The 123,839-nt window shown below is 52.0% G+C and overlaps 3 protein-coding genes across 4 annotated transcripts; all 3 read right to left on the reverse strand.

Annotated features, from left to right (window-relative positions):
* Positions 1 to 19,375: 19,375 nt before the first annotated feature.
* On the reverse strand, positions 19,376 to 102,372 carry RANBP10 (RAN binding protein 10). Of its 2 annotated transcripts, none has more exons than XM_054169913.1 (14): positions 102,169 to 102,372; positions 101,180 to 101,291; positions 77,340 to 77,392; positions 55,069 to 55,236; positions 45,588 to 45,610; positions 41,350 to 41,534; positions 34,196 to 34,308; positions 28,981 to 29,089; positions 27,944 to 28,092; positions 25,039 to 25,234; positions 22,896 to 23,020; positions 21,896 to 22,038; positions 21,337 to 21,448; positions 19,376 to 20,045 (listed from the first exon to the last, which is right to left on the reverse strand). In XM_054169913.1, the coding sequence occupies exons 1-14, from the start codon at positions 102,365 to 102,367 to the stop codon at positions 19,915 to 19,917; spliced, it is 1,818 nt and encodes a 605-aa protein (XP_054025888.1). In that variant the 5' UTR covers positions 102,368 to 102,372; the 3' UTR covers positions 19,376 to 19,914. The 2 variants fall into 2 exon arrangements, with proteins under 2 accessions (XP_054025888.1, XP_054025886.1); XM_054169911.1 differs by having other exon boundaries at positions 21,896 to 22,041.
* LOC128898136 (40S ribosomal protein S29) lies at positions 50,948 to 51,224 on the reverse strand. Its single transcript, XM_054169914.1, has one exon. The coding sequence runs from the start codon at positions 51,200 to 51,202 to the stop codon at positions 51,032 to 51,034; it is 171 nt and encodes a 56-aa protein (XP_054025889.1). The 5' UTR covers positions 51,203 to 51,224; the 3' UTR covers positions 50,948 to 51,031.
* Positions 102,373 to 106,068: 3,696 nt separating the features above from the next.
* On the reverse strand, positions 106,069 to 108,274 carry CENPT (centromere protein T). Its single transcript, XM_009900046.2, has 3 exons — positions 107,936 to 108,274; positions 107,246 to 107,350; positions 106,069 to 106,488 (listed from the first exon to the last, which is right to left on the reverse strand). The coding sequence occupies exons 1-3, from the start codon at positions 107,974 to 107,976 to the stop codon at positions 106,365 to 106,367; spliced, it is 270 nt and encodes an 89-aa protein (XP_009898348.2). The 5' UTR covers positions 107,977 to 108,274; the 3' UTR covers positions 106,069 to 106,364.
* Positions 108,275 to 123,839: the final 15,565 nt, after the last annotated feature.

Here is a 123,839-nt window from a genome sequence, read left to right on the forward strand (position 1 = left end):
CACCTCCCACCTTACTTGGCCAATGAAATTCGTTTAGAATACCAAAATATTTTATAAACATTTAGCCAGTGTGCCCCTTTCTTAAAGGCACAGCCTCAGTCACAAATAGATAGAGTTTCTTTAGTTTTAAATAATTATTTGACTATAAATTAATATGAATTTTTAATATCTATATAAAAATGAGATATTTCTCTTTATTTAACTGTTCACACTAATAACTTAAAGTTCAAATATTTTTAAAATGAATAGCATAGCATAGCATAGCATAGCATTGAATAGAATAGAATAGAATTAACCAGGTTGGAAAAGAACTTTGAGATCATCGAGTCCAACTGATCATCCAACACCATCTAATCAATTAAACCATGGCACCAAGCACCCCATCCAGTCTCTTTCTAAATACCTCCAGTGATGGTGACTCCACCACCTCCCTGGGCAGCCCATTCCAATGGCAAATCCCTCTTTCTATGAAGAACTTCTTCGTAACATCCAGCCTAAACCTCCCCTGGCACAGCTGTGTCCTCTTGTTCTGGTGCTGGTTGCCTGGGAGAAGAGACCAACCCCCACCTGGCTACAACCTCCTTTCAGGTAGTTGTAGAGAGCAGTAAGGAATCCTCTGAACCTCTTCTCCAGGCTAAGAAACACCAGCTCCCTCAGCCTCTCCTCATTTGGCTTGTGCTCCAAACCCCTCCCCAGCTTTGTTGCCCTTATCTGGACACGTTCCAACAACTCAACATCTTTCCTAAACTGAGGAGCCCAGAACTGGACGCAGGACTCAAGGTGTGGCCTAACCAGTGCTGCGCACAGGGCACAATGACCTCCCTGCTCCTGCTGGACGCACTGTTCCTGATACAGGCTAGGACGCCATTGGCCTTCTTGGCTGCTGGCTCATGTTCATCCTACTATCAACCAGCACCCCCAGGTCCTTTTCTGCTTGGCTGCTCTCCAGCCACTCTGACCCCAGCCTGTAGCACTGCATGGGGTTGTTGTGGCCAATGTGCAGAACCCTGCACTTAGATGAGTTCAATCTCATGCCCTTGGGCTCTGCCCACCTGTCCAGCCTGTCAAGGTCCCTCTGCAGAGCTCTTCTACCCTCTAACAGATCAACAGCTGCCCCTAGCTTGGTGTCATCTGCAAACTTACTGATGATGGACTCAATCCCTTCATCCAGATCATTGACAAAGATATTAAAGAGCATGGGGCCCAGCACTGATCCCTGGGGGACACCACTATTAATGGCTGCCAGCTGAATATGGCACCATTCACCACCACTCTCTGGGCTCAGCCTCCAGCCAGTTCCTAACCCAGCTCACAGTGCTGCTGTCCAAACCAGGGGCTGACAGCTTGGCTATCCTATAAGTGCCAAGTGATTGCACTCAAGATGACCTGTTCCATAATCTTGCCTGGCACTGAGGTCATGTGGGGGACTCTGATGTATCTGTGAACCCTCGGAAGAGCTCTGGTGAGAAAACATCTCTGTGCTCCCATGAGAATCTGGAAACTCCCTGGACAGAATGAGTGGGAAGGAGAAACCACAAGATAAGATGTGAGGCCACCTGGACTAGCTGAACAAGTAACTATAGCAATGCTATTGCTGACCCATGAGAATCTTGAGAAAAGTTCATTAACCAATTGCAGGCAGCCACACTAACGATACACACAATATATGAGTTGTGTGCTGGAATAAATCAGTCGTGTTTTTTGGCCTTCTATATGCTCTGCTTGTGTTTGATTCTTGTCACGCACTGTCACCTTATCCATACCCCAACCCCTATACAGCGACAAGGTCAGGCTCATAGGTCTGTAATTCCCTGGCTCATCCAAACGGCCCTTCTTGTGGATGGGCATTATGTTGGCAGCTTCCAGTCATCTGGGACCTCTCCAGTGAGCCAGGACTGTTGAAAAATGGAGAGTGGCTTGGCAGCTCATCTGCCAGCTCTCTCAGCACCCTAGGATGGATCCCATCTGGTCCCATGGACTTGTGGGGATCCAAGCAGCTAAGCAGCTCTCTAACTACTTCCTCCTGGATCACAGGGGAACTATACTGCTCCCTGACTCCATCTGCCAGCCCAGGAGGCCAGTTGTCTGGAAGACAACCTATTTTGCTATTAAAAATTGAGGCAAAGAAGGTGTTAAGTACCTCTGCCTTTTCCTCATCTTTTGTTACTATGTTCCCCTCTGTGTCCACCAAGGAGTGGAGGTTGTCCTTGCCCCACTCTTGACATTAATGTATTTGTAGAAGGACTTTTTGTTGTCCTTCACAGCAGTGGATAGTCTAAGCTCTAAATAGGCTTTTGCCTCTCTAATTTTGTTCCTACATGACCTAGCAACATCCTTAAACATTCCATGGGTTATCTCACTGTGGTGGTGAGAGAAATTTCACTTCTCACACACACACAAAGAAACCACAGCTAACTCAGTTGGAGAAGCAAAATGGATATAAGCTATATTTACAAGCAGGATGAAATGCAGTGAATATATACACAATATACAGTATTTACAATATGTACAGAAATATACAGCAAAGAACGTAATACAGAACAAAGCTTTCCCTCCTCCAGCCAGGAGGATCCACCCCACTATACCCCCTCTCTCCCCCTACCTCCCTTTTTCCCCAAAAAGGATTAGAGAGAGAGAAAAGGTAATCATTAAGGAGGAAATTCTGTTAGCTCAAAGCGTATGCAACAATTATTCTTATCTGTTAGTTCAAGGTTAACTCCATCCAGCAGCTGTTGCTCAGAGAGAGACAGAAACAGGCTGAAAAAGAAAAACAGAACTAAACTAACTGAGACTCAAACTAAACTAAAACTTAAAGTTGCATTCTACCAATCTACCAATGAAATTCGTTTAGAATATCTTGTTTTCAAAACATTCAGCCACAGTGTTCCAGCAACTGTGCCTTTTCTTAAAGGCACAGACTAAAACAATCACAATCCACCCCTTCTAAACTATTTCATTGGCTGTTCGTACTGTCCATCCAATCTAAAACAATATCTACAATTTGTAAGTAAAGTTCACAGTCCATTCCGGCTACCCTCAGATGTAGATGATTCAGAAGTCCAAGAAAATCAGGAAACAAGAAAATGGAAAACAGTTTGTCTCTTCGTAGACGAAGCAAAGAAAGGGAAACAGGGACACAGGGACTCTCAGTTGACTCAGGGTTCTCAGGGTTCTCAGGGTTCATGCACCATAGATTCCTCATGGATTCTTCCTTTGGTGTGATGTATCTGTACAACAGTCTGAAATTAAACTCTCTCAGCTAAAGTTAAATCTCTTTGTGGAATACACTGAATTTCACCATTCTCTTACATTACCCAATAAGTGTGACCCCGACCTTCAGCTGAAACCATCCCTTGGACAGGTTTAGCCTCTCCTGAGGGCAAAAATACCCAAACAGTTTTACCTAACAGATTCTTTTCTCTAACAACAGGAACTCTATCACCTTCTACTTTCTGTAGAAGCTCGGTTCACTGAACCTCTGCTATTCACCAGCCAGGTTGCTTGTGCTAAATGCTTTTCCCAGTTTTTCAAAGATCCACCTCCCATGGCTTTAAGAGTGGTCTTCAACAAACCGTTGTAGCATTCAATCTTCCCTGCAGCTGGTGCATAGTAGGGAATGTGGAATAGCCACTCAATACCGTGCTCTTTTGCCCAGCTCTTTACAAGGTTGTTCTTGAAGTGAGTTCCGTTGTCTGACTCAATCCTCTCTGGAGTTCTGTGTCTCCACAGGATCTGTCTCTCCAGACCCAGAATGGTGTTGCGTGCAGTTGCATGTGGAACTGCATAAGTTTCCAGCCATCCAGTGTTTGCCTATACCATAGTAAGCACGTACTGCTTACCAGAACGAGAACGTGGTAGAGTGATGTAGTCAATCTGCCAAGCTTCACCATACCTGTACTTGGACCATCTGTCACCATACCACAAGGGCTTAATTCGCTTTGCCTGCTTAATAGCAGCATAAATGTCACAGTCATGGATGACTTGTGTGATAGCATCCATGGAAATGTCTATGGATCTGTCACGAGCCCATTGGTATGTTGCATCTCTGCCTTGATGTCCTGACGAATCGTGAGCCCACCGAGCTAAGAATATCTCCCCTCAGTGTTTCCAGTAGAGATCAAGTTCAGAGTCCTTGTCTACTTGAGAAACTCTTGCAGCTAAATCTGCCTGGTGGTTGTGTTGCTGTTCCTCAGTAGCTTTCCTCTTAGGAATGTGAGCATCAATGTGCCTCACCTTCACTGGAATTCTCTCAATTTGACCAGCAATGTCCTGCCACAGGTTGGCTGCCCAAATAGGTTTTCCTTTCCTCTGTCCTTTAGCCAAGCCCACAGAGCATTGGCTACCATCCATGAATCAGTGTAGAGATAAAGCTTTGGCCACCTCTCACGTTCCACTATGTCGAGAGCTATCTGGACAGCTTTTACCTCTGCAAACTGACTGGATTCTCCTTCTCCATCCTTCACCTCTGCAACTCGGCGTGTTGGACTCCACACGGCAGACTTCCACCTTCGCTTGTTCCCGATGAGACAACAGGAACCAGCTGTGAACAAAGCATACTTTTTCTCATCATCAGAAAGGTCGTTGTAAGGAGGAGCTTCCTCAGCAAGAGTTACTCTCTCCTCTGGAGGTTTAGTACAGTTGGTATCTTCAGGCCAACTTGAGCTCACCTCCACCAGACCAGGTCTTTCAAGATTTCCCATTCGAGCTCTCTGTGTTATCAGAGCCATCCACTTAGACCAGGTGGAATCTGTGGCATGATGTGGTGTGGAACCTTTGCCTTTGAACATCCAATTCAAAACTGGCAATCTGGGAGCTAAGAGAAGTTGTGATTCAGTTCCAATTACTTCAGAAGCTGCTTTTACTCCTTCATAGGCAGCTAGAATCTCTTTCTCTGTTAGAGTATAATTAGCCTCTGAACCTCTGTAACCTCAACTCCAGAAACGAAGAGGTCATCCACGTGTCTCACCTGGAGCTCTTTGCCACAAGCACCAGGTTGGACCATTGTCACTTGCAGCCGTGTACAAAATGTTCTTAATGTCTGGACCATCTCGCACAGGTCCCAGACCCATTGCTTGAACTACCTCTTGCTTTATCTGATCAAAGGCTGCTTGTTGTTCAGGTCCCCAGTGGAAACTGTTCCTCTTTCAAGTCACATCACACGGAAGTTTCACAATCTGACTGCATCCAGGGATGTGCAGTCTCCAAAATCCCACTGTTCCCAGGAAACGTAGAGTTTCTTGCTTGTTGGTGGGATTGGCCATGGTAGAGACTCTATTTACCACATCCACTGGAATGTGTCGGCGTCCATCCTGCCACTGCACGCCCAGAAACTGGATCTCTGTGGTAGGACCTTTCACTTTGTCTCTCTTGATGGCAAAACCTGCATTCAGAAGAATGTCCATGATTTTGTTACCTTTCTCGAAGACTTCCTCAGCAGTTTTACCCCAGACGATGATATCATCGATGAACTGGGTGTGTTCTGGAGCACCACCTTCCTCCAGAGCATCGTGGATTACTGCATGACAGATGCTGGAGCTGTGGATCCAGCCCATTGGAAGTCTGTTGAAAGTGTACTGGATTCCTCTCCAGGTGAAAGCAAACTGAGGCCTGCATTCCTCTGCTATGGGAATAGAGAAGAATGCATTAGCAATGTCTATGGTAGCATACCATTTGGCCTCTTTGGATTCCAGCTCATACTGGAGTTCCATCATGTCTGGTACTGCTGCACTCATAGGTGGGGTAACTTCATTCAGGGCTTGGTAGTCCTCTGTCAGATGCCAGTCTCCATTCTGCTTTTGCACAGGCCACACTGGACTGGTGAAAGGTGAATGAGTTTTGCTGATGACTTTCTGACTCTCCAACTGACGAATCAGATTCTGAATGGGCAACAAAGAGTCACGGTTGGTTCTGTATTGTCTGTGATGCACAGTCCGAGAAGCAACCGGCAATTTAATGTCCTGAATCTTGTGCTGTCCCACAACTGCAGATTCATCAGAAAGCTCAGGTCTAGCAGACAGTTTCAGTTTTTGTCCATCAATTTCTACAAAAGCTACTCCAAAAGCCCATTTGTAACCTCTAGGGTCTTTGAAATGCCCTTCTCCCAGAAAATCAATTCCCAAAATACAAGGTGCATCAGGTCCGGTCACAACTGTATGCTTCTTCCACTGTTTACCAGTTAAACTTATATCAACCTCTACCTTACTTAACTCTTGAGATCCACCAGTGACTCCCAGAATAGTTATAGGCTCTGATCCCTGATAATTTGATGGCAATATGGTGCACTGAGCTCCTGTGTCAACCAAGGCCCTGTACTTCCGAAAGTGTGAAGTGCCAGGCCACTGGATGTACACATCCCAATAGATTCTGTTATCTGTATTACCCCTCTCCTCCCCCTGGCGGGAGGCAGGGCACCCCTAATTATGGGGAATATGCCCACATGTGCAGTGAGCACACTGTGCAGTGTTAGAACTGGAGCCACTGTTGGAGCTACTAGAGTTGTCCTGGGAAACTGTGGAAGTAACAGCTACCCTTCTGGTATTGCTACCTCGAGTTCTGCCACTTTGCAGTTCCCTCAGCCTCCTGAAAAGGTGTTGGAACTGGATGATCTTTAAGGTCCCTTCCCATGGCTCTTTGACCCATGAGCAACTTGGAGGGATAGAATAGTCCTCTAGGTGGTCTGTGGTGGATTGAGAGAAGATCTAGCTCTCCCTCCCCCACAGAGAAAGAAACCACAGCTAAAGTCATTCAGGGAAGCAAAGCTGTATTTACAAGCATATATGGAATGCAGGTTATATATATAACACAATATATACAGTATTTACAATATATATAGAAATATACAGCAAAGGAAAATAACACAACAACATTCCCTGCTCCAGAAGAGGAGGATCTCCCCCCCCTGTACCCCCCTCTCTCCCCCTACCTCCCTTTTTTTCCAAAAAGGGGTTAGAGAGAGAAAGAAAGGCCGTTATTGAAGAAGAGAGTTCTTATTAGGCTTCAAAAGCACATGCAGAGATTAGTTTTGCTTATCTCAAGGACAGCTCCAGCTAGTTTGCTCAGAAGCAGACAGACTGGAAAGGCAGAACAGGCTGGAACCCGGAAAAATTCCCACAGAACTAAAACTTAAAGCTGCATTCTACCAATCTACCAATGAAATTTGTTTAGTATATTGATGTTTTCATTTTGATACCAAAACATTCAGCCAGATTGTTCCAACACTGTCCCTTTCTTAAAGGCACAGCCTCAAATGGTCACAGTGGCCCCTGACCCTCTGTCCTTCAGTGCCCTGGTGTCATTTAAACAGTCCCACATCTCTGAAGACTCTTATCACTGCAAGCATGAACATGTCAGGGGTGGGGCTGTTGCAGTTTGAGCTGGGTGCCCCCCTGGTGTGTTCACTTCCTGTGTCCAGAAGTCCAGCCCAGAGGGATGGACACAGGAAATTGTGTGTATTTCCGACCATAATTCTTTGCACCACTATAAGATCCAGTGCGGAGTCTAGCACTGTCTCTTTTCTTCCTCCTCCACCAGCCGGTAACTGGGGGAGATGTCTGCTGGCGTTGGGCCTGGCTAGGGTCTGCCTCTAAACCCACCACATTCTTGGCGAGCCAGGCAGGAGAGGAGTTTGCTATTGTGTGCATTCTGCAGATCGGATTGCAAAAGATAAGAGAGTTTAAATTTAGTTCTGGGCGTCGTTCTGGTTCTCTGGCAGTTGGGGCTCAAAGTGTTGTTGTTGTTGGGGCGATTGTGTGAGTTCTCGTGGATTGCGGGGGGGACACCTGGTGCGTAGCCGGTGGCACGGAGCCCCTCCTGCTATTTCAAGCAGGGGTGGCTCTTAACCATCGGAACTGGGGCATCGCTTAAGAATGCGGGACCTGCCCCTCCTCCACCTTTACTCTCTGCGGAGCGGCAGAAGTGGCAGGGGGTGAAGTGGGGGAAGGAGCAGCGGCGAGCAGATCAAAGTCAGGTCCGTTCTCGCTGCGGGGTAGGGCCAGCCGCGGCGGAGCGGGCGAGCTCGGCTCCCAATACCCAGGAAGGGCGAACGGGAACTCAGTTCGAAAGCTGTTCTCAAGGGCCCTGGGGACGCGTTTATGGCTTTCTCTGGAGGAGCCGTTTGAATGCCCGAGGGGTGGAGGCGATTTTGATTCTGTACCGCGGCGGTAGAGGTGGCTGGAGCCCTGCTCTATGCTCGGGTTGCGGCGCCGGAGGGCCGAGCCGTGCGCTCGGAGCGGCGAACGGCGGCTCAGGCCGTCCTGCTCGGGCTGTGGCGGTGGCGGGTTCGGCCGTGCGCCCGGGGCGGCGACGGCAGCCCGGCCGTGCACTCGGGCTGCGGCGGCTGAGGGCCGAGCCGTGCGCTCAGAGCGGCGGCGGCGGCTCGGGCCGTGCACTCGGAGCGGCGGCGGGGCCAGCCCTGTTCTCTTCCCCGATGTTTTCGGACGAGTTCCTGTTGTAGTTTGAGTCGTTATTTCTGCCTGTGGTGGGGAGGGGGTCTGCCCCAACCCATTACAGTTCCGAAAATGGCGCCTAGCACCTGGCTCCACCTCCCTCCTTCTCAGCAGGTTGTGGAGCAGCCCCTCCCCTCCCGGGGTGGGGCTGTGTACTTGGAGCTGCCACATCTGCGGTACGCGAACGCCCAGTGGAGGGGCGGTGTACCTGTGGCATGCATCTGTGGAGCTTCGGGCCGCGGCTGAAAGCGGTCAGCACTGGGCTTGAGATAGGTCCGTGCAGTGGTGAGAGAGGCTCAGCGTGCTATTTTCCTGGAGGGGTGGAGAAGCAGCAGACCCTGATTTTTCTGACTGGCTTGCCCCAGGGGTGGAAATATGCCGCTGAGTAGATAGAGATGGGAATGAAGGTTTGGTTGAGAAGTTGTGAGGTTCTTTCCAGGTGACCAGGATGTCCAACGGATCCATGAAGAGCTTGCACCGCAGAAGAGTGAACTCTGCATCGCAGGAGGTTCCGTTAGATGAGAGAAGAAGAACTGGAATGGACTGACGCTTGAGCCTGAATGAGAGACTAGTTGAGTGGACGCCCAGATGAAGAGATGGACTTCGCCGGACATGTCATCAGAAGATTTCTGATTTGATGATGTGTTTAGGTGCAGAGATTATGGTACCATATGGTATCATACAGGGGTGGCATGTTGCAGTTTGAGCTGGGTGCCCCCCTGGTGTGTTCACTTCCTGTGTCCAGAAGTCCAGCCCAGAGGGATGGACACAGGAAATTGTGTGTATTTCCGACCATAATTCTTTGCACCACTATAAGATCCAGTGCGGAGTCTAGCACTGTCTCTTTTCTTCCTCCTCCACCAGCCGGTAACTGGGGGAGATGTCTGCTGGCGTTGGGCCTGGCTAGGCCCAAGGCCACGGGGGGATGGGCAGTCTCAGGCCTGGCCAGCTGAGACTAGCCCAGCAGAGGGAGGGGGGAGAAGGAGCCCTGAGGGTCTCGGGTGTACCCTCAGGTGGGAATGGGATGCCTCTGGGTTTGCTTTGGGATCTTTCTTTGTCACTGCGCTTTGGGTTTTCTGTAACATTCACTGCTTTCTATTTAAACTTTCATCACTTTTGCAATCCGTTTGTCTGAGTGTTTTATTCCTGCCCGTGGTGGGGAGAGAGAGGGGGGCTGCCTCAACCCAGCACAGGCAAATACTGGGATCTTCCAGCTCAGCAATCACATGATGAGCATGTGCAGCAATCACATGAGGACAAGAACATCCAACTACAGATAGCAGTTTGAAAAGCACACAATTGGTGAGAGGGGACAAAGCACACTGCTGGACAGAGCCATCTCTTGCTCTGGTACAGTTTCCAGTACTGGCTGGGCAGTTTTCCTCATTTTGTGCCTTTTTTGGGGTGAACACAGAGTGAGGAGGGGGCTCTGGGTGGAGTGATATCACATGAAGGGATGATGATGCAGCAAAGGAGCAGGTGAGTGGGCAATGGGGCAGCCCCCACCAAAAAGGGTGGTTGCAGCCTTGAATGCTTAAAATACCTGAAAATTCTTGCAGGGGACTAAAACCCATTTTTAAAAAAATCCAAGTACTGGTGTGAGGTGTTCCAACAGAGAAAAAGCTCTCATTTTTGTTTAGGTAGTGAAGAAGGGTATTAATTCAATATGTATCTCCTTTATTATATAAAGGCTTCTAGAATATGTATTAAAAAACAACCCTAAGAAGAGCCACATAGAATTTTGAAATATAAACTATGTACATATAAATTAAAAGTAGTGGATTTTCCTTTGTGTGTGTGGTGGGGGTTTTTAATTTAAATGGAAAAAACTCTGACCAGAGTACAGCTGAGCTGCTCGCCATGCCCCCGTCAGTGCTCAGTGCTGCCACCGCGTGTTCAATTGTCGACCCTGTGGTTGTGCAGAGGCATGTGTCACCCCCTAAGTTCTCAGCACTGATGATCTCTCTCTAAATGCTTGAACTGGCTTTTTCTTTTTTTTTTTTCCTTTTTTTTTTTTTTTTTTTGGTGGGGGGAGGAGGAAAAGAGTGGGAGGAGGGAAGAAAGAAGGGGAAGAGTAGGTTTTAAGTGAGTGTGACCATTTTAGGCTGTGCCTTTAAGAAAAGGGACAGTTACTGGAACACTCTGTCTGAATGTTTTGAAAACAAGATATTCTAAACAAATTTCATTGGTAAATTGGTAGAATGCAACTTTAAGTTTTAGTTCAGTTTGAGTCCCAGTTAGTTTAGTTCTGTCTGTCTTTTCCAGCCTGAATCTGTCTCTCTCTGAGCAACAGCTGCTGGACACAGTTAACCTTGAATTAACACATAAGAATAATGCTTGCATACGCTTTGAGCTAACAGAATTTAATCGGACCTGGTGCTCGGGACCGCTACGCTTGAATTGTGAGATTTCTGCTCAGCTTTTTGCCTTCCTTTCGGGGTTTCGCGGGTTGGGAGGACTCTGGGGGGGGGGGGGGTCCAGCAGGATCATCCTCTCGCGAGCCTGCGTGGGAACGGGAGCTTGATGTCAGCCACGGGAGGTTTAAATCCCGCCTGGGCTGTGCGCACAGCACCATTTTGGTTCAGTAGCCTTTCTGCTGGTTACGTTAAAAAAAAAAACAAAAAAAACAAAAAATAAACCAAAACAACCAACTAACCAAACTTTGAACTATGGTCGTCACTCAGACAAAGGGTAGAAAAACAGCATCTACCCAGACAGAGTTGCTTCATCAGCATGCTGGAGTCCAGGCTCCCAGCTGCAGAGAGTGCTTCAGCCTGGCACTTGGAAGAGAGGGGGAAGGAGAGAACTCCTGTGTCAGGTGTGACCAGGTGAACTTTCTCCTCAGCCTGGTGGCAGAGCTGAAGGATGAAGTGGCAGAGCTGAAGGAGGAGGTATCTAGGCTCAGGTCAATCAGGGAAAGCGAAAGGGAGTTAGATTTGTGGGACAAGGCTCTGCGGATCTCCCCTGCTGAGGGAAGGGTCCCTGGAAACGGGGAGGGATGGACACAGGTCCCTGCCAGGGGTGGCAAGAAAAATCCATCCCGGCCCTCTCCTCCTCTTCCGCTGCCCTTCATAGTAAGTTCGAGGCCCTGCAGGCCAAGGGCAGTGGGGATGAGAGGGCTGAGGAGCAGCCATCCGGAGTGGAGCCTGAGGCCAAGCGGTCCCCACCAACTATAATGACCAGCTCCACAAAGAAAAGGAGAAGGGTTATAGTTGTTGGGGACTCTCTCCTGGGAGGGGACTGAAGGACCCATATGTCTCACAGGGACGTCTGCTCTCTACCCAAGGCGCGGGTTAGGGACATTGCAAGGAGACTCCCTAAATTAATCCAGCCCTCTGACTATTACCCTTTGCTGGTAATACAAGCTGGAAGTGATGAAATTGACAAGAAAGGCACCAAGGCAATTAAAAAAGAATTCAAGGCCCTCAGACGATTGATGGGGCAGGAGCTCAAGTGGTGCTCTGCTCAGTTCCCTCGGTGGCAGGGGAGTACACTGAGAGGAACAGGAGAGCCCATGCCACCAACAATTGGCTCAGGGGATGGTGCCAGCAGTGGAACTTTGGTTTCTTTGATCATGGGGTAACTTTTACTGCACCTGACCTGCTGGGTCCTGATGCAATTATCTAGAAAGGGCAAGAGAGTCCTAGCACTAGAGTTGGCAGGGCTCATTAGGAGGGCTTTAAACTAGGTCTGAAGGGGGTGGGTGAGCAAATCGGTCCCTCTGCAGAGGAAAGAGTAGGGCACAAGGTAGGGGCAATTGAGAAGTCGGGAGCCCAGCTGCAGTGCATGTACACCAATGCACGCAGCCTGGGCAATAAGCAAGAGGAGCTGGAGGTCCTAATCCACCAGGGCAACTATGATGTGGTCGCCATCTCAGAAACTTGGTGGGACAACAGGCACAATTGGAGTGCTACACTGGGGGGTTACAGGATCTTTAGGAGGGATAGGCGAGGGAGAAGACGAGCAGGGGTGGGAGTCACTCTTTGCCACAGAACTTGAGGTGGAGAAAGAAGGGATTGAGAGGCTGTGGGTTAAAATCAGAGGGCAGCATAACAAATCTGACATCCTGGTTGGAGTCTGTTATAGACCACCCAACCAGGATGAGGAGGCTGATGAATTATTCTACAAACAACTGGAGGCTGTCTCAAGATCATCAGATCTTGTCCTTGTGGGGGACTTCAACCTGCCGGATATCTGCTGGAAACTTAATTCAGAAGAGAGGAGGCAGTCCAGAAGATTCCTGGAGCGGATGGAGGATTGCTTCCTGATGCAGCTGTTAAGCAAGCCTACCAGAGATCAGGCTCTGCTTGACCTGCTGCTCTCCAATAGGGAAGGGTTGGTGGGAGATGTGACTGTGGGAGGCTGCCTAGGGTGCAGTGACCACGAGATAGTTAAGTTTTCAATCTGCAGGGAGATACGGCGGAGCACCAACAGAACCTTCACCTTGGACTGCAGGAGGGCAAACTTCAGCCTCTTTAAGAAACTCATTTGTAAAGTTCCCTGGGTACCAACCCTCATGAACCGAGGGGTCCAGGAGGGTTGGACCTACTTCAAACAGGAGCTCTTGAAGGCACAGGAACTGGCAGTTCCCATGTGCCAAAAGATGAGCCGGCGGGGAAGGCGACTGGCCTGGATGAGCAAGCAGCTCCTGGAGGATTTAAGGGGAAAAAAGAGGCTGTATCACCTTTGAAAGGAGGGAAAGGCTTCTCCTGATATGTTTAAGGATGTTGTTAGATTATGTAGGAGAAAAATTAGAGAGGCAAAGGCCCAGTTGGAACTGAAACTGAACACCTCTGTGAAAGATAACACAAAGCATTTTTACAAATACATTAACACTAAAAAGAAGGGCAAGAAGAACCTCCACTCCTTACTGGACCTGGAGGGGAACACTGTGACTGAAGACGAGGAAAAGGCTGAGGTCCTGAACACCTTCTTTGCCTCAATGTTTAACAGCAAGGCAGGAGTTCAGGACCAGTGGCCTCCTGAGCTAGGCAATAGGGTCGGGGAGCAGTGTAATGCCCCAGAAATCCATGACGAATTAGTTCGGGACCTGCTGAGCCACTTGGACACCCACAAGTCCATGGGACCGGATGGGATCCATCCTAGGGTGCTGAGAGAGCTGGCAGATGAGCTGCCAAGCTGCTCTCCATCATTTTCCTCCAGTCCTGGCTCACTGGTGAGGTCCCAGATGACTGGAAACTGGCCAATGTGGTCTCCATCCATAAGAAGGGATGGATGGAGGAACCTGGAAACTCCAGGCCAGTCAGCCTGACCTCAGTGCCAGGGAAAGTGATGGAACAGATTATCCTGGCGGCAATAACTGCGTACCTGAAGGATGGCCAAGGGCTCAGGTCCAGCCAACATGGATTTAGGAGGGGCAGGTCCTGCCTGAACAACCTGATCTCCTTCTATGATCAGGTGACCCATCTGGTGGACGTGGGGAGGCCTGTGGATGTGGTCTCCCTGGACTTCAGCAAGGCCTTTGACACCATCCCCCACAGCAAACTGCTGGCTAAGCTGTCAGCTCGTGGACTGGACAGCAGCACTCTGAGCTGGGTTGGGAACTGGCTGGAGGCTGAGCCCAGAGAGTGGTGGTGAATGGTGCCACATCCAGCTGGCAGCCGGTCACCAGTGGTGTGCCCCAAGGATCAGTGCTGGGCCCCATCCTCTTTAACATCTTCATTGATGATCTGGATGAGCAGATTGAGTCAGTCATCAGCAAATTTGCAGATGATACCAAGTTAGGAGCAGATGTTGGTCAGTCAGAGGGCAGAAGGGCTCTGCAGAGGGACCTCGACCGACTGGACAGATGGGCAGAGGCCAACATAATGGCATTCAACAAGTCCAAGTGCCAGGGGCTGCACTTTGGCCACGGCAACCCCAGGCAGAGCTACAGGCTGGGGTCAGAGTGGCTGAGAGCTGCCAAACAGAGAGGGACCTGGGGGTACTGATTGACAGCTGCGTAAACATGAGCCAGCAGTGTGCCCAGGTGGCCAAGAAGGCCAATGGCATCCTGGCCTGCATTAGGAATAGTGTGGCCAGCAGGAGCAGGGAGGTCATTGTGCCCCTGGACTCTGCATTGGTTAGGCTGCACCTTGAGTACTGTGTCCAGTTCTGAGCCCCTCAGTTTCAGAAGGACATCGAGACACTTGAACATGTCCAGAGAAGGGCAACAAGGCTGGGGAGAGGCCTTGAGCACAGCCCTATGAGGAGAGGCTGAGGGAGCTGGGATTGTTTAGCCTGGAGAAGAGGAGGCTCAGGGGTGACCTCATTGCCCTCTACAACTACCTGAAAGGTGGTTGTAGACAGGAGGGGGTTGGTCTCTTCTCCCAGGCAACCAGCACCAGAACAAGGGGACACAGTCTCAAGCTGCACCAGGGGAAGTTTAGGCTCAAGGTGAGGAGAAAGTTCTTCACCAAGAGAGTCATTAGAATGGGCTGCCTGGGGAGGTGGTGGAGTCACCATCCCACAAGGTGTTCAAGAGGAGATTGGACATGCCACTTGGTGCCATGGTCTAGTCATGAGGTTTGTGGTGACAGGTTGGAACTCAATGATCCTCAAGGTCTCTTCCAACCTTGGCGATAGTGTGATACTGTAATTTCCTCCTTAATAATTGCCTTTTCTCTCTAATCTTTTTTGGGAAAAAAGGGAGGTAGGAGAAGAGAGGGGGTACAGGGTGGGGGACCCTCCTGGCTGGAGGAGGGAAAGCTTTGTTCTGTATTACATTCTTTGCTGTATATTTCTGTACATATTGTAAATACTGTATATTGTGTATATATTCACTGCATTTCATCCTGCTTGTAAATATAGTTTATATCACCTTCTGATATAAACCTATAGTTTATATCACCTTCTTTGCCTCAATTTTTACTACCAGGGCAGAACGTCTTCCAGACAGCTGGCCTGCAGAAGGAGCTGGGAAGCTGCATAGTTTCCCTATGTTCCATGAGCAGGAGATTGGAACTCTCCTCAGCAGCTTGGATCCCCACAAGTCCATGGGACCAGATGGGATCCATCCTAGGGTGCTGAGAGAGCTGGCAGATGAGCTGGCCAAGCCACTCTCCATTATTTTTCAACAGTCCTGGCTCACTGGAGAGGTCCCAGAAGACTGGAAGCTGCCAAAATGGTACCCATCCACAAGAAGGGCCGGTTAGATACGCCAGGGTATTACAGGCCTGTCAGCCTGACCTCAGTGCCAGGAAAGATTATGGAGCAGGTCATCCTGAATGCAATCACACAGCACTTACAGGATGGCCAAGGGATCAGGCTTAGCCAGCAAGGATTTAGGAAGGGCAGGTCCTGCCTGACCAACCTGATCTCCTTCTATGATCAGGTGACCCACCTGGTGGATGTGGGGAGGCCTGTGGATGTAAGTCTACCTGGACCTCAGCAAGGCCTTTGACACTGTCCCCCATAGCAAACTCCTGGCCAAGCTGTCAGCCCATGGCTTGGATGGGAGCACACTGCATTGGGTTAGGAACTGGCTGGAGGGCCGAGCCCAGAGAGTGGTGGTGAATGGTGCCACATCCGGCTGGCGGCCAGTCACTAGTGGTGTGCCCCAGGGATCAGTACTGGGCCCCATGCTCTTTAACATCTTTGTTGATGATCTGGATGAGGGCATTGAGTCCATCATCAGTAAATTTGCTGACAACACCAAGCTGGGGGCAGGAGTTGATCTGCTGGAGTGTAGGGAGGCTCTGCAGAGGGACCTCGACAGGCTGGACAGATGGGCAGAGTCCAACGGCATGAGATTTAACACATCCAAGTGCCGGGTTCTGCACATTGGCCACAACAACCCCATGCAGAGCTACAGGCTGGGGTCAGAGTGGCTAGAGAGCAGCCAGGTAGAGAGGGATCTGGGAGTACTGGTCGATGGTAGGCTGAACATGAGCCTGCAGTGTGCCCAAGCAGCCAAGAGGGCCAATGGCATCCTGGCCTGCATCAAGAACAGTGTGGCCAGCAGGAGCAGGGAGGTCATTCTGCCCCTGTACACTGCATTGGTTAGCCTGCACCTTGAGTACTGTGTCCAGTTCTGGGCCCCTCAGTTTAGGAAGGAGGTTGACTTGCTGGAACAAGTCCAGAGAAGGGCAATGAAGTTGGTGAGGGGTTTGGAACACAAGCCCTATGAGGAGAGACTGAGGGAGCTGGGGTTGCTTAGCCTGGAGAAGAGGAGACTCAGGGGTGACTTTATTACTCTCTACAACTACCTGAAGGGAGGTTGTAGACAAGCGGATGTTGGTCTCTTCTCCCAGGCAACCTGTACCAGAACAAGAGGACACAGTCTCAGGCTGCACCAGGGGAGGTTTAGATTGGATGTTAGGAAGAAGTTCTATACAGAGAGCGTGATTGCCCATTGGAATGGGCTGCCTGGGGAGGTGGTGGAGTCCCCATCATTGAAAGTGTTCAGGAGGAGACTTGACAGGGTACTTGGTGCTGTGGGTTAGTTGCTTGGGCGGTGTTGGATTGGTTGATGGGTTGGACGCAATGATCTTGAAGGTCTCTTCCAACCTGGTTTATTTGATGTATTCTATTCTATGTATTCTGTAATTTATTGGCTGCCCAACTCGGGGCTTGTGGATAATTGCTCTCCAGAAGCAGGGCAAAATTTGCTTGATTTATTGCCTGCTCGAGTCGGGGTTGCAAAAATGAAAGTGTTTTGGATTTTAGAGCTTTTTTTTTTTTTTTTCAATTTTTGATGTCCTGATCTATAAGTCTGTTCTAGGATTGATTTGTGATCACTTAGGCAGATACTTAATGTATAAATTATATTTATGGTTTAAGTATAAGATTCAGCTTCTCTATGACCAGTGTCTGGGATTCTTTTGGCTTAATAGATACAGAAATGTGACATCTACCACTCTTCCAATCGAGATAAAGGAGTTTAAGATTCCAGTAGGTAAAAGAGTAATTTTAAGTGATGGCTGGGATCCAAAGGTGATTTATGTGATGTGTGTGAATCTGCTGCTGGTGATAGTGATTAAGTACTTGTTATATGCACTGTATTGGGAGAAGATGGTATCTAAGTCCTGTTTTGTTATTAAGCGTAGATCAAAGAGAAGGAAGCATAGCTCTAACTCTACCCCAGAGACTTCTAGTGACGAGGAGAATGGAGAATCTGTATCAGTTAAAGATAAAGCTAAAAAGGCTATCAGAAAGGCTTCTTTGAACGGTGCTGTTGGTGATTCTGGCAATCAGACAGCACCAGCGGCAACTCCTAACATGGCAGCTTCCACATCCTCGGCGGCCATTAGAGAGGCAAAGCCATTTCCTCCTTCTTCAGCAGGACCGGAAGTGTCCTCCACAGCAGCTGGTCCATCTCAAAACCTGTCAGCTTCTGTTAAAGTGGCTGTAAATTCAAATACAGCTCCAATTAAGCAAGTAGCAGTTTTAAATACAAAAAGTGGAAAGCACAAAGCTGATCCAGGAGCTGATGGGGAGAACAGCAAGATACTGCTGCTGGTGAGGGAACTTCTGCTAGAAAAGAGCCTGCTGAGAAGGAAGAGAAGGTTTGTCTTAAAGATCTGCAAGTGGAATTCTTCTGCTTAGTGCAGTCTGCTGCTGCCTGAGTAGAAGAAAAGCTTTGGGACACAGATCTCCCTCTGCTTTCTTCAACTACATGAGCTAAGCTAAGCTAAAATCTCTTCCACCTACAAACCTTTTGTTGCCCCTTTTCTTAGGCCACCATGGCTCCAGCATTGCCTCTTACACACTGAATACCTTCACCAAAAGGTAGCAGAAGGTGTTCCCAACCACCAACACCATCTACATGTTCACCACCACAGTCATCTTCTGCAGTGCTGGGACACTTGCACCCCTGCTCTGCTTTAATTTCAGACCTCATCTGCCAGCTGCAGACCAAGCCTGCAAGTGCAGAAAATCCTGAGAGCTCTGGGTTACTGCAGAGAGGTGACCATCTTCAGTGGCACACAAGCTCTCTTGCTGTGTGAAGCCCAGGCACAGGGCTTCAACACAATCTTCTCATCTTTTATTCATCCTTCCAAAAAAACCCATGTTCATGAACAGTAGTAAAACAGATGTTGTGTCTGAGCTCCACAGGGTGCTCCTCAGAACCACTGATTTAACATCCATTCAAAGCAGGTTCACCACTCCTCCCATGCAGCCAGACAGAACCTGGTCTCCAAAGAGCACACTAGAAAATGCAGAGCAGTAGCTTCTGAGCCTCACTGGTTATCAGGACACGCTCAGAAACACTCCTGGGCTGATGGTTTGAATGCCAGAAGCTGGGGGTTCACTCCAGGCCTGCTACACACCACAGCAAGGACACGAGTCCATCTTACTTGGAGGTTATTCACCCACAGATCCTTCCTGGTTGCTTTTGAGTCTGAAACTAGAATAATTTTCTCAGTAATCCTTAAAGGAACATTTCTGCTCCCTTCTGACCATCTCAGACCTTACAAAGCCAGTACTGACCCTAACCCACAACTTGTTCTTGGCATGTGCCACCTGCAAGGGCAAGCAGTTCCCACCAGTGTTCTGCAGACACTTCCAAGCTTCAGAAGTGCTCATGTGGAGGGGCCAGCAAAGACCTTATTTTGGAGTCTCAGTTACAGAGTCCTCCTGTATGGACAGAAAGGGGAATATGTGATTTAACACAACCAGGACAGCACCCACAGATGTCTCTTGCAGACTAAAAGGACCTGCTTCTACCCATGCAGTGGAAGATATTTCATAGCCATCAGCCCTGTCCCTCTCACTGCTGCAGAGCTGGATTTGTCTGCTTCTACAGTGCAGCTGCTGACGCAGGCAACATCAAGTCTCCTGCTCTCCCAGACAAGCCTTTGAGAGCCCTGTGCTCTTAGAAGAGGCACCACCAAGGACCAAGCTCCTCACTTTTACATGACCAGGACCTACCTCACCAGGTTCTCCTGGTGTAAGATGTGTGTGGCTGGAACCAAGCCTGCAGGCAATAAATACATCAATGACTTTGTGGAGGTGGAAGAGACCTTTTTAATAAACAGGATTCAAATAAAATAATAAAAAAACATCCCTCTGAACTGCCACTGTGAGAAGAGTTCAGGTAACTAGCACAGGAGATGCCGCTGTATGTGCACGATGGAGGGCGAAGGGGAGAGAAGAAGCTGTCACCAACTTGACGAGCTGCCTCAGTACAATGGCAGAAACCAGCTCAGCAACACCCTCCAGGTAAAATATTGGTGCATCCATGAGAAACAACTCAAATCAAAACAAAAAGCAGTCCCTAGGTTGGAACGCGCTGCGTGAGAGTGAGCAGCGCAGGGGCCAGGGCCATGGTGGCAGCAGCCGGCAGGGCAGAGCGAGATCTGCCAGGACCGCTGGGGCCGGGTACGGCCATGCCCAAGGGACTCCATCCTTCCCAGGGCAGTGTGCGTATGTGCTGCAGGGGTGCTGGTGGCAGGGAGGTCAGGCTAGGAAGGAGGTGATGGCGCAGGGCAGCAGCAGGGGCGAAGGGCAGTGCCAGCTCCCCTGGCACCTAGTGCAAGTAGTCATCCACCCTGGCGAAGGAGCAGGACCCCAGCCCCACATGAGCCATCAGCCGCAAGCACTCCGAGGCCTGGCCCAGGGCAAGCATCAGCGGGGGCTGCTTTGGCAGGTTCTGAGATTCTGTGGGGGCAAAAAACAGAAACTTGTTTAGAAGAGGTGCCCTAGCTGTGCACTGGCTCACCTGTGCTCAACTCCCTCTCCATCCCTCCTGGGCAGCAAGCCCAGGCAGAAGCTGTTGGCTCCTGAGTTATCCGTGGCTCTGCCACCACTGCTCCTCCACACACACACATCACCAGCTACAACACACCCCATGGGGGACTGCAGGTGGACAAGCACATCCAGGCACCATCTTTCACATTCTCCTGGAGCCAGTCCTCAGCAACTTGTCCACGCACCTCAATCTCTGGATAAACAGTGGCCTGAACTGAGCCACCCCATTGGACACCTGCCCATCCTGACTGTCAGAGGAAGGGACTCTCCTTCCCACACCATTTTCATTTCTGTTCTTGTACTCAGCCAGAACAGGAGCCCTCAGGGTTTGTCCATCAAGCTGTACCTTCTCTGCATCTCCTCTGGTGTGCCCAGTGTGAGGTGTCCAGACCCAGTGGGCATGGTGAGCTGTACTGTGCATGGGAGTCAGGCACGGGTTTCCAAAACAGAGAAGCTGCCCAGTGCACAGTGTTTGCCCAGCTGTGGATAGACTGAGCTAACCCCAGCTGAGAAATGTCCTGGGAAGTCACCAGGGCAATGACACAGCATGTGCAGGGTCTGCCCAGAATTAACTCAATCCCTTTCTTGCAGGCTGGTGGCAGGTCATGATCTCATTGTCCCTTTACCCATTTCTCCACCATGGGATTTTCAGTAGCTGAAGATGCCAGGAGGGTCAACAAGGACATGGTAAGTCGTTGATCACAAGTACAAGACTCCCCTCAGGGAAACCCCACTACATTTGCTACGCCGGGCTCATGATAAGAGAGCAGACAACAAACTATTGAGCGGAGGAACATTCTTGTCTAGGGAGCAGGGAAGAGCAGGTATAAACATTCAGCTCTGAGTATACAGAGGTGGCAAGAGACTGCACATACCTGGATCCAACCATCACCCATCCCACTGACACAAAGAGCAAAGCACATCAGAAAAAGGGGAGCTGTCTTGCTAGCTGAAGAAAACCAACCTATAACCAGACCTCTGCACATAGTGGGGTCCTCAGCACAGGAAGGTAAAGATCAGCAGGGTTTGACCATTAATCCAACACTAGAGAGCAGGAAGCCAGGCACCTCTGTCTTGTCAGTCCCCGGGAACAGTGGAAGAGGCAAAGGCTAACCCCCAGAATTCCTAACACGCACAGGCTCAGCCACCACAGGACAGCCCTTGAGAGGAGGGATGTGCAGCAAGCAAAGGCAGACCTTACCCAGAATAGCACTATTAAGAGCAGCACACACGGGTTCCCTCTGGATGGGGTCCAGCTGCTGACCGACAGGGCAATTCCAGGGGTCTGAGTAAGCTAACAAGCTAAAGGCGTCCTGTGAGAGAGAGCAGAAAGGCACAGTCAGGGCAAGGAGGCTGCAGGCGCACAGGCAAACCACTGCCTCCAGCAGCCATCGCCACAGTGACAACTGCCTGAAAGAAATGGCCCTTTCTTCTTGGCAGCAAGGGACCACGCTGGCCTATCAAGGGTGGAATAAATAGGGTGCCCCTCCACCTGCCTGGCAGGGGAAGCTACGTGGGATGGCAGGTAGAGTGTCACCTGGAGAGAAGAAGAGCAAAGGCAGGCAGGAGCTGTGTTTCTTTTCTCCTGCGCCAAGACTTGGGTCTAGATGCTCCACGTTCACAGAGTTTTGACCTCTGATCCCCATGCAGGGCCCCTCTTCCTCACTGGGTGTAGAAGTGGGGACCACCCAGAGCTCTGCAAGAGAACCCCCAACCTGGCCCTGAGAACATCTGTGATGCAGCACAAGGCCCAGGCTTACCTGAAGCATCTTTTTATGCACTGTGTTTTTCCCATACTCTCTGCACAGCTGCTCGCTCAGCATCTGCAGCTCCCGGCCAAACTGGATCATCCTCTCCGTGGCAGCATGGTTCCCTCCACAGAGCTGCCTCTGGGGGCAGCTGTCTTCTAAAGGAAAGGCAGTGGAGAAGTAACAATGGTCTCCTGTTCCCCACCACTACCCAGAGGTGCTTTCCCCTTTCGGAGCACAGAGCTGTTCCCTGCTCTAGAGGTTGATACCAGTGGAAGCATTGGGATCCTTGCACTACAGCAGCCAGGAGTGATTTTTTGACAGTGTCTGTCAGACACAGGAAACCTTGAGCTCTGTTTGTTTAATGGATGAGGACTACCTATAAATCAGAAAGCCATAGAAGCTTGGCACTCTGGCTGTATTACCCTTTCATACATGTGATACAGTATACAGCAGGGAAACCCCTGCCCTAACAACCCTAGACTCAGAAAACCTGTGGTCAGAGATGCCAACAGCACCAACTTGCCAGTATTGGATGGCCACAAGACCCATCAGAACTGGCAGAACCCCCAGTTCCAGAGGCAGGGCAGAGAATTTCCTCCTCTCCCTCCTGGCTGAAGCACCTACAAACAAGATGGCTGTAGCTGACCACACTGTGCTGAGGACATGTCGTGGCTGAGCACCAGACAACCTTCCACAGCTCCCTTCAGCTCCTCAGCTGGCAGAAGCACCAGGACTGCTCTGAGCTGGAATTCATGAACAAACCTTTGCCTCCTTTTGCCTTTCCTACTCTACAACATCTCCGGCACTGCTGTGAGACTACCGAAAGCCAGACCTGGTTTTAGTTTCAGGACAGACAGGTCTTCCCTGCAGAACAGGCATCCTGAGAGCTTCACTCACTGGGGTGGAGAAGCAAACCCAGAGCACAGGCTTGTTCCTCAGCAATCCAATCACTACTTTAACTTTCAATACCATCTTTATTTCTTTACCCCTCTTGCCTCTGAGGCCCTACCCATGCTGGATTCATCTGTCTGCAGGATCTCTTCATGTTTGTAGGTGCCATTCATTATCCTGGTGGATGAATTTTCCAGGACTCCATTGGGGTAATGCTCAGCCTCCATTTCCATCTCACTGTCACTGAGTGAAAAGAGGCAAGAAAGGTCAGATGCTGAAATTAGAAATCACAGAATCACACACAGAATCACCAAAGTTGGAAGAGACCTCAAAGATCACCAAGTCCAACAAAGAGCTCAGATGCCAAATGGTGCCCAGAAATGGCCAGCAGAACAAGAAAGGTGCCAGCTGGACTGCAGGGAGCCAGATGGTCTAATTCAAGGTTAAAAAAAAATAAATTGTTGCAGGCTTCTGAAGGCAACTCCTGAAACTTCTGAAGGTGCCTGCCATAGCTACAGGTGCAGGGTGCTTCTCAGTTGCCCTTTAGGAAGCAGGCATCTCTGGGTCAGCGAGCAGCAACCAGATACCAGAGCAACACACTGAAGAGGAGGGAGATTTTGGCTGTGGGAAGCCACCAGCCCTTGAAAAAGTGCCATGCAGAACATAAGGACTCCAGGGTTGAATGTCCAACACAGCGGTCTGAGTGAGACTGTTGATGATTAACTGAGGTGACAAGAAAAACTTGCTGGGACTGGGGCTCTACATTTCAAAAATGAATCATAAATCCAGCACCATCCAACTGGCAAACTGGGGCTGGACCAGTGTTCCTCACTCCATGCCATAGGGCTCTCAAGGGGACATGACAGAGACTACAAATCAGTACTTAAGAGAAAGAACAGCAGCTGCAGTTAGCAAAAAGAGATTCTGCTAATCTCTTTGCTCCAGCAGAGCCTCAGACAGCCCTGCAGCACAGCCCTGGAGAGGGAGTCCAAGGGAAGCTCCCTGCTCAGCCCGGCTCAATATGCTCCACACTCCAGTAAATACAGCAGTATCAACCCCCTCACCCAGCCTGCCCATAGCCTCCAAGAGAAGGAAGCCTTCCCAAAGGTCTGACTTGCGGTCACAAATGGGAAATGAAGTGCTGCTGATCAGGAAGGAACTGGCCAACAGAGAGAGGTAACCCACTCACTCAAGTGAGTGTCTTGATTTGACCTAGAGCAGAACCCCTTCTGCTCTCTCTTCCCAGCTAGGCTCTGCTCACTCAGGCCCTTTCTGCAGCTCAGGGCAGCTTTGCACAGCCAGGGGCTACTCCTAGCAAGGAGAAGCTGATCAGGAGAGTCACTGCCAAGGACTGGGCTGCAGAAAGCCTCTGCCTTGGACTTGCTCCTCTGCAGATAGAGGGCACTTGTGCCACACCTTGGAGGGCAGGAAGGCAGAGGTGGCAGCTGTGGGGAGGAGCAGACAGGACAGGTGACCCTCGAGTGCCCACCAAGGGATTGCAGCCCAGGGATGGCATCTTCAGGAGCAAGCTGAGGGATCCCCAGGGTCAAGACTCTTCTTCTCTGGCTGGTGTCCCAGAAGGACTCTGTGCCTTCTGCCTTCCATCCCCATCCTTATCCCTGTGCTCCTGAATCCAACTCCTGAATGCAGTTCCCATCTGCTGCCGAGTCCAGGCTGGGACTTGCCCAGTGCCTGCCCACAGTACCAGTGGTGCCAATGGTGCCATCCTCATCATCAAGGGTTGGGCTCCATGTTGGTTTGTGTCTCTGTGTCCCTACCCCATGGCATTATTCTTCTCTCTATCCCAGCTGGGTTAGTTGCTTTCCCACCCCATCAGTCTCTCTCCCTTCTTTCCTTTCTCTTCCCTTTGAGAACCAGAGGGGCTCATGGAGAGCCTCTGGCACTCATCTGTTGGCCAGCCCAGCCCTGACCCTATACAGGGGGCAATGCACCAACTCAGAAAACACTTGAGCTGTTGTTTCACCCACTGGCAGTAGGCAAGCTGCTGGGCAGCAGAAATCAACCAGCTGAGGCAACAGTAACAAAACCAAGCCCAAGAGGAGAGCTTCTCTGCTGACCCCACTTCAAGGGGGCAACTTGGTGTCTGAAACCAGAGCATCACAATATCCCCGACAAGATGAGCCTCCAAGCAAGCCAGGGCAAGAGAACTGGGACAGCTTTGTGCCTGTGACCTCTGTTGTCCAGAAGAGCAGCAGAATTGCCACCATCTCACTCTGCTCAGGCATCTGCAAAGGCATTACCTGGTTTCTTGGTTACTCGTACTGCTGTGCTGCTGGGATTTGGTAGAATCTGTAGAATTGGATTCAGAGTAGTTCACAGATGAGGGGGAGGAGGAGGAGGATGATGAAGATGATGAACTCAGTGTTGCGTATTTACTGTGACTCTGTTTGCTTTTTGTGGACATGACTCCATTGCTACAGGTTGGACTATCTGCTCCTGGAAGGCAAGAAGAAAGGGGAAAATGAGAGCAGACTGACAGCAGCACTGCTGTGGAGTCAGTAACTCAGTGAGAGGGCTGTGGGTCTGAAATTATGATTCATCATTCTTGAATCCAGGGAGGTTTAGAGAAAACACAAATGAGTCTGGAGGGAGCCCCACTGCTCACCAGCAACATCTGAGCTTGAGGAAGTCCTGAAAGTGGGCTGCAAATAAGAGATTTGCAGAAACAGCTCACACCAGTATGGAAATCACTGTTGAAATATGAAGCATGGATGGCTTGAAAAGACGTTTGCAAGCTCTCTGTCCAGCACCACTACAAAAGACCAGGTGAAAACCAGGCCAGAAGGAGAACTCACTGCAAGCAGACCTTGCCCAGTCTTCCACAGCCTGTCTTACACAAGGGATATGCTTGAGTCACACAACACTCAGCAAACAATTGCACCAAACTCACAAGCTAACCTTCCAAGTTTAGGGGAAGACATCAGTGAGAGTCAGGCTTGGATCTAATCTGCTCACCCACAAAAGCACTCATTCAGCTGTGGCACTCACTGACACAGGGCACTGACCTTTGGTCATCACCACAAGTTTGATATGGATTCATATTTAATACCAAATTTAATACCCAAAATGACTGCAAATCATTAGGGACTTAAATCATACTGTGGGAAAAGCTCAGTGTGGGCTTCCCTTCCTTGGGAACCAACAATGACCTTGGCTGGATGATGTGATCTGGCATGGTTGCTCAGACTTGTCAACTGATCTCTCAATGAGATTTATAGCCAGGGGATCTCAGTGACAGCAACAGATCACTGCACATCTCAGTCACAGTGATGGTGCATGCCCAACAGTCCTGCTTTAGCCTCCAAGCATGTCCTTGTGAGATCTTCACTGTGGGGAACACAAGGCCTGACAAAGACGACTGTGGGAGGTGATGTCACATGTATGGAGACAGGCACAGCACAGAATCCAGACAGAGTGAGGGTTGGAAGGGACCTCTGGAGCTCACCCAGTCCTACCCCCTGCTCCAGCAGGGCACCCACAGCAGCTTGCCCAGGAGCACAATGGCCAGGGGTTGTTGGAAGCTCTCCACACAATGAGACTCCACAACCTCTCTGGGCAGCCTGCCCCAGGCCTCCATCACCTTCACACCAAACAAGTTTCTGCTCCTGCTCAGGTGAGCACCCACTGGACTCCCCCTAGTCCATGGCTCTCTCCACATCTGCAGCTGCCTGCTGCAGGGCTCATTTGAACATCCAGGCTGCAAACAGGCACAGCCAAGAGCTTTCATGGACTGACGGCCTCCCTTGGTCCAGTCAGAGCCACGTGCTCAGTGTTTCTCACAACACAACACAGGAAAACAAATATACTGGCTAGGAAAAGTGAGTGACAGCTTGGAGCTGCTCAAGTAACTGTCTTCCTTTCTCTTAAACATTTGCCTGTCCCCAACTGATCAAGCAGCAGCAGGAATACCAACAGAAAACACACTGAGATAGCTGTGAGCAGCTCAGTGAAGCAGCTCAGGCCCTTTTGAGATTCTCTGAAGGTCACACCTGCTGGCCCCTTCCATCTTCAAAGCTGCAGTCAAGAATTACTCAGTGCTGGGGGCCCTGCTTTATCATGGCCTTTCCATTTCAAGTCCTAAGTGTAATTTCCCAACCTGCAAAGAGTTGATGCTCCAGAGATGGGGTTCGCAGGTACAGAACTGTTCCCTTCTCACATGTTTAGAGTTTACAAGGTGCAGTCCACAGGGGATGGAGAAGCTCTCATGCAAGGCACCTTTTGGCCAGAACAGTGCATCTTCTGCTGCACTAGAAGACCACCTTCAAAGGCCATATTTTTTTCAGAATAAAACCTGCTCTGCTGGGAATTGTTTGTGAAAAATAGCTAAAGCAAACTCAATTCTGCAACAGCAGAGAGACACCCCAGGATCACCCTAAAGTGATCCTCCTGTGTTCAGGAGGCCAAGACCACCAGCATCCTGGCCTGGATCAGCAATTAGTGTGGCCAGCAGGAGCAGGGCAGGGATTGTCCTCTTGTTCTCAGCAGTGGTGAGACCTCACCTTGAGTACTGGGGTCAGTTTTGGACCCCTCACTCCAAGAAGGACACTGAGGTGCCAGAGCAGGTCCAGAGAAGGGCAACAAAGATGAGGAAGGGTCTGAAGAACAGGGCTGGGGAGGAGCAGCTGAGGAACCTGGGGGTGTTCAGCCTGGTGAAGAGGCTTAGGGGAGACCTCATTGCTTTCCACAGGCTGAGAGACCTGGCTGAGGAACCTGGAGATGAGGCCAAGGTGAGACTTCATTGCTCTCTACAACTTCCTGAAAGGAGGCTTGAGCCAGGTAGGGGTTGGTCCTTTCTCCCAAGGAACAAGTGACAGAATGAAAGGAAATGGCTTCAAGTTGCCCCAGGGAAGGTCTAAGGTTGGACATCAGAAGAAACTTCTTCACTGAAAGGTTTCTCGAACACGGGAACAGGCTGCCCAGGGAGGAGGTTGAATTCCATCCCTGCAAGTATATGGATGACACAGAGATGTGGTGCTAAGGGCCGTGGCAGGGTTAGAGAATGGCTGGACTGGATGAGCTAAAAGCACTGTTCCAAGCCAGACAAGTCTCTGACTTTGTGATGCCATAACAAAGCAGAGAACGTAGCAGGCAGTGTGGTACAAAGCCAGGCCCCGCCTCTGCCCAGCAGGCAGGCTGCACACTTACCTGCACCATGAACGTGGGAGTTGCTTGATCCATGCCTAGGGCTTAAGCTGGGGGACCCAGGGTAACTGTCCTGGGATCTGGGGCTGCGGGCACTGAAGCAACGAACTTCACTGTCTGTGCCATTCACCATCTCCACGAATTGCCGGCACCTGGGTCAGGGGAGGCAAGAGGGAGAAAAGGAGGCATGACAGTCACGGTGTTCTACACCCAGGGGGCCTGAGCTGCTGTGTGGAGAGGTCCTGGAAACTACAGAGGAGTTACAAAACCACAGCTCATCCTCCTGGTACCTATCAGAGTGCATGCTCTGCTGATGCTGTGGGAGGAAGGAATTCAGAAACTGCAACTAGGGTGCCAAGGAATGTTGAGACGTTCCCAAAAAACAAGTTTATTTCCACTGTGCTACCAGGGAACTAACTTGGGGTGGGTTATTTCAGGGAGAAGACCCTAAGTCTGCCAATATGATAGTACTCCCTCTGTCCCATCAACCTGGAAATACTGGTGGCCAATGGCACATAGAGAAGGGTAGTAAAGACAGTCCCCACAGTGACAGTGAGGACAGCCCCTCAGCTAGCTGCACTGGGAACTGTCCTTCTCTCAGGAGGCTGTACAGCTGGGAGAACTGGGATACAAAAGCTTTTTCCCCTTGGTTTCTACCTCAGACACCTTTTTCTATACACCTGCCTCTCTAGGACCCTCTGCAGCAACTGCCACAGACTCTTGGCAGTGCCAGATCTCCACCAGACACACCAAGGCCACCTGTGAGGGAGATTCTGGAAGGCAGCAGAGCTAAAATTTCACCCAGCTCTGCCTGACCTCATGAGGCAAAGCTATAAGGGGGCTGAGCAGCAACTAAAGGGCTGTGTCTGCATTGCTATGAGCACTGTCCCAAGCACTGAGCCTGTCCCCTTTGCTCCTAAAGGGATCTCAGGGGTTTGAATGCAGACCAAGGTGTCCAGCCAGGCTGGATGGCTCAATAGCCTCTTTCTCCTCCAGCTGCACATGTCAGCATTAGGGAGGATAAAGCTGTTCATACTTACTTTAACATGAAGAGCAGGTTGGGGTTATGTTCTAGGAGACCAGGATAGAGCTGCTGGGTGGCTTCTATAGCCTCTCCCACTCTTCCTGCCAATACTAGCTTCTGTATTCCTGAAAGCAAAAAGAGACCTACTGACACACAGCCCTGGCCGAAGAGAACAGCCACAGCGTTGTCTCGCATCCATCACATAGCTTACCACCACCACCTTGCACACAGGCCAGGGAGAACTGAGGACCACAATGCTGTTTATTATGAATTAGGGTGAAGAAAAGCCTGCAAACATGAGGGGAAGTCTCTTAGGAGCTCAAAAACACCAAAAGTAGAAAGGTCTGAAGGATGAAGTGGGTGTGCCAGGGTGGGGTGCAGCAGTGGAAAAGAAAGCAGGATGGGACAGCTGAATGGGAGCAAGGAGGCTGTTGAGGAAATGACAACTGCAGAGGGGAAATCCCTAGGTCAGCCACACATTGCATCCTCTGGCTGGTTCACACTTAGAAGCTGGGCATCAGATAAGCAGAGTCAAAAGGCCTGGGGGATTCAAACATAGATTAAACTACTTTGAGGCAGAAGCAATCATACCAGAAGCTGGCTTTCTGTGAGTGCCACCTCAATGTATTCCCAGAGAAGTAACCTGAGCTGCAGTGCAGATGTGGCAGCAGTCAGCCACCTCCAAAAACAAGCTAGAAACAGCGCAAGGTGGGGTGTAATTTTAGGTACAAAGCAGAAGCTATCATCCTGGGTGTTCATGTACCACACAGGTTCCTTCAGCGGGTCATAAGATAGAAGTGCAAGAGACTTGGGATCTGGTCCCAGAACACCCAGAGAAGCTGCTGACCTACACAGGTTCACATTTGATTTTTCTTCTCAGTGTACTCACACTAGCCACTAAATGCACTTGAACCCAGGAACACCTTGCTCCTCCCTTCTTGCTTCTCCAGGGCTCCTCACCAGAGAGAAGCTTCAGAATCACCGGTGGGTGCTTTGCAAGCAGGGGCTCAGGTAACAACAGCCTGTGACTTTCATGAGTCAAAGAATAGAACCACAGAGCTGTTGAGTTTGGAAGAGACCCTGGTGTGGTGGTTTGAGCCTTAACTGGGAGTTAAGAGCTCAGATGGGGGCAAGGCTGAGAATCTTTCCCCTGTTCCCCCCTCCTCCCTCCCAGCAGAGAGGGGAAAAAAAGGAAAGGGAAGGAGCAAATCCACCAAGCAATAATTAGGAGTCGGCTTGGAAGTAGAGAAGTAAAGAGCTGTCTTTAAACAAAACACATTTTAAAAAAAAAATATATATATCAATAACAGGTAAGGTTCACAAGGGCAAGGAACAAGGATGGATGGGAGTGGGACAAAGAGGAAGAATACAAACCCAGTCTCTCTCTGAAGAGGCACAGAAGCAGCAGGGAGAAGGATCAGGCCCAACCACATGGCAGAGGAGCAGAAGGGCAGCCACAGTAGCTCTGATCCAGGAGAGGCAGGAGCCAAAAGCAGGCCTAATGACTGCAATGCCCTGCTTTTTATACTCTAGCTGGGCAGGGAGGGGGGAGTGGAACAGACTCAGTTTCCCAGGGGGAAAACGCCCTGCAGGGAGGGCAAAGCACCTGCAAGCCCTGCCCCCTGCTTTGTTTCTTTTCAGAATGGGCATTAACCACCACACCTGGAGATCACCAAGCCCAACCACTCCCCCAGAGCTCACACTGCCACCACTGCTGCTGAGCCAGCACCACTGAGCCATCTCCTTCAGCACCACATCCAGGCAGCTTTCAAACCCCTCCAGGAATGAGGACTGCACCACCTCCCTGGGCAGCCTGGGACAGTGCCTGAAACTTTTGCTGGGGAAACATTTTTCCGGATGTCCAACCTGAACCTCTCCTGATACAACCTACAATAATAGAATCACAGAATGGGTTGGGTTGGAAAATCCCTTTAAAATCATCCAGTCCAACCAGCAACCCGACCCCACCATGGCTACCAAACCATGACCCCAGGTGCCATGGCCACATGGTTCTGTAACACCTCAAGGGATGGGGACTCCAGCACCTCCCTGGGCAGTCTGTGCCAATCCTTGACCACTCTTGCAGCAAAGAAATTGTTCCTAATCTCCAACCTGAACCTTGCCTGATGAAGCTTGAGCTGTCAGCTGTGGCATGAAGAGGTGGGAGCCAAGGTGAGCCACTGCAGACTGTGACCGGGGATGGCCAATGAGGATCACTGGGCTGGGCTCCCAGCTGCTCAGGACAGCAGGTCTAGGGCTGGGATTATCCCCTTCTGCCTGTCACTGCTGAGGCCACACCTCAAACACTGGGTTTAATTTTGGGCACTTCACCACAAGAAGGAGGTGGAGCAGGTCCAGAGAAGGGCAATGAAGCTGGGGAAGGTCTTTGAACACAAATCTGCTGAGGAACAGCTGAGAGACCTGGGGTTGTTTAGACTTTAGAAGACGAGGCTGAGGAGACAGCTCATCACCCTCTACAAGTCCCTGAAAGGAGATTGGAGTGAGGTGGGGGTTGGTCTCTTCTCATGTGCAACAGGTGACAGGAAACAGCCTCAAGATAAGACACTGAAGTGCTGGACAGGTCCAGAGAAGGGCAACAAAGCTGGTGAGGGTTCTGGAGAACAGGACTGGGGAGAAGCAGCTGAGGGAGCTGAGGGTGTTTAGTGTGGAGAAGAGGAGGCTGAGGGGAGACCTCATTGCTCCCCACAGCTCCCTGAGAGGAGGCTGGAGCCAGGTGGTCTCTTCTCCCTAGTTGCAGGTGATAGAAGGAGAGGAAATGACCTGAAATTGGGCCAGGGGAGGCTTAGGTTGGAGATTAGGAAAGAGTGGCAAGGGATTGGCACAGGCTGCCCAGGGAGGTGGTGGGAGTCCCCATCCCTGGAGGTGCTCCAGAAACATGTGGCCAAGGCACCTGGGGCCATGGTTTGGTGGCCATGGTGGTGCTGGGCTGCTGGTTGGAGTCGATGATCTTAAAGGTCTTCTCCAACCCAAACAGTTCTGTGATTTTATGCACTTTACCAATGAAACCCACACCAGTAAGAACACTGGCTGGGGTCAGGCATCATGCATGATCTGGAGAGCACAAAGTCCATCAGCACCAACCATCAGTGACTTTGGGTATTAAGAGTCCCCAGCTGAACTGGAACGCTGGCTAAGCACAGGAGTGTATGGAGAGCAAGCTGCAAACTGGAACCATACTCCTAGGATGCAGCAGTCACAGGGGCAGCAGCTCACACAGGGAAGGGACATGCACAGAGTGGGATGCAGCCTGCACTCAGCAGCCAGGAGAAGGCAGAAACAGACCAATGTTCTGGGCTCTGCACGCTGAGCCTGGGCACAGAAAAGCTGAAAAAAGCCCTGAAAGTACAGCAGGAGAGAGCTGAAAGCTTCATTGTGCAAAGCACTCAGAGCACTCACAGTCCAGTGACTGAGAGGTGTGGTAGGTTGAGAGAGGGCTTAGCTCTCTCTCCTCCACAGAGTAAGAAACCACAGCTAACCCAGTCGGAGGAGCAAAGCTATATATTTACAAGCATATATGGAAAGCAGGTTATATATAACACAATATATACAGGTATTTACAATATATACACAGAAATATACTGCAAAGAGAAATAACACAACAAAAATCCCTCCCCCAGGAGGGATCCCCTCCCTGTAACCCCCTCTCTCCCCCCCTACCTCCCTTTTTCCCCAAAAAGGGGTTAGAGAGAGAGAAAGGCAAGTTATCAAGGAAAAGAGTTGTTAGTAAGCTTCAAAAGCCCATGCAGGATTAGTGTTTGCTTATCTGAAGGCCAACTCCAGCAGTTCGTGAAGAAGCAGGCAGGGAGAACAGGCTGAAACCCAAACTCCCCAAACTCCCAAACCAAACTGAACTGAGAGAAAAAAATTCCAACTGCTTTACAATTTAAAGTTGCATTTTATCCATCCACCAATGAAATTAATTTAGAATATCAGAATGTTTTTGTTCTAGCACCGAAAACATTTAGCCAGAGTGTCCCAGCACTGTTTGTCTTAAAGGCACAGCCTCAAACGATCACAAGAGGGCAGACCCTGTGGGGGAAACAGCAGCAGCAGAACAGACATAGGACACAAATCCTTCACCTAGCATGAACTGAAGACTCTGGCTGGGGAGTTGCAGAACCCTCAGTGTGCAAAAGCAGCTACCTGAAGAGGAAGTGTGCAAATGCACTGGAATGGTTTGTAAGTCTGGGAGCTGTTGTAAAAAATCCATGGATGTGTCTGTGACCAGGACTGATGGGACTGTCCCTGCTGCAATGGACTGCACTGAGGAACTTAAATCTGAAGGGATTTTGATACACACTGACCTCAGTTCAGGCGAGGTCATCAACTCAGAGGCTGGTTTGGATTGGAAACGACCTTGTAAGGCCACTCAATCCAACCCCTTCAGCCAGCAGGGACATCACAGACTAGAAGTAAGCAGGGAGGTAAAGACAGACCTCTTCTGTCTCTAGGGAAGGCCAGTAAAGGTAACAGCAGCTGCTGTAAAAAGGATTAAGAAGCAGGTCCACAGAGAAAGACCTTGGAGTGCTGGTGGACAGCAAGTTCTGCACAGGACAGCAATGTGCCCTTGCGGCCAAGAGAGTCAATGGCGTCCCGGGGTGCAGCAAGAGAAGTGTGGCCAGCAGGGCTAGGGAGGTTCTTCTTCCCCTCTGCTCACAGTATCACAGTATCTGCAGCCAGAGCACATTGCTCACAGCCACAACCAACCTGACCTGCAGTGGTGCCAGCCCTGGGGCAGCTCCCACCTCTCTGGGCAGCCTGGGCCAGACTCTCCCCACCCTCAGCATCAAACATTTCTCCTTCTCTCCACTCTTAATCTCCCTCTTTCAGGTCAAACCATCCCCCCTCGGTCACCTCATCTCTTCCAGGATTCAATAATTAATTTTCACCAAGTCTGAGGAAAATTAACCAAACTGAGCAGAAAAGGTAGCACAGGCACCACTGCCAGGCATGCAGGTCACTTTTCAAAGCAGACAGGTAAGGAAAGAATAGGGTAGGACAGCAAAGGGTGGAGAGGACACAGTGATGATGGGAAAAGCTCTCCCAGCAGCAGTCCCCAGGCTTTGCGGACCCACAGGCATCAGCACCAAGACAGGAGTGTGATGTGGACAGCTTTGTGCTGTGGTGGAATAACTTCTCTACTTGCACAGCACCTCTGCAGAGTCCTGAAGGTAGCGCACTGGGGTGCAGTGGCCACCCAAGGCACTTACTTTGTCTGTTCTTTATTGAGGTCTGTTCTTCCTGGATTGTGGTGTCTGTGACTCTGGCAAAGGCAGTTGCTGTTGAGCAGTACCCATGATGGACCAAGTATGATGAAACCATACTAGAAAAGAAGAAAACACTGACAGATGAAGAGGTATTGGTGAACAGGGGAATCTCACTGGAGAACAGGAAGCAGGAATTGCCATTTCAGTGACCAAATCATACGGTCAGCACTTAGGGCCATGGTTTAGTGGCCAAGGTAGTCTTAGGTTGATGGTTGGACTTGATGATCTTAGAGGTCCTTTCCAACCCAAATGATTCCATCATTTATAACCAGGCTCCTCCTTCTGGGTTCAGTGTAAATCTCTAAGACAGGCACCTGGTCCTCAGCAAACAGGAGGGAGGTTCTGAATTCACTCCATGGTGGGGCAAGGAAAAGGAAAATTCAGACTCCCAGTGCAGACAGGGCATGCATTTATTTATTTAATGGCTGCTGTCCAGGAGGGATGTTGGAGGAGCTCACTACTGCTCCAGCCAATGAAACCCTACACAGCCATAAAATCTGAACCTCAGAGAGGCTCATGGCCTTCAAGCAGATCACACAAAAAACAGGGTTCCAGTCCTGACATTCTTCCACCATCCATTTTGCCAGCAGTCATACTTTTGGTAGCTGAATCTCCTTATGACTTTGAACTGTTCACAGCACTCTGACCTGCTGCTTTGAAGGGAGCAGACCACCAGCACTCATTTTACAAACATTCACACATTCTAAAGTTGTATTCTCAGAAAGTCGGGGGGAAGGTAGAATCACTGTCAGAAAACAAAGCCTTTGTTCTCAGTCGCCCATTCCTAAAGCTCTTGTGCCTTGCCAGGGCATGGAGGGTAAATGTCAGTGCTCAGTGGATTTTACCACAACCCCCAAAGCCAGCACAGGCTTTCAAAGCTTCTGCTGATGAATCTCAAAATAAGGTTCTTGTGCTAAGGCTGGTATGGACTCCACCAAGCCACAGCTCAGAACACACCTCAGCTTGGCTGCTTCCAGTGGCAGAGAGAAGCATTTCATGAGTCACCAACCACTCTGAGGTGTCACTTTGTAAGCTGCTGTGTAACACTTAAAACTTGTTGTGAAAAGGTGCTTCTGGCCACTCCTGGTGCAGAACAAGCCATCTGCCCTAGGCATAGCACACACAGGCACAAGGAAGGGCAGCCCTCTCATTGCCAAGCAGGGCAGCCAGGTCACCCTGGCTCAGCCAAGCTCCAAGACTGGCAGGAACAGAGGGGAAAAGCCAGGTCCTGCTTCAGTGTGATCCAGCAGCCAGTCAGAGGCTGAAAAGACTTAAATGCTCCACAAAGCTGCACAAAACCTGAGCTGCTCCCTATGCCATTTCTGCCCATGGTACCTCAGGAATCACAGAATGTTAGGGGTTGAAAAGGTCCTTTGGAGATCAAGTCCAATCCCCCTGTCAAAGCAGGATCTCCTAGGGCAGGTCACCCAGGAATGTGTCCAGGTTGGTCTTGGAAGTCTCCAGAGAAGGAAACTCCACAACCTCTCTGGGCAGCCTGATCCAGTGCTCCCCAACCTCACAGCAAGGAAGTTTCTCCTCATGTTGAGGTGGAACCTCTTGGGTTCCAGCTTGTACCTGCTGCTCCTCTTCCTGCCACTGGGCACCACCCCAAAGAGCCTGGCACCTTCATCCTGGCACCCACCCCTCAGATACTTACAGACATTGATCATGTTCCCTCTCAGCCTTCTCCTCTCCATGCCAAACACCCCCAGGGCTCTCAGCCTTTCTCCACAGCAGAGATGTTCCAGGCCCTTCATCATCCTCAAAGCCTCCACTGGACTCTCTCCAGCAGTTCCCTGTCTCCCCTGAAGTGTGGCCAAAGATGACCCAGGGTGTGCCCAGGTGGACAAGAAGGCCATCAGAAGCCTGGCCTGGATCAGCAATGGTGTGGCCAGCAGCAGTAGGGCAGGGATTGTCCCCCTGGAATGGGCACTGGTGAGGCCACAGCTCAAATCCTGGGTTCAGTTTTGGGCTCCTTCCCTGTGACCGTTTGAGGCTGTGCCTTTAAGGAAGGGGCACTGTGGCTAAACGTTTATAAATATTCTGTATTCTAAATGAATTTCATTGGTGAATTATTGGGGGAGGTGAGATTGTAAGACCCAGAGCAGCTGGAACTTTCGTTTTAGTTTCCTTCCTTCGCTCTCCCTTCTAGCTGGATTGCTTCTGGGCTTCTGGCCAAATAACAGATAAGAGATACTAACCCCCTGTATCTAGACCTCTGTCTGCCTTGCTAACTCCCTTTTTTCTCTTCTCTACCCTCTTTGGGGAAGAAGGGAGGTAGGGCGGTGAAGGGGGCACAGGGGGAAGCCCCCTCTGTTGGGGGTCTGGTTTCTGATTGTGTTTCTTTGCTGTATATTTCTGTATATATTGTAAAATTCTGTATATTTGTGTACATCATTTCCCTGCTGGACATTGCTTTGTAAATACAGCATTCCCTTCGCTACACCGGCTGGGTTAGTCGTGGGGTTTTTCCTTACTTCTTCTTAGTGGGGGAGGGAAAGCTGGGCCTTTCCTTTCAACCCACCACATTCCCAGAAGGACACTGAGGGGCTGGAGCAGGTCCAGAGAAGGGTAACAAAGCTAAGGAAGGGTCTGGAGAACAGGGCTGGGGAGGAGCGGCTGAGGGAGCTGAGGTTGTTTAGTGTGGAAAAGAGGAGGCTGAAGGGAGACCTCATTGCTCTCTGCAGCTCCCTGAGAGGAGGGTGGAGCAAGGTGAGGGTTGGGCTTTTCTCCCCAGTAGCAAGTGACAGGGTGTGACAGCCTGAAATTGTGCCACGGAAGATTTAGGTTGGATATTAGAAGAATCTTCTTCACTGAGAGGGTTCTCAAGCCCTGGAGGAACAGGTTGCCCAGTGAAGTGGTGGGCAGTTACCATCCCTAGAGCAATTTAAATGTAAAGTGATGCTGAGGGACATGGTTAGCAGTGGACTTGGTAGTATTGGGTTAACTTTTGCACTCTGTGATCCTAAAGGTCTTGTCCAGCCTAAACAATTCTGTGATTCAATGGCTACTGCCCTGTGACCTGTGTGATGTTCACACAGACAACAGCCACCTTTCATAATCCCAGGTCCTCCAAAGTAATGGCTTTCACTGCTTGGAAGCCATGGTTGACACCTGCTGAAAACTGAAAGCAGCCTCTCTGCTGCTTCTAAGGGTGCTGCCCTCACCTAGGGTGGTCACAGTGGTGGTGGAGAGGCTCCTACTGCCTCAATGCACATCAGAAGAAACTACTCTGGAGAGCATAAAGGAAAACTTCTGTCTCGGAAGTACAGTCTGAAAGGAGGCTGTAGTGAGGTGGAGCACCTTCTGCCAAGAATCAAGTGGGAGGACAAGAGGCAACAGCCTCAGGCTGCACTAGGAGAGGTTTAGATTGGACATCAGGAACAATTTCTCACCCAAAAGGGTTTTCAAGGCCTGGCCCAGGCTGCCCAGGGCAGTGGTGGAGTCTCCATCCAAAGTTGTGTAGATGTGGTGCTGACAGCCATGGGTTAGTGGTGCCCTGGCACTGCTGGGTTAAGGGTTGGACTCTTACAGGTCTCTTCCACCCTAAAGCATTCTGTAATTCTAAGGAACAAACACAGGGATGAACTGGTCCCACAGCAGGAGAATCAACAGCACCTGGGGAGGTGAGTCATGGTTCTCTAATTTGGTGACATTTTTGGAGGGAGTCTGGAAATAGGCAGAAAAGAGAAGCTTGGTGTTGTCTACAAACTTCCTGAGGCTGCCCTCAGCCCCCTTACTCGGATCACTGACGAAGACATTGAAGAGAACTGTGCCCAGCACTGAGCCCTGGAGACAACACTGGTGACCAGCTCCCAGATGGATTTCACTCCATTGCCACAACTCTCTGTGCCCAGCCCTCAGCCAATTCTTAACCCAGGGAGGGGTCCACCCCTGCAAGCCCTGGGCAGCCAGGTTCTCCAGGAGGATGCTGTGGGTCCTGGTGTCCAAGGCTTTAGTGAAGTCCAGGTAAGCAACACCCACAGCCTGTCCCTCACCCACTCAGTGGGACCTTGTTAAAGAAGGTCACTTGATGCCCTTCAGTTCTTGCAGTACAGTTGTTCCTCCATCACCTCCTTAAGACTATTCAAGATATTTGGTTTGCTCTCCTGCCTCACCCCTCACAATCACACCCTCAATGCTGTGGGTCTGTGGATTTGTTCCCTGTCTTACACCCTCCTCACACTTTGGCACATCCTGCCTTGGGGTTTTCCACACTTTTCTCGCATTTGCTACATACTCTTGGAGAGAAAGAACCAACAGATGGTGTGGTGCTCATGTTTGGGGTGCACCACACATGTGTACAGTGTCACAATTAGTTTTGTCCTTGGCTTTTCCCCTAACAAATCCTAACTTCCTTTTTTTGCATCTCAGTGCAGTGATTGCTCACAACCCAGAGATCTCACTCCATCCTGCAGGGCCCCTTCTTCCCGGCCACTTCTGAAGGCTCTCAACACCAGCCACAGCCACAGCCAAATGTCTCTACAGACTCTTCTCACAGTGACAACCCTTCCTGCACTCATTCCCTCCTTGGCTGTCTTTGAAATAATTCAGCAAGAGAACTTCTTAAAAGCCTTTTGAACTTCCAAGAACCACATTCATATGTCTGCTGGCTCCTCTTTCCAAATCCATGTTCTATTTCTCTACATACCATGGTATCAACCCTTCAGGAGTGCTTCTATGGATTTGTCCAAGCCAGACATCAAAGTGCTCTCAGCACATCACTACCTTGTTCTCTTCTGAAGCCCTCCACATGGCACTATACACCCCACCCTCATTTCACAGGCACGTACTCACCTGTCCTCTAGTTGTGTTCCATTAGGACTATGGGTAAATATCTGATCCCAGAGCCTTTCTCCACTTGCCCTCACCTATTTCTTCCAGTGCTTGATGGACACTTCAATTCCAGGCACAGCCTCTGCCAAGGCCCTCACGAAGCAGCATCCCAGCATGACAATCAGTTTGCTGATGACACCAAACTGGGAGCAGTGGCTGACACCTCTCAGGCTGTAGAGTTGGGCAGAGAGAAACTGAATGAAATCCAACAAAGCCAAATGTAGAGTCTGGCATTTGGGAAAGACCAGCCCCATGGACAGGTAGAGGGGACTGACCTGTTGGAGAGCAGCTCTGGGAGAAAAGGCCTAAGAGTCCTGGTGACAGAAAGATGCCCATGAGCAAGCAATGTGCCCTTGTGCCAAGAAGGCCAAGGGCATCCTGGGGTGGATTACAAGGGCTGTGATAAGTAGGTCAGAGAGGCGGTCTTCCCACTCTGCTCTGCCCTGGTGAGGCCACATCTGGAATATTGTGTCCAGTTCTGGGCCCCTCAGTTCAAGAGGACCTCAGGAAACTGCTTGAGAGAGTCCATCCCAGAGCCACAAAGCTGCTCCAGGCATTAGAACATCTCCTTTGAGGACAGCTGAGGGAGCTGCGGCTTGGAGCTGGGAGCAGAGCAGCCTGAGGGCTGCCCTCATTGCTGGGGATAAAGATGTGCAGGGCTGGAGCCAGGCTCTGCCCAGGGATGCCCAAGGACATCACAAGGGGCACTGGGGGCAAGCTGGAGCAGAGGAGGTGCCATGGGAACAGAAGGAAAACTTTGTCACTGTGAGGGTGCTGAGCCCTGGAGCAGGCTGCCCAGAGAGGCTGGGGAGTCCCCTTCTCTGGAGACTTTCAAATCCCTCTGGGATTCCTGTATGACCTGCCCTGAGTGATCCTGCTCTGGCAGGGGGATTGGGCTGGATGATCTCCAGATGTCCCGTCCAACCCTTCACATTCTGTGATTCCCTGATCTACCTTATTTGTGGGCAGGCAAGCTGGGTAGGTTTGGGTAGACCTGGATAGGTTTCTGATTTTCACACAAGTAAAGAATTGATTGGGTAAAGTCTACTTTTCCCCAAGGTATCATTTTCTGCTGCAATGCTCTACAGGTCCTATGAACCCTCTCCCACTGGCAGGCCTCCTGCTTATCATTTGAGTCAATGATTTTCAAGGTCTTTTCCAACCTAAACAACTCTAGGATTCAAGGATTTTTTTGGAAGATTCTACTACTATTGTTACTAGTATTGTCATCACCATTTTCACCATTATTGTTAATGGCTTCTGCTAGTTGCCTCTCAAAGGCTTTGCTGGTTGTCCTCAATTACCTGCAAATAACTAAATACCAGACTAGGAGGAAATCAGAATGATCACATGGATGTGATCATTACTGCATCTAAGTGTCCTGGATGACAGTGACCAGTGTCAAGTATTTAGGGCAAGAATTGATAAGAAGTGAAAGCAGAGCTGCAGTCAGACAGCCCTGACAGAAACCACATCCAGAGTGAGGGATTAAGACAGAGCTAAGGACCTGACCTCCAGGACTACTGTGACTATTTAAATAGCTTTTTAAATCCACCTACACTTAAACCACCACAACCTCAGCAGCAAGTCCCACAGCTTCAGGTACTTAGTGAAAAAAACCACTGTCTTGGTTGGAAGGCAGAAGGATCCTTTTGTTTCATTCTTGTGTTTTGGGAAACAGAGACGCTTTGCAGCTGTGCTCCCCGCAGCACAAAGGGGACAGACAGCTGCTGCTCAGCTCCCTCGGCTACCTGTTTCAAAGCTGTGAGGTTTCTGTCAGCTCTGTCCTTCTTCAGGCAGAAGAACAACTCTGAAAGCTCTTGTCTACTGTTCTCATGGAGCTCCGCTCAATCCTTCTGGCAGTGGGACATGCATCCAACACTCACACATTACAAAGTGCACCATTGCGTTTTCAGTTAGGGAGGGTTTGGAAGCCTTTAGTTCAGGCTATTTCTTGCTCTCTCATTTCTGCATTCAGCTCACTTACTAACTGGTGCCTTCTCCACTCCCCTACCCCCAGAGCATCACCTCAAAGAGTACATTCTTCCATTCCTACAAGCTTTCAGGCAGTCTTTGGCTGAAAACTTCCCCCATATCTTTCACACCTGAAATGGCAGCGATCTACACAGGAAAGACTACTGAAGAGCACACCAGAGGGTAACAGCTGCTGAGCACCTCTGGCCACAAGAAAACACAAATCAGCATTCAAAAGAAAAAAGGAGTTTCCAGCTGGAGAGGAGGGCAGCAGAGCAGTGACTTACTTCTGCAGCATGGCTTGCCACTCGCCTAGCCTGTCCCCTATGGGAAAGCGCTTGATGGTGCTCTGGATCTTCGCTCGCCACTCCCTCATGTAGTCCTCAATGTCGAACACGAAGGGCTGCTGCCCAAAGTTGGCATCCACTATCTCTCCTGGAGTCTGGAGACCCACTGTAGGGTAGAGATTGGACTGGGAAGGAAGAAAAAGAAACCTGTATTAAACCCAGCTTTTTCCTTCTGTTTCCAGTGAAGTGGTTTGGTCAGACAAAAAAGCTGCTCGTTCCATGGACAGCTAGAGCAGGAAGAGGCAGCAGCCCCTCAGCTACATCTCAGGGACTTGTGCATTTATGAGGAGCTACTGCTTAAAACCAGAACAGGCTGAGTCCTGAGCAGCCTGTGATCAATGCCATGACTGCCGTCTGCAGCCTGTCTGCTTCCTGCCTTAGTTCTCTCTGATTTCTACCACAGTTCAAGGAGTACCACTAGAATCAAAGGGGCACCACCTCCACCAACAGATCCCCACTGCTTCAGCTCAGCTCTCTCTCTTCTGGAGGCTGGATGTATTACATGGCTGATGAAAAAGGAACAGACAGCAGTGGAGCTCTGGGGTTAGGTCTTTTATGACCCCAAGACAGTAAGCCAGCCACACAAGAAACTCCACTACTGAGAGACAAATTTCATGTTAAGGGCAAGCATCCGGCTCCAAATCAGGGCTTTGACCCAGTGCCAAAACACAGGGAAAAGAAAAAGGCTACTGCCACGAAAATACCTCTGCAATTCAGCCATAGTTCAGCTTCCAAAGCTGATCTAATTGAAAACAGGTAGACAAAGTCTATCCAGCTCTTTGAATCCAGGCTATTTTAAGAATAAGCTTATGGATAGGAACTGAGCTCCTGAGCCCACTTGAATGTGGGGAAAAGAGAAATGGCATTGGACAAGGTACTCTAGACCACATTTCTTTAGAGTGTATTCCATTCACTGACAGGTTGCTTCTCTGCAGCATGAACCCTGCTCACCCTCTGCTGGAGAACATCTGCTCAGGTTTAGGAGCAAACCCCTCTCATGCCATTTGTACACTGCTCAGTGCTGGGCTCCTCACCAGGATTGGCACAGCCAGAACCAGGCCCTGGGCAAGGCACATCGGTGCATGCAGGGCAGTCAGAGCCTGGGAGGTGCCTAGTGGTGGTGTCTTGCTTGTGGTTGAACCCATGTCAGACATCAGATCGCTGGGGGTGGAGACCTCTCTCTAGGTCAAGTCAGCAAGAACTACAGCTGGTGCTTATCTGGGCATCCTAAAGGAAGCTGGGATGGCTCTCTCCTCTGTTGGGAGGGGCATGGGCTGTCCTACAAACAAGTGGAGAATCTGCTCAACTCATTTCTCACAATTGCAGAGACCTGAGGTGTTGGCAACACCACTGATCTCCTCTTGAGAATGACTGCTGTTGTGCATTGTACTTTTTTACTAAAGGGACGAGGTGGCCCTTGGCAGAACCCTGATGTTGCCGGCAAAGACGGAGCCAGCAGGGGGTGAGAAGTGATTCTCTCTCTGCTTTCACTGGCCTGCCCACACCTGCAGCACCATGCTCAGCTCCCCACCTCCACAGCCCGAGAAGAGGAAAGACATTCCCAAACAGGCTCTACCTAAGATGGTCAGAGGGCTGAAGTGCACAGCATACAAGGAGAGGATGAGGGCTTGGAGAAAAGAAAGAAAAAGGGAAAATCAACCTGCAAGTCTTCCATTCCCCAAAAGGGATTAAAAATGGAGATGTTAGTGAAAAGACAATGGGCAGGGAAATCCTGACTGGGGCACCCAGAGAGACTGCAGCATCTGTGAGATTTTCAAAACTCAGCTGGGTAAGGTCCTGATTTGTCTGCTCTACCTTAACAACCAAACCTCAAGAATCAAAGTAAAAAAACCACAAAGAATCTATCAGTACAGGCTGGAAGGTGAAATCAGAATGACTGCAGCATTGCTGACTCAGCACACCTCCTCCTCTCCTGCTCTCACCCCAAGGAAGCTGCTGGGTTTTGGAGGTGAGTAAGGAGAATGTGGCTACCAGGGGAAAGTTCTGTGTTTAAAGCCAGGCTCTCTTTCCTTTCCATCCCAGCTGAACAGGAGCTCTCTCTCATGAGGGATCAAATTTTTTCCACAGTCCAACTTTAGACTTTTCCAATAACTTAACTTTTGAATATAATGAAACCAAGGACTTCCAAAGCATGGAATCAGACCCCCCCAAATACTTGGAAGCTGGAAGTCAAACCTCCCAGGTTCTAAGCTTATCACCGATTTTTCAGCCATTTTTCAGTGTGTTCCCCTTGGAGGGGAAGCTGCCCACCCCCTGCTCCTGTCACATCATCTCCTAGTTAAAACTCCTTTTTCCCACGTGGGATATGTCCTGTTTGGCAGCAGCTGGGAGCTACTCGTATCTCCATCACCCTGCCAAATGCAGAGAGGCATCCTCTGGGAGCCCACTGACTGGGCAGATGCTTCTCCTGTCACCTTCCCAGTGGCACCTGGACCACATTGATGCCAGTAGTTCATTCCTTTTGCCCCTGTGCAACCCCACCCTGGACTCAGCCATATCTGTTTCCCTACATTTCCTGCTGTTTCAGCAAACACCAGGCAGGATAAACCTGGCACAGGCTTGAGTAAATCTGAGAGCCTGGCTTGAGCACTGGCTGGAATTGGTTACAAAGAGGGCAAACTCCCTCTGTGGGGTATCCACTTCTAGTCCCCCCCAACATCCTTTTCTGTAAGCTGGAGAGATGTGGAGCTGGTGGGTGGCTGTGCACTGGAGAAGGAACTGGGTGGATGGTTGCATCCAAAGGGTAGTAGTCAGCAGCTCGACGGCCAGCAGGAGGTGGGTGACAAGTGGTGCCACTCAAGGGTCTGTACTGGGTCTGTGCTACTCAATGTCTTCATCAGTGTCACAGGCAGTGAGACTGAGGCACCCTCAGCAGGGCTGCTGCTGATACCAAACTGAGCAGTGAGGTTGGTAAAGCTGAGGAACGGGACCTGTAGGGACCTGTATAGGCTGCAGAGGGGGCCGAGGAGAACCTCATGAGGCCAAGTGCAAGGTCCTGCACCTGGGTCAGGGTAACTCTTGATACCAATCCAGGCTGGGGGTGATGAGACTGAGAGCAGCCCTGCAGAGAAAGACTTAGGGGTGCTGGGGGGGGAGAAGCTGGACAGGAGCCAGCAATGGGCACTGGCAGCACAGAAGGCCAAGGGCAGCCTGGGCTGCATCCAAAGCAGCATGGCCAAAGCTGGAGAGAGGGGATCCTGCCCCTCTGCACTGCTCTGCTCAGACCTCACCTGCAGTGCTGTGTCCAGCACAAGAGAGATGTGGACCTGCTGGAAAGGATCCAGAGGAGGCCATGAAGATCATCAGAGGTCTGGAGAACCTTTGCTATGGGGACAGGCTGAGAGAGTTGGGGCTGTTGAGCCTGGAGAAGACACGGCTCCAGGGAGACCTCAGGGCAGTCCTCCAGTACCTGAAAGGCTCCAGGAGAGCTGAGGACGGACTTTTGACAAGGGCTGGAAGTGCCAGGATGAAGGACAATGGCTTTGAGCTGGGAGAGGGAGGACTGAGACTGAAGATGAGGAAGGAATCCCTGACAGCGAGGGTGAGGGGACACTGGCACAGGTTGCCCAGGGAGGCTGTGGATGCATTCAGGGGAGCTGCATTTGGGGATCTTTGATGATGGAACATGAGAGGCTACTCAATGGCTTTGCACAATGCCTGTGGTCAGGGACTGGCACAGGATGCCCAGGGAGGTGTGGTGGAGTCCCCATCCCTGGAGGTGTTCCAGAGCTGTGTGGCCATGGCACTTGGGGCCATGGTGGTGCTGGTGGTTGGACTGGATCGTCTCAGAGGGCTTCTCCAACCCAAACGACTCTGCGAGTCTATGAAAATTAGGCATTTCGGGGCTCTCTGAAGCTGGGACGTGAGAGGGTATTCAATGGCTTTGCACACAGACTCCCCACAGCTGAAGTTGCTTTTGGAAGCAGTTTTGCCCTGTACTGCAGGGCTTTAATTCCAGAAGGAGTAACATGCTGTAGGAGGTGGTGAGGGATGAAAGGAGCCATGTGAGCAGCCCACGAACCCAGCCACAGAGTCCCAGCCAGAAGAGCGCCCCCACCAGTCAGGAACCTGAGGCCATTTTTAACACCAAACAGGAAAACCAAGCCCACACCCTTCCCCCTCCCTTCTGTGAGCATGCTGAAAGCAGGAGTACTTACAGGGAGGTCTGTAAAGGCAATACCTGTTGGGGGAAAAACATTAGAATTAAAAAGACAAAGGATTTTCTTCCCTGCTTGGCTACATCCTAAACATGCCTCAAAGTGTCACTGTATTTCTACAAACCCCATCTCTGACCTTACCATATCCAGCAGCAACTTCCCCCCCCACACCAGTCCCCTCCTCTGCTCATTTTTGCATCTGCAAAAAGGTTCAGGCTCAGTGTTTCATCTCTGCCTGACAGTTGGCTTTCTAAAAGCAGCTCCTCCTGTCTTTGCTTCTTGAGGATCATGAAGGGACTGCAACATCTGTCTGATAAGAAAGGCTGAGCGCCCTGGGGCTGTTTAGCCTGGACAGGAGGAGCCTGAGAGGGGATCTGATCAATGGTTACACATATCTGAGGGGTGGGTGTCAAAGAAGGGGCCAGGCTCTTAACGGTGTCCTGTGACAGGCCAAGGGGCAATGTATACAAACTGGAGCCCAGGAGTTTCCACCTCAACATGAGGAGAAAGTTGTTTGGTGTGAGGGTGCTGGAGGCCTGGACCAGGCTGCCCATATAGGTTGTGGAATCTTCTTCTCTGGAAACTCTCCAACCCACCTGGATGTGTTCCCGTGTGACCTGCTCTAGGAGATGCTGCTTTGGCAGAAGGGTTGGAGTTGGTCATCTCCAGAGCTCCCTTCCAACCCCTACCGTTGTGTGGTTCCGTGATTCTATGACGCCCTCTGTTACAGAATCACATAATGGCAGAGGTTGAAAGGGACCTCTAGAGATCATCCAGTCTAACCTCCCCCTACTCTGAAGGGGCTGGTTTTCAAGACTCACTTTGGCTTTACAAACAAAGCTTTCCTACAACATTGCTTTGGTGTAGGCTAGAACTAATCCTTCTTCTCTACCAGAAAGACAGGGCTGAGCATTCGACATTTTGCAGGAGGACCAAGACAGGAGCACCTGAGAAGTGCTGTGCAAAGAGGAGCTTCATCCTCAGCCACTACAGCTCCAAACCCAAGAGACTGAAGAGTCTATGATTCCCTTGGGATTCACTCTTGGCACATCAGAAAAGAGACATTCCAGCCAAGGCAGCCATGGCCTAGGGTGGCTGATGAAGCTATGGCCAGACAAGGCTCAGCCATGGCCAGGCTCTGCAGTGAGACAGGACATAAATCTGTCCCATGTGTAGCCCCAGCAAAGGTTTCCCCTGCCAGGGGAAGACTGGCACCCACACTAGTATGACCAGGGTTTCCCCACCTCTCAGCCAGGCAGCAGGCAGTGAAAGAGCTGCCCAGAATGGTTTGAATGTGAGGGATGTGCGAGGAAAGGCTGGGGGAGCTGGGCTTGTTTAGCCTGGAGGAGGAGAGACTTCATTGCTCTCTACAGCTGCCTGAAAGGAGGGTGGAGCCAGACGGAGGTTGGCCTCCCCAGTAACTGACAACAGGACAAGAAGAAACAGCCTCAAGTTGTGCACAGGAGGTTCAGGTTGGATATTAGGAGCAACTTCTTCACACAAAGGGTTCTCAGGAACTGGCACAGGCTGCCCAGGGACCTGGTGGGGTCACCATCCCTGGAAGGGTTCAAGAAACAAGTAGATGTGGCACTCGGACATGGTCTAGTGGCCATGGTGATGCTGGGCAGAAGGTTGGACTTAACTGATCTTAGAGGTCTTTTCTGACCTGAATGACTCTGTGATGCTGTTCTATGACTAGTTTAACCAAGAGCTGTGACATGATGTCACCAGGCTGGCCTGAAATGCTCAGAGAACCAGGAAGTGAATCATTCCAATTTGAAATAGCCCAGACCCAAAATTCAATGCTTGAGAAAAAAATCCAGGATATTCTACTACAGAAGCATAAGGGTTCATAACACGCTGGCAGACAGCCAACAGGGTGTAACTAACCTGGTGGTGGTTTGAACCCTCTCCACCATCCAACCAAAAGCTGTGTCCACAAGTGGTGCTGAATATGGCTGAAGAAAATGTTCAGGAATCATTTCTCTCACTCCAGCACTTTGCCCAAATATTGTTCCTCACTCAAACCATTTATTCCCTTTGCACTTGTTCTGCTCAGTTGGATGAAAGCTTGTTTCTGCCCTTGCACCAGGATGAGGCCAACCTCTTTGAGTCAGCAGCCCACCAAAGTCCTCTTCTGCCACCCAAGACCCCTCAGAGACAAAGGTTTTGCACCATTTCCATGACAGCTCATGCAGCTGGGTCCTGCACCCAGCACATGGACAAGCACCCAGTTTTTGAGTGGACGAGAAAGTGGGTGGAAAATCAGCTGGAGTGTCAAGATTGAAGAGTTGTGATCACTAGCTCCAAGTCCAAGTGCAGTCCTCAGGGATCGATGGCAGGGCCAATATGGTTTAATGTCTTCACTCATGACCTGCAGGATGATTGTCAGTTTCCCTCAGCAGCTTCACAGGTGTCACCAAAGAGGAGAGTGGACAGGAGGCTGGAAGGCATACAGCTGTTCAGAAGGACCACAACAGGCTGGAGAAATGATCCAGCACAAACCTCACAGAGCTCGAAGAGTTCAACAAAAGCCCTTCCACCAGGCTGTAATATTTCAAGGAAACCAGACAGGCTTGGGCTGACTGGAGAGAAAGCCCTGCAGGAAAGGATGCAGGGATCCTGCTGAGCAATGAGATCAGCAGTCAGCAGTGGGGCCTTGCAGTGCACCCCTTGGGCTGTGGCAGCAAGAGTGCAGTTGGAGTTGTATTAGCAAGCTGGGCTAGATGAGGGCAAGTTAAAGGCTGTGCCTGCTCTCTTCTCTTCAACACCTGTGAGTCTAAACTGGGAATGGGATGTCCACTGTGGGGCTTCCCACTGGAAGGCAGGTGGTGAAACTGGAGTGAATCCAGTAGAGGCCAACAAGATGAAGAAAGGCTAAGGAAGATACAACTGTCTTGTGGGTGAATGTGGGAAAGACGGAGACAGGTCACTGGAGTTGAGACACGGTGCAAGGTGGCAAATTCTCACTAGGTATTGGGTAGGAAAAATCACACGGGAAAACCTCATTATCAGTGTGGTCAAACCCTGACTCAGAAAAGCCTTCTGGGGGATTTCCAGTCTTTGAGACAGTAAAAACTTAGGAGTTTGAGTAGCATGATCTCACTGGTCATTGATGTGTGATCTCCAGAGATGCCTCCTGGGGTGGTGTGGTGGTTTAGGCTGGGTGCTGGCCTGGATGCCTGTGGTGGTTTAGGCTGGGTGCTGGCCCAGATGCCACTGCGCAGGCCACACCTGGGAGGTCCCAAGGGGTGGGCCCAGCCCAGGGGGTGGTCACAGGGACCAGGTATTCCATTCCCATAATGCCCTGCTCCCCTATAAAAAGTCCATGCGGGGTCTTCACTTCCTCTTTCGTCCCCTGCTGCTGCCTAGGTAAAATGGCTGAGCTGCCTCCCTTGGGCCTGCCCAGGCCCAAGGCTGGGTTGGGGGGGGAGGAAAGAGCCCTGGGGGGGTTTGGGTGTACCCCCAGGTGGGGATGGGATGTTCTTGGGTATGTTCTGGGATCTCTCTCTTTGTCGCGGTGCTTGTGGGTCTCTGTAAAACTTTCATTGTTGTTTATTGTTGTTTTCCTATTTAAACTTTCCAACACTTTTGCAATCCGTTTGCCTGAGTCGTTATTTCTGCCTGTGGTGGGGAGGGGATCTGCCCCAACCCATTACAATGCCACTGCACAGACCACACCTGGGAGGTCCCAAGGGGTGGGCCCAGCCCAGGGGGGTGGTCACAGGGACCAGGTATTCCATTCCCATAATGCCCTGCTCCCCTATAATAGATCAGCGCGGGGTCTTCACTTGCTCTTTCGTCCCCTGCTGCTGCCTAGACACAATGGCTGAGCTGCCTCCCTTGGGCCTGCCCAGGCCCAAGGCTGGGTTGGGGCGGAAGAAAGAGCCCGGGGTGGGGGTGGGGGTGTTGGGTGTACCTCCAGGTGGGGATGGGATGTTCTTGAGTATGTTTTGGGATCTCTCTCTCTTTGTCACACTGCTTGTGGTTTTCTGTAAAACTTTCATTGGTTTCCCATTTACACTTTCCACCATTTTTTTGCAATCCATTTGTCTGAGTCTTTCTTTGCCTGTGGTGGGAGAATTGGTCTCCCAAACCATGACACCTCCCAGTGACAATGACTCCATGGGTCTCTAACTGAACTCATCACACTGCTTTTAAATTAAGGCATTTGGATGGTCTGCACACTGTTTCACAGCTAAGACAAATAAAATGCTTTCTATATTGAGAACTAGATCTGCTGGAGAGTTCTGCTTGGAGAGTTCACCCTGCATCTGCTGCACACCTGCATCCAACAAAGGCAGCAGCAGGAAGCAAGAGAATCCTAGCTCTGACCAGACTGACCAGAATGTGGAATTGAATTCTGGGTCTGCAGCACCTCCAAAGCCTGGATCCAGCCTGAAATACCAAACTTCCTAAGTCTTCCTAAGTAAGAACTGGACAGCTCAAGAGGTCAGGAAGCAAAAACAACTGTGTGAAGAGCCTCTTCTGTAAGTCCATGATGTTAACTCCTTGTCAAGGCAGTGACATAAAGACCTTCACTGAAGCCTCAGCAATGGGGGACAGTGACACCTTCACCTGCCATCTAATCAAAGGACTTCCACCATCTTCATGGCCTCCTCTGGACACACTCCAGCAGATCCATGTCTCTCTTGTGCTGAAGAGCCCAAGGAGACAGCAACAGTTGCACCTGATGCTAGTGACTAAGCAAGGTGTCATTTAATTCTCTTGGGCAATGCAGTGGTGAGGGGTCTTGAACACAAGTCCTGTGAAGGGCAGCTGAGAGAGCTGGAGCTGTTCAGCCTGGAGAAGAGGAGGGTGAGGGGAGACTTCATTGTGCTCCTGAAAAGAGGCTGGAGCCAGGTGGGAGCCAGAGTCTTCTTTCAGGTAACATTGACAGGACAAGAGGAAATGTTTTCACAGTATCACAGTATAACCAAGGTTGGAAGAGACCCCAAGGATCATCAAGTCCAACCTGTCCCAACAGACTTCATGACTAGACCATGGCACCAAGTGCCACATCCAATCTCCCCTTGAACACCTCCAGGGACGGTGACTCCACCACCTCCCTGGGCAGCCCATCCCAATGATGAACGACTCGCTCAGTGAAGAACTTTTTCCTCACCTCGAGTCTAAACCTCCCCTGGCACAGCCTGAGACTGTGTCCCCTTGTTCTGGTGCTGGTTGCCTGGGAGAAGAGACCAACCCCTTCCTGTCTACAACCACCTTTCAGGTAGTTGTAGAGGGCAATGAGGTCACCCCTGAGCCTTCTCTTCTCCAGGCTAAACAATCCCAGCTCCCCCAGCCTCTCCTCACTTTTTTTATTTTTTTTTTAATTTTTTGGGGGCAAGAAGGATCATTTATTAATTAGAACTATGCCAAGATGTGCAGATGTGCCAGGGAGGCCCAAACAGCTTCCGGCGACAGCCTCATCCTCTCGGCGCTTAGTCCAGCTTAATAAAGCCTATATCCTTGGCGTACTGACGGAAACATTGCCGGCACATGTTGGGGCCGTATTTGCGGATGAGGCCGTGTCGGTTGGAGCACGCGCGGCACGAGCGAGAGCCCTGGCCGAATTTCCGGGGGTGACTCCAGTAGAGCTGCTGGTGGCCCATGCTGTCTGCTACGCGCGGGGCTGCGAGAAATGGCCTCAAGATGCACCAGATTGGATATTAGGAAAAATTTCTTCACCAAAAGGGTGATTGAGTACTGGCCCAGGCTGCCCAGGGAGGTCGTGGAGTCACCATCCCTGGAGGTGTTTAAAAGATAAGGAGCTCAGGGCCATGGTCTAACAGCTGTGTACATGGAGATGTTAGGTCACAGTTATGATCTTAATGTCTTTTCCAACCAGTTGATCCTATAATTCTTTCCCATTTCTTCCCACTGGCAGTGTTCAGCACACAGCAGGCATCACTTAACACCAGATGAGAAAACACAAGCTTTCCACCCAAACACTCCATCTTGGAAGGAAAAGGAATGCTAAAAATCAAGGGGAGACCAGGTGACCTCATTGCTGTAAAGACCTCCAAATGTCCCAAACAGAACAAATCTCTGAGCAGGCCATAAGGCAAAGGATCGGAGGAGGAGGATGGGAAAAGGGCACACAGAAGGCACTGAACTGTGCTCTATTTAGCTTCATGTGCCCAGGGACAGCTCAGGCCTGAGAACAGAATGGGGATGGAGGGACAATTTTCCAACCAAACCCCTTCTGCTCTTTGGGCTCCTTGCTTCATAGAAGAAATCAAGGCTCCCACACTGCCACCCAGATACAAACCAAAGCTCAGGAACAGCAACTGTGCAGAGATCTGCTGAAATCCCTCTGACTGTTTCAGCACCCCAGGCACTGAGCATGGTGAACTTGTCTCCATTCTGAACAACAGCTCCTGCTCTACACCATCAGCTGCTGCTTCCATGCCTCTCTTTGTCTTTCCAATACAGCACTGACAAGGGCAGTGGCCACAGATCAGGAGTTAAATTTAGAATACAATCATGGAACAGTTTGGGTTGGGAAAGCCCTCCAACCTCATCCAGTCCAACCACCAACCCAATCCCACCATGGCCACTAAACCACAGCCCCAAGTGCCATGGCCCCACAGTTCCAGAACACCTCCAGGGATGGGGACTCCACCATCTCCCTGGGGAGCCTGTGCCAATCCCTGACCAAAATCCAGTTACTAGAAGTCTGAGCAGGTAACTAATACTACAAATGTCTCCTGGTGTTCCCACTAGTGACTCATCTCACTAGGTAGTAAGCCATTTCATGAGGCGTGCCCCAGCATCACACATCATCTGGCTGCTAAATAGTTAGAATTCCAACAAGGAAGCCAGATCAGACATCTCTGAGCAGGTCCCCACAGGGCCTCCGGCTGAGGCTCTGTTTCTAAAATGAGAATGTTAAAAGTGAATCACAAAGGATGCTCAAGGAATTTTTTTTCCTTGAGCCTTCCTTCAGCCTTTTCCAAGGCTGAAGACCTATTGTTGTGCTGCAAAGCATGAGGACTAGTTGGTGAATGCATGGTCACAGACTCCATCCAGAATGCTCCTCAGGAGGCACATACCTCATTTCTAGACAACCATCCCCTCACAGGGCAACAAAGGGGGAGTACAAGGTTGGAGGAAAACTGAAAACAAATCTCCAAAGGACTCCTGTTGGAACAAGCAAAGCCTCCCTGCAGCTGCCTCAGGGGAAGGATCCAGTCTTTTGTGGGGAAAAGACCTAATTTCAGATCCATGTCTCTGCTCTACCTGTAGCACATCATGATGCCCTCGCAGCGCTACAGACCTGCTGAGTTTGGAGCCACCTCTGGAGGTCATCTAGTCCAATATCCTCTGCTCAAGCAGGACCACCCAGAGCTAGCTGCCCAGAGCTGTTTCTGGGTGACTTGTGAATACTTTCACAGATGGAGATTCCATAACCTCTCTGAGCAACCTGTGCCAGTGCTTGGTCACCCTCACAGTGGGTATATCTCCTGATATTCAGAGGGAACCTCCTGTGTTTGTGCACTGAGCACCACTGAGAAAAGCCTGGCTCCATCTGCTTTGCACCCTCCCTTCAGGCATTAATACACACTGATGACATCTCCCTGAGCCTTCTCTTCACCAGCCTGAACAGCCCCAGGGCTCAGCTTTTCCTTCTAGGAGAGATGCTCCAGTCCCCTCAGCATCTTGGCAGCCCTTTGCTGTACTCTTCCCCACTATGTCCATCTCTCGCTTGTACATGGGAGCCCCAAGACCTTTCCCAAGAACCCAGCAGAAATTATGCACCCTGCAGACACTGCACTTCAGTCCCACTCCTTCCTTCAGCACAGCCAGCAGCTCCAAGGCTGCTGTTCTGACCGACAGTGGCACAGGGGGCATTTTCTACCAGCATTTTCACCTTGAATCCAGCAAGGTAGAACTGACACCGCAAGGAGAAGCAAAGGAAAGGAGAGCATGCCCCTACCAAACAAACTGAATTCCAGCACAAAACATGAGATTAGCTTGTCCAAATTCATTGTGTGACCCAAAAAAAGGCCAGGCATGTATCAGAGTTGGGCAGGGTGCCACTCAAGGAAAGCTTTCTGTTAGACAAACCAGGGGCGATAGATGCCTGGAAATAAATCGTCTGTGACTTATTCCTTTGGGCAAAATGGTGAAGTCCTTAACTGTAGGGGCACCTCCCGAAACAGCTGTGGAGTAAAGCACATCACAGATCAATGCTCAGCACAGGCTTCTTACTCTGGGTTCATGTCTAGTTTTGGGAGTGCCTGAACCAATGCCTAATGCTCATAGAGGGACAAGTCCCTTTAAAAATGAGAAGATGCTGATGCAGTGGCTTTGTAGTCACTTGAATAATACACTAAATGGGGTCAGAGTGGCTGGAGAGTGGTCAGGCAGAAAAGGACCTGGGGGTACTGATTGACAGCTGCCTAAACATGAGCCTGCAGTGTGCCCAGGCAGCTAAGAGGGCCAATGGCATCCTGGCCTGCATCAGGAACAGTGTGGCCAGCAGGAGCAGGGAGGTCATTCTGCCCCTGTACACTGCACTGGTTAGGCCACACCTCGAGTCCTGTGTCCAGTTCTGGGGCCCTCAGTTTAGGAAGGAGGTTGACTTGCTGGAACGAGTCCAGAGAAGAGCAACAAAGTTGGTGAGGGGTTTGGAGCATAAGCCCTCCAAGGAGAGGCTGAGGGAGCTGGGGTTGCTTAGCCTAGAGAAGAGGAGACTCAGGGGTGACCTTACTGCTCTCTACAACTACCTGAAGGGAGGTTGTAGACAAGCGGATGTTGGTCTCTTCTCCCAGGCAAGCAGTACCAGAACAAGAGGACACAGTCTCAGGCTGCGCCAGGGGAGGTTTAGGCTGGAGGTTAGGAAGAAGTTCTATACAAAGAGAGTGATTGCCCATTGGAATGGGCTGCCTGGGGAGGTGGTGGGGTCACCATCATTGGAGGTGCTCAGGAGGAGACTTGATAGGGTGCTTGGTGCCATGGGTTAGTTGTTTAGGTGGTGTTGGATTGGTTGATGGGTTGGACGCGAAGATCTTGAAGGTCTCTTCCAACCTGGTCTATTCCATTCCATTCCATTCCATTCCATTCTATTCTATATACAATTCTCCCTTCCCCTACTTTTTTCCATCTTTGTTGCCAGCCATCAGCCATATCACCTAACCTCCCACCAGATGTGAAGTAGCAGAGAGAAGGAGCAGAAGCTGGTGATGCAGGCTTGATCTGCCTAGGAAAAATGAAGCAACACAGAAACCATCTCCCGTGCTGGAAGCCTCGTAGCCAATTTATATCTACTGACTGCATCTTCTGCTCCTTTCCTCTCCCCTTCCTTGAATCTTAGCCAGGAGCGTGACAGAGCAGTTACAACAGATGCAGAGCAGTAGGCAGGGGCGGCTGGGCAGAGCCCTCCCTGTGCTGGGCAGAGCCCTCCCCGTGCTGGGCGGAGCCCTCCCCGTGCTGGGCGGAGCCCTCCCCGTGCTGCAGAGCTTGCTGGACTCACCCAGGCTGTGGCCGTTCTTGGTGTAGAAGCAGGTGTTGTTGATGAGATTGACACAGCAGCCAATCACATCTCCAGTGGTGAAGGTAGGGCCGTAGGGCTGTCCTGTCCCCGAGGAGCAGAAGGAGTGCCCATCATCCCCATGGTACCCATAAGAATGTTTGTCCCATCCTACAAAGGAAAAGGCCAAAGAAGAGGTCAGCAGGGCAGCCAGCACAGCACAACAAGATGGCAATCACAGCTCTGGGAACACAACTGCCTGGAGGGAAGCTCAACACCTTGGATTCCACTCCAGATTCATCCCAGTACTGACTGTCACAAAAGAGCAGCTGATGGCCATCAGCTGTAACAGATCATTTGAGCTTCAACCACCTTGGTCCCTTATGAGAAACACAACAAAGAACAAACTGCAAGAAGTCACACAGAATGGTCTGGGTTGGAAGGGACCTCCAAAGCTCATCCATTCCAATCCCTCTGCAGTCAGCAGGGACATCCTCCACTAGATCAGGTTGTCCAGAGCCCTGTCCAGCCTCACCTTGAGTATCTCCAGGGTAAGGGGCCTCAACCACCTCCCTGGGCAATGTGTTGCAGTGTTCCGCCACCCTCACGTGCAGAACTTGTTCCTCACATCCAATCTTAATCTGCTCTACTCTAGTTTGAAGCCATTGTCCCTGGTCCTGTCACTGCAGGCCTTTGGGAACAGTCTCTCTCCATCCTTGTAGCCCCCTTCAGGAACTGGCAGGCTGCTATTAGGTCTCCCTGGAGCCTCCTTTTCTCCAGGCTGAACACCCCCAGCTTCCTCAGCCTGTCCTCATAGGAGAGATGATCCAACTCCCTGAGAATCTTCATGGCCTCCCCTGGACCCTCTCCATCAGGTCCATGTCCTTCCTGTGCTGTGTCCTCCTGTGCTGAGGGCTCCAGAGCTGGATGCAGTGCTCCAGGTGAGGTCTCCCCAGTGCAGAGCAGAGGGTCAGGATCCCCTCTCTCCATCTCTGGACACACTGCTTTTGATGCAGCCCAGGCTGCCCTTGGCCTTCTGGGCTGCCCTTGGCCTTTTGGGCTGCAAGTTCACTTTGTCATTCTGACAAAGATTTAAACCTGTTTGTTTTACCTTGCCTGTGTTGCAACAAGCTCCTCTCTGTGAAACATCTGTATTTCATGGAATGATAGTATGGGTTAGGTAGGAAGGGACCATAAAGATCATCCAGTTCCAACCCCCCTGCCATGGGCAGGTGGTGGAGGCCCCATCCCTGGTGACATTCAAAGTCAGACAGGACATGTTCCTGGACAGTCTGCTCTAGTTGCAGGTGTCCCTGCTGACTGCAGGGGTGTTAGACAAGAGGACTTTGGAGGGTCCCTTCCAACCCATTGCATTCTGTGATCCTATGATTCCCCATAAACACCACAGCATAAAGGCTCCACAGATATGATTCCATCAAGCAGAGCTCAGGCACATGCACTCAGGTATCTTATCACCCGCTCGGGGGTTCTCAGCAAAGCACAAGGCACTCAGCCTGTGCCCAAGGCCCTCTGCTCCTTGCACCACACCACAGGAATGCCAACAGGAAAGTCAGGGAATGGAGCAAGGCTGACACATGCCACACTCCAAGATTTTTCACCTCGGGGCAAAGCTTGGAAGTGAAAGGTGTGGAAGACTCCCAGCAAATCCAGCTGTGGTGGTTTAGGCTGGGTGCTGGCCCAGATGCCACTGCACAGGCCACACCTGGGAGGTCCCAAAAGGGTCCAGCCCACTGGGTGGTCACAGGAAACCAGGTATTTCAGCCAGAATTCCCTGCCCCTCTATAAGACATCCACACGGGGTCTTCACTTCCTCTTTCGTCCCCCACTGTTGCCTAGGTAAAATGGCTGAGCTGCCTCCCTTGGGCATGCCCAGGCCCAAGGCTGGGTTTTGGGGGTAGAGAAAGAGCCCTGGGCAAGGGGGGGTTGGATGTACCCCCAGGAGGGGATGGGACATCCTTGGGTATGGTCTGGGATGTCTCTCTTGTCATGGTGCCTGTGGCTCTCTGTAAAACTTTCATTGTTGGTTTTTTTGTTTTCCCATTTAACCTTTCCATCACTTTTGCAATCCGTTTGTCTGAGTCATTATTCTTGCCCATGGTGGGAAAATTGGCTTCCCAAACCACGACAAGGTGCTAGGCTGGACCTTGTTCTCACCAACAGGGAAGGGCTGGTAACCAGTGTGAGGCTCAGAGAGAGCCTTGGCTGCAGTGACCATGAAGCAGGTGAATTTAATCTCCTCAGGGCAATCAGGAGGAAATATTCTAAGCCTACGACCCCAGACTTCAGGCGTGCAGACTCTGATCACTTCAGGGATCTGATAGCCAAAGTGTCATGAGACGAAGCCCTGGAGGGAAGAGGGACCCAGGACAACTGGTCAGTATTCAAGGACCACCTCCTCTGTGTCCAGGAGCTATGTATAACAACAAAGAGAAAAGCAGGAAAGAATTCTAGGAGGCCTGCCTGGATGAGCAAGGAGCTGCTGGACACACTATTACTTAAAAAGAAACTCTATGGGAAGTGGAGGGAAGGACAGCTAGAACAGGGGGCATATAAGGAAGCTGCCCGAGCAGCAAGAGACCTGGTTAGGAAAGCCAAAGCAGAGTTTGAATTGAATCTAGCCAGGGAGGCTAAAGGGAACGCTAAGAACTTCTACAGGTATATGAATGGCAAGAAGACGACTAGGGAAGGTGTGGGCCCCCTCAGAAAGGAAACTGGTGACATGGTCACAAGTGATGAGGAAAAGGCTGAGGTACTCAATGACTTCTTTACCTCAGTCTTCACTGCAAGGGCCTCTAGCCACATGGTGTCATAGAAGACAATGCCAGGGACAGGGAGGAAGAACTGCCCATCGTAAGTGAAGATCAGGTTCATGATCACCCGAAGAACCTGAAAGTGTTCAAGTCCATGGGACCCGAGGGGCTACACCCATGGGTACTGAGAGAACTGGCAGAGGAGGTTGCTAAACCCCTCTCTATTCTATTCCAAAAGTCCTGGCAGTCTGGGGAAGTCCCCACAGACTGGAAAAGGGGAAACATTACTCCCATTTTCAAAAAGGGTAAGAAGGAAGAACCAGGGAACTCCAGGCCAGTCAGTCTCACCTCTGTGCCTGGAAAGATCATGGAGCAGATCCTCCTGGAGGCACTACTGACTCAGAAGAATAGTGAAGAGGTGACTGGGAACAGTCAGCGTAGCTTCGCCAAGGGCAAATCCTGCCTGACCAACCTGGTGGCCTTCTCTGAACAGGTGACAACAGTAACAGCTGAGGGGTGAGTGACTGATGTCTTTTACCTGGACCTGAGCAAAGCCTTGGACACTGTCCCACATCACATCCTGGTCTCCAAACTGGTGAAATGTGGGTTTGATGCATGACCACTAGATGGATGAAGAACTGGCTTGATGGCCACACCCAAAGAGTGACTGTCCATGGGTCCATGTCCCAGTGGAGGCCAGGGACAAGCAGAGGCCCTCAGGGATCAGTCCTGGGACCAGGCTTGTTCAACATCTCTGTGGGTGCCATGGACAGTGGCACTGAGTGCACCCTCAGCAAGTTTGCTGATGACACCAAGCTGTGTGGTACAGCAGACAGGCTGGAGGGAAGGGATCCATCCAGAGGGACCTTGACAGGCTGGAGAGGTGGGCACAAGCCAACCTCAGGAGATTCAACAAGAGCAAGTGCAGGGTCCTGCATCTGGGTCGAGGCAATCCCAGGCACAAATCCAGGCTGGGCAGGGACTGGCTGGAAAGCAGTCCTGAGGAGAGAGACTTGGGGGTGCTGGTGGAGGAGAAGCTTAATAGGAGTTCTCAGTGTGCACTTGCAGCCTGGAAAGCAAATCAGATCCTGGGCTGCAGCAAGAAGTGTGGCCAGCAGGTCAAGGGAGGTGATTCTCCCCCTCTGCTCAGCTCTGCTGAGACCCCACCTGGAGTACTGCATCCAGTTCTGGAGCCCTATTACAAGAGGCATATGGATGTGCTGGAAGGTGTCCAGAGAAGGGCCACGAGGATGATCAGAGGGCTGGAGCACCTCTCCTATGAGGACAGACTGAAAGAGTTGGGGCTGTTCAGTCTGGAGAAGAGAAGGCTCCGAGGTGACCTAATTGTGGCTTTCCAGTATCTGAAGGGGGCCTACAAGAAGGCTGGGGAGGGACTGCTCAGGATAGGACTAGGGGGAATGGAATGAAGCTGGAGGTGAGGAGATTCAGGCTGGACCTGAGGAGGAAGTTCTTCCCCATGAGAGTGGTGAAGCCCTGGAATGGGTTGTCCAGGGAGGTGGTTGAGGCCCCATCCCTGGAGGTGTTTAAGCCCAGGCTGGATGAGGCTCTGGCCAGGCTGATCTAGTGTGGGGTGTCCCTGCCCATGGCAGGGGGGCTGGAACTAGATGATGCTTGTGGTCCTTTCCAACCCTGACTGATACTATGATACTATGATATCCAGCGTTAGTTCCTATGGGAGTGATGTGTTCCCGTTTCTGACTTTCTACCTGGAACGAAGGTGAGGGCAGCGGCTCGGGCAGCGGCTCGGGCAGCGGCTCGGGCAGCGGCTCGGGCAGTGGCTCGGGCAGTGGCTGGGGCAGCGGCTCGGGCAGCAGCTCAGGAGGCGGCTTGGGCGGAGGCTCGGGCAGTGGCTGGGGCAGCGGCTCGGGCAGTGGCTCGTGCAGCGGCTCGGGCAGCGGCTCGGGCAGTGGCTCGGGCAGCGGCTCGGGCAGCGGCTCGGGCAGTGGCTCGGGCAGTGGCTGGGGAAGTGGCTCGGGCGGAGGCTCGGGCAGTGGCTGGGGCAGCGGCTCGGGCAGTGGCTCGTGCAGCGGCTCGGGCAGCGGCTCGGGCAGTGGCTCGGGCAGTGGCTCGGGCAGCAGCTTGGGCAGCGGCTCGGGCAGTGGCTGGGGCAGCGGCTCGGGCGGAGGCTCGGGCAGTGGCTGGGGCAGCGGCTCGGGCAGTGGCTCAGGCAGTGGCTCGGGCAGTGGCTGGGGCAGCGGCTCGGGCAGTGGCTCGGGCAGTGGCTCGTGCAGCGGCTCGGGCAGCAGCTCGGGCAGTGGCTCAGGCAGTGGCTCGGGCAGTGGCTGGGGCAGCGGCTCGGGCAGCGGTTCAGGCAGCGGCTCGGGCAGTGGCTGGGGAAGTGGCTCGGGCAGTGGCTGGGGAAGTGGCTCGGGCAGCGGCTCGGGCAGCGGCTCGGGCAGCGGCTCGGGCAGTGGCTCAGGCAGTGGCTCGGGCAGTGGCTGGGGAAGTGGCTCAGGCAGCGGTTCAGGCAGCGGCTTGGGCAGTGGCTGGGGAAGTGGCTCGGGCAGTGGCTGGGGAAGTGGCTCGGGCAGCGGCTCGGGCAGCAGCTTGGGCAGCGGCTCGGGCAGTGGCTGGGGAAGTGGCTCGGGCGGAGGCTCGGGCAGTGGCTGGGGAAGTGGCTCGGGCAGAGGCTCGGGCAGTGGCTGGGGCAGCGGCTCGGGCAGCGGCTCGGGCAGTGGCTCAGGCAGCGGCTCGGGCAGCAGCTTGGGCAGCGGCTCGGGCAGCGGCTCGGGCAGCGGCTCGGGCAGTGGCTCGGGCAGCGGCTCGGGCAGCGGCTCGGGCAGTGGCTCGGGCAGCAGCTTGGGCAGCGGCTCGGGCAGTGGCTGGGGCAGCGGCTCGGGCGGAGGCTCGGGCAGTGGCTGGGGCAGCGGCTCGGGCAGTGGCTCGTGCAGCGGCTCGGGCAGCAGCTCGGGCAGTGGCTCAGGCAGCGGCTCGGGCAGCAGCTCGGGCAGTGGCTCAGGCAGTGGCTCGGGCAGTGGCTGGGGCAGCGGCTCGGGCAGTGGCTCGGGCAGTGGCTGGGGCAGCGGCTCGGGCAGTGGCTCGGGCAGTGGCTGGGGAAGTGGCTCGGGCAGCGGCTCGGGCAGCGGCTCGGGCAGCGGCTCGGGCAGTGGCTCAGGCAGTGGCTCGGGCAGTGGCTGGGGAAGTGGCTCAGGCAGCGGTTCAGGCAGCGGCTTGGGCAGTGGCTGGGGAAGTGGCTCGGGCAGTGGCTGGGGAAGTGGCTCGGGCAGCGGCTCGGGCAGTGGCTGGGGAAGTGGCTTGGGCAGTGGCTGGGGAAGTGGCTCGGGCAGCGGCTCGGGCAGCAGCTTGGGCAGCGGCTCGGGCAGTGGCTGGGGAAGTGGCTCGGGCGGAGGCTCGGGCAGTGGCTGGGGAAGTGGCTCGGGCAGAGGCTCGGGCAGTGGCTGGGGCAGCGGCTCGGGCAGCGGCTCGGGCAGCAGCTTGGGCAGTGGCTCGGGCAGCGGCTGGGGAAGTGGCTCGGGCAGAGGCTCGGGCAGTGGCTCGGGCAGTGGCTCAGGCAGCGGCTCGGGCAGCAGCTTGGGCAGTGGCTCGGGCAGCAGCTCGGGCAGCGGCTCGGGCAGTGGCTCGGGCAGCGGCTCGGGCAGTGGCTCGGGCAGCGGCTCGGGCAGCGGCTCGGGCAGCGGCTCGGGCAGCGGCTCGGGCAGTGGCTCGGGCAGCAGCTTGGGCAGCGGCTCGGGCAGTGGCTGGGGCAGCGGCTCGGGCGGAGGCTCGGGCAGTGGCTGGGGCAGCGGCTCGGGCAGTGGCTCGGGCAGTGGCTGGGGCAGCGGCTCAGGCAGTGGCTCGGGCAGTGGCTGGGGAAGTGGCTCAGGCAGCGGTTCAGGCAGCGGCTTGGGCAGTGGCTGGGGAAGTGGCTCGGGCAGTGGCTGGGGAAGTGGCTCGGGCAGTGGCTCGGGCAGCAGCTTGGGCAGCGGCTCGGGCAGTGGCTGGGGAAGTGGCTCGTCAGCGGCTCGGGCAGTGGCTGGGGAAGTGGCTCGGGCAGCGGCTCAGGCAGCAGCTTGGGCAGTGGCTCGGGCAGTGGCTGGGGAAGTGGCTCGTCAGCGGCTCGGGCAGTGGCTCGGGCAGTGGCTCGGGCAGTGGCTGGGGCAGTGGCTCGGGCAGTGGCTGGGGAAGTGGCTTGGGCAGTGGCTCGGGCAGCAGCTTGGGCAGTTGCTCGGGCAGTGGCTCGGGCAGTGGCTGGGGCAGTGGCTCGGGCAGTGGCTGGGGAAGTGGCTTGGGCAGCGGCTGGGGAAGTGGCTCGGGCAGCGGCTCGGGCAGCGGCTCGGGCAGCAGCTTGGGCAGTTGCTGGGGAAGTGGCTCGGGCAGTGGCTCAGGCAGCAGCTGGGGCAGTGGCTCGGGCAGTGGCTTGGGCAGCAGCTCACAGGGTCACTGGCCAGCTCCAGCTGCTTTTCTGCAGTTTCCTAATAATCTGAATTTAAAATAACAATCAGCACTTCAGCCCTTCTTGAGCAAAGTCATCTGGGACTGTGGACTGAAAGAGTGTGTCCCGACCCTGCCAGCAGAGCGGGGATCTTGTCCCTCGGCAGCCCTTGAGGCCCTTGTGGAGCACTCGGACTCTGGGGCGCCACCAACCGTTGACCATCGCCACCTAGTGACGGCTCCTGCACATTACTGCCTCGTCTTTGGGAGCCAGACACCACTCAACCCCAAGCAAGGAGCAGCTCTGCCACTGCAGATGCCAGAGCTGAAGCCTCCAGTCCTTGGGGAAAGAAGACATTCCAGACCAGCAACGACAGCCCGGTGCTGCTCCTACAGTCTGTCCAGCTTTTCTACAACCTCTTTGTCAACTCCCTCTCATACCTGCCTCTGCCCCTGCCATACCAGCCTGTCCTCTTCAGGACATTGGTATTCTCTTCAATGTCATCATCAATCTTCCTCATGTCCCTCAACACCTTTGTCCCCTAATCTCAGCTAGCCAGCCTTCTCTTCCACAAGTTAAAGGGGACCATCCTGCTGTTGGCAGCCTACCTGGAGCTCAGCATCTCCTTCCACATCTGGCTCATGAACCTGCGCTGACAGGACTCCAACTGCTTCATGTGGACTCTGCTTTCCAAGTGCTGGCAGCCATGCTCTGCTGTTACTTCACACCTCCAGTTACTCACCAGTGTCCTCCTTGACAAATTCTGCTTCAGTAAGGGCTGAATCAGCTTTCCTCACACTTACATCTGAAACTTCTCCAGGCATTTGTATTGCCTGCAGTAAATACTTCAAGAAGCTAGGGCTGTTCCCCAGAAGTCAGAGGTGAAATGTCATCTGCTGGCAGGATGGGATATGGGCTGAACCCAGAGAAGGATCTTCTTCAAGAAGTGAGACAGTGTAAGTATAGAACATGCTCCTGCTGAGTATCACAAAATCACAGAAGCATGTTGGTTGGAGAAGCCTTTTAAGACCATCCAGTCCAGCCACTCTGTAATGCCACCAAGGCTGGTGCAAATCCACGGCCCTCAGCACCATATCCCTGCAACTTTTGAACCCCTCCAGGGGTGGAGATTCAACCACCTCCGTGGGCAGCCTGTGCCAGGCTTTGAGAACCCTTTCAGTTAAATTTATTCTAACGGCCAACCTAAACCCGTCCTGGGGCAAGTTGAGGCTGTTTTGTCTCATCCTATCACTTGTCATAAGAGACCAACCCCCACCCAGCTCCAATCTCATTTCAGGGAACTACAGGCAGCTGTAAGCCACATTCAGTCTCTCCAGAATGTGTGTGATTCTACAAACCTCTCCAAAGCCCCTCACAATCATCCCTTTTCCAGACTGATGACTCCTGGCTTATTTAGCTATTCCCTGCATTACTGACCATCCCCATCTGAACCTTTTCTGGATCCACAGTGTTGTTTGTGAGAATGGAGATGGAGGTGCAGTATGGGGAAGGGAAGCTGGCTGCAGCTGTTCGCTGCACTGTTCCCAGCCCTCCACCAGTTAATCCCAGCATTTTCCCATTATTATTTTTCACCACTGCACTAATGCTTCCATGAACCCATTGTGACCACTCCAAAGTGCACCATCACTTGTGACAATGCTCCCACTGTGCAGGTCCTCATCTGCCACCTCACCACCACTGCGCCCAGCTTCAGCTCACTCCCCCAGCTCGTCTCCAGCACCTTTCAGCTCCTTCCATGTCATCACCCCCTGTGGCTCACAATCCCTAGCATCTGGAGAAGCCATCCAAGGCTTCTGAGAGCAGGGATCTGCACACACAGCTTCTGATCAGTACCTCCAGCATGGTTGTGGGGTTTAACAACAGCCTGCAGACAGCTGATGGCTGAAGAAATGGACACTTCATGAATCCCAGACTGCTTTGCTGGGAAGGGACCTTGCAAGGCCACCCAGTCCAGCCCCTGCAGCCAGAGCACATTGCTCACAGCCACAACCAACCTGACCTACAGTGGTGCCAGCCATGGAGCAGCTCCCACCTCTCTGTGCAGCCTGGGCCAGACTCTCCCCACCCTCAGTCTCAAACATTTCTCCTTCTCTCCACTCTCAATCAACCTCTTTGAGTTCAAACCATCCCCTCTTGGCCTGGCACAACAGGCCCTGCTCCAAACTCTGTCCCCAGCTTTCTTAAGAGTCTCTTCCACCACTGCAAGGTCACCAGAAGGTCTCCCAGGAGCCTTCTCCTCTCCAGGCTCACCAAGCCCAACTCTCACAGCCTGGCCTCACAGCAGAGCCCTTCCAGCCCTCCCAGTATTGCTATGGCCTCCTCTGGCCCTGCTCCACCAGGTCCCTGTCTGTGCTGAGGGCTCCAGAGCTGCCCCAGCACTGCAGGGGGGATCTCAGCAGAGCACAGCAGAGGGGCAGAATTCCCTCCCTGCCCCTGCTGCCCACACTGCTGGGGATCAGCCCAGGACAGGCTGGGGCTGGGCTGGCAGTGCTCAGTGCCAGCTCATCTCCAGCTTTGCACTCCCAGCAGCCCCAAGTCCTTCTCCTCAGAGCTGCTCTCCAGCCCCAGCCTGGGTTGATACTGGAGGTTGTCCTGACACAGGGACAGGAACTTGTCCTTGGCCTCATTGAACCTCGTGTTGTTCACAGCTGGTGATGTTCACTGCTGAAGATGCTTCTCTGTGCTGAGGGCTCCAGAGCTGACCCAGCACAGCAGAGCACAACAGAGGGGCAGAATCCCCTCCCTGCCCCTGCTGCCCACACTGCTGGGGATCAGCCCAGGACAGGCATAGGATTTCTGAGGAGACCTTAGAGCAGCCTTCCAGTACCTGAAGGGCTCCAGGAGAGCTGGGGAGGGACTTTTGACAAGGGCTGAGAGTGCCAAGATAAGGGACAATGGCTTTGAGCTGGCAGAGGGGAGATTGAGACTAGAGAGGAGGAAGAAATTCTTGGCAGTGAGGGTGGTAAGACACTGGAACAGGTTGTCCAGGGAGGCTGTGGCTGCCCCCTCCCTGGAGGTGTTCAAGGCCAGGTTGGACGAGGCCTTGAGCAACCTGGGCTGGTGGCAGGTGTCCCTGCCCATACCAGGGGGTTGGATGATCTCCTTTTCAACCCAACCCATTCTGTGATTCCATGAACCTATGAAAGGAATAGATGTCCACACAGAGCTGCCTTGGAAAGTTGGTTCATCATGCTGGTGGCTTAAGGAGGACGGATGGCTCTCAGAGAGGGGAGCACAGAGAAGCCCCATTTCCAAGGGATCATTTTCATTTTATCTCCTTACCTACAGACACATCACTCACAAAGATCCTTTGCTAAGCACAGACACAGGACAGACAGACCTTTTCTGATTTTGTTGACACTGCTTAAGGTACTGCAGTCCCATGAGCCAAGCCCAAACATGATGTAGGTTTCTGTACTCCAAATTCTGCTGGTTTCTCTGGCTGCACTCTAATGCCAGGCTACAAAACACTCTTAGTTTCAGAGCTGCTTCCTTTCATAGGGCATTGGAAGCAGACAGAGGGTGACTAGACCAAACAGTGTCCTTTCATTTGAAAAGGTGAAAAAACAATCAAAGTTTCATCAAACAAAGCAGTGGTGAGTGAGACCTGGCACTGCCTGCAACACGTGCAGTGCTGCAGAGCAGGGCAAGTCAGTCATTAACCAGAGGTGTTTAAGGCTCTCAAAGGGATTGGCCAGGCCTTATGGGTGCTGCTCCAGACACTGAGGCAGGGTATGCCTAAGGGTACAGTTTCACAACGTTTCAAGCTGAATTAAGACCTTGCTGGTAGTGTAGAGACCCATCCCTCCTCCCCCCTCTGCCTGGCTGTGTGTTCCTGCTGAGTTACCCTCTGAGAGCTGGGACAAGTGAAACAAGTGAACAGCACCGGCATGAAGGAGCTGCACCAGCACAGAGTGGAGCACTCAGCTTCTCCCTTTCAGGAAGGGGAGCTGAAGCCTGGAGCAAGCCACTGACATTTCCAGCTGGGCTCACAAAAGCTTCACTGGATCAAGGGCTAAATAATAAAACAAATATAGGGGAGGACTTTTCAGCTGTTACATTCAAGATGCAAAGGTAAAAATGTTGCTCCATGAGTTCTAAAGGAACCAGTCTGCCACAACCCCAGAAAAGTAGCAAAGGTCTAGCCAGGCCTGAAAGCTGACATGGCAAAGGAGGTTACAAGTGCCAGAGGCAGGGGCTTGCATAAGGGAAGGATCACAGAATGACAGAAGTGTTTGGGTTGCAAAAGCCCTCCAAGATCACCCAGTCCAACGGTCAGGCAAACACCACCATGGCCACCAAACCATGTCCCTAGGTGCCTTGGCCACACATTTCTAGAACACCTCCAGGGATGGGGACTCCACCACCTCCCTGGGTAGCCTGTGCCAATCCCTCATGACTCTTGCAGCAGAGAAATTTTTCCTCATCTCCAACCTAAGCCTCCCCTAGCACAATTTCAGGCCATTGCCTCTCCTATCACCTGAGATTAGGCAAGAGAGGCCAACCCTCACCTCACTTCAGCCTCCTCTCAGGGAGCCGTAGAGAGCAATTACGTCCTCCCCTCAGCCTCCTCTCCTCCACACTAAACACCCCCAGGTCCTTCAGCTGTTCCTCCCCAGCCCTGTTCTCCAGACCCTTCACCAGCTTCATTGTCCTTCCCTGAACCTGCTCCAACCCCTCAATGTCCTTCTGGGAATGAGGGGCCCAAAACTCTGAGGTGTGGTCTCAGCAGTGCCCAGCAGAGGGGCAATGAGGGGCTGTGGAGCTGAAGGCACAGGGAGGGCATGTGGAGTTTCGGTCTCTTGGTGACACTGAGTCAGATCAGTTCAGCTGTGATAGGTAATTTCATGCTCAGGTACTGAAATGCTGAGCACATGAAAAGAACCTGTGTCTGGGGAAAGAAGTGAGCAGAGCTTTCAGTAAGAGCCCCGAGGCTGCAGCAGGATGATGCAAGAAGGGTGTCAATGAGTGTTCAAATGTCTGCTGAAACTTAAAAGAATGATGACACAGGAGATGCTCAGGCTGTGGCTGGGTCACAGAAGCTGACCCTTCAGCAAAACCCCCACAATTCTTTCAGACCTGTTGACTGAATTTCACAGAATCACACAGAATGACAGAATCACCAAGGTTGGAAGAGACCTCAAAGATCAAGTCCAACCTGTCACCACGGACCTCATGACTAAACCATGGCTCCAAGTGCCACGTCCAATCCCCTCTTGAACACCTTCAGGGATGGTGACTCCACCACCTCCCTGGGCAGCACATTCCAATGGCTAACAACTCTCTCTGTGAAGAACTTTCAAAGCACAGCCCACAGGTTGAATGGGACCAGGGACTCTCCTGGTAAAAGCAGTCTCTGTCTGTGATGTAGGAAGGGGTAGCTGAAGGCAGGTTGGTTCTAATCCATAGAGAAAGCTCAGCACCATCCCTACCAGCACCCAGCTGGGCTGGACCAAAAGAAATCCAGCATCAAACACAAATGCCCTGACTTGGAACTGGATATGGCCTAAGTGTTTGTTCTTGGGGGAAAAAATTAGGTGGAGACAGAACCCAGCAAGACTGTTCTTTGACTTAGGGCTGGTAGAGTGCCCAGGATCCTCACTGAAGTGGGAACAAGGAAGGGATGCAGTTTGGCTCCTACACCAGGCTTTGGGCTCCGACACCACTGCAGGTCACTTACTGTCCTGCCAGCAAATCCAGGGAAAATAGAGCTCTTAAAGGATCTAAGGAGACAAACTTGGCAGGGTTTCAGGTCACAAGAAGTTAAAATGACACTTGGATAGGAAGCCAAGTCCAGACTCCAGAGCCTGTCACTTCTGTGTAAGCTCTTCCTCTGTGCTTTGAAGGGACTAGTAACAGCTGAGCCAACACATGCTCCTCACTCCAGTTAGCTCAGCACAGTGCTGTAGAAAATAACTGAGCCTCCCTCCAGGAGCCAGCGAGGTGGTATTTGGGCTGTACCACAGAGCCACACAGAGCATTTTAGACCACTGATGGGAGCCTTACCTAACTGTGCCTGCAGAACCACTCTTGGCAGCATCCTCTGCATGTGACCAAAAGAGCAGCAGGTCCATGGATCAGACTGCTATAGGTCACTGCTAAGTAAGCACTAGCTGAAGGCTCAAGTTCACTTTGTGTTCCATTTCACTCAAAGACAAGAATTCCACATTCACCACATGCACTCTGGAACTCAAGAGTCCTTTCCAGGTATTTTTATTCCAAGGGGCCACACAGCCCTGCCCAGGGAAGCTCCTGAGCTTAAAGGCTGTTCAGCAGCAGTACTTTGGGTAACTTTTAGTCTCTAAAAGGGGGGGGGAGGAGGGGGCGAAGGCAAAACAAAAGAAATGTTGCTGGCTGGTCAAATTTAGGCCACCACAGTGATGACACTCAGCAAATATCACCTCGTGTTAGTATTTAACCATGGGGTTTATGTGTGTGTTTACATAATCATGGAGTGGTTTGGGTGGGAAGGGACCTTTCAAGGCCATCCAGTCCAACCCCCTGCAGCCAGCAGGGACATCTGTAGCTAGAGTAGGCTTCTCACAGCCACAACCAACATGACCTGCAGTGGCACCCCAGGACCCCATTGGCCTTCTTGGCCATCAGGGCACAACTTGCTGTCCACCAGCGCTCCCAGGTCCCCCTCCATGGAGCTGCTCTCCAGCAGGTCCCTTCTCACCTGTCCTGCAGGGGGTCATTCCTCCCCACTTGCTCATACTGCTGGGGCCCTCTCATTTTTTCTAGCAAACCAGTTTGTGGGGCTGCACATGAACTGGGTCATGTAATTGCGTTATTAATCCTGGGCAGGGGGCACAGCTTGGCTCTGAGCTTATTACTAGCTTGGATCTGTTCTGCTGCCCAGTTGAGCAGAGCACAGTGAGTACAGACAGCAGCTCCCTGAAAGGAGGCTGCAGTGAGGTGGGGGTTGGTCTCCTCTCCCTAGTCTTAGGTGATAGAAGGAGAGGAAATGGCTTGGAATTGTACTAGTGGAGGGTTAGGTTGGAGATGAGGAAAAATGTCTTTGCTGCAAGAGTGGTCAGGGAGTGGCACAAGCTGCCCAGGGAGGTGGTGGAGTCCCCATCCCTGAAGGTGTTCAAGAAACTTGTGTCCATGGCACTTGGGGATGTGGTTTAGTGGCCATGGTGAGACTGCATTGCTGGTTGGACTGGATGACCTCAGAGGACTTTTCTAACCCAAACCATTCTGTGATTCTATGAGACCAAAGCAGAGGGAGGCTCAGACCCAGGCTGGGCAAACCCTACAAGTGTATTATGAGCAAGATCCACTGAAGCATCTGGAAGAAGGTCCTGTGGTTTAACTGCAGCATGCTTGGGAGCAGATAGCAGTGCCAGAAATCAGTTCAGTAGCACCTGAGGGGAGAATGCAGTCTGAGAACTCTGAAAACCTCACTGAGGCAGCCTTGTTGCTAACTTAAGTAGGTTTTGACCTGCAAATGTAAATTTTATCTGTCTGTGACAGTCTCAGAGGTTAACAAAGACGATCAGAGGGCTGGAGAACCTCTGCTATGGGGACAAGCACAGAGAGTTGAGGCTGTTCAGCCTGAAGAGAAGGCTCCAGGAAGACCTTAGAGCAGCATTTCAGTATCTGCAGGGGACCTACAGGAAGGCTGGGGAGGGACTGTTCAGAAGGGCTTGGAATGATACGGTGAGGGGCAATGGTTTGGAACTGGAGCAGGGCAGAGTTAGGTTGGACACAAGGAGGAAATTCTGCACAGTGTGGGCGGGGAGACACTGGAACGCCTGCACCATGACCAGTGGGTGACCTGCTGGAAAGCAGCTCCATGAAGAAGAACTTTGAAGTACTGTGGATAACAATTTGCCCATGAGCCAGCAATGTACCCTCATGGCCAAGAAGGCCAGTGGAGTCCTGTGGTGCATTCAGAAGAGTGTGTCCAGCAGGTCAAGAGAGGTTCTTCTCCCCCTCTATTCTGCCCTGATGAGACCACATCAGGAGTACTGGGTCCAGTTCTGTGCTCCTCAGTATATGAGATAGGGAACTGCTGGAGAGAGTCCATTGGGGGCTACAAAGCTGCTGAGGAGCAAAGGCTGAGATCCCTGGGGCTGAGAGCCTGGAGAAGAGCAGCCCCAGAGGGGAGCTGAGCAATGCTCAGCAAGAGCTAAAGGATCTGTGGAGAGCAAGAGGCTGGGGACACACTCTGATCAGTGGTGCACAGGGACAGGACAATAGGCAGAGGGCACAGACTGGAACCCAGGAGGTTCCACCTGAGCAGGAGGAGAAACTTGTTTGGTGTGAGAGTGCTGGAGGCCTGAAGCAGGCTGCCCAGAGAGGTTGTGGAGTCCCCTTGTGTGGAGAGCTTCCAAGCCCCTCTGGCCATTGTGATCCTGGGCAAGCTGCTGTGGGTGCCTGGTTTGAGCAGGGGGTTGGACCGAGTGAGCTGCAGAGGTCTCTTCCAACCCCTCCATGCTGGGGCTCTGGGGAACACTTGCTGGTTTCCCATTAAGAGCATTCCCTGTGTGTTCTGTGTGTGGTGCTCAGTGGCACAGGAGGGGACAGCTGTCTACAGGGATGGCTGCAGATCATAAGTTTCCTTCTGCAATATGAGCTCTCTGGAGTGATGGGAATTGATGTTTTGGTTCAGTTAGTGTTGTCAGGGCACATAGACAACCTGCATTCAGCTCAGTCCTCGTAGAGCTTGCATCTCCTGCAGGTATCAGAGGCTTGATCCCAAGCAGTGCTGGCAACATTGATCTTTGCTGTGCTTTCCTGGCCCTGAGGCCTGCCTCCGGCTGGCTGCATCTAGGGAGCAGCTTTTATGGCCAGCTCACATCTTGCTTACCCATGGAAAAACAGCTTGAGGTCTCCAGCACCTGCAGAAGGGGAGTTATAGGGGAATGGAGGAGTCCATCAGAGAAAGCTTAGGCTGTCCTGTTGGGTAGATCCTCGCCAGCTTTCAGTGCTCCCAGGCAGTGCAGGAACTGGATGAAATGCACCAATTTGTATGTTAGTTTATGTATTACTGCTACTTCTTCCCCATAAATCTTGTGTTTGGTGGTCATGGTGCTGAGGTGTGGTGTGTAGAATCTGTAGTTTCCAATGGATGGACCCACACAGCTTTTATAAGCTGTTGGGAATCAGCAGCTAAGGAACTGCTGTGCTGCCACTGCTGCCTGCAAGCAGCTGCGGTTTGTTACCCTCATGGCACAGAAGCTGCAGGTTCTCTGCTCCTTAGGTGTGCCTTGCCTGAGCCACCTTATCTGCACCCAGCTGGATGCAACTTGTGTAGGTGGCACATGTTTGAAAACAGGACCCACCTGCTAAGAGCTGATACTAGCTGTGTTGGCATGGCATGGAGGAGCTGCACAGATAGCTGGAGAGTGCCAACAGAGTGGTCCCAATCAAGTCCTTGAATGAGGTCAGGCCTGGCACTGCATCAGGTATGTTCAGAGCTGCAGAGCCACAAAACCAACTTCTGAACCACAGAGCACAGAACAGCAAGGATTTCTGAGGAGACCTTAGAGCAGCCTTCCCAAAGAGCCCCAGGAGAGCTGGGGAGGGACTTTGGAAAAGGGCTGGGAGTGACAGGATGAGGGACAATGACTTTGAGCTGGGAAGGGAGAGATTGAGACTGGAGAGGAGGAAGAAATTCTTGGTAGTGAAGGTGGGGAGACACTGGCAGAGGTTGCCCAAGGAGGATGTGGATGTCCCCTCCCTGGAGGTGTTCAAGGTCAGGCTGGATGAGGCCTTGAGCAGCCTGGGCTGGTGGGAGGTGTCCAGTGGTGGGATGGTTGGAACTGGATGGTCTTTGAAATCCCTTTGAATCAAAACCATTCTGTTGTTCTCTGAATCTCCAGTTTATGGCTCCTTATGTGAAAACTGGGACAGTATAAAGTCAAAGTTGCTGTCTCGCCCTCCTGCAGACCCACACAGCTCATGTGTCTCCTTGCCTGCACTGCCCTGCTGCAGCCAGAGCTGCTGTGAGTTGCTTGGGCAGGTTTTGAGGGAGATTTTTGTTCTTTTTTCTCTTCTGCTTTTGGTCTTTTCTGTGAGACCACTTTTATGCACAGACTTCAGCTTTGAATGGAGGATGCAGCCCAAAAGCTGCATTTTGGTAACCATGCCTCAGCCCTGAGTCTTTGGGCAGGTGTTTTACTCCTTCCTCCAAGGTGAACAAAACTGAACCAGCATCTCAAGGCAGCTGCCCTGGGTTTGGGAGGTTCATCAAAGTGTTTCCATGGCCTCTTAAGTGCTCAAACAGCAGCATGGGTGAGTGATTCCTCCCCAGGGGCCATCCTGTGCTTTTCAGTGCCCTGATTCCTGTGCCATCACTGGCTCCTTGGAGAAGTTTTGCACTTTGTCCTCCTGCAGCATGCTCCCAGAAGTGGGTGATAGAGGTAGGCTGGAGCCTGCCTTCACGTGGGGACTTTGCCATCCTGCATCTTCAGCTGGTTTGGTGCCATGTGTAAAGAGTTTCCAGAGTAGAGACGTTGGTGGGGATCTCAGCAGCCTGACTGAGTTGCAGGGGTTAGACTAGATGACCTCTAAAGGTTCCTTCTAACTCAATGCATTCTATGATACTATGACATTGCCTATGGGCTTGGCCTTCACCAATGGCACAGCCAGCATCTCCAGCCAGAGCACAGGTTTCTGGGTTCTCCAGGTGATCTTGGTGACAGCTAAGAGCTGACTGGCAATTCAGAGAGAGCAGCTTAGCTGTCAGCAAGAGCTGTCATCAGCACTGCTTTTTAAAAGCCTTTCTTTACAGTGGCTGTACCTAGGATTTGAGCCCTTCAGAGGGAAGGGAATATCAACACAGATAGAGCTTCACTCTAGCTCCAGATGACGGCTAGCAGCTATTTTTAAGAGATTGACTAGAATCACAGTCTCACAGTATAACTAAGGTTGGAAGAGACCTCAAAGATCATCGAGTCCAACCTGTCTCCACAGACCCCATGACTAGACCATGGCACCAAGTGCCACATCCAATCCCCTCTTTAACACCTCTAGGGATGGTGACTCCACCACCTCCCTGGGCAGCCCATTCTAACGACTCTCTCAGTGAAGAACTTTCTCCTCACCTCGAGCCTAAACTTCCCCTGGCACAGCTTGAGACTGTGTCCTCTTGTTCTGGTGCTGGTTGCCTGGGAGAAGAGACCAACCCCTTCCTGCCTACAACCACCTTTCAGGTAGTTGTAGAGAGCAATGAGATCACCCCTGAGCCTCCTCTTCTCCAGGCTAAACAATCCCAGCTCCCTCAGCCTCTCCTCACAGGGCTGTGCTCAAGGCCTCTCCCCAGCCTTGTTGCCCTTCTCTGGACATGTTCAAGTGTCTCAATGTCCTTCTTAAACTGAGGGGCCCAGAACTGGACACAGTACTCAAGGTGTGGCCTAACCAATGCAGAGTACAGGGGCACAATGACCTCCCTGCTCCTGCTGGCCACACTATTCCTAATGCAGGCCAGGATGCCATTGGCCTTCTTGGCCACCTGGGCACACTGCTGGCTCATGTTTAGGTGGCTGTCAATCAGCACCCCCAAATCATAGAGCCACAGAATGGTTTGGGTTGGAAAAGCCCTGCAAAATCATCCAGTCCAACCATCAGCCCAACTGCACCATGGCCACTTAACCATGCCCCCAATTGCCATGGCCACACAGTTCTGGAACACCCCCAGGGATGGGGACTCCACCACCTCCCTGGGCAGCCTGTTCCCATGCCTGGTAAAATAAAACTCCATTGTTTTAGCTTAATTGATCTGAAAAGTTTTTAGGGAACCCCAATTTAGAGTCTGGAAGGCCTTAACATCATGAGATGTGCTTCTTCTGGAAGGCTTTTCTCTCCATAAGGGTTTTTTTTTTTGTTTACAAGGTCTTTTTTGTTTGTTTTGCTTTGTTCAAGGTGTGAGAGACTAAAGCCTGTCCCTCCTTGTGTGACTCAACAAAGATAAAATCACTTGCTGCTTGCCCAGACAATATGTTGTTGGGCAGAGCCACTGGAAGGAAGGTGCAAAGATTATGTAGGAATCCTGTCTACCAATCGTGGATGCAAATCACCTTGCATCATCATGATAACACTGACTGCAGCTGACTACAGCAATGGCCCAAGGACTCAGCACTAAGCCTTCAGGACAAGATCATTTCCAGCTATCAGATACCCCCAGGAAGGGAGGATGGCGAGACAATGGACTCACCACCTGTTTCCTGATGTGTAACGGGTGTGTGGGAAGGTAGATGGAGAAGGGAAAGATGGAGCCCCACCCCCCCCCCCCCCCCCCCCCATCTAGACCCCTGCCCAAACACACAGAAATGCACAGAAAGATTTCCTGGGGAACGATACCTGGATATTTACAGGAGGATTTCCTGGCTCCTGAATTCCTGAGGGACAATGCTTGGACACATACCTTAGGACTAAAAACTGTATAAAAGACTTGACCACTACTGGCTTAAGGGGAAGAAAAATGCAGAAGAAGGAGCATGCCGCTGAGAGGGAAGGAAAAGCCCAGGCCGAGGCTGCGTCAGAGAAAAGAGGCCGTGGAGCCTGGGAGAAGCAGACTGAACCCTCTCTCTGTGTCCTAAGTCCTGCCTGCTGCAACTCGTGGAGCTGGAGAGGCTGCCCAGAGGACCACATCTCTTCTCCAGCCAAAGCCTCAGCACCCTTTCTCTACAAACCCAGCATCTCCTGCAGCACCTTTCCTCCACAGACTCAAACTGCCTTGGGGGGGGTGAGGGGTGTGGTAATATAATTCCTTTCCTCTTCTCTCTTTCTTCTCTCTCTCCCTCTCTATTTTCTCCCTCTCCCCTTCCTATTTCCACTTTATTTATGTAATAAATAGTCTAGCTGTTGATATTTTGGCCTCGTTTGTGCCTCTCATTTCACAACACGGGAATATTCAAAAGAACTTGAGTCTCTTTCCCTCTCCGGACCGAGACACAAGGGCAGGTTGGATGAGGCCCTGAGCAATGTGGCCTGCTGGGAGGTATCCCTGACAATGGCAGGAGGGTTGGAACTGGATGATCACACAGATGGTCACCAGGGAAATCCTCCACTAGATCAAGTTGCCCAGAGCCCTGTCCTGCCTCACCTTGAATATCTCCAGGGATGGAGCCTCAACCACCTCCCTGGGCAGCCTGCTCCAGTGTTCCAGCAGCCTCCTGGTGCAGAAGTTGCTCTTCACACCCAATCTAAATCTGCTCTGCTCTAATTTGAAGCCATTGACCCTGGTCCTGTCACTGCAGGCCTTTGGAAACAGTCTCTCTCCATCCTCCTTGTGGCCCCCTTCAGGTACTGGTCAGTCTCTCCAGAGCCTTCTCTTCTCCAAGCTGAACACCCCCAGCTCCCTCAGCCTGTCCTTGTAGCAGAGCTGCTACAATCCCCTGATCATCTTTGTGGCCCTCCTCTGTACCCTCTCTATCAGGCCCATGTCTTTCCTGTGCTGAGAGCTCCAGAGCTGGATGCAGTGCTCCAAGTGAGGTCTCCCCAGAGCAGAGGGGCAGGATCCCCTCTCTCCACCTCCGGCCACACTGCTTTTGATGCATCCAGGCTGCCCTTGGCTTTCTGTGCTGCAGGATTCCACTGCCTGCTCCTGGCCAGTTCCTCCCCGACCAGCACCCTCAGGTCCTTTTCCTCAGGGCTGCTTTCTATCCTCCCCCAGCCTGTACTGACAGTGAAGATTGTTCCAGCCCAGGGGCAGGACCTGCACTTGCTCTTGTTGAACCTCATGAGCCTCACCTGGGCACCACCTCTTGTCCAGGTCCCTCTGGACGCCCTCCTGCCCCTCTGGCATATTAACAGCACCACTCTGCCTGGTGCCATCTGCACACTGCTGATGGTGCCTGGATCCTGCTGTCAATAGCACTGATAAAAATATTGAACAGCACAGGTCCCAGCACAGACCCCTTGGGGACACCACTGCCACTGCTATCCATTTGGACTTGGAGCCATTAAGCACCCTCTGGATGCAACACTCCAGCCAAATCCTTACCGACTGCACATCCACCCAGCAAAGCCACATCTCTCTACCTTGGCCAGCAGGATGTTATGAGAAGCAGTGTCAAAGGCCTTGCCGAAGAACAGCTTAAGATGGAAGAGACCTCAGAGATTATAATCCAACCCCTTGCCATGGGCAGGGACACCTCTCAACTAGCCCAGGTTACTCAAGGTCCCATCCAACCTGGCCTGGAACCAGTGGCAGAACAAGAGGACACAGTCTCAAGCTGTGCTAGGGGAAGTTTAGGCTGGAGGTGAGGAGAAAGTTCTTCACAGAAAGAGAAATTGGCCATTGGAATGTGCTGCCCAGGGAGGTGGTGGAGTCACCATCCCTGGAGGTGTTCAAAAAAGGATTGGATGTGGCACTTGGAGCCATGGTTAAGTTGTCAGGAGGTGTTAGGTATTAGGTAATAGGTTGGACTTGATGATCTCTGAGGTCTTTTCCAACCTGGTTGATTCTGTGATCTCCAGAGGCATCCACAGCCTCTCTGGACAATCCATTCCAGAGTCCTGCCAGCCTCCTAGTGAAGAATTTCTTCCTAAGATCCAATCTAAAGCTATTCTCCTTCAGTTTCAATTCATTTCCCCTTGTCCTGTAGGTGGACACTCTTGTAAACAGTCCCTCTGCAGCCTTCCTGCAGGATCCCTTCGGCTACTGGAAGGCAGCTCTAAGGTCACTCCAGAGTCTTCTCTTCTCCAGGCTGAACAGCCCCAGTTCCCATTGGTCCCATCTTACCCATTACTAATTAGTTTAATATTAATTTCAGTAATTCTTTAGCATTTTAGTAATTATTTACATTTCTGTCTAGCAGTTTCAGTAATTATTTCACTTTGTATTTAGCCACAATAACTGCTGAAGTTATCTTGGCTACCTTAACAATGTCAGTAACTCCCTTTAGGATAGCACTCAGTAGCTTGAAACTCCCAGATGTGGAATTCCCAACCCTTTCCCGCACAGAACTGGAATGAAAAGAAGTATCTGAGCTCCGTGTTGATTCATGTTTGCACACCAGGTAAGGAACCCAGTTCTGGGAGAGCGTTTATGGCGTTTTGCAGACAGAAACCTTTTCCTGCACACCAATATTTCACACAGCTGTGAGCCAAACCAAACCTTGCTGGTGCCTTACCTGGGAGCCTGTTCATGTTGACCCCTTGAGCAGAAAGTCCTATTCCCATATACCTGCAAAAAAACCACAAAGCAAACAGAAGATCAGTCAGGCACAGAACGGCCACAAGATTCCCTGCAGCAGAAATGCAGTGGTACAAAAAAAACCAAAACCCACTCCACACATCAGTTAAGGTCTGAAGGCTGAAAACACCAAAGGCTGTCCATGACTGTTAATCTTCTCCTGAATCCAAGACAAAAAGTCAGGCTACTTCAGTACCTGCCAACTCTGCCAGACACAGCTACAACTACTCCTGAGCACTTCATTGGGAGGAAAGGGCCACAGCTGGAGCTCCAGCCAGCTCTGGGCTACTCAGTACAAGAGACAGCAAACTGCTGGAAAGAGTCCCTTGAGGGCTACAAAGCTGCTGAGGAGCAAAGGCTGAGATCCCTGGGGCTGAGAGCCTGGAGAAGAGCAGCCCCAGAGGGGAGCTGAGCAATGCTCAGCAAGAGCTAAAGGACCTGTGGAGAGCAAGAGGCTGAGGACACACTCTGATCAGTGGTGCACAGGGACAGGACAATAGGCAGAGGGCACAAACTGGAACCCAGGAGGTTCCACCTGAGCAGGAGGAGAAACTTGTTTGGTGTGAGAGTGCTGAAGGCCTGGAGCAGGCTGCCCAGAGAGGTTGTGGAGTCTCCTTGTGTGGTGAGCTTCCAAGCCCCTCTGGCCACTGTGATCCTGGGCAAGCTGCTGTGGGTGCCTGGCTGGAGGTTGGACTGGATGATCCCTTCCAACCCCACTATGATGGGATTCTGTGACTGTAAAACAATCAGAAACTAAAGTTCTGGGCATTTTGCTTTTTTCCTACACTAGAAAAAACACTATTTCTACAGTGATTAACAAGAGAATAGCCACCTGAGGGCAGCCACAGTGTGCCAGAACAAATGTGTCTGGCCTAAGGTAGCGTCTCCAGCAGCTGCTGAGAGTGGACACAGAGGACAAGAGTAAAGACTTGTACTTCCCAAGAAGACCCTTTCTTTGCCCCATAGACTGGGGTCACAGTTCCCTCAGCAGGAGCTTGTCTGTCTGTATTTTCCCCCCCATTATCCTGATTGCTTTCTGAACCTTCAAAAGCACTTTGAAAAGGCAACACCCTGCAGCTCCACCACTCAGGCACTGGCCAGCCCAGCTTGGCACCTGGCACGTTTAGAACCAGAGGAGACAGAACAGAACTTCTCTGTGAGCTTTCTTAAGGATTCCCAAGCCCTCATTCACACCCCACTGCCCAGTGGTCTCCTCCAACAATCTGCTCAGTTGCTCCTCTTAAGGAAGCTCATCTATACCTCTTCATACCCTTGCTACATTCCCAGTTCTCTATCTCCTTTGAGCACGGGTGAGGAAGCAGAACTAGGAGCAGCAATCCCAGCCCCAGCACATGGTAGCTGTTACAGACAGTGGCCTAACCAGCTTCTCTGCTTCACTTTCTATTCTTCCCCCTCCTAGTCTCTATGATCCCATTTATTTTTTGACTGCAGATGAGAGCTGATCTGATTTTTCCATGGAACCAGGACATAAAGAACTTATCCTTGTGCTGAAGGAGGCAGCTCTGAGACCATTCTTCATTTCAAGCTTGGGTTGGTTATGCTCCGTGAGAATTGTTTCACATCTACCTGGCTTGAACAGTACCTTGAATTACCCTTGATGTAACAGCTCATTAGCTACATCATCAGCAAAAAAAATATCATCTTGTTATTAATATCACTTTCAGGTCATTCATTAAGGCAGTGAAGATCAGAGGTGTAGCAGATACCCCCATGGAAAGCCCCTGGTGCACCCCTGGCTGCAGGAAGCAAGACTCTCATTTCTCTGGCCTCCATCCTACCTACTAATTGTCTAAGCCATCCTTCAACCACAGCAGCTCCTTCACTTTATGCCACATTTCCTTCACCTTCCTCAAGAATTTTTGAGCCTGGAGCATGCCAAATGGCTTTTGCAGACCCAGGCTGACTGATCTGTACACGTTCAACAGGGCTGTAAGGCACGGCCAGGCTGCACAAGAGCTCTTGCTCCTCGCTGCACTGATGCACGTGCCCACAGTGTCCACTTGCACCATCTGTAATTCCCCTCAGAGCCTCTGGAACCACAAAAACAGCTCAGTTTGCTTTAAACAATTTTGAAGTGCAGTAACCTAAAAATGAGGAAGCTGAACAGCTACTGCTGGGCTCTTGGCTTCCTCCACCTGCTGCAGACAGCACAGAGCACATCTGAAAATGTTTCAGAATTTCATACAACAGTAGAATGGGTTGGGTTGGAAGTGACCTTAAAGATCACCCAGCTCCAACCCCCTGCCATGGAGACGGGCACCTCCCACCACTCCAGGTGGGAGGTCTGGCCTTAAACACCTCCAGGGAGGGGGCAGCCACAGCCTCCCTGGGCAGCCTGTTCCAGTGTTTCCCAACCCTCACTGCCAAGGATTTCTTCCTCATCTCCAGCCTCAATCTCCCCTCTGCCAGCTCAAAGTCATTGTCCCTCATCCTGGCACTCCCAGCCCTTGTCAAAAGTCCCTTATCAGCTCTCCTGCAGCCCCTTCAGGTACTGGAAGGCTGCTCTAAGGTTTCCCTGGAGCCTTCCCTTCCCCAGGCTCAATAGCCCCAACTCTCTCAGCCTGTCCCCACAGGGGAGGTTCTCCAGCCCTCTGATCACCTTTTATGGCCTCCTCTGGACCTGCTCCAGCAGCTCCATGTCCTTCTTAGAAGGGAAGGCAGTGCTCCAAATATACCAAAATACCCAACAGCAGCCAGCTGAGGAGCAGAAGATTTAAACCTCCTGCTGGCACTCAGAGAAAACAAATTTATCTCAGAAACTCTTGAGTCACTGAGGACAGATTCCAGAACATTTGGCTGGATTTAGAAGCATAAAGACAGATTTGTGAGGGTTTCCAAAATACCTAGGATGTGCACTATTATGTAGCAAATCTGATATTCTCTGGAGCAGGCCTAAAAGCCTGCAGCCTGTCTACAGAAAGAAGAGCTCAAGGTGCTCTGCTTGTTGAGCTAGGACCATGGAGACTCCAGTCCATCACAGCTTGGACACAGCAGCACAAGCAAATGCCCTGAGTTTCTTTTGCACAGCTCCAAGGCCCAGGGCACAGCTGAAACTTCCTGCAGATAGCAGCCTGGAAGCTTTCAGACTGACTGGCCCCACCCTGCAGATAATTCTCCTCACCCTGCCTGGTCATGATGCAAGCAGCTCCTCCAGCACCAACAGGGATCCTGTCACCTGTGCCCAGCGAGTTGTCAGCCAAAGGTCAGCTCACATCTGCCTGGCCTGCTCCTTCCAGGGAGGGATTAGAAGCTGCCAAGAGCCAACCTAACATCCCAAAGGTTTCAGCTGCCATGTGCTGCAGAGCAGCCAGGCAAGACATAAGGGAAGAGTGGAATGGGGAGGATTGCTAGAAAACCAGCCCTGCATGGTCTGCAGTGAGTCCTGAAGGAGCAAGCCCAGTGCAGAAAACCAGCACTGCTCCTAAAGACACAGAAACTGGGCAGAGACAAGGCCAGGCCCTTGGGCATCCATCCCAAAAGCTACACCTGTCCTGTAGAGGACTATAAGCACGACAGAAATTATTCTCTAGACTATCTACTACTCAGGAACTCACAGTGGTGGGATTGGGAGCTCCAGTTGAGTGGCTGGACTGGAAGATCTCCAAGGTATCACAGTATCACAGTATAACCAAGGTTGGAAGAGACCCCAAGGATCATCAAGTCCAACCTGTCCCACCAGACCTCACAACTAGACCATGGCATCAAGTGCCACATCCAATCTCCCCTTGAACACCTCGAGGGATGAGGACTCCACCACCTCCCTGGGCAGCCCATTCCAATGACGAATGACTCGCTCAGTGAAGAACTTTTTCCTCACTTCGAGTCTAAACCTCCCCTGGCACAGCTTGAGACTGTGTCCCCTTGTTCTGGTGCTGGTTGCCTGGGAGAAGAGACCAACCCCTTCCTGGCTACAACCACCTTTCAGGTAGTTGTAGAGAGCAATGAGGTCACCCCTGAGCCTCCTCTTCTCCAGGCTAAACAATCCCAGCTCCCTCAGCCTCTCCTCATAGGGCTGTGCTCGAGGCCTCTCCCCAGCCTCGTTGCCCTTCTCTGGACACCTTCAAGTCTCTCAATGTCCTTCTGAAACTGAGGGGCCCAGAACTGGACACAGTACTCAAGGTGTGGCCTAACCAATGCAGAGTCCAGGGGCACAATGACCTCCCTGCTCCTGCTGGCCACACTATTCCTAATACAGGCCAGGATGCCATTGGCCCTCTTGGCCACCTGGGCACACTGCTGGCTCATGTTTAGGTGGCTGTCAATCAGCACCCCCAGGTCCCTCTCTGTTTGGCAGCTCTCAGCCACCCTGACCCCAGCCTGTAGCTCTGCATGGGGTTGCTGTGGCCAAAGTGCAGCACCCGGCACTTGGACTTGTTGAATGCCATCCCATTGGACTCTGCCCATCTGTCCAGTCGGTCAAGGTCCCTCTGCAGAGCCTTTCTACCCTCTGACTAACATCTGCTCCCAGCTTGGTGTCATCTGCAAACTTGCTGATGACTGACTCAACCCCCTCATCCATATCATCAATGAAGATGTTAAAGAGGATGGGGCCCAGCACTGATCCCTGGGGGACGCCACTGGTGCCTGGCTGCCAGCCGGATGTGGCACCATTCACCACCACTCTCTGGGCTCAGCCTCCAGCCAGTTCCTAACCCAGCACAGAGTGTTGCTGTCCAAGCCACGAGCTGACAGCTTAGCCAGCAGTCTGCTGTGGGGGACGGTGTCAAAGGCCTTGCTGAAGTCCAGGTAGACTACACCCACAGGCTTCCCCACGTCCACCAGACAGGTCACATGATCATAGAAGGAGATCAGGTTGGAGAGGCAGGACCTGCCCTTCCTAAATCCATGTTGGCTGGACCTGAGCCCTTGGCCATCCTTCAGGTGCGCAGTTACTGCCGCCAGGATAATCTGTTCCATCACGTTCCCTGGCACTGAGGTCAGGCTGACTGGCCTGGAGTTTCCAGGTTCCTCCATCCGACCCTTCTTGTGGATGGGGACCACAGTGGCCAGTTTCAGTCATCTGGGACCTCTCCAGTGAGCCAGGACTGGAGGAAAATGATGGAGAGTGGCACGGCCAGCTCACCTTCTTAACCTCAATTTTTACTAGCAGGAAAGAACGTCTACCAGACAGCTGGCCTGCAGAGCTGGCAGAAGGAGCCAGGGAGCACCATAGTTTCCCTGTGTTCCATAAGCAAGTGATCGGAGCTCTCCTCAGCAGCTTAGACCCCCACAAGTCCATGGGACCAGATGGAATCCATCCTAGGGTGCTGAGAGAGCTGGCAGATGAGCTGGCCAAGCCGCTCTCCATCATTTTCCTCCAGTCCTGGCTCACTGGAGAGGTCCCAGATGACTGGAAGCTGGCCAACGTGGTACCCATCCACAAGAAGGGCCGGTTGGATGAGCCAGGGAATTACAGGCCTGTCAGCCTGACCTCAGTGCCAGGAAAGATTATGGAACAGGTCATCCTGAGTGCAATCACACAACACTTAGAGGATGGCCAAGGGATCAGGCCCAGCCAGCATGGGTTTAGGAAGGGCAGGTCCTGCCTGACCAACCTGATCTCCTTCTATGATCAGGTGACCCGCCTGGTGGATGTGGGGAGGCCTGTGGATGTAGTCTACCTGGACCTCAGCAAGGCCTTTGACACCGTTCCCCACAGCAAACTCCTGGCCAAGCTGTCAGCCCATGGCTTGGATGGGAGCACACTGCGATGGGTTAGGAACTGGCTGGAGGGCCGAGCCCAGAGAGTGGTGGTGAATGGTGCCACATCCAGCTGGCAGCCAGGCACTAGTGGTGTGCCCCAGGGATCAGTGCTGGGCCCCATGCTCTTTAACATCTTTATTGATGATCTGGATGAGGGCATCGAGTCCATCATCAGTAAATTTGCTGACGACACCAAGCTGGGGGCAGGAGTTGAGCTGCTGGAGGGTAGAGAGGCTCTGCAGAGGGACCTCGACAGGCTGGGCAGAGGGGCAGAGGCCAAGGGCAGGAGATTGAACACATCCAAGTGCCGGGTTCTGCACATTGGCCACAGCAACCCCATGCAGAGCTACAGGCTGGGGTCAGAGTGGCTAGAGAGCAGTCAGGCTGAGAGGGACCTGGGGGTGCTGGTCGACGGTAGACTGAACATGAGCCTGCAGTGTGCCCAGGCAGCTAAGAGGGCCAATGGCATCCTGGCCTGCATCAGGAACAGTGTGGCCAGCAGGAGCAGGGAGGTCATTCTGCCCCTGTACACTGCACTGGTTAGGCCGCACCTCGAGTACTGTGTCCAGTTCTGGGCCCCTCAGTTTAGGAAGGAGGTTGACTTGCTGGGACGAGTCCAGAGAAGAGCAACAAAGTTGGTGAGGGGTTTGGAACATAAGCCCTACGAGGAGAGGCTGAGGGAGCTGGGGTTGCTTAGCCTGGAGAAGAGGAGACTGAGGGGTGACCTTATTACTCTCTACAACTACCTGAAGGGAGGTTGTAGACAGACGGATGTTGGTCTCTTCTCCCAGGCAAGCAGTACCAGAACAAGAGGACACAGTCTCAGGCTGCGCCAGGGGAGGTTCAGGCTGGATGTTAGAAAAAAGTTCTATACAGAAAGAGTGATTGCACATTGGAATGGGCTGCCTGGGGAGGTGGTGGAGTCGCCATCACTGGAGGTTTTTAGGAGAAGACTTGACAGGGTGCTTGGTGCCGTGGGTTAGTTGTTTGGGCGGTGTTGGATTGGTTGATGGGTTGGACGCGATGATCTTGAAGGTCTCTTCCAACCAGGTTTATTCTATGTATTCTATCTGCCAGCTCTCTCAGCACCCTAGGATGGATCCCATCCGGTCCCATGGACTTGTGGGTGTCCAAGTGGCTCAGCAGATCCCAAACTAATTCCTCATGGATTTCTGGGGCATTACACTGCTCCCCGACCCTATTACCCAGCTCAGGAGGCCACTTGTCCTGAACTCCTACCTTGCTGTTAAACATCGAGGCAAAGAAGGCGTTCAGGACCTCAGCCTTTTCCTCATCTTCAGTCACCGTGTTCCCCTCCAGGTCCAGTAAGGAGTGGAGGTTCTTCTTGCCCTTCTTTTTAGCATTGATATATTTGTAAAATTGCTTTTTATTATCTTTCACAGAGGTGGCCAGCTTCAGTTCCAACTGGGCCTTTGCCTCTCTAATTTTATTCCTACATAATTCCTACATTCCACTTCCTTAACCATACCTCAAGAAGCCTTCCCCTCCTTCCAAAGGTGATACAGCCTCTTTTTTTCCCTTAATTCCTCCAGGAGCTGCTTGCTCATCCAGGCCGGTCGCCTTCCCTGCCGGCTCATCTTTCGGCACATGGGGACCGCCAGTTCCTGTGCCTTCAAGAGCTCCTGTTTGAAGTAGGTCCAACCCTCCTGGACCCCTCGGTTCATGAGGGTTGGTACCCAGGGAACTTTACAAATAAGTTTCTTAAAGAAGCTGAAGTTTGCCCTCCTGCAGTCCAAGGTGAAGGTTCTGTTGGTTGTATCTTACAACTTCCCCAGTTCCATGGTTCTATCCTATGAAACAGGGTCTGTCTCTATTTATACTGAGGAGGGTACCATAACTGCTGGGACCTTTGTCAAACAGAGGCCAGAGGGGAAGACTGTGGGGTGTCTTTGGCCTAGGAGCTCTTTGAAATGCACCCAGGTGTAGATGTGACAGATGGCACCGTGGCAGTGACCAATCACTATCACACAGGGCACTGCTCTGATCTCATGTATCAGTGAAAGGGTTCAGCTTTTTAGGAAGAAGGATCAATTTCTGGGCTCCACTTCCCAATTAGGTTAGAAAATATAGCTGCAAAACACCCCTGCCCCAGGACCTTCCAGTACTGATGACTGCCATGAGAAGGACAAAAGCAAACTTTGGAGCACTATGAGCAAATGGGCACTGCTGGAATGCAGAGAGGTTTTGACACTGCGCCCAGTCTGGCCCTGCTACAAGTGGGGGGCCGAACTGCATGATCTACAGAGACCCCTTCCAACCTGAACTACTCACTTGTGGTGGTTTTAGGCTATGCCTTTAAAATTTCATTATAGATTTTAAGCAGAAAAGTAGAAACATATAAATAAATCACTATTGGGTATAAAACAGAAAACTAAAGATAATTCTAAACAATTTCATTGGAGAACTATCTGCTATAAGACTGGCTGTACCAAAACAGCTCTCTGCTCCTTTCTCCATTTTGGACAGGGGGTGGGGGGCAGAGAGACAGCTCTCCTGGTCTTTGACCAGGGGGAGTTTTGTGTTGTTTACATAGGAAACAGGTAGGCCAGAATTCAAATGCTCATTTTGACTCCCACCAGAAGGGTGATCAAATGGAAAAAGAAATTTGGTGCTATTTACATATTGTCAATCCTGTATATTTTGTACATATTCATTGCATTCCATTGTAGATTGTCGTTTTGCCTGTAAATACAGCTTCATTTGCTTCCAGCTGAGTTAGTCTGGCAAAGTTAATGTTGAGGGGGAAATTTCAACCCACCACATTACAAAAAAATAACTGGCACCCAATGTGAGATACAATTTTCATCTGTTAGAAACGGACGTCCTCTAAGGAGGCCATTCCAAAACAGGTCAAACCAAAACAGACAACAGAGGCAATCACGTGGGAGTTATTTGGATAACTCTGCGTGATCAGTTTGGTGAGAACATGAACAGATGGGACGGTCAACCAACTTCTGATCTTCTCAGGAGATTAAGGGAACCGCTGAGTGGCAGAGCAATACCAGAAGGATGGCTGTTTCTTCCACAGTTTCCCAGGACAACTCTCATAGCTCCAACAGTGATTCCAACTCTGACACTAGAAGGTGACATTAATTTAACTGGTCAACAGTGGAAGAAGCATCCTGTTGTGACAGGACCTGACGCACCTTGTATTTTGGGAATTGATTTTCTGAGAGAAGGGCGTTTCAAAGACCCTAAAGGTTACAAATGGGCTTTTGGAGTAGCTTCTGTAGAAATTGATGGAGGAAAATTGAAGTTGTCCATTAGACCTGACCTTTTTGATGAATCTGCAGTTGTGCAACAACATGAGATAGAGGATGTGTGTGGTGGTTCAGGCTGGGTGCTGGCCCAGATGCCACTGCACAGACCACACCTGGGAGGTCCCAAAAGGGTCCAGCCCACTGGGTGGTCACAGCAAACCAGGTATTTCAGCCAGAATTCTCTGCTCCTCTATAAAACATCCACACAGGCTCCCTACTTCCTCCTTTTGCCCCCTGCTGCTGCCTAAGTAAAATGGCATGAGTTGCCTCCCTTGGGCCTGCCCAGGCCCAAGGCAAGTTTGGGGTGGGGTTTGGGTGTGTCCCCAGGTGGGGATGGGACATTCTTGGGTATGTTCTGGGATATCTCTCTCTTGTCACAGTGCTTGTGGTTCTCTGTAGAACTTTCATTGTTGTTTTTTTTGTTTTTCCATTTAATCTTTCCACCATTTTTGCAATCCATTTGTCTGAGTTGTTATTTTTGCCTGTGGTGGGAGAATTGGTCTCCCAAACCACGACAATCATGGTGTAGCCAGGCCAGGAGTTGGTTGCTGTGGCAAACTGCAGATTGGATTGCAAAAGAGGGAGAGTTTAAAGTCAGATGTGGGGCATTGCTGATTTGGAAGTTGGGGCTCAAGCTTTCTTGTCGGGGCGACTGTGTGAACTCCTGTGGACTCCAGAAGGACACCTGGTGCGTGGCTGATGGCATGGAAGTCCCTCCTGTTGCTTGGGAACAGCGAGGGGTGGCTCTTTCTGTGACTTTCTGCTCAAGATAGCTTAAGAATGCTCAGGGTACCCTAAGAAGGCGAGACTTGCCTTTTCATCCTTGTTCTCTGTGGAGCGGCAGTGTGGCCGTTTGACGCTGTGCCTTTAAGGAAGGGGCACACTGGCTAAATGTTTGTAAAATATTTTGGTAGTCTAAACGAATTTAATTGGTAGAATTGTGGGAGGTGAGATTGTTAGACCCAGGGTAGCTGGGACTTTCTCTCAGTCTTCCTTCCTTCACTGTCCCTCTCGGCTGGATCTGATTCTGGGATTCTGGCCAACTAAGATAAGATACTAACTCCCTGTGCCAGGCCTTTCTTCCTTTCCTGCCCTGTTAACCGTCCACATCTCTTTTCTACCTCTTTTGGGGGAGAAGGGAGGTAGGGGGGTGAAGGGGGCACAGGGGGAAGCCCCCTCTGTGGGGGGTCTGGTTTCTGGTTGAGTTTATTTGCTGTATATCCCTGTATATATTGTAAAATACCTGTATTTGTTGTGTTACATAGAATCTGTTTCCTTGTAAAATATAATCTCATTTCTCCGACTGGGTTTAGCCGTGGTCTCTTTCTCAGTGGGGGAGGGAAAGCAGAGCCTTTCCTTTCAAACCACCACAGGCAGGGAGCAAAGTGGAGGAGGGGCAGCGGCAAGCAGAGCGAGGTCGGCCCGCTGCCGCTGTGGGGGAGGACCACCCGCAGTGAGCGGACAAGCAATGGCTCCTGAAACCCGAAAAGGCTAGCAGGGACTTCAGCTGGAAAGCCGTTCTCAAAAGCTGAGAATGCGCTCGTGGCTTTGGCTGAAATAACCATTTGGATGCCCAAAGGGGTGGAGGTGACTTTGATTCTGCATCGCAGCGACAGAGATGGCAGGGGCCGGGCCAGGCAGCGTTCAAGCAGCGGCGGCACCGCCCGAGCCGGGCTGCGTTCAGGCGGCGGCGGCAGCTGTAAATCTTCCCCTGGTCTTTCAGACATATTCCAAAAAGGGCACCTAGCACCTGGCTCCGCCTCCCCTCTTCTCAGCGAGCTGTGCTGCAGCCACTCCCTCTTCCAGGGGAGGGCTGTGAACTGGATGCGGTGATGCCTCGGTACACAAACACCCCGTGGGGGGGCGATGTGCCTGTGATGTGCATTTGTGTAGCTTCGGACCGCGGCTGGAAGCGGTCGGCTGCAGCTTCCTGGAGGGATGGAAAAAGCGGTCATGGAGCCTGATTGCTCTGACTGGTTTGCCCCAGGGGTGGAAAAAAAAGCCACTGAGTAAATGTAAATGTGAATAAGGGCTCGGCTGAGAAGTTGTGAGGTTCTTCCAGGTGACCAGGGTGTCCCAATGAGTCCACAAAGAATTCACACTGCAGAAGAATGACTGCGTTGCTGGGAGGTTGCATCATATGAGGAAGAAGAACTGGAATGGACTGATACTTGAGCCTGAATGAGAGACTGTGTGGAAGGACGACCAGATGAAGACATGGACTGTTGCTAGACATGTCATCAGAAGAGTTCTAACTTGATGATATGTTTTGGGTGCAGGGATTATGGTATGGAATAAGGGGTGGCATGTGGTGGTTTAGGCTGGGTGCTGGCCCAGATGCCACTGCATAGACCATACTGGGAGGTCCCAAAAGGGTCCAGCCCACTGGGTGGTCACAGCAAACCAGGTATTTCAGCCAGAATTCCCTGCTCCTCTATAAAACATCCACGTGGGCTCCCTACTTCCTCTTTTTGCCCCCCACTGCTGCCTAGGTAAAATGGCGTGAGTTGCCTCCCTTGGGCCTGCCCAGGCCCAAGGCTGGGTTGGGGTGAGAAAGAGCCCTGGGCTGGGGGGGGGGGGGTTGGGTGTATCCCCAGGTGGGGATGAGACGTTCTTAGGTATGTTCTGGGATCTCTCTCTCTCTTGTCACAGTGCCTGTGGTTCTCTGTAAAACTTTCACTGTTTTTTGTTTTCCCATTTACACTTTCCACCTTTTTTGCAAGCCGTTGGTCTGAGTCGTTATTTTTGCCCGTGGTGGGAGAATTGGTCTCCCAAACCACAACAATGTGAAACTGCTGGTTGCTGCTCAAACTGTGCATCATATGCAATACAGAACCAACCATGACTCTTCGGTGTCCATTCATAACTTGATTCATCAATTGGAAGGTCAGAAGGTCATCAGCAAAACTCATTCCCCTTTCAACAGTGCATTTTAGCCTGAGCAAAAGCCAAGTGGAGACTGGCATCTGACAGTTGACTTCCATGCCTATGAGTGCAGCAGTACCAGACATGATGGAACTCCAGTATGAGCTGGAATCCAAGGAGGCCAAATGGTTATGCTACCATAGACATTGCTAATGCATTCTTCTCTATTCCCATAGCAGAGGAATGCAGGCCTCAGTTTGCCTTTACCAGGAGATCACTGATAACTTAGCTTCAGGACAGCTTTGCTAACAAGCAGCAAACTCTTGGTTAGATGTGCAGGGTAGGGACAGAACCCAGCAAAGACAGAACTTCCTGAGGCACAGACATGGACCACACACCGAGTTCTGATATGATCACACCAGCTGAATCCAGCTTTCTTCCAGTCATCAAGAGCAGATCATCCAGGACAGACTGGTTCCTGCCCCACAGAACAAACCTGAGCTCACAACCAAATCATGCCAGGACAGCTTCAGCCAGGTAACGTTCTAGAAGCAAAGATGGGCATCTGGGAAGCTCCTGGCTTTTCCAAGCCTTCATAAGAAGCTCTCCTCAATCACCTCTCCTTTTTTAAAGACTCTCCAGCTTGCTTTCCTTTCTGGATGTTTTGAGAGAGAAAGAGACTCCTTTAACATTTCAGACCTTGAGCCATAGGTCCTTCAAGTCATTTCAGTCACCCCTCTTGGTTTTCTAAACTTAAAGGTGTGACCTTTCCATTTTTCTCATCCAATAAAATTTCAGCTTTTGGAGGCTGTATTCCTGCCCTCTCCAACACTTGTGCCTGATTCTGTCGACTTTCAGGTCACTTTGAATCTCTCCACCAGCTCACACACTTGTATTGTGATTCTCCAGTAAGACATCTCCTTAACTAGTCATCAAATCCTTCAGGATGGAAAAGACTGATAATCAAAGAACCACACAACTGGTGATGTTGGAAGAGAGCTTGGAGATCACCACATGCAGCCACTCACCCAGAGCTCACAGTCCCACCTCAGCTGCTGAGCCACTGTGCCTCATCCCTCAGCACCACATCCAGACAGCTTTTAAACCCCTCCAGGCATGGGGACTGCACTACCTCCCTGGGCAGCCTGGGACAGTGCCTGACAACCCTTGCTCATGTCCAAACTGAACCTCTTCTGGCGCAGTCCAGTTCTGGGCCCCTCAGTTTAGGAAGGACATCGAGACACTTGAAGGTGTCCAGAGAAGGGCAACAAGGCTGGGGAGAGGCCTCAAGCACAGCCCTGTGAGGAGAGGCTGAGGGAGCTGGGGTTGCTTAGCCTGGAGAAGAGGAGGCTCAGGGGTGACCTCATTGCTCTCTACAACTACCTGAAAGGTAGTTGTAGGCAGGAAGGGGTTGGTCTCTTCTCCCAGGCAACCAGCACCAGAACAAGAGGACACAGTCTCAAGCTGTGCCAGGGGAAGTTTAGGCTCAAGGTGAGGAGAAAGTTCTTCACTGAGAGTCATTTGTCATTGGGATGTGCTGCCCAGGGAGGTGGTGGAGTCACCGTCCCTGGAGGTGCTCAAGAGGGGATTGAATGTGGCACTTGGTGCCATGGTCTAGTCATGAGGTCTGTGGAGACAGGCTGGACTCGATGATCTTTGAGGTCTCTTCCAACCTTGGTGATACTGTGATACAGTCTGAGGCCATTTCCTCTCTTTCTGCATGAGAGAAGAGCCCAACCCCACCTGGCTCCAGCATCCTCTCAGGGAGCTGTAAAGAACAATGAGGTCTCCCGTCAGTCACCTCTTCTCCACACTATAAACACCCCCAGCTCCTTCAGCTGCTCTTCCCCAGCCCTGCTCTCCAGACCCTTCTCCAGCTTTGTTGCCCTTCTCTTGACCTGCTCCAGCCCTTCAGTGTCCTTCTTGGAGTGAGGGGCCCAGAACTGACCCCAGGATTCAGAAAGAGCAAGAACATGACCACAAGCCTTCCTGGTTCCCAACATTTTACTCTTCAACTTCTCTTCACCTCTAAAGTGTAAGACAAACTTTAGAACAAGACCATAATGACTGCAGAACTGTGCAGAGAATTTGAAGACAGCCTAAAATAAATCTCCACAGATCTGCAGGCCTATGATAAAGAAGACTCTCCCACCATGCTGGGACCTTCACCAGTGAAAATCACCAGCTGTGAACAACATGAGGTTCAACGAGGCCAAGGGCAAGCTCCTGTCCCTGTGTCAGGACAACCTCCAGTATAAACCCAGGCTGGGGCTGGAGAGCAGCTCTGAGGAGAAGGACTTGGGGCTGCTGGGAGTGCAAAGCTGGAGATGAGCTGGCACTGAGCACTGCCAGCCCAGCCCCAGCCTGTCCTGGGCTGATCCCCAGCAGTGTGGGCAGCAGGGGCAGGGAGGGAATTCTGCCCCTCTGCTGTACTCTGCTGAGATCCCCCCTGCAGTGCTGGGGCAGCTCTGGAGTCCACAGCAGAGACATGGACCTGGTGGAGCAGGGCCAGAGGAGGCCATAGCAATACTGGGAGGGCTGGAAGGGCTCTGCTGTGAGGCCAGGCTGTGAGAGTTGGGCTTGGTGAGCCTGGAAAGGAGAAGGCTCCAGGGAGACCTTCTGGTGGCAGTGCTGAAAGGGATGCTAAGAAAGCTGGGACAGAGTTTGGAGCAGGGCCTGTTGTGCCAGGCCAAGGGGGGATGGTTTGAACTGAACAAGGGAGATTGAGAGTGGTGGTTGGAGCTGGTGATCTCAAAGGCCTCTTCCAACCTCAGCAGTTCCATGGCTCTCTGATTCTAACACACCCAGCACACTGGTGGCACTTCAGAGCTTTCAGTCTCTCATGCAAAGCTCTGACTTGTTTTTCTCATTGTCTGAGGTGGGCCCTGACTTGATGCCAGGTTCAGAGGGTGGTGAGGAATGATAACCCCTATCAGTTCACCACCTGGAGCCACACCATCCCTGCTTCACTGCAGAGGGGGTGGGGGCTTTGTAAGGCAGTGAGAAAGTTCTGTGACAGGAAATTCCCTGGGGCACAGAAAGATGCAGTGTGTCCCACCCCTCAGCCAAAGCATTGACATTTTGGAACCACTTGCTAATGAAGTTTAATGAACCTCTGGAGAGGAACAGACTCTGGTTTGATTCATGGATATTGTGCTTCAGAAACGGCACTGCCAGGCTCCAGCAGGAGTGCCCATTCCCAATGCAGAGGTCAGGACAGACAAATAATGCAAGGCTGAAAAGAAGAAGATAAAGGCAAGAAGTGAAGTTCTGAAGAGCTCACCAAGAACAACCACAAGTGTGAGGACACCCAGCAGTGCCACTGCATATTGCCCCTGCAGACAGCAGAGATGCTCTCACAGTCCAAGAGCATGGAAGAGCTGAGTGAGCAGAAGGAGAGGAGGGGGCTGCCAGCTGGTAACCGACACATGTGCTTGGGCTGGTGATCAGCAAACACTGACAGAAAATCACATCTGGTCTCACTGGATCCCCAGCTTCACAGAGAGCATCAGGCTGGAAGGGCCCTTCAAGAGGGCATCTTGCCCAGACCTGCTGCAGGCAGCCAGGGACACCTCCAGCTAGAGCAGGCCAGCCAGGGACACCTCCAGCCTGGCCTTGAATGTCTCCAGCTCCCTTCCAATTTCAGAATCACATTCAACTGTTATCTGTCAGCTGTGGGAAGGGTCGTACCTGTCCTTTTTCTGTGTTACCTTCAGGAAGGGAAAAGACTGATGATGTGGTTAGCAATGTGTGTGAAGACACTGAAAGGCAGAGAACACAGAGCAGTTAACAGCTGGTGTGAGCACCATGGGGAAAAAAAAACCAACTCACCAGGCCAAAATCACTGCTGCGATCTGAGCAGAATAACCAGCTTCTCCATCTGCTAGAACCATCACATCCAAGAGGATCATGAACCCTGCAGTACACTGTGGCCAGAGCCACCTGTATCAGAAGTTAAGGTGTCCCACCAGGTTGCTCATCCAGCCTGGCCTTGAACACCTCCAGGGAGGGGATAGCCACAGCCTCCCTGGGCAGTCTGTGCCAGTCTCTCCCCGCCTCACTGCCAACAATTTTTTCCTCATGTCCAGTCTCAATCTCCCCTCTCCCAGCTCAAAGCCATTGTCCCTCATCCTGGCACTCTCAGCCCTTGTCAAAGGTCCCTCCCCACCTCTCCTGGAGCCCTTCAGGTACTTGAAGGCTGCTCTAAGGTCTCCCTGAAGCCTTCTCTTCTCCAGGCTCAACAGCCCCAACTCTCCCAGCCTGTCCCCACAGGGAAGGTTCACCAGCCCTATGAGCATCCTTATGGCCTCCTCTGGACCCTCTCCAGCAGCTCCAGGTCCTTCTTGTGCTGGGGGCCCCAGAACTGGAGGCAGTGCTGCAGGTGGGGTCTGAGCAGAGCACAGCAGGAGTCAGGCTTCACACTGGATGACAAACTCTTTAGCAGTTTATTATCTCAGTGAAGGAAAAAAAGCTTCCCCTCCATCAGAGCTCTGCAGCCTCTGCAACTGAATCACCCAGCAGAGAACACTCTCCAAGCCCAGAACACCTGAACTCATTCTCATTATTCCATGATTTGATCTATTAACTGCAAACATATTCTGCAGGACCAACCCAGACCCATCTGGCACACATCTTCTAAACACTGCCAGTCCTTTGGCTACTTTTCTTTTGCCATGTTTCTACCTTTTCTGTAACATACAGTGAGAAACAGTAAAAGAAGGGAGAAAAGAGAGAAAACAAACCAACCAACCACCCAACCCTGGTGTTCTTCTTAACTACACACAATCTCATAACTCTAACTGGACAAAGAAAGAAAAAAGAAAAGCTAACAGAGAAACAAAGAAGTTATCAGAGCCTGGAATCTAGGAGAGCTCAAATTACAGACACAGAAAGGCCCCCAAGCACAGCACCACAAAGGGAAGAGGCTGCACAGCACCATCTCCTCCCATTTGTTTGCTAATTTCACAATGATGTCAATCAGAAACTGCTGTTCTTCCACCCAGCACTGTGCTCAGGACACTGCTGTAAGCTTCACTTCCCCGTGTGAAACCAAAGCCACCAGAGCCCCAGCTACCGACCGCGGATCAGAAATGCCAACCTGACTCTGAAAAAGCTGCTCCCATATTGCTCCCTTTCAGCAGAATGACAACACAGAAGAGCAGCTTGTGTGAGGTGTCACCAGCTGACTGAAGCCTCCTCAGCAAATCAGGGTCTCCATACTCCAGAGCAGCAAAGCTCAACCAGTGGCAAGACTGTTTTCAAGTGAGAACAAGGCCAGAAGGGTTTACTGCACCAGTCTGGGAGGGTATTTGTGTTAGTGAAGGTCTGCGGGACAGCACAAATTCAAGCAGACAGAGCTGCAAAGAGAACAAGCTCTGCCTTGTGCTGGGTTTGGGATTCTTGGAAACCAGGATGGGGGGAAAATTTTAAAAGGGAAATCAATTATTTACAGGCTTATCAGATATAAATAAGGGATGACACAGCATGTGCAGCCACTAGAGATCCTCAGCTGTGCTAGAATGTCCCTTAGCCTTCCCCCACCCACATCCAGCCATATATGACGCAAGGTATCAGCAGCAGCTGCTGGAGGCACACACAGAGCCATGCCTGACAGCCACCGACCTCAGGCTGCCTATCAGCATCTGGAAGCCATGAGAGCACAGGAGTGAAAGGCTTTGCAGAGAGCAATCACACTCCCCATGCGCTGGGGGACATGGAAAGTTGGCAGGGGAGCAAGAGGGGGGCAGAGCACTTGTTACTGATGGAAAAGCTGTTGACCTTTGCTTTTCTTGTCCAGCCAGAGAAGCTAAGATGGTTTTAAATCTGGGATATGGGATGAAAGTTACAGGAATAACAAACAAACTACGCTATGGACCAAGCTAGATGGACCCTCTGGCTGCTCTCCTCAGAGTACTCTCTCAGAAAAACACCCCTGGCCTAAGCCAGTGCTACCCAGCAGCCCTGGACAACAGGCTGCAAATCTTGAAACAAGAAAGTGCTGGAAGGATACCAACACATCCTGGTGTCCATGTCCTTCCACCCTCCACCTTCTGCCCTTCTGGGTCTCCTCTTCCCCACTTAACACACAGAAAAGAGCTGGGCAGAAGACAGACTTTTCCTCATAAGAGTGGCTAAGCACCAGAGCAGGATGCCCAGAGCCTGGGACATCTTCGTCTCCAGATCTGCCTGGGCAAGGCCCTGGATTTCCTGACAACTTTCAGAGTTACTTTTGCTTTGGGCAGGAGGATGAAGAGGGAAGGTCCCAAGGTCCCTGCCGGTGCAAACATCTTGCCAAAGAGTGATCCAGCAAAAGGACAGCTAATGACCCAGCTCATTAAGCCGTCACTAGTGCCGGCACAGAGGAAAGGTTTAAGAAAGAACTAAATGCTGGCAGGCAGAAAAGCCAGGCTGGCCTTCAGCAGCCTTCCTTGGGCAGCTCAAAGTCCTCCTGAAAGTGCCCTCCTCCCCTGGCACAGAAGGCTGTGCCACTTGGCACCTCCTCTGCCTGCAGAGCATATAGAGCCACCCTGGGCAGGCAGCAGCAGGGTCTGTCACTGCCAGAGAGGTCAGGCTGGCTGCAGAATGCCAAGCCCAGCAGCTGCCCAGACCCAAACCAGCCCTAGGGAAGAGCCAGCAGCACCAAACCACCACTGCAACATAATCCACAGGCTGCTGGACCAGCTTCTCCTGCAGCAGCTCAGGAATGGAGGAGAGGCTGCAGCACAGCAGACTTCTGCTACAGTAAGGAGTCTGCACAGCCAGAGTCAGCCTCCAGAATGTCCTCCCCAGTCACACCCTACCAGAAGCCAGTGAGTGGCACAGGTGAAGGAAGCGTTGCCAGCATGACACCACCTACCTCACCCTGTGACAGAGGTGACCCATCCTGAGTCACAGCAGCCTGCCCTACCCTGATCCACTACTTCTTACCAACCAGAGCATCTCATGGGGAAACAGAAGCTGAGACATGCTGCGAAATGGACAGCACACAAAGAGGTATTTGAGGAAGAGAGGGCAAGGTGCCTCACAGGGAGTTAGGCCTGTGCTAGTGTAAACACCACCCTGCTCCAGGCAGCAGCTATTTGTGGCAACCCAGGAACAGAAGAGTCACAGCCACCTCTGCCAGCCTGCTCAGCTGAGGAATGCTGGAAGCAAGCCAGCCACAGAACCACAGAGAGGTTTGCACCAGCAGGGACCTTGGGACCTTCCTTCTTCATCCTCCTGCCCAAAGCAAAAGTAACTCTGAAAGTTGTCAGGAAATCCAGGGCCCAGCCCAAGCAGATCTGAAGATGGAGATGTCCCAGGCTCTGGGCATCCTGCTCTGGTGCTTAGCCACTGTCACAAGGAAAAGTCTTTCTTTTGCCCAGCTCTTTTCTGTGTGTTAAGTGGGGAAGAGGAGACCCAGGCAACTAAACTCCCCTCTGCTCTCTGAGGATAAGAACCACCTCCCCAAACAAAGGGTGGCACAAACAGCAGATCTGATTTGATGCCTTACCCTGCCTCCTTGGCAAGAGAGTTTTTCTGTGGTAGCCTGGCAGACTCCCCTACCCCAGGAAAAAAATGAGATAACAAAGCAAGCCCCCTACAAAACCCAAAGCCAGTCCATACACATGATCTTTGATCAGTAAAGACTAAAGCTACCAGGATGAGAGGTGACCACCATTCATCTGGAGCTCGCCCCTCTTGAGCCCAAAGTACTGCAGTTGTACCTCAGCACAGGAGCAGTGGAAGGTCCAAAGCCAAGGGAGGCTGTAAATTCTCAAAGGCTAAGTGCACAAAATGGACATTTTGCATGCTCTGCTCACTTCAAAACAGTCCTCAGTAAACCAGGCTAGATTTTACCAGTGCTGAGGCAGAAAAGTCTAGGGAGGTTTCCATAAATCATTTAATTTCCCTCTTTAACAACGGGACCTTTAGGGAGGAGGTGCACTAAAGGGCAGGGAAGAAAGCAGTGCAGAAGAGGAAGCTTTCCTGCCAGCTCTGGGTGCAAGGCCATGGCAGCCTAAGGCACCATGTGTCTGTGCTGCTGCATTCCCTCCTTGCGGGCTCTGCAAAAGGGAGCAGAGAATCCATCTGCCTTAGAACAGGGGGAGCTGAGGGGGTGTGCTCTGAGTGCCAGGACAGGGCTTAAATCACCTCAGCCCCATCAAAGTAGTAGAGGAGAGGAGTTAAAAAGCTGGCACTGATACCTCAGTTGTTTCTACAGCTCAGCTTCCACCACAACAGTGGTGTCCTGGCACTGTCTGATGCCAGCTCACGACCCCTCTTACCACAGTGTGTGACAGACAGGCATGTCCCTTCACAGAAGGCAAAAATCATCATGTGAGCTTCAGGCTCCTTGCACTCCCCAGAAGAAGCCACTAGGACAGCCTACCCCATTCCTTATTGTCACCTCAGCTCCTGTCCAGCATCTAAGCAGAGTGCAGAACACCAGGTGAACAATTCTGAGCACAGAGAGGTGCCAGCTTGGAGCAAAATCAAGCAGAACTCCTCAAAGCATGCTTCCTGAAATTCCTTCCACCAAAGTATCTTCTTTTGAAACCAAATCATTCACAGTTGAAACCTGAAGGCCAGCAGTGACACAACCTCCAGTAAGAAAAACAGTAACACCACATGGCCCTCACCATTCTGGTAAGCTAGAGAGCAGAGACTTCACAGCTGAAGCACCCATTCAGGAAACAAGCTCAGGAGGACTTCTCTCCCCTTGCCGAAGGGCTTCCAGCTGACTTCCAAGGGACATGCTTTGCCCCTTGGACCACTCAAAACCTTCCTTACATTCCCTCCAATCCCTGCTTTAGAATCCTGGACTTTTACTCCTTTAAACAGAGGGCAGCACAGTGATATAAACACTGGAGAGCTTCCCAAGAGGAGATGTCCCTGCTGCAGTTCACTTCTACAACATATGGGACTTCCAACAGGCAGATTCCAAGCTGTCACAGGTGAGGCACACAAAAGCACTTCCTCAAGTGACAGAGACAGGCAGCAGCTGCAATAAAAATTCACAAGTACAAACCCCCAGCCCCACAGTGTGTAAGAGAAGAACTGGAGCTCTCTCACCCAGCAAGAGAAGCACAAGGCACAGGAATGTGAGACATCAGAGAAGCTCCCAAATGCCCAGCACTGCCGTGAGCCAGAGCCCAGCTATCAGCATCTCCTGCTGGTACTGTCACAGTGTCAGTACCTGCAGCTGCAGCTCTGAGAGCACTCCGGGAGGGGAACCTCAGTGACAGAACACAGCCAAAGCAACAGCTGCAGGACAGAAAGCTCAGAGCGTGGGAAACAAGCAACAAGTTCTATTATCTGCCAGTAAGATGGAGATGGGAAGAGGGACAGTGCAGCACACTCAGAGAATCACAGAACCACAGAGGGGTTGGAAGGGAGCTCTGGAGATCACTAATTCCAACCCCTCTGCCAAAGCAGCATCACCTAGAGCAACACATCCAGGTGGGTTTGGAAAGTTTCCAGAGAAGAAGACTCCACAACCTCTCTGGGCAGCCTGCTCCAGAGCTCTGCACCCTCACACCAAAGAAATTTTTCTTCATGTTCACATGGAACCTCTTGGGCTCCAGTTTGTGCCCATTGCCCCTTGCTCTATCACAAGACACCATGGAACAGAGCCTGGCCCCTTCCCCTTGCCCCCCACCCTTGAGATATTTGTAAACACTGATCAGATTCCCCTCCCAGCCTTCTATTCTCCAGACTAAAGAGCCCAAGGGCTCTCAGCTCTTCCTCATCACACAGATATTCCAGTCCCTTCATCATCCTCCTAGCCTCCATTGGACTCTCCCCAGCAGTTCCCTGTCTCTCTTGAACTGAGGAGCTCAGAACTGGACACAGTACTCCAGCTGTGGTCTCACCAGATCTGAGTAGAGAGGCCAAAGAACCTTCCTTCACCTGCTGACCACACCTTTCTTAATGCACTCCAGAAGACCATTGGTCCTCTTGGCCACAATGGCACATTGCTGTGCCATGGAGAGCTTCTTGTTCACCAGGACTCTAAGGTCCTTCTCCATGTAGCTGCTTTCCAGCAGCTCAAGCCCAATTCAACAGCCTGCTGCAAGTCCCCCTACAAATAGGCTACTTCACAACTCTGCAAGGACAGCAAAACATTTCAGCAGTAAGAAGTCAGGACTTTGATGTGGCTTTCCCCCAAGATCCCTAAACCAGCCAGAGACAAAAGACAGTCCTGAAGGATTGGATTAAGTAACTGCCCCTCATACCCTGAGTGCCTGTCCCTTCTGTCTAGTCACACCTGTGACACTCATTCTTCAGCAAAAGGCCAAACACACCCAGAGCAGGCTGACACCTCTAGAACGACTAGAGATTAAATCCAGAGGGGCAGCAGAAACCCAGAGCTTGTCAGAAGTGTCCCTTCCCTGCATGCCCATCCCTCCTAACAGCCTCAAGATGGCTTTCAAGGACAGCCTGGGTTAGTTACACCTCGAATCAAAGTACTGCTCAACATGGTGACCACAGGGCTCCCTGAGAACCCACAGCCAGCCCAGCTCTCTGAGGTGCTTCTCATGCAACCACCAGGATCTGATGCCCTTTCATTTCTCCCACTCACCACTGTCCAAAGCAGAACAGAGTGACAGGGCAAACCCAGCCCCAGCAGGAGCCTACCACAGTAAATATTACCCTAAAAACATGACTGGGTCTGGAAAAGCATTCTGGTTCCAGCAGTCTCTCCCAAGCTTCCACAGCTGTTGCCTGTTATGATGAGGATTCTCATCCCATATTGATGAGAAGCTGAAGATAAGCTAGCACTGAGAGCTGCCAGCACAGCCCCAGCAGTGCCCTGGGCTATTCCCTAGCAGCATGGGCAGCAGGGGCAGGGAGGGGATTCTGCCCCTCTGCTGAGCTCTGCTGAGACCCCCCCCTGCAGTGCTGGGGCAGCTCTGGAATCCTCAGCACAGACAGGGACCTGCTGGAGCAGGGCCAGAGGAGGCCACCAAGATGATCCAGGGGCTGGAGAACCTCCCTTGTGGGGCCAGGCTGGGAGAGTTGGGGCTGTTCAGCCTGGAGAACAGAAGGCTCCAGGGAGACCTTAGAGCCTGAAGGGGCTCCCAGAAGAGCTGGGGAGGGACTTCTGACATGGGCTGGGAGTGCCAGGATGAGGGACAATGGCTTTGAGCTGGGACAGGGCAGATTGTGACCAGAGATGCAGAAGAAATTCTTGTCAGTGAGGATGGTGAGACACTGGAACAGGGCAGTTGTAGAGGCTCCAAGCCTGGAAGTGTTCAAGGCCAGGTTAGATGAGGCCCTGAGCAACCTGGTCTAGTGGGAGGTGTCCCTACACAAGGCAAGGAGGTTAGAACTAGATGTTCTTTGAGGTCTCTTCCAACCCAAACCACTCTGTGGTGCAAATTCAGGTCCAAATTCAGGTCCTAGACTAGAGCTGACAGAAGCACCACAGATTCCAGATGATATTCACAATCCTCTTACCTCCCTCTTGAGCATCTCTTCCTTGATCATATACATGGGCTTTTTAAAAAACAGCCTCAAAAGTCCTCCTTCCAGGTCTCCAGGACTGCTATGACCACTTGTCACCAAGCCAATGTCTCTCTTACAGTCCAAAATTAAGTTCAAGGTTCCTCCCTTCTCTCTCACTCTACCTCTGAGGTATCATAATTCCAGAAATCTGAGTCACCAGATGCAGCCAGCAAAGGGAAAACCTCTTTGAATTCAAATTGCACCCAAAGTTTCCCCAGCTGCCCCTATCAAAGGGTACCAAAAGCAGCTGTAGAAGCACCTCTGCTTCCAGGGCTTTCTCCCACATTCACAGCTGTCACCCAAGAGAATGCAGCCTCCCCATGATGTACCTGCCCCCAGCAGCCACGGGACCTCTAACCTCCCTTCTGGAAGGGAGATCAGAGCATATCAACAGCTGCTGAGCTGCAGGGGCACTTACCCATCTCTGCCTTTACTGACAATCTTCACCTCAAAGTAGTAAATGCCGCAGGCGGCAGGGATGGGGTGCGTGGCCCGGACTGAAGCAGCATCCTTGTGATTCTTACCATGACCTAGGAAAGAACACAAACGTTGAGTCCTGCTGGACCTGAGCTCTATGACCTCCACACAGTGGGGATCTGTTTCTACAGAAATCCAAGCACTGCAAGCACACCTTTCAGAGAACTGAAACGCACAACCCTGCATTGTCTCTACAAACAAGCCCTGAAGCCCCTCCTTTGTTCTCACAGCAAGTTCCTGACAACCTCTCACAGTTCCACCTCTCCCCCTCCACACACATAGAATCCAAAGACCAACATACACAACCCAAAAACAAAAAACCGATTACACAAGAGGGGAATGACATCAGTGTTTACTACCCAGGCAGGGTTCTCCACCGGGTGGGAAGGGAGAAGAGCCTCCAATAGAGAGCAAAAAAAACACCAGAGTGATTCCCCAAGTCCTACAAGTCTCCAGGATCTATTTTGTATAAACTAAAGGAGCCAAGGGCCCAGTTACGCAGCGTGTCGATGCCATCCGACTCCTTGGCCGGGTTTTAAGCAGGACGACAAAGTAAACAGCCGATACGGGGATACAGAAGCGCTGGGGCCAGAGCTGGTGCCACTGCAAAGCATTATATAAGGCAGCACAAGCCCGCCGTGGCACAAGCCCTCGGCTCCGGACCACCTGCGCTTCACAAACCCAGAAGAAGCCGGCGTGGGACTGGAGGCCGGCGACGAGACCCACGACAAATAGCCCGCTCCGCAGCCGGAGTTCGGCGGCCCCCGCTCTGCCCCCCGGCCCTACCACCCTTTCTTCCCTTCCCTGCGGCTGCCAGATCCATGGCCGCCCCAGGGCAGGGCGCGAAGCGGTCGGGCCCGAGGGTCGCTCCGCGTCGCTCCACGCCGAACGCAAACCCGAACCCCGCTGCCGCCGCCCTAGCCCCGGCACCTTTGTAGTGGACGCGGAGGTTGCCCTGCGAGAGGCCAATATAGTTGTACTTGTCCTTAGGGCTCCAGGAGCGCGGCAGCGGTGTCTCATCCTGGTTGACAGCAGGGTAGAGGCGGCGGAGGCGCTGGCTCAGCTCCTGCTCCTCGGGCGGGCACGGCAGCGCCGCATCCCCCCCATGCAGGCACCCCGCGTCCGCCATCTTGGATTGGCTTTGTGTCACCGGGCGGGGAGCGAGGCCCGGCTCCTGCCGCCAGCCAATGGGCGGCGAGCGTGGCCACAATGGGGCCGCGCTGCACGACGGGAAATGAAGTCCACGTTCCCTTGGTCTGCCTGCCTTATCAGTCCGCAGGGACTGCGACTCCCGTCAGGCCCCGCGCTCAAAGCCCCACCCTGCCCCTCGGCGCGCTGCACACTGGGAAACGCGTCCCCTCTCCTCTGGGTTCCAAAGAGCGACACTGCCCGTGGGACTCCCGTTCCCAGTGTGCCCCGCGGCAGAGGGGCTCTGAGGGGCCGCCTCGCTGCTGCCGGCGCCCGCCGGCCGCCTTCAATCAGGAACCGGTTTCAGCTGCTACGCCATGAGAAGAGAGTAGGGCCATTCCGGCTGGCTCACCCCGTGACAAGCCGCTGTGCAGAGCTAGCCTCTTGCCGGAGTGGGGCTGGGCCGCGCCGGGGCTGCTGCGGCCGGGGATCGAGGCCATTGCGTCAGGCGCTGCTGGGGCAGCTATGGCGGGGCGAGTGGGGTCCTGCGGGGAAGGGTTTCCATGACGACGGCTGTAAACAGCTCGGCCGCGGCGGCGTGGGGCGTATCAGCCCGGCAGGGAGAGCTGAACAGGCCTCTCCTCTCCCTTCCCACGGAGCAGAGCAGGCCCGGGGCGGCGGGACGCGGTTCCACGTGCGGAGAGCGCCCAAGGACTGCCCCGAGGCCTTCAGGACACTTCTGAAGAAGGGGCAGGCTCGCTCATACCGCAGCGAGGCACTCTGCTTAGCGTCTGAGAAGTCTGACGCTGGGGGGGTTGTGGCGACTGCTGACGGACACACCTGATGGAGACACTGAGAACCACCACTTCGGCTGATAACCCAGGTGGGTACTCCTAGGTGTCTAATATCCTGCAACCCAAGCACTTCTGCAGACTTCATTTTCTCTTCACTAATTAATTCAAATTCTCATTCCCAAAGAAATCCTGCAGTGGTGGGGAAAGAAAGTGTTACAAGAGAATGGTGAGAAACAGAGTGACCAATGGCAAGAGGCTTTGTAAACACGCTTATGTTTTGGGAATACCTTTTGCTGTCTTACCCAAGAGAACATTGCTTAATGCTTAGCAAAGCCTTCCCATAGCCCAGGTACAACACAGGGGTCTGATTTTTCTGCTGAGGACACCTTGGAGACTTTGCTCTGCAGAGCTTGCCACTTCACCAAATAGACAATAGCAGCTGTCCCATCCTGTTGCATGTCTTTAGTGTCCATGCTGGAACCTGAACTCCCATCAGCTCCACCTGAACAGTGTCATTTTTCTTCTGGAGCTGTGTCCTTCTCATTTGCTGTGTGTGCCTATCCCCAGGGAAGAGAAGACCTACACAGGAGGCATTTGGGATGGTACAGCAGAGATGGAGGGACAAAACACATTGTGCTAGCACTGTCTTTGTACTGGGTTCCATTTATGGGAGGCAAAAGAGCTCTCCCAATCTGGAGAACGTACCACCAAGTGTTTCGACCTCTCTCTTCTCAGCCCTACAGAGTGATCTTTGATTTCATAAGAGACCGCTTCAAGACCTACAAGCCCTTGCTGTCAGCTATAAAGGATGAAGTTCCTTTGGGCACGTTCTTGGACTTTAGTCTGTAGGGAAAAAAGTTCTTACTCACCAGTGGCATTCCCCAGGGCTCAGTGCTGGGGCCAGTTCTGTTCAGTGTCTGGATCAATGAGCTGCTCAAGGGCACTCTTGGGAAGTTTGCAGATGACACCAGTTTGGGTGGCAGGGTTGATCTGCTGGAGGGTAGGGAGGCCCTGCAGACCTGGCCAGGCTGGATCCATAGGCTGAGGCCAATGGGATGAGGTTCCACAAGGCCAAGTGTTAGGTCACAACAACTCTAGGAACGCTCCAGCTTTGGTGCAGTGGCTGCGAACCGCCCAGCATAGAAGGACCTGGGGGTGCTGGCTGACAGCAGATTAAGATGATCCAGGGTGTGCCCAGGTGGGCAAGAAGGCCACCAGCAGTCTGGCCTGGATGAGCAATGGTGTAGGCAGCAGGCACAGGGCAGGGATTGTGCCCCTGGACTGGGCACTGGTGAGGCCACATTTTGAGTCCGGTGTTCAGTTTTGGGACCCTTACTCCAGAAAGGACACTGAGGGTTAGAGCAGGTCCAGAGAAGGGCAACAAAGCTGGGGAATGGTCTGGAGGGCTGGGGAGGAACAGCTGAGGGAGCTGGGGGGTTTAGTGTGGAGGAGGCTGAAGGGAGATCTCATTGCCCTCTACAGCTCCCTGAAGGGATGTTGGCACAAGAAAGGGGCAGCCTCTTCTCCTTGGTGCCAAGTGCCTGAAGCAGAGCTCCCTGAAAGGAGGCTGGAGTGAGGTGGGGTTGGTCTTTACTTCCAAGGAACAAATGACAGGACAAGAATGGCCTCAGGTTGCCCCAGGGCAGGTTTAGGTTGGACATTGGAAGAAAACTTCTTTACTGAAAGGGTTCTCAAAGCCTGGCACAGGCTGCCCAGAGAGGTGGTTAAATGCCCATCCCTGGAAGTGTTTCAAAGAGGGAGAGATGTGGTGCTGAGGGCCATGGATTAGCTCCAGCCTTGGCAGGGACAGAGAATGGTTGGACTGGATGATCTGAAAAGTCTCTTCAAACAGCAACAATTCTAAACACAACTCTGAACACTAATGGAGAGGTTCTTCCAGAGCTTGGTTGTGTTGTGCAGTAACAGGCTGAGCAGCTTCCATAGATGTCAAAGCCATCTTCAGCTTTGTTGGCTCTCTGCCCTTCAGGCACCAGATGAGCTCCTTAGAGGGCTGGGCTTTTCCTACACTATCTTAAATTCTTAGATTTAAGGGTTTTTTGCCTTTTTCAGTCTTCAGGTACACATTGCAGGCTGCTGCAGTGTCTCCAGGCTTGTCTGGGAGGATGGCAATCAGAGTTCCTCCTCCTGACATCAGATGCACATGTTCTGGTGACTGGAAGCTGGAATGACTGCTGCAGCAGGCCAGGGGCCTGAGCTAGCTGTTCTCTGGCCACTGCCAGGGTGCCTCAGGCTGTGCTTGGCAATCAGATGCCAGGGAGATACCAGCACTGTGTAAACAATCACAGAGGGCCAGAAATAGCCTGTAACTGGGAGCTCATTTCACATGGGCACTGAGCAGCTATCAAATGTTCACAGTACCCTGCTGGGACAGTCCCTTAAAGTCTCATACAATCATGGAATGGGTTGGCTTGGAAAGGATGGTGAAGGTCATCTAGTTCCAACCCCCTGCCCATATTGTTCATCCCAGTACCTGCCACCTGGGCTGCCTGATCGTGGTCCCTCACTACAACCAACCTCTCTCTGCAGTGTCTTTCAGCCAGATGAATATCAGCTCTTCATCACTACATAAACCTCTGCTTCCTTCCAGAGCTCTTCAGTGGACACTTCTTTGCCCTAGTGCCTGCAGCTGCTGCCCCTGCTGGCTAAGGCTGCTTTCCCCTTTCAACTCAGGGTTGAGACCCACTCTTGACATAAGCAGAAGGGGACAACACCCAAGTTTGGAAGCCCCTGCTCTACAAAACTACCCAGCTGTAGGCAGGATCTGATGCTGCTTGGAAGGCCATACACAAGTGTTCTCCTTGAAGCAAACAACCACTTAGCATGGAGAACACCACCACAGCTCCAAGGCTCTCAGCAAGGCTGAGAACAAGGTGCTGCAGAAGCCTGTCAGCTCTCTAGAAGGAGCAGCATTTGCATCATGCAGAAGACAGAGAACATTTTATTCACCAGAGCTGCACAAGTGCTCAATGGTAACACAGAAAAGGCAGGTCAGGCAAATTGCTTGCAACACCAGCTAGTGAGATCCAGCAGGCTGCTGGTACAGCCACAGCAGCAGTTCAGGGGAATGATGACCATCAGTGCCCCACTGCTTACTGGTAGAGACCCATCAGACAGAGGAGTTCCACAGGAGAACCTCCAGGCAGGCTCTGGCAGCAGGCCACCTTCCCAGCCCCACAGGCACACTCACTGGCTGGGGATCACTTTGTTTCCATTCACTGCCACGGGGATCAGGAGCTTCCTGTACTCCAGAGGGAGGTGATGCTCTATCAGCACCTGCATCGGCACTCTGTCTGTCACCAGCCCCTGTCTGTGCAGAAGGGACAGCAGAGAAAGAGCTGTTAGTGAGAAGGGTTTTCACTCAACCTTTGCAGCAGAGTGAAGTTCTGAAGTGCTTCTGCAGTGACATTCCTGCAGCCTGGGCGGCAGGTCGAGGGAGGCGACTCCCCCTGCTCTGGTGAGACCCAACTTGGGGTACTGTGCCCAGCTCTGGAGCCCCCAACACAGGAAGGACATGGACCTGTTGAAGCAGGTCCAGAGGAGGACCATGAAGGTGGTTTAGTGGTGCCCTGGCAGTTCTGGGTTAATGGTTAGACTCCACAATCTTAAAGATCTCTTCCAACCAAAGTGGCTCTGTGGCTCTGATGTTTGGTAGGGGGTGGCCAGGGCAGGCAGCAGGACAGGTGGAAATGCCCAGAGCCACTTCAGCTGCAAGCACTCGCAGTCAAGAGCTGCCTCAGGCCTGCAGATGGTGCAATCCAGCCTCACACCTGCCATCACTCTGCTCCTTCTACCACTAACTTCCCAGCCATAACCCCTTCACCTTGCACACATCCCCCTCCTCTTCCTCCTCAGACAATTCCTGCACTCCCAACCCCTCACCACCTCCTCCTGCACCACTATCATCCTGGAGTACAAAGCCCACATTCCAAATGCTCTCCTGGGACAGGAGGCCAAGTGACAGAGCACATCCCAGCACACCACACTCACTAGAAACACTGACACACACCCTGGCCACAGCAGTCTTGAGGCACCAAACACCACTCCAGGTTCTAACAACCCTTTACCTCCTCATGAGGACTTCCAAGTCAGCCATCTCCACGGTCCTCCTCCCTGCATGGTTGGCATAAGCTTCCAGGTCGTTGCTTAGCTGCTTGAAGTATCTCTTGGAGCTGAGGGAGGATTAAGGAGGGAATTGAGTCCTGTGAGGAGCAGCTGAGGGACCTGGGGTTGTTTAGTCTGGAGAAGAGGAGGCTGAAGGGAGACCTCACTGCTCTCTACAGCTCCCTGAGAGGAGACTGGAGCCAGGTGGGGCTGGTCTCTTCTCTCATGCAACAAGTGACAGGAAATGGCCTCAGGCTGTGCCAGAGGAGGTTCAGTAGGAAAAAATCTCTCCCCAGCAAGGGTTGTCAGGCACTGTCCCAGGCTGTCCAGGGAGGTGGTGCAGTCCTCATCCCTGGAGGGATTTAAAGCTGAGGGATGTGGTGGTGCTGAGGGACGTGGCTCAGTGGTGGTGGCTCAGCAGCAGTAGTAGCAGTGTGAGCTCTGGGGGAGTGGCTGCACTTGGTGATCTCAGAGGTCTCTTCCAACCTCAACAGCTATTGTTGTAGGAAATCAAAGCAGGCTGTGAAGCAGATGAGCTTTGTGCAGGAGGCTGCACAGGAGCTGCTCGCTGCCAGCTTGCAGCACTCCTGACACATTTGCTACTTCAGGAGAGAGACTAGAAAGAGCAGGAGAAGTAGTTTGGTGTTACTTACCATTTCTCCACAATTCTGAAGGCTTCTCTGGTCACTGGCATCTTGGCATAGTGGCTGAACACCTTCTTCACCCAACTGCTTACAATCCCAGCCTCACGAGGTCTCCTCTGTGATGCTCCTGAGCTCTTCACAACCAGCTTAGCCTGCAGTGGCTGCAGGAGAGACCTTTGAGAGGTATCAAGACTTAGGGCAACTCAAACCAGGGCACTGGGAAGTAGACTACTCACAGGTCAGATGAGCAACCACAGGGGAGAAACAGAGAGCACCAAGCTGAGTTTGGGCAAACCTCATATTGAATGTAAAGGGCTACGAACTATCCTGAGCAGGGGTCAGGAGAATGGGGCCAGGCAGTGGTGCCCAGGGACAGGCCAAGGGGCAGAGGGCACAAACTGGAACCCAGGAGGTTCCACCTGAACAGGATAAACTTGTTTGGTGTAAGGGTGCTGGAGCAGGCTGCCCAGAAAGGTTGTAGAGTCTCCTTCTTTGCAGAGCTTCCAAGCCCCCTGGCCACTGTGACCCTGGGCAAGCTGCTGTGGATGCCCTGCTGGAGCAGGGGGCTTGGGTTTGGATGGTCTCCAGAGGTCCCTTCCAACCCCAACCATGCTGGGATGGGAGAAGCAACTCAGGCTCAGGTGTTCCAAAACAATCACAGCATGACAGGGTTTGGAAGGGACCTCTGGAGATCATCCAGTTCAACCTCCTCACCAGAGCAGGGGCAGCCACAGCAGGCTGCACAGGACCACAATGGCCAGGCAGGTTTTGAATGTCTCCAGAGATGGGAACTCCACCACCTCTCTGGGCATCCTGCTCCAGGGCTCCAGCACCCTCAAAGCAGAGAAGTTCCTGCTCACAGTTAGATGAAATTTCCTATGTTCCAGTTGGTGCCCACTGCCTCTTGTGCTGCTACTGGTGACACCTCTGACTGGTCCCATCCTCCTGACACCCTCACTTTGAGCTGTGATCAGCATTGGTGAGCTCCCCCTCAGACTTCTCTTCTCTACACTAAAAAGCCCCAAGTTCCTCAGCCTTTCCTTCTAAAAGAGATGTTCCAGTGCCCTGGTCACCTTTGCTGGACTCTCCAGCAGTTCCCTGTCCTTCTTGAACTGGGGAGCCCAGAATTGGTCCCAGGGCTCCAGATATGGCCTCACCAGGGCAGAGTAGAATAGTAGGAGAAACCTCCCTTGCTCTGCTGGCCACACTCCTGTTGATGCATCCCAGACTCCACTGCTGGCTCATGGGCATCTTCTTGTCCAGCAGGACAATGAATGAAGCACCTTGGCAGAAAGGCCTCATGCCCAAAGATGCTGGCTCCACACACCTCTGCATGACGCATGACCAGCAGCATGACCATGGTAAGATTAAATTCAAAGAGCCCTTGAATAAGTGTTTCCAGGGAGGGGACATCTACCACCTCTCAAGAGACAAAAGTTCTTTGGTTCCCTGCCCCAGATCCTAAATACTTCAGCAGTGAACATCACCAGGTGTGAAACCCCAGCACACCATTGGCCTTCTTGCCCACAAGAGCACCCTGCTGGATCATGGGGTCCTTCTCCATGGAGATGCTCTCCCACAGGCCCTCCTCAGCTGTCCTGCTGCAGGGGGTTGTTCCTCCCCAGATGCAGGGCAATACACTTGCTGTGGTTGAACTTCACAAGGTACCCTCTGCCCAGCCCTCCAGCTATAGCCTGGTCACCCACACTGCAAGAAGCCGGCAGCAAACTCAAGTTTCCTCCAGCACTTAATGCAGTTTCTCTGTTTCCCTGCAGTGTTCACTCTCCAGGAGGGCACAAAGTTTGAGGCACCCACAAGCCACTCCTGCACCTGCAGACAGCAGAGTCTGCTCTGCAAAGTTAACCTCTGCACCAGCAGGAACATTTGGCTTGCGGGGTTTGGGTGGGTTGGTTGGTCGGTCTGAGGGTTCTGGTGAGCAGCTTTTGTGGTTTGGGCATTTTCCCCACTTCAAAACCCTAAGTCCCAATGAAAACTCCTTTTGTTCCCTGTTCTAAAGAGGAAACATTGTGGCATGGAAAAGGGAAGTCTGGATTCACTCAGCCAAGTGGAAACCAAGAGAAAGCCCTGGAAGCTCAGATTGACACCTGCCAGTCCCACAGAGGCAGTGTATTTGGCATCTGAGTCTCTGCTGCTTCTCTCAGAAGCCCAGGGGTAGGAAGCAGAGATCAGCCCCAGAGACAAAACTTGTGTGAGACACAAACAAGTCATGACTTAAGTCCTCTTAGAATCATAAAATCATTTTAGCTGGAAGAGACCTTTCAGGTCAACTTCAACCCTTAACCCAGCACTGTCAGGGCACCACCACACCATGGCCCTCATCACCACAGCTCTGAACCCTCTCCAGGGATGGAGACTCTACTACTGCTCCAGGCAGCCTGGGCCAGGCCTGGACAACCCTCAAGGGGAAGAAATTGTACCTCATGTCCAATCTAAACCTCACCTGGAGCAACTTGAGGCCATTTCCTCTCGTTCCATTGTGGGAATGCCAGCGCCGAGCAGTGTGAGCAATCTGGCAGTGCAGGCCTAGAGCCTGACATGGTGCTAGGCCATGCTCAGCATAAGTGCAGAGCCAGCTAGCAGTGTACCAAAACAGTGCTGTCTTGCAGCATGTAACTAAAGCAAGGCACTGGCAGCTATAAACACAGCAAGTTATCTTGGGACAAGAGGACGTGCACCTGCATCAACAAACCTTGCATGTCATCAGTAGTTGGACCAATAATCTATAACAGTGTGATGTGTGGTCACTCATAGGGAACCAATGAGGCCATGCCAACAAGGCACCCTGAGTTTATATAAGTTGTAGAAGTTCCCTTGCTAGGCACTTCTGCCTTTCCTATCCCTTCTTCTCCTTGCTTTACTTTACTGTGCTATACTCACACCATAGGCCTGCAGCACTGGAATGATACTCAATCATATCGGTCAGCTGTATTGACTCCAATCTCTGTCATCCCATTATCCCATCACTTGTTCCCTGAGAGAAAAGCCCAACCCCACCTGGCTCCAGCCTCCTCTCAGGGAGCTGTGGAGAGCAATGAGGTCTCCCCTAAGCCTCTTTTCCAGGCTGAACACTCCCAAGTCCCTCAGCTGCTCCTCCTCAGCCCTGTTCTCCAGACCCTTTTCCCAGCTATGCTGCCCTTCCCAGGAGCTGCTCCAGCTCCTCCATGTCCTTCTGGGTGAGGGGCCCAAAACTGAACCCAGGACTCAGGCTGTGGCCTCACCAGTGCTAAGTGCAAGGATACAATCCCTGCCTTGCTGGCCACATTATCACCAGGCCAGGCCGCTAGTAACCTTCTTGCCCACCTGGGCACACCCTGGCTCATTTTCACCTGCTGGAACCCAGCACCCCCAGGGCCTTTCCTGCTGAGCAGTCTCCAGCCACTCTGCCCCAGCCTGGAGCACTCCTTGGCTGTCTTTGGTCTTGTTTCTGTGGGCTGCTCCCCCCAGCTATGAGTAGTGATGTGTGAGTCCTTGGATCACAGGGGTAGGGTTCAGGGTCTGGCTGAGCCTTGGCTGTTTCTAAAGAGAAGCTTCTGTGGCCCTAACCTGCTGCAGCTGATCACAGCAGAGCTGTACCAGTACACAGAGGTCATCTGAAAGCACACCTTACCCCTGGCTTTCACACAGCTACTGCTCCACCACAGAACCGGCAGCATCCCCCAGGCTTTTCACCTGATCACTGCTGTCAGAAGGAGGACACCTCAGAGGCATGGACTTCTCTGTAAGCACTTACTGCACAGCAGCCTCCTGTCACCAGCTCTGTCCTGGGACTGTCAGCAACTGTTCCCTCAGCACAGCTGGACAGCCTGGAAATCACTCAGTCTGCTACAGTCTACAGAAGATGCATCCAAATCCAAGGACCTCTTTCAGCAGTGAGGCCCTGCACTGTCTAGAGAAGAACTGGGATGTTCCTCTATATATTTGTAAAAAGAGCATGTCCCAGTCCAAAACCCAAGGCAAATCTGCCTTAGTTCAGTTCCACTTCAACAGAGGTACCAGAGACTCCTTTTTCTATTCATTAAATGTATTTTACCCTTCATGACTTTGAGCTGGGAGAGGGCAGTGTGGTGGGTTAATGCCCATTCTGAAAACAGAAACAAAGCAGGGGACAGGGCTTGCAGGTGCTTTGCCCTCCCTGCAGGGTGTTTTCCCCCTGGGAAGCTGAGTCTGTTCCACTCCCCACTCCCTGCCCAGCTAGGGTATCAAAAGCAGGGCATTGCAGCTATTAGCTCTCCTTTTGGCTCCTTCCTCTCCTGGATCAGAGCTACTGCAGCTGCCCTCCTGCTCCTCTGCCATGTGGTCAGACCTGATCCTTCTCCCTGCTGCCTCTGTGCCTCTTCAGAGAGAGACTGGGTTTGTATTCTTCTTTCCCCCCCCACCTCCATCCTTGTCCCTTGCCCTTGTGAACCTTTCCTGTTATTGTTATATATCTATATTGTTTAAAGACAACTCTTTACCTCTCTACTCCCAGGCCGACTCCAAATTATTGTTTGATGGATTTGCTCCTTCCTTTTTTTTTCCCCCCTGTCTGTTGGGAGGAGCAGGGGAGAGATTCTCAGCCTTGCCCCCATCTGAGCTCTTAACTCCCTACTTCCAGTTAAGGCTTAAACCATTACAGGCAGACTGAGACTGGAGATGAGGAAGAAATTGTTGGCAGTGAGGGTGGGGAGGCACTGGCACAGGTTGCCCAGGGAGGCTGTGGCTGCCCCCTGCCTGGAGGTGTTCCAGGCCAGGCTGGACGAGGCCTTGAGCAGCCTGGGTTGGTGGGAGGGGTCCCTGCCCGTGGCAGGGGGTTGGCACTGGATGATCTTTAAGGTCCTTTCCAACCCAACCCGTTCTGTGAGTCTATGGTTCTGTGACAAGAGCAATCACCTACCACCTTCTGAAAGCTTCACCTCTGTTGACAGCACTGAGTGGCACAAGTATCTGGTTTGTTTATTGCTTCAATAAACAGAACTCTAGAGCCATGGACTGGAAAATTCCTCCTGAACTTTAGGACCAGTGTTAGTGCCACTGTCAGTGGCTCTGGTGAAGCACACAGCGTCATCACATGAGGCTGCTCAGCCTGGAGAAGGGAAGGCTCCAGGGAGACCTTCTGGTAGCCTTGCAGTGCTGAAAAGGACTCCAAGAAAGCTGAGGACAAAGTTTGGAGCAGGGCCTGTTGTACCAGGCCAAGGGAGGATGGCTTGAACTGGAAGAGGGAGATTTGAGAGTGGAGAGAAATGCTTGACATTGAGGGTAGGGAGAGCCTGGCCCAGGCTGCCCAGAGTGGTGGGAGATGCCCCATGGCTGGCACCACTGCAGGTCAGGTTGGTTGTGGTTGTGAGCAATCTGCTTTGGCTGCAGATGTCCCTGCTGGCTGCAGGGGCTGGACTGGGTGACCTTGCAAGGTCCCTTCCAAACCAGCCCAGTCTGTGAGTCTATGATTCACACAATTTGCAGTTAAGAGGGTGACAAAATGCTAATTAATTAATTAGGAGTAATGCAGAGAACAGGTTCATCTTTTGCCTCTGGATGAGCTTCATTTTATGTTCAGCACATGGCCACAGCACACAGCTTTAGGCTCTAACATCACCACAGATGGATCATTTCATGTAGCCAGTGTAACATAACCTGCAAATCTCACTCTTCTGAAAGGGCATCTTTGTCCCACACTGCCACAGCTTCAGTCAACAGACTCCTAGGAAAAGCTTTTGGGCTTCAGCACAAGAAAATAGGACAACTGCAGAGAGAGAACTGGCAGTGAACAAACTAAGGACTTCAGGGCCACCGACTCCCTGCTGCATCTGCCAGAGAACAGAAGAGCTGCCAAAGCTGGGCTCAGCTCCCTCCCCCGGCACCTACATGCACCCCCAGCCACACCTCTGCCAGGCCACAGCTGAAGGTGGCTGACACTTACCTGGAAGCAGAGGGTTTTGCAGGACATGGAGATGACAGCTTGGGAGCAGCAGGTCTGGCAGGGAGTGGAGCTGACAGCTGTGGCTTGCAGGCTGCGGCACAGACAAATGACGGCGTCCGCAGGGAGACCTCTGAGAACAAAAAGGGACTTGGGGAACTGGACTCCAGAGTCCCTTCAGCAAGCAGTGCTGCAGCAGCAGACAGAAGCTCAGCAGCTCTCCACAGAGTTGGGCAACTGCCACATTGCCTGTGCTCATGCTGTGGCCTCAAGGGCATCCTGAAGCAGCTCAGCAGCTCCTGCCAGCTCCAGCCCACCAGCCTCATGCTGGACCAGCAGTACAGGATCATCTAGATCCCTGAAGCACCTGATGGGCCAGTTACAAAGACTCTGACCCTAGGAAAAGCAGCCAGCATCTTCCTCTATACCATCTGGTGGACTGAACACCGTTAGTTCATCTACTGAGGGACAGCAGGGGAACTTTTCTTACCTTCACTCTCGGGGTCTTCACCTTCATCCACAGCAGACTCTTCTTCCAGACCATCCAATTGTACCATGATAGCCTGGTCCTTGAGCTTATCTTCATTTAAGGGCTTCATCCCAGGTTTTGCAGAGGAAGGAGCCAGAGAAGGTCTGCCCAGATTTTCAGCTCCACCACCCATGGTAATCTCAAGTTCTGGAGCTACAAAGCAGGAAAAACCATTCCTGAAAGGAGCAGCACAGCCAAAGCTGCAGTGCACTCCTGAGAACAAAACCCAGCTTGCCAGTGCTGACAGCACTGTCTCCAAGGATCAGTTGCCAATAAGACTTGAAAAGGATCCTGAACTGGAGTCCGGAGTTCAGGATGTTCAAGTTTGCAGTTCAACAAAACACAGGAATTTGTGTGCACTCCCCCAAAGCTTTAGATAACAACAGGGCAACACCTGCCACCCCCTGCAGCTGGGCAGGTTTTACCACCTTATTCTAAGGCAAAAGGGTTTGGAGAAAGCATAGTGTGCCTGTGGAAGCGGAGCTTCTATGACTTGCTCTCCTCCAGAAATGAGGGGCTGAGGCCCAGACTGCTGCTGACATTGCTGTAAGGAAGGGCAACCCATCAAATGTTTAAGGATATTGCTAGGTCATGTAGGAAAAAAGATAGGGAGGCAAAAGCCCATTTAGAGCTTAGACTGGCCTCTGCTGTGGAGGACAACAAAAAAGGCTTTTACAAATATATGAATGGCAAGAGCAGGGCAAGGACAACCTCCACTCCTTGGTGGGCATGGAGGGGAATATTGTAACAAAGGATGAGGAAAAGGCAGAGGTACTTAACACCTTCTTTGCCTCAATTTTTAATAGCAGAATAGGTTGTCTTCCAGACAACTGGCCTCCTGAGCTGGCAGATGGAGTCAGGGAGCAGTATAGTTCCCCTGTGATCCAGGAGGAAGTATTTAAGAGAGCTACTTAGCCGCTTGGATCCCCACAAGTCCATGGGACCAGATGGGATCCATCCTAGGGTGCTGAGAGAGCTGGCAGATGAGCTGGCCAAGCCACTCTCCATTATTTTTCAACAGTCCTGGCTCACTGGAGAGGTCCCAGAAGACTGGAAGCTGCCCAATGTGATGCCCATCCACAAGGGCCAGTTGGACAAGCCAGGGAATTACAGACCTGTCAGCCTGACTTCAGTGCCAAGCAAGAATATGGAACAGGTCATCTTGAGTGCAATCACACAACACTTCCAGGATGGCCAAGGGCTCAGGCCCAGCCAGCATGGTTTCAGGAAGGGCAGGTCCTGCCTGACCAACCTGATCTCCTTCTATGATCAGGTGACTGCCTGGTGGATGTGGGGCAGGCTGTGGATATGGTCTGCCTGGACCTCAGCAAGGCCTTTGACACCGTTCCCCATAGCAAACTCCTGGCCAAGCTGTCAGCCCATGGCTTGGATGGGAGCACACTGCGATGGGTTAGGAACTGGCTGGAGGCTGAGCCCAGAGAGTGGTGGTGAATGGTGCCACATCCAGCTGGCAGCCAGGCACTAGTGGTGTCCCCCAGGGATCAGTGCTGGGCCCCATGCTCTTTAATATCTTTATTGATGATCTGGATGAGGGCATTGAGTCCATCATCAGTAAATTTGCAGATGACACCAAGCTGGGGGCAGGAGTTGATCTGCTGGAGGGTAAAGAGGCTCTGCAGAGGGACCTCGACAGGCTGGGCAGATGGGCAGAGTCCAACAGCCTGAGATTGAACACATCCAAGTGCCGGGTTCTGCACATTGGCCACAGCAACCCCATGCAGAGCTACAAGCTGGGGTCAGAGTGGCTGGGGAGCGGCCAGCCAGAGAGGGACCTGGGGGTGCTGGTCTATAGTAGGCTGAAGATGAGCCTGCAGTGTGTCCAGGTGGCCAAGAAGGCCAATGGCATCCTGGTATCAGGAACAGTGTGGCCAGCAGGAGCAGGGAAGTCATTCTGCCCTGTACTCAGCACTGCTTAGGCCACACCTTGAGTCCTGGGTCCAGTTCTGGACTCCTCAGGTTAGGAAAGAGGTTGAGCTGCTGGAAGGTGTCCAGAGAAGGGCAACAAAGCTGGGGAGGGGTCTGGAACACAGCCCTGTGAGGAGAGGGTGAGGGAGCTGGGGTTGCTTAGCCTGGAGAAGAGGAGGCTCAAGGGAGACCTTATTACTCTCTACAACTACCTGCAGGGAGGCTGTAGCCAGGTGGGGGTTGGTCTCTTCTCCCAGGCAACCAGCACCAGAACAAGAGGACACCAGGGGAGGTTTAGGCTGGATGTTAGGAAGAAATTCTTCATGGAAAGAGAGATTGGTCACTGGAATGGACTGCCCAGGGAGATGGTGGAGTCACCATCACTGGAAGTGTTTAAGAAGAGACTGGATGAGGCACTTGGTGCCATGGTTCAGTTGATTAGATGGTGTTGGGTGATAGGTTGGACTTGATGACTTGAAGGTCTTTTCCAACCTGGTTAATTCTATTCTATTCTAACCTCTGAGGCCTTCTGTCCAGACACTGGTTAGCACTGGAGAGGGTTGAATTCATTGGTGTTAAAATGGACACAGAGTGATTGGCCGGAGGCACCAGGGACCCACTAAAACTTATGAACCTTTGTTCCACTGGCAGTCACCTTGACAAAGCAAGGTGACAAGGAAGCAGGGAAGCAAGGCAGAGCTTTTAGAAAGCTGGTCTGGAAATACACCTGGATTAAGTCATCTCCAGCATCTATCGTATAATGAAGTCTCCTTTCACCCTGCAAATCACCTGAGAAACTCTTGGGCTTGCTCAGATCCTCCAGTTCCCTGCCATCACTTCACCAGACAGCTCCTCTTCTGCATTGCTTACCTCTAAATCTTCAATTATATGGGACAAAACTTCTCTCAGAGGCATGCTGGAAGAACTCTTGTGCTTTAGGGTGAGTGGAGATCCCAAGCATTTGCTTGAGCTGGATGGCAAAGATGAGCTCCATCTATTAACAGCTAGAAATCAAGAGCATTAATGTGCCCCAAGTAACTTTTGCATCTTTCTCTCAGCTCCTGCTAAGTGCAAAACCAGTCAAGCAGAGAGGGGAACACAGCACAAAGTGTCTCTGGTCCCTGAGACAGCTCAGGGAGGTCACAGCTATCTTAAGAAGCAGCTGGGAGAGTCCTTGCCAGTAGCTGGCAGCTCACACTGAGGAGCAGCCCTGAGATCAGCTCCCCCTGATGCAGCAGAACCATGCACCATCCTGTGGATTGCTTACAGACTGCAGCAGCTTCACCATCTGCCCCCATCCCTTCCTCTCCTCTCCTTTGATCCAGGTCCCTACTCCACATTCTTCACACTTTTTTCCACTTTATATACCCATCTGTCCTAAAAGTCCCTGCCACTGGATCCTTCAGGGCAACTAACCTTTGTCTGTTCATCTCTAGTCCTTTCAAAACAACCTTTCCCAGCCAGCTTGCCACAGACAACCCTCCAGAGGCAGGGCATGGTGCAGCACTCCTCCAACACTAATTCATTTCTAAGCTTTCCATGGCAAGAGTCAGATGCCTTCAGCAGTGTCCCACACCAGCACACCCACCCCTCTGTGGCCCTTCTGACAAAGGATCATAGAAAAACTACTGAAAAAGAGATTTTAGCTGTCCATACTTGATGGAAAGCAAAGGGACTTTTGACTGAAGACGTGCATGAAGCTCTTTAGCACAGCAGATCCTGGCTGGTTGCCCTAGGGTGACTAAAGAGAGCATTTGGGGTTTACAACCACGCCTTGGGTCTGTGCACCATGAGGGAAACATGCTCCCATTTGCACAGCCAGGACAAGGTGCTTACAGGGCAATGAGAGATCAGACAGCAGGGAAAACTGGCCAGTGACAGGACTTGAGTGTGCTGGTACAGTGACCAGGGAGGCAACCACCAGGGAGGTGACAGGGATTTGTAAGGCTCTGAAGACAGGGAAGGCATTAGCTGTGACATAGAAATGACCTCACCAGGGTGAAGACCTAGACTAGTAACCTCCTGAGACTCCTCTTAACTGTCCACAGCTCCTGCACATTGTCTCCTTATCTCACCTTATTTGTGATCAATTTACAGTGTCACTTCTGGGCTCCCCTATACCAGGGCGAGACAACACTGGAAAGAGTCCATCAAAGGCCTCCAGGATAATAAAGCATTTCTCCCAGGAGGAAAGGCTGAAAGAACTGGGACTATTCAGCCTGCAGAGAAGGCTCGTGGTGAAAACTACCGAATACATGCATGTAACAGAAGGGAGAGCACACAGAAGAGCCAGGCTCTGGTTAGCAGTGCCTCTGGGCAACAGAGACTGGAGCACCAGAGGCCCTGTCTGAGCATAAGGAAACACTGTGAGAGTGACTGAGCAGTGGAAGAAGCTGCCCAGGGTTTGCAGTTTCAACCCTGGAGATGTGTAAAAGCCACCAGGACACAGTTCTGGGCAACCCGCTCTAGGTGGACCTGTCCAAGCCACGGAAAGGAGATGAAGACCTCCAAAGGTCACCTCAACCATTCTGTGGTTTCAGGTGACACCTGCTAAGCCCAAGTCCTAGCTCATAGTACTCACAGGCAGCCACCACCTCCTCTGAAAGAGAAAGCTGTTCCATTGGGTTGCTCTGCTGAGAGGGATCTTGATCTTCTTGCTGGTCTGACGGCAGTTTTGGAGTCACTCTGTCACCGTGCTCAGGATCAAGGCTTAAGTCCCCAGAATGCCATTGGAGCTGCCTTTCACTTGTGCCCACGCTGGACACCAGGCTCCCCAGCCTCGGCTCCTCTGCAGCTGCAGCAGAATTCTTGCTTCTCCGTGGTGAAGTTTTAGAATGCAACAAGGGCGGTGGGAGAGGAGAAAGCTCATGCTGGCTGTGCTCATCCAGCTGGGGCTGAGCAAAGAGCCTGGTGGTACTCAGCAGGATTTCCGCATCGCCTGTGTGCATCCCCAGCTGGGAGTCCACGAGGTGGCTCTGTGCTGTTTGGATAGACGTAAAACAAGTCTGATGTGAAAAGCTGCTGTGGGTCCTGAGGACACACAATTACTCCCAGGGCTTGCAGAGTATGGAAACTGACCACAGCCAAGCTTTACTCATTCTCCACACACCAAATGCTCCTCTACCAGACTGTCTTCCCAGTACCCAGAATTATGAATGTGAACCTAAACTGTTCCTGTGGTGCAGATCTCCAGGCTGGGTGGAACACATGTTTAAGCACATAGAAGCAAAGCTGCAGCAGCAGCAGACCATCCTGTCTCCCACTGAATTTCTGTGAACATGCCAGTAGCCTCGACATGGTAAAATACAGCCCACACTTCAGTCACTGCTTCAAACCCCACCTGCCAAAAGGGCCTCCCTCCCAAGACAGAACAAGAAGGCAGAAGAGACCTTTTCTGTTCAGCATGTTCTGTTCCACTCCAGCTTCAAAGGCTTCCAGGTCAATGGCTCTGTGCTGCTTCGGCCTCCGCTGCAGGCCCTGCTCCTCAGCCAGGTCTGCAGGGACCAGGGAACCCACAGACACATGGAGAGACCTGCATAGAGGGGAGGGGAGAAACAATTCCACAACCTGCACACTGGCCTTCTACCCTCAGATTGAGACACAGTGCCACTAACAGGGGACACTTCACAAAATCCCTTAGCTGTGAGGAATTCCCCCCAAACACAGCTTCTTCCAGCTCCAAGCCATTGCCCTCATGCTGTCACTCCATATCTGTGTAAAAACTCTCTCCCCAGCTCTTCTGGAAGCCCATTCCAGCACTGCACGGCCACTAGAAGTTGTCCCTGGAGCCTTCCTCCAGGCTGACCAAGCCCAACTCTCTCAGCCCAGCCTCACAGCAGAGCCCTTCCAGCCCTGCCAGCATTGCTGTGGCCTCCTCTGGCCCTGCTCCAACAGGTCCCTGTCTATGCTGTGCTTGAGGACTCCCAGCACTGCAGGGGGTGGGTCTCAGCAGAGCACAGCAGAGGCAGAATCCCCTCCCTGCCCCTGCTGCCAACACTGCTGGGGATCAGCCCAGGACAGGCTGGGCCTGGACTGGCAGTGCTCAGTGCCAGCTCATCTGCAGGTTCTTCTCAGCACATGTAGCACGGGGCAGGACCAGACTGTTTGGCATCCTCCTGCCTGAAAAGGGCTGCAATAGCACAGCTGACAAAAGGCTCAGGAATTTTAAAGGCTTTAAATAACAACACCCCCCCACCCCCTGACAAAAAAACAGGGAGGGGAGGGAGAAGGAACAAATGTTTGAGTGTAAAGATGTCCTCTAGATGCCATCAGAGTTGTAGGGTGACAAAAGATGCGTCTACCCATCCAGGTTTTGCATCCTGAAGAGACTGGCCATCTCAGCCCTCTCCTGTCCCTCTCTCAAGGCAGCCCAAAGGATTCAAAGAAAGGAAGTGCAGAGTGCAGCCACAGGCATGGGGAGCCACAGGCAAGGGCTGCAGGGAGAGGGGTTAATCTTGGCTGGGCAAAGCACACAGGCAACACAAGAAAAGAAGTTCTCAGACTTGCTAAAATCCTTTTTGAGTCCAGAAAAATTGGGATAAAGACTGCATAGGTGTAGTGAACAGGCAGGGACAACACTCTAAGGAGTTTTGTGTACTGATTTCTGGTTGGAAATATGAGAATGCAAGGAGAATATGAATGCCCCTAACGCATACAAAGAGGAGCAGTAGCAGCAAGACAAGCTAGACCAACTTGGGCACACATCACAGAGCCACAGCTTCTGAAGAGCACAAGGGACATAGAGCAACACCTTCAAACTCCACCACCAGCATGGGAGAGGACTGGGCTGGTGTTAGCCAAGGTGTTTGTCACAGATCCAGGCATCTAAACTGTGCTTCACCACTGCAGAGGTGATGAATCAAGCAGCCATGGCTAGGACAGACAGATGAGGTGAAACTCACCGAGCCAAAGCGGTGCTGTCCAACGCTGACCGAGCTAGAAAGAGATGGAGAGACATGAGCTGAGAAATGAGACCAGCTAGGAACCCCCCTCTGCACCATGGACTACAGGCTACCCAACAGCTCTTCTTCCTCTCTCTACATCTACAACCCCCCAAAGTCCTACCTGGCTGAGAACAGAAAAAGGTGACAGGTTCACTTCAGAACTGCTCTGTGTTTCAGAGCTGCCTGTTAAAGTTCTAATATCTGAAAGACCAATAAAGCATTTCTGGCAAAGAACAGTCATTATGTCATATGCCCTTATTCAATACTACTCTTACTACAGTACAGCAAGATGCTAAGTTAGGGCCTCCAACACAACCATTCTTCAGCAACCCAAACCAAACAGTGGAGTATCTGAAAGCTTTTATTCCTGTACAGGAAACTACTCCACAGATTGGTGGTGAACTGTAACTCAAAGCTCTTCTACTCACAGAGTCCAAAAGGTTGAACACTGGAGAGCAGAGACATAATCATGCTCACACAGAAAACACCAGAGCATGCATTGCGTGCTCTGGTCTTCCAGGGCTGCTCACACCTCAGAACACCAGGCTGAGGATGTACAAGTCCATTAATTGACCACAGATGAGTTGGGGTTGGATTCAGCTCCAGATGAGAATACACAAACCCAGGAACCTACACTGCCATTACAGACAAGAACAATGAACAGTTGTCTGCTCCAGGGTGAGATGAGCCACCCTGCACAACCCTCTGCCTAGACGTTCTTTCACTAGACCTCCCCTGCCCTTTAGCAAGACTTCAGTTACCCCCTGTACAGAAGGAACACAGCACCTGGAACCAGGTGAGATACCAGTATCTCCAGTTGGGAGCTGAATCCTAGCCTCGATCCCTCCATGCCCTGCTGCCAACAGGCGACCTAAACCATGGTGAGGCTTCTGTTAAACTGCAACTAAAATCAAAATCATTCCTTTTGCAAACTTATGTGTAAAGGGAAGACTCATTCCAACAGAAAACATTTAGTTCTTTCCTAAAACTACAAGACCCTTTCTTCTCCAACAAGAGCTTTAACATTTATCTGATATAATTGCAACATGAAGTGTGCAGCTGCTTGTATTTGCAAGGTTCTGGAACGCTCTTGTTGGAGACACTTCAAAACTCAAAGCTGGAAAAATACTCAAGAATCCCTGAATCTCAGCTTGGTGGAGGCTGGAAGGGACCTCTGGGGATCATGCAGTTCACCCGGCTCAGACAGGGGCACCACAGAAGCTTTCCCAGGGTCACAATGGCCAGGGGAGGTTTGGAAGTTCCCCAGAGAAGGAGACTGTGGTGAAGGCACCATATGACCAGAATTATGCCCCAAATACTGTAAAACATATCCCAACATGTTTGGCCACATTCCCCCTTCCACCCTCCTTTCTGGAGTGGGTGCTCAGCCCAGGGCTGAGGGGAACAAAGACCTCAGGGCCATTCAGAGGGCGCAAACAACCCTACCTGCTTTCTGTGGGGTAAACACCAGTGTGCAAGCACCGCAGGCTGTGTTGCCTGTATTACAAGTATTACCCCAAGTTGTAAACAAGTCTCTCTTTGCCTGAGCTTTGTAAGCTCTCTTTACCTAAGAACTATTGCCCTTGCTACTAAGCTCCAGAGCTACTGCTAGTAAGTCTTCTCATTGCAGAGGCAAGCAAACCACACAGCTCTGCACAGACAGAAGCCAGACCCAAGAGCCCGCAAAAGAGTCCTTTGCTGAAGCTCCAGATGGCCAGTGTTATATCCAGTCGCACCAGTAGGAAGAGGGACCGACCCCCAAGGGGTAAGCTTTGACCCAGTTTGGGGAAGGGACTAGCCCAAATCTTGGCAATCCAAACATCTGCCACAGCCATAAAGCAGCAGACAGCGAGCCACAGAACCTGTGTGCCAGCCTGTAAAAGCCAGAACAGTGCCCAGCCGTATCCTGCATGACCCCACTCCATGGCGGGAGAAGAGGAGCTGCCACCTGTGCCTGCTCCACTTGCCCTGTAAACCCCAGGATAACTCAAAGCCAGGACTCCCACAAGAGAGAGTCCTGCCAGCTCCGTGCCCCAACCACCTCAAAGCGTGTGCCGACCTGGGAAGGGCCTGGCCCTGCCCATCACAGCGCAGGATCAGAGACATCTGAGCCCGCCCACAGGGAACCATCGCTCCACCCACTGCAGCAAGAGACCACCCCACCAGCTGCCGGCCCAAACCTGTCCAGGAAGCCGCTCTGAGGGAGCCACGCTAGCCCTGCAAGGGAATCTGCCAACCAGCAAAAGTCTACATCTCCTCCCCTGCCACCGCTGCAGAAGAAGGCTGCCCCCACTGCTGCCATCCGAAGCTGCTGGAAGCCCCATCGTGGGCCTGCCAGCAGCTTCGGCCACAGCCTCAGCCCTGGGACCCCATCCCCAGAATGGACCAGCCAGGCAGGAGGCAGACAGCTGCAGCCTAACTAGCTACAAAGTCACTGTGTATCTTTTCTCCCGTTCTCCACAAGCTAAGGTTCAGTTTAAAACCCTGCACCTAGCCACCTGACAATTTCTGACATTGTAACTCCTCCCCTAGATAGTTAAAGCCACAAGCGTCTTGTTGAGTCGCCATCTGGCAGCACAGGCAGCAGAACTGCAGCTTCAT

The sequence above is a fragment of the Dryobates pubescens genome, chromosome 19 (assembly GCF_014839835.1).
Source record: "Dryobates pubescens isolate bDryPub1 chromosome 19, bDryPub1.pri, whole genome shotgun sequence".
NCBI lineage: Eukaryota > Metazoa > Chordata > Aves > Piciformes > Picidae > Dryobates > Dryobates pubescens.

Coding starts and splice junctions, on each gene's coding strand:
- LOC128898136 (XM_054169914.1), bottom strand. CDS start 51,202: ATGGGCCACCAGCAGCTCTACTGGAGTCACCCCCGGAAATTCGGCCAG.
- RANBP10 (XM_054169911.1), bottom strand. CDS start 102,367: ATGGCGGACGCGGGGTGCCTGCATGGGGGGGATGCGGCGCTGCCGTGC. Junction 41,535..45,587: donor TTGCCTTTACAGACCTCCCT/GTAAGTACTCCT, acceptor CTTCCTTCCCAG/TCCAATCTCTACCCTACAGT. Junction 20,046..21,336: donor TCTTAATAGTGCTATTCTGG/GTAAGGTCTGCC, acceptor TTGCCCCCACAG/AATCTCAGAACCTGCCAAAG.
- CENPT (XM_009900046.2), bottom strand. CDS start 107,976: ATGCCAGTGACCAGAGAAGCCTTCAGAATTGTGGAGAAATG. Junction 107,351..107,935: donor TTCAGAATTGTGGAGAAATG/GTAAGTAACACC, acceptor ATCCTCCCTCAG/CTCCAAGAGATACTTCAAGC. Junction 106,489..107,245: donor TTGGAAGTCCTCATGAGGAG/GTAAAGGGTTGT, acceptor CCTTCTGCACAG/ACAGGGGCTGGTGACAGACA.